The sequence below is a fragment of the Amphibalanus amphitrite genome, unplaced genomic scaffold (genome assembly GCF_019059575.1).
Source record: "Amphibalanus amphitrite isolate SeventyFive unplaced genomic scaffold, NRLGWU_Aamphi_draft 001538F_arrow, whole genome shotgun sequence".
NCBI classification, from domain to species: Eukaryota; Metazoa; Arthropoda; class Thecostraca; order Balanomorpha; family Balanidae; genus Amphibalanus; species Amphibalanus amphitrite.
Window position 1 is genome coordinate 25073 of NW_024883031.1, and position 122512 is coordinate 147584.

The following is a 122512-nucleotide window of genomic DNA, read 5'->3' on the forward strand; positions in this document are numbered from 1 at the left end:
CAACCAGGAACGCATTTGAGCCACAAGATGGTTAGAAAATTGGAAACTTCTTCCAATGCCGCTGGCACAGAGCCATCGTGGTTGCCTGAGGGAATGTGTCATCCTGAGACCCGAACCATCAATGAGACTAGCTGCCAGTAGAAGTCATGGCTCTAGGCCGCGGTGCCGCGGGGTGAAAGTGACCCGTTCACTCACATCTTTTAGGAAACATCGGAGCAAAAAAGTAATTTTTACATGGCATGCTTGAAACACGAACCGTTTAAAAAGTAATTTACCGAACACCATGAAAATCACACCATTTACTGAAAATGTGTGCCGCATTCACTATTCGAAGTTTCAATGTTGTATCTTTGTCACTTTCTGAGAAATATTGATTTATAGTTGGGAACGTTTTTTCTGGGCCACCCGGTATATTGTACGCGGTCTGGAAGTTCAGCGGACACGACAGCAGTGCTCTTGTGTGTCATGAACTGATGCCTATCTTATACGGTCTCTGAAAGAGTGTCTGCAACATTGCAAGGAGTCATGTGTGACTGTCTCCTTACTGTATTCCGTGCTTAGCTCCTCCGGCTGTCAGCACTTAAACAGATTCATTTACCATTGCGCTTTTTTGCTTATTTCCATCGCGTCCCGAGCAATCCGAATCCGTTTCTGATCCACTTGTCACACCGTGTGCCTGTTTCCGGTGACTGTATATGTCTGTGTGTCAGGGTCACAGTCGGGGCGGATCCTATAGTCGGTCTCCTTATCAGTGGTGCCGCTGTCACGACTGGGCACGGTCTGATGAATGACTGTAGGTGCTGCACTGCTGTGGATAACAAGGCATCACTGCACCTCCGTCCGATTCTGTCTGTGCATTTGTCTGTCTGTCTGTCTGTCTGTCTGTCTGTCTGTCTGTCTGTCTGTCTGTCTGTCTGTCTGTCTGTCTGTCTGTCTGTCTGTCTGTCTGTCTGTCTGTCTGTCTGTCTGTCTGTCTGTCTGTCTGTCTGTCTGTCTGTGTGACTGTGTCTGTCTGTCTGTCTGTCTGTCTGTCTGTCTGTCTGTCTGTCTGTCTGTCTGTCTGTCTGTCTGTCTGTCTGTCTGTCTGTCTGTCTGTCTGGTGTAGGCACGTGCTGAACTACAGGGCAGTTGAAAAAACAGCAAAGGTCTAAACAACACAAAACAAAGGCTTTTGGTTAGCGACAGGTGATGCTATCCCATTGTCCTTTCAAATCCTCAGATATAGTGTAGCTGAGCCATATTGGGCACCTGGTATGCATGTGCAACACACGTATCTTTTCCTCTTGCTTTAGTATTTTGATGGTTAATGAGAATGCTGGTAGCATTTGTCCATTACCAGAACGATGCTTAAAAAAAGCAAACGATGTGCTAAGCGACAACAGCAACCTTTAAGGCCCAACTTTTCTACCGGCGCCTAATGATTCGAAAAAAAGAGTTGATTTCAGTTCGCCTTTAAAAAGAAGAAAAAGTAATCAACAATTATTTGACTTTATGTGCTTACAAACTTGACGGATGGAGACCTGGTTACCCTAGTGTTGTACTTCACAGTTCTTCATCGCATCACTTTGAAACGTATATAGGTACGCGCAAACACGACACGTGTTGCGTCCGCAATGTGTATTTTGCTATAGCATTCAAGTATAAATAAATGACATAAGTGTAGGAGCCGAGGAGGGAGAAGTCACCGCTTCTCTTTTTTATTAGAACACTATAGTTATTTCAAAACATTCCCGTTTCCTAAAAAGAAAAAGAAAACACTACCTACTCGTATATGCAGAGTCAGCACTGAGAGCTTAGCATAAGACTGCAAGTATGCTTAGCCGAGATGAGTTTTATTTATACAAAATAATACTTTTGAACGGCCTCCTCACTTTTCCCGATGCTTCAAAGCATGACATTTATCCCGCGCCCCGTTGGGCTCTGCCAAGCAACGCGCCCTGTTGGGGGGGGGGGCAATTTGCCCCCCTAAGATCCCGAGAACCACGCAACCTAGCGACAAGCGGCAAACGGTGTTGGATAGCCCTATCAGGCAACTACCTTGTGACCCAATTTTATTGACCTAGGTCAAACCGATGACGTCACAGATCAGGTCAAAGGTCGAATTTTCACCGTTTACAGGCATTTCAAGAAATGCGTTGTAAAATCGAGTAAAATGCATTTAATTGAAAATCATCGATGGGGAAATGTTCTTCAAACACATATTTTGCTATTTGAGGTCACTGATACCAGGTCAGGTCACAGAGGTCAGGTCACTGAGGGGTACAATATGAAAATATCATGTGATGCATGTATTATGGTCCATTTTATATTATGTCAAATACGATTATGTGGGTCAGGCAGCCTTTGGGGTCAGTTTAGATTATGTTCTGGTGAAGGTCAGGTCAAGGACAGGTCAAGGTCAGGTCAAGGTCAGGTCAAGGTCAGGTCAAGGTCAGGTCAAGGTCAGGTCAAGGTCAGGTCAAGGTCAGGTCAAGGTCAGGTCAAATTAGGTCAAATTTCAAAGTTGATATTTGCATAAAATGGGTATTGATTCGATGCAGCTCGTCACGTTGAGTTCACTGGTGGTCTTTGTTTTGCCCTACGTGGTCTAAAATCGCTAAAAATTGAGTTGAAAAATTTGACGTCATCATTTTTGAACAATTTTTTTCGCTATAACTTGACCAAAAACGAGATATCGATCTGAAATTTGGTATGTAATATGTAGAAGAGCGCAGGGACTATTACATATATTTTGTTTTTTGTTTTTCGAAATCCGGTAATTTTGTTGGATGTTTTGAGTTTTTCTAAATAAAATCAATTTATTGAATTTTTTTTGGGGTCAAGAATCCAAAATTTTGAAATAAGATAGCAGCTTTGTAGCGCCGCTTTTTGTCTACTACACCATATTCAGAACTTTGAAATTGCTTGGTAACTGTAGATTTGGTGAGCGTTTCAAGATTGCATGTTTTTTGCTCATTTTTGCTCGAACATGACCTCAGTTTGACCTCAATAACTCCTGACCTAAGGTGACCTAGGACTTAGAATTTGGTATGAAGGTGTCAAATTGATGCCCAGGAAGGTACTGAAAATGTGGCGGCGCTGCGCGTTGCCGTTTTCTTGATATTCAGGAAAAACCACAATGGGGGCAAATTGCCCCCCTCCAACGGAGCGAGGGTTAAGTGTGAAGACGCATTTACGATATTTAGTGATTGGTATCTTATTTTTATACAATTTTGAGTCATGTGGAATACGGTCATGTCGTAGGCCTCTGTTCTGTCAGTTCGTCATCGTCCATATTATCTTTATTTGCTTATTTACTCATGCATCTTCTTATGCATGTATCTCCAAACATTACAACCGGCTGAATCACATTGATAAATGTTCAGTATTAGAGCACTTTGCATGGCTTTGATTTGTAAATCGTTTTGAATCGGACCTGTTAAATCATTGTTAGTTTACATTGCAAATTTACATGAATAAGTAGTTCCCTAATCAAGAACGCTGCAAAGCATGCTGAATCTGATTTCTGATCTATGCTGAATAATGTTTGACGTCGTATCTCCAAATTGCATTTAAATATTGACGAAGCGCCACAACACCAGCAGACAATTCCAAGATCTCTCAATATATAGTTTCAAGGACGCGGTGGCAGGAGTGAAAACCCGGCATCGTTTTCAGATGCGATCATCGTGCTATATATGTACATACAACGGGCCTCGGCTGGAGATCGGCGTGAAACCGCCTGGGGCAAAATCTCAGCTGGTAAGGTGGGCTGGTTGGGGTGGTCTGTTGTGTTGGCTAGTGGCTATACCGTATAGATAACTTTGAGGCTGTGTCCTACTTATTCATCACTATACTATACCTGCAGTTTAAAAGTGCAAGGCAAGTGGTGCACTTTGTAGGAACTGAAGTTTTTTTTTTGTCAGCCAACCGATAACCATTGGTCGTAAAATGAGAGCGCAATGACTGCCAGGGATCATCGCGATAATTTGGACGTTCCACGGCGACATGAGTTTGATGCAGTAGCGGGACATGGAACTGTGGTAAATAGTGATCACCGACAATTCGTGTGAAAGAACCACAACGCTTCTCCTGTAGGGCACTCGTAGTTGTCTGTTTGGAACAATGTCGCTGAATGACCAGTGAAATATCAGCAACCAAGGTGGCCGACTGATGGTAGATGACCAATCACTGCAAAGATCACCAGATGTAGTGACGGAGTGACATCCCCGACAGAACGTGTGACATATTTGAGCGACGAACTGACGTTACTTAGTGACCCTGAGTGGCGCCAATGTGTGATGAACCGGTTGAGACTGATGTCTGAAAGTGGCCCCATGTTTTGAATGAAACGATAAGCGCATTCATGGCCATTTAGGAAAAATAAAAATTCATTTACGTCGCTGAATGGTGTGCCACCGGTCTGGGGACAATCTTTTTCCATACAATACCACAGCGTGCCATGCACTGAAGCTGTCTTATTTGCAATTTCCATGAAAAACCATAAAAACACTGACCATTTGCACACTGCCTAAGTTTCCTGCTAATTAGAGGAGGAGTTACGGGGTGCCAACATAAGAGGCCAACTCCGGATACTGGCAAATGAGGCGGATGAGTGGTTTCTTTACAGCGACATTGTGCATATGGACAGGACGGGACTGGCACAGGACGGGACTGGGACAGGACAGGACTGGGACGGGACGGGACTGGGACGGGACGGGACTGGGACGGGACGGGACTGGGACGGGACGGGACGGGACTGGGACGGGAGGGGACTGGGACGGGACGGGACTGGGACGGGACGGGACGGGACTGGGACGGGAGGGGACTGGGACGGGACGGGACTGGGACGGGACGGGACTGGGACAGGACGGGACTGGGACAGGACGGGACTGGGACAGGACGGGACTGGAACAGGACGGGACTGGGACAGGACGGGGCAGAGACAGGACGGAGACGGGACAGGACGGGACTGGGACAGTACGGCGCTTATAGCGTGACATCCAACCGAAGGGGGAGGGGTAGTGAACGGCAGTGCAGTTCTGCGGGACACTAGCTGGCGTGAGCGAGGCCGCCGCAGTGTCTATTGATACCGCCTCCTCGTGACAGTGACACCGTTCTCCGTACAGACCGCTGTCCGAATCGAAACAAATATTTCCTGGACGGCTCGCCATCGTACCAGGTAAATAGAGATGTTCTGTCATTTTTATTGCTGAGTTGCTAGCCGCCGTGTATCGTTCTTCCCTGTATAGTTGTACGTCTTTCCTTCCTGAAGAAGTGACGAAGAGTGTCACCAATTGCAGTACTGAACTAGAGTGTCAAATAATGATGCATTATTGATTAAGTCATAATTCCGTTAATTAGTGATTGTTCCCAGCTGTCGGAGCAATCTTATCAGTCACCGAAGTTGAAAAAACAGTCACTATTGGCTGATTTTAGAGGGCATGGATTGACCGCCATGCTGTCTGACGTTGGTGGATGATGCTCTTTCGCCGACATGTCTATAACAAAGAATCGTTTGTGGTTAGAGGGACATCCAGTGCTGGTCGGGACTCCGGTGACGTGTTTTATCACTTATTCCCGATGATGACGGTCTAGTCACATCCGTGAGTGCTGTCAGAGCACTACCGCTGGACTGACGCAACTGACGCACGGGGACTGACGCAACTGACGCCCTTGTCCGTTCCGGTAGCTGTGCACCTTCTCTCCGTACTGACCTGTGGTGACCACTCAGCGCTCAGCACAGCATGCAGGGATATCCGTGACGTCATCAGTGGGACCGACCGCGAGTACCTACTGAAAGAAGATGAATTGTTCGATGCTATCTACCCATACAATACAATAATGCACTATATGACATCGCTCTAGCATGTTTTATATCATTATTGTTAAAAATTGCCGCTCATGACCTAACACGACCGAAGCCGGTAGGAAGTTGAATATTGAACGCAATTCAAAATAGGAAAAATAGAATTGAAAATTAGAAATTGTTGAGTATAAGGAGGTGACGAATGAAGGTACCGAAGTAAGCATGAACAAGATGTGTTGATGCCTCAAATTCATATTTTTTGCGATCATTTAAGGACGACGTCATGATAGAACACTGGCCGACCTAGTTTTCTGGGTAAACATTAAACGTCGGCTGCACTTTTCTTCACATCACGCCACATAGTTCATCATCACGCAATTGTGCAGTAGAGCCTGGTGATATTTCGATTTTGTAGGCCTTTCGTGTCATGGTGCTTAACATGCGCCTGCAACGAGGCACATTCCTGCAGCTATCTTTTAGGCAATAAAAAGTAATCACAAAAGGGCATTATTGTTAAAAATGAACGCCTAAATGATGACAAAAGCAAAAGTGTAATTCAGAGTGTGTGATATTAAGAACATAAAGTAAATATTTATCAATACTAATTGTTCATCAAGCGCCCCTACCTACTTTTGACCCACGCCTCTAACAATTGGCACGAAAGAGCATATGATAAATAAAACAGCTCGATCACCAATGATGGGGATGTTTCCGCTACGTGGGTATGTATAAACATATATAATTTTTTTTAAATACAAAAACGAAAAGTAATACCTTTTGAATTAATGCTACCGCATAAGCTCGTTTTTTATTTGTGTCCATTATCAGTTTGCATTTTGTTTTTATTCATCTCATTCATTTTTCAGTTTCCTCAAGGTTCGGCTAGCAAGACTGAACCTTGAAAGGAAAAAAAACTGATGTACAGTCCACAGCAGAAGTAATGTGTGGTTTCAGTCATCGGTATGTTCTGCTTCTGAAGCCTAGGAACGATAAGCCAGACTGCAACGAGACTTTAAATGTAGCTTACATGTATCTTCACCCATGCAGCTACAACTTTATCTATTGAAGTCTTCTTTTCAATCAGTCCGCATTTAAAAATCGTTGGTCAGAGCTATCCGTTGAGATTGGTAAAAACACACATTACTTTTGCGGTGGGCTGTACGAAGCAAATGCATGAACTTAGCAAATGGAGGAATGCGAGTGTGAGCACAGATTATTCGAAACTGATGGGAGGGACATTATCACATCCAATTCGTGTGTCTCAGCGCGTGATCAAATCGGCCAGAAGCACTCACGTTCCATGCTCTGGTAGACGACGGTGTTTCCGGCCTGTCTGATATCCATGAATCTCTGCGTCATAGCTAATGCTGCAGTTTTGGTTATTGCTCTTTTAGTGAGCGCTCAAGTCAGTGGACGGACCCCGTGTTAGAGTAAATACTCGTCAGTCTCCGTGCTGAAGTAACTACCGTGGTCCGTAAGACAACCCTGGGAGAGGGCGGGACCGTCGCTCGGCGGCGGCGGACTGCTGCGGCCGGTCGGCGGCTCGCGTGCCAGGTCCAGTGCCGATCCGGCTGTCCGTGGGGGAGGGCTGTGTGTGTGACGGTCCGGTGAGGTTCGCGACTCTAGGGACTGGTGATTGCGCAGTGAAGGATCAGAGGCCTAGGAGAGAGCTCTGGTCGTACGGACTCTGGTGTTGTTATTTGTAACGTAGTAGAGAGACGTTTTTAGTTAAGAATCGTCTTGAGAACACAAGTTTGTCATCTACAAGGAGCCTTATCAGGTGGGGTTTGGCGCCTATGCCTATTGCAGAAATGTTGTTGCATGTATTTCTATATCGTTGCTTATAATGCGGTGCATGAGTCAAAGTATTGTCCCCCCCCCCAAAAAAAAAGAGTAAAAGACTCATCTTGCATATATTTGCATGCCATTTGCTCATAAAATTTTATGCCGCAAACCATGGCGTAAGGAGGCCTATGGAATGATGGACGAAGAAGATAGCGTTATTTGAGTTTGTGGTCAGCGTTGTTATCAACGGTGCATTATGAAATATATTTTTGCTGTTATGGTTAAGTGGTAGTCATTCATATGCACTATGCATGTGCTGCTACTTTTGATAAAGCCAGTGAATTATAACTAATATCTACGTAATGTCTTCCACGATTAATGTACTGCAACTCGTTGGTCGTAACAAAAAATAAATAAACTTGCACCTAATTATGTAAAGCGCACGAGCCCATACCTAAATGTCAGCGTTTCATAAAATGGTATTCCATTGCATCTTTGCAGTCTGTGCTATGCAATGTCGCCAGCCTATTCAGCTCTGATCCGTGCCCAGAGCAAGTGGGCGGGTCTGCCGCTGTCTTGCACAAGCTGGGCTTGCCCTGGCGCCGATTGGGGCGACCCACGGGAGGTCGAGAGGGATGAGGGGAGGACTCAGCGCCACCTTGTCTGTATCTGCTCTGCCCTGATCCCCTGCTGAGCCGAGGGGAGGGGCCGAGTTTCGAGTATCATGACGGGACAGCAATCTTCTGCAGGCACGTGAGCCGTGATAGACAATCTCCTATATAAGGATGAATGTTCCACGATTATCTCGAGCAGCGATCAAGGTATGAAGGTGATCCGACAAAACAACCTATCGACACAAGTCACGTGTTTTATGCACTTTGGGTGCATGATGTGTCTAAAATCATAGAGATCTTATATACATATACATCTTATATACATCTTATGTATATAAGATCTCTATGTCTAAAATGACGAAAATATGATTCATGGATAACTGCAAAATGGTATCGCTAGGTTCTTTGATACTGTCAATGACGTTTTGCATTATTCACAGACTCGATGATCACATGGCCCTTATGATACAGGATCATATGATAAGTGTGCCTTTTAATGTCCCTTGTAGAGACTGCTTTGTGGTTCTGCTCCGAACGTTAGAAGATTTATATGTGCAATTGTCTACCTCATTAATTATGGACACATTTGTCACTTATGTAATGGACTGGTGGTTATCGTAATTGAAGCGCAGAGATCCATCAAGCAGCGCTATCAATCTTGATGAACCTGGAGAAATTGAATGTTACGCAAGATAGGTACTCTTGCATGTGCAACAGCTCGTATTGAAATTCACAAAAATACAATTGCTAAGAAGTGTAGTACCTCTAATGGGTTCCGTTTCTCAACAATCGCGTGTCTTCTCCAAAGTGGCAGTATGTTCTATGATTGTGGGGGATTTTATCTGTGCTCGGCACACCACAATGGTCCGTCAGCCAGCACAATGGCCGCTGGAATTCCAAAAGTGCATCCGCGATAGAAGTGTTCACACTTGGCCCGCCCGGATCGTGCAGTGATGAGAAACAGGTATCAGCATATGATATCCTCTACGAAAATCCTCTCCATTCAATTTGTTTCGTTTTAAAATATAATTTGAGTCTCGTTCCTATTCAGCACGGATTACAAAATGCATGCCCACGGAAATATGAAACATCGCTATTCGCTACCCATTGCCTTACCGCGGCAAATTTTGTCCGTTTCACTGACCCTCCTACGCAGATGGGTCTCCTTTCTATATACATTATGTGCAGTTCATCCCACCTCGCCCATGGGTTTCCGGGCGGCAGTGCGTCGAGACAGGCGAATAGAGATACGGAGGGAAATTGGGGAGCGGGGCCCCAACAAAGTTTGGCAATGCATCAGGTCAGTGGTAGCCGCGAAGAAGGACGGCCCAGACGTCCAGCCCGATCTATCTGCCGATGATTTAAATTCATTTTTTGTATCTGTCGGTCCTCGTGTCGCTGACGAGATCCGAGCCCAAAACACTCCCACCGATTTGGATGTGCGTCTCACCCGTGTCGGCGCATGCAGTTTTCAACTTCGTGAGATAACACTGGGGGAGCTCGAGCGGATTATTTTCAGCATGCGTAACTCGAGTGCCTGTGGCTCCGACAACGTCTGTGTCCGCATGCTGAAATTCGGATTCCCCGCTATTGGTGGTGTCATCTTGCATATTATCAATACCTGCTTAATCCAATCTGACATCCCCGATTCATGGAAACATTCCATAGTTCACCCTCTGTTCAAGTCCGGTAACCCTTCAGACCCCGCAAACTTCCGACCCATTTCCCTAGTTCCTGTAATCATGAAAGTAGTTGAACGCATTGTCCATCAGCAGCTCTACGCCTACCTCTCCCATAATCACCTTCTGGCATCCTCCCAGCACGGCTTCCGCCCCCGGCACTCCACGGAAACCGCGTTGCTGTCCGTCACTGAACACATCCTGGCCGCCACTGATAGGGGGGATTTGTCAATGCTATGCCTTCTAGATCTCAGTAAATGTTTTGACGTGATTGACCACGATCTTCTGATGCAAAAACTGATGTTACACGGCACTGAAATTTCCTGGTTCGCCTCCTATCTACATGGACACACTCAGAGCGTGTCTTTGAAAGATGTATCCAGACGTAGAGTGCTGTCTAGGCCTCTTTCTAATGCCATGGGTGTCTTCCAGGGCTCTGCGTTAGGGCCGCTTCTTTTCACCATTTTCTCTAACAACTTGTCGCTATACGCGGGCGACGCAAAAGTGTTTCAGTATGCCGATGACACTCAAGTATTGGTTAGCGGTCCAGCTCGGGACCTCGAAGTTCTCATCTCGCGCATGGAGGACTCGCTCGCGTCTCTCAGTGACTGGTTTTGCGCTAACGCCCTCAAAGTGAACGCAAGTAAAACACAGCTTATTGTATTTGGCAGTCGTCAAAATCTACGTCAATTACCAGACTTTAGAGTACCATTCTGCGACGCAGCGTTGCAACCGTGCGCACAGGTCGGGAACCTTGGCGTCACTTTCGACAGCACTATGTCATGGGACGCACACGTCTCTGAACTCTGCCGCCGGTGTACGGGACTGTTGATTGGTCTTTCACATGCGCGCCACTGTCTCCCAGATGGCATCATTCGAACGCTCGTGACGGCACTCGTTGTATCGCGTATCCAGTACTGCCTTTCAGTTTATGGTAATGGGTCCCAAAAAAAATTCGATCGACTCCAAAAAATTCTTACCTTCGCTGCTAGAGTTATTTTCGGCCGCCGTAAATTTGACCATGTCTCCGACCTGCGAACAAAACTCGGTTGGTTGTCCCCGCGCGGTATGTCCGATTTCCACACCCTTGTCATCGCACACAAGGTCATACAGCGCCGAGAACCCGAGCAACTAGCAGCCCTGTTCGTCGCTAATAGCGCTATCCGCGAGAGACCATCCAGGCAAGATCACCTCTTCCATCTTCCCCGTCCGCGGCTGGAAACGGGCAAGCGGCGGTTTGGCTATCGAGCTGCAGCTCTGCTGAACAGCCTGCCACCTCACCTGTCGCAGCTGCCTCCCGCCCGCTTCGCCCGCGCTGTTAAAGCCGCAATCGTGGACGATGAATCAGCACATCGTCGCTGACCAATAGGATGGGGGTGGGTAAGAGCAATGAGGCTGTCCTGAGAGTGTTTTGTCCTTGTTTTGATGTGAGTGAATGTGCAAATGTGTTGAATGATTAGATTAGCAACCGCGGATACGGATTCTGAGCAGTAATCGCCACGCACATCGTATGTGGATCGCTCTTAAATGTAAATACAATTTCCCGTCAGTCCCACCTCCTCCATTGCCTAGTAGACGGGTCCTCTGCCCACCAGTTTAAGCTGGTCACGTCGCCTCGGATAGGGTCAAACTAATCGGCGCTGGCGTCTGTCTGGGAGCCGCTACACAATGCATACGCCGCGCCGCGCCGGTCCGATGAGGCTGCTGAATACGGTGCGTCCTCACTAACCGACTGAATGCGGAGACCCCTGCCACCCGCGCCGTGCCAGCCCACACGAGCCAACCTTTCTGGGAGCCAGTGGCCGCGCGCTGACACAATCCATTATTGATGACAATAAATCACTCCGATCGGACCATCTTGCGCCGACTGCAATCGGTGACAATATGCACGGGGAACGCTCCCGATTTGGCCACATGCTGCAGCAGCTCCTCGCGATGTGTGTTTCTACATGGGACCGGCTCCGGTGGTTTTGTCGAACACTGGATGGGTTTTATGCTTCGTCGAAGGTTATCGAATTTCTTAGTATTCAGAGTATGATGTATTAGTCAGTGGCTAAAGTTTTATATTGATGCTGTTCAAAAGCCTCCTACTATTATGAGACTTTGTGCACATCAATCAAGTTTGAGATAGCCTATTTCGACGAATAACCTTTTGCTGACCTTTTAGCCAAAGTTCAGAGACGGCAAAGACTCCTTTAGTGATGCTCCTCAGGCAATGTGATATTTTACCTCCCTGTTCCCTGGGGCTACTCCTGCTACGGTCAGTCACAACCACCGTGATTGGCGTCATGGGCAGCGAATATAACCTATCTACATATATCTGGGTTTCTATAACATGACCTCATCCCGTACATTTAAAGACATTTCTATTGACTCACCTTTTGCTTCGTATAGATCATTGCTGGCTCAGTGGCCGTCGACCGGATATCATACGACCTTTGCAGCTTTTGGTATTAGTGTTTTTATTCAAACTCGCTCCATCCAGAGATAGGAATCCTGCGTTCCCGGGTCTGGATTGATTTCACTGTGCAGTGTGCACGCTGCCGATTGCACCCAATTAGATCGTACAGCGCTCTGGCAGTCCTGATTACACCCACAGAGCATTGAATAGAGCTGCTGAAGACACTGCAAGCTCAGCATTGCAGGCAAATGTGAACGGCTATCTCCCAATTAAAAGAGTCCGCGTGCGTCACTGTGGCTGGCCGGCCTGACCGCTGACGTCACATGTATGTAACGGTGGTTGAGTTCGAGGTAGGTATAATATGTAACTGCGCGTATATCTGTATAGACGAGGAACAGCGGTGGACGGTCTCTCGAAGGCAGCTCGCCTGGGAGGACTAGCGGTCTGGGTAACATGGAATGCGGGGGGGGGGCTGTAAGAGAGCCGTGATTGTTGCCGACACCGCCAGTAGCTAGATTAGGCAGCTGACTGCTCGGCCGCCATTGTCGACGATGAGTCGGTAGTTTTGTGTGACACGTGCCTGAGTTAACGTCCAGAGGCCGTGCTACCTTTTGGCCTCCGAGGCCGCTGGTTACCGTGCGAAGTAACCGTGTGTTCGGGCCAGCTCAGCGAGGGTTGACCAAGAGATGAGGCAACTACTGCCGATACTGGGTCTGTTCATCGTCGTCGTGTTCATAGTCGATGGGTACGAGCAGGGCAAACAAGTGACTGGTTAACAGAGAGCAGGGCCTGTGAGCGGTATCTGAGCAGAATATTCATGCTCTGGGCGGGGGAGGGGAGAGGCGCTGGCGTGTGCTGCTGTGTGTATGCAGCTCCCGTCGCCGGCGAGCTCTGCCGCGGATGGCTCGGGTCGTGTCCGGTAGCCGGCCGGGTCCTCACTGCAGACAAACACGCAAACAATTACACCGCGGGCAGCGCGCGCCAACAAGGCTCAGTGGCGCCCGGCTAAGCACGGGATCGATGCCCATATCGACCCAGCGGGCAGCCGGCACTCATGGCAGACAAATTTAAACAGCCCTCCGGCCGGCTTCAACCTGGCCTGTCTTTAATTAACCGCCAGGGGTAGATTTACGATAATGTATTGGGGAATGGTCGACACGAAATGCAGACTGTACAGCGGCGGCGAGTCATCCGATCAACAATGCGCCGCTCCCTCCCCCGCCGGCCGCCGGGCGGACGCCGTCGTTTGACTGGCCGTGAGCCAGTAACCGCCGGTCCACGGCCCACCAACGGGCACGTTGGACAACCACGGCACACCTGTGCAACCGTTTCCTGTTTTTGGTTTCTACAGACCGTAACGAGGCATTGTCATTTGTTGAACAGTGCCGGGCGAGCAGCGGGCACGGCAGTTGTGACTCACTATTTGCAGCTGTCTTTTGGCGCCGGCACATGCTCTGCTATTCGCCCTCCCCTCGATAGGCATCGGACGCAAACAACAATGAAACCGCCAGCAGAACAAACCTATCGGTCTGCCAGATCGGACTAACAGCGGAAGGAACAATAACCAACTGGCCACGGGTCTGCAGATAGGTATACCATCCGTCCATTCATGTTTCAGCTCCGTCAGCAAGCACCCTTCCGCTCGACAAAAAGCAGATGCTTGTGCTGAAATTTCGGAATTGATATCTTCATCTGAAGAGTGCTATCCCCGTTGGTTGTCAAGAGCGGTACCCGCATACCGTGGTTTTGTGATAATACCGTGGCAGGAACTGGCTGGAATGTTGAACGGGCGCGCCCCTTTCGTGCACAGCAGAGGCAGAGCGCTATTTATATCCCCTGCCGAAAGTAGCGTCAATTTTCACCGTAAGTATGTGTTCGTGCTTGGCTTACTGGCCTCCTGGCAGATGCATCTTTCCACTGTAAGGTGCCTAAAGGTTTTATGTGTAAATACCATTGTTTCCTGGGGCCGTATTCACGTCGATCATTTTCGTGAGAATTTTCCTAAGTTTGACCTACTTCTTAAGTAAATTTTTTTAATCACGTGAATTCCGTCGATAAAAACTTAAGAAGTGTCGACGTGAATACCAAATTATACTTACGAAAGAAAATCGACTTACGAAGTCGACGTGAATACGGCCCCTGTTCTCTGCAAAAAGTATCATTTTCGTTTCTCCGAACGCCGAAGATCCACCTTCGCTTCCGTTCGTGATCGACGCCCCGTTCTCGTGAGCTGCGGCTTAGTCGCCGTCGTCACCGGGGCTGTTTCCCCCCCCCCATCCCTCCCCCGTGGCGCTGTCCAGGCTCCTGACACTATGCGGATCTGCGCAGAGCGCCAAAATTATCCGGGACATCAGCGTTTGGTGTCGCATCAGAGCCCCGTTTACCTGGGTGTCTCAGCAGTGGCGTCGCAGCGTTGTCGCTCGTCCAAAAACCGATTACCGTGTCGCAGCTGAGCGGGTAGAACAAATGGCGTGCAGCCTTGGCCATGTATCTGATGTATAGTGCAGCTCCAGGTATAGCAGCCAACGTTAGCACATTCCATGGGTCTTTTTCACAGAAGTTGGTTGGTAATCCTTTTGTTGTTATCGCCCGGCTGAGCGCAGGAATGTTTCCATTGTAAGCGTCGTGCGCTGTTAAGCTATCCACTTGGATCACGGGGCAGAAGTATGTACACGGGTCGGGACCGGAAGCGGTGTTCGCGAGGTGTCTCTAACCGGAAAACGCGTCCAGCACGCCATGGACGGTGTTGGTGACAACGGAGGACGATCATTTCTCGAAGACGGCAGCACATCAAGGACGGCAATCAGGCTCGAGGACCAACACAGACACCGCGGTTAATGACGCATCCCTGTGCGCTGTTCACCTCACTCATCGGCGGCCGCGGCGTCTTCAAGGCGAACGGTGTAATTACATGCTATTGGTTTTCGTTCGCTCTTCGAATTTCAAAAGCTGATCAGTGGATGCGCCATTTTATATTCCTGGATCAGGTTTGTAAGAAGTGTCTGTTTGCAAACATGTTCCGCAACAGCAAACAAATCATGACAGCAGTTTGTTTAGAACGTTCAAATAGTTTGTTTCCTGCATCGAGAGCAGGGGCTTTCCTCCAATATGAAACCAGCGAAGTTGCGCTTACCAGACCTGTTGTGTGACAGACGGCAGCAATGCGGCGCCCGAGGCCCGCGGCGATCTGTCGCGATGCTGGCACACGGTACTCTGATTCCGCGATGCAGTCCCTCCCTGTCGGGTCTCCGTATAGCGTGGGTGAACGCAATCGACATCCCGACAAACTTGGAATGAGGACATCCACCAGCATAGTTGCTCTCTTCTGAACCGCCAGGGACCGGCAGAACTTTGAGATGTATGTGTGTGCGTTAGCCAAGATCGCCAACTATTTTCCGTTGCTGTCTCCGTCAATATATGAGATTGGCTTGTGAGCTGCGAGCTACCAGCCGCCAGCGTCGTCCTTGTGGAGTGGAGGCATGCTCAAACGGTATGCGTCTGCTCACGGTAATTACGCGCACGTCCAAACTGTCCGATCGACAGTGACTGAGAGGATATAAAGGAATTCGCCCAGGAGCGTCCATTGTCCAACGGCCATATCGCCGGCGCAGTCACCAGACCAGTGATTAGAGTTGTATGTGGTCTCTCCGTAGCCTTTGTCAGATGATATCCATCCAGTTCGCTGAAGGCCATCCAGTTAGGCCGGCCCGGCCACTCGGCTCGGACCAGCACCGTATATTATTGATATTTACCAACAGACTGCTCGGAGCGGTCACAGGTGGTATCATTAGACGACGGTCGGCCGTCCAGAACCAATCACCCACTCGATCGGTGTCGGCCGGCTTCCGCTATTGTAGCGCCGGACGCGTCTGCCGGCCGGTCAGCTGCAGAGGTCCAGGGCCGTGGCGGGCCGGTGGGTCCGGCCACGAGGCCACCCCGTGCGGCACGGCAGCAGAGGCGCGGACTCCACTTTCACCGTTCGGACCGGCGCGGGCACCACAGGAGTTGGTGTGGACCGGGGAACAGGGACATGAGAGGCCAAACGCGGGAGATGACAGGCGGTAGCGGCACGTAGGCCTCCACTGCAACGGCGACTGAAGGTAATAGGCTGAGGTTGTTTTCGTCGGACACCGCTTCCATTGACGAATCAACAAGATGGTTCTTGAGATGATGAAATAGCGACGAATCAACATGATGGTTCTTGCGATGATGAAATAGCAAGAATATTTCAGAGGGTTATTGCAATAATGTAAATAATAAACCAATTAGTACAAATCAAATATATTCAAAAACATACAAAGCTTTCGGCTTCAGCAGCCTTGATCACTGTGGCATAATGTACAGTATTATCGGTGCAAATATTCGTCGTAACCCTCTAAAGCTCTTGAAAATAACAAATTCATTTTACAGTTGATTATCTAATCTGTCATGAATAATCAACAATTATTGCAATACATAACTTCGGACGCACTTTGCCTTGTTGCAATATGCTGCTTCTTGTCTTTTCGTTAAAACCTTTTTCAGACGGATGCTTCTGGCTCATTGACTTTAATCAGAAGATCGAGCTTACTTCTGGGAGCAAACCGTTCTAAATGTGTTGTAGCATCTTTTCAATTATATTGCAGTTCAAACTTAATGGGATTAAGTTAGCTGAATGGGATGGGCACATGCGTGAAGGGGTCGTCTCGGTGATGGCCATCAGCTCAGAACAATGCATTGAGATGACTTGGAGAACAGCTCGACGCTATTCCTCAGCCGTGAAGCTGGTAGATGTTTAAAAATTTCTATAGAGAGAAACGAACTATATTCAGTAGCGGAGAGCAATCTACTATCTTATGCTACCGACACAATATGCGAACTGCAAGAACTTTATTTTGCCGAGGCCGATTAAAGTGGATTCAATTACTTGCTTGATATAAATAACCTGTAAACAGTTTGCTGTCGAGATAAAAGATGTAGGCCAGGTGTCCGATGGATATCTGGGACACTGATATCAACGTCTCGGGATTTTAAATGCTCTGAAGTAGAACGACTAAACGATAGCTATCATTGAAATGTTTGGCTTTCAATAAAGTGGGACACACAATCTCACCATTGATCGTATTTCCAAAGTGCTTTTAAACGTTTCTCCTTCTGACCGTTCGCGAGAAATGGTTATGGTCTCTGACCAGCATACTAAAGTGTCAGCAGCATTATTTTGTTGGCGCCGATGTCGTGTAGGTAATTAGACGACAGTGACCGAATGTTTATGTTTGTCTGTGTTCCAGGGCATGTCTCGCTGGTCGGCGGAGTCTCGCCAGTCCAGCGTCTGCTCTCTTCTGAACCATGGCCGACCTTCTGCGCGCCCGTCTACCTCCACTGCTGCTGGTGATCTGCCTGCTGGCCTCCGCTGCTGCCTGGCAGGAGGACCTGGTGGCGCGCAACCCCAACACCACCCTCGGTGAGTACAGGACAATCCCAACTCTGCCGTCGAAGCCACCACGCCCCCAGCTTCGGAGCCCGGACCTTTGCCATGGCACGCCCGGACTGCGGCATGGGCAGCTAGAGAGTGGACAAGGCGGACACGGGCGGACACGGGCGGTCATTGGCGAACACGGGCGGACACGGGCGGACACGGGCGGACACGGGTGGAGTCCCGACCCAGGTCACGTGCGGCCAGTCCTCTGAGCGGGACAGACCTGAGACCACCCGGCCAGTGACGGGCCCGGTCATCGCCAGCGTTCCGCCGCCGACTGACCGAGCTTCGCGGCCCAGCTCTACCTCTGTGGAATAAAAGAGACCCATAATAGAAGGCCCGCTCGCCGGCGCCGTCCGTTAGGCCATAAATGTGCCGCGGAAAGTGGATTATTTAGTGTCAACCGAGCCGATGAGGAAGAACGGCTGCATCTTTTCCGGTGATGTAGACAAAGTGTCTTTCCTTGTTGATCAGACAGCAGTTGTAATGTGCAAATAAGGATGAAGCTCGTATTCCAGTAGAGTGTAGTATGGCGGTCTTGTCGGACATTGTATGGGTACACTGTCCTGTACGACAGACAGAACAGGGCTGAGTGAGCATTCGGTATCGCGCCGGCACAGGTGGTGTCGACTTTCCGGGGCTGGTAAACAACGCGGCAACAAACACAAAAACAACACGTGCCGCACCGCCAGTTCGCAAAACTACCCAATACCAGGACATTGTCCACGATGGTCATGCACATCCATCAGGATCGTGCCATGATTGTCGCTGTGTTCGTGCAGCGTCACATTAAGCCTAATCTCCACGGGCCCGATCATCAGGTGCCGACCGGTTTGCCAAGGCTCAGCTGGACTCTGGCTCCTGGCTCCGCCTGGCCAGGTGGCCCCTCGGAGTGGTTCGATGGGTGGCCACGCTCCGTCACCCCGCCGTCGGGCGTGCCCTCATGTTTAGTGCATACGACCTGTCACGGGCGGTAATTCCCGGACCATGTTCTGATCGAGTCTGTGGACAGTTCCCGCAGCCAGCCGGCGGTAAAAGCCTTGCTGATGTTGATCGGCCTGTCCGGTGGGTGGCTGTGACTTACCCTTCGGCTGGGCACTCCCGGTTCGCTGAAAGACTCCGCCACGGTGAGGTGACTATCGACTATCGAGGCGTCCCCGTGTGATGTGCAGTCTGAACTACCTGGGACGTCCACTGCGTCGCTCATCGTGCGACACGTCTGCCCATCGGCGGCCGGGCAGAACACTGACGATCGTGAGTACGCCACGGGAACCCAACCACCGCCAACCACTGCCGCCGCCTGGGACCGTAGCGCCGCCTCGGGCCTCACAGGCGATCAACGTCTCTGAACAGTCGCATTACTGCCAATCAGTCATTGAGACGGACGGACAGGCGGCGGACAGCGTGGCTACTGCGAGTGGCCAATCAAAACGGGATGTGACAGCTGAACATGTGACCGGACACGGTGCGCACAGACAGCAGAGTGATCACACTCGGCCACGGCTGCTGAAAGAGGAGGTATGTGGGTCAATCCTCAGGGGCTGAATCACCTGCCGGGCGCAGTCTGACAGGTCACAGCGCCGGTCAGCTTCGAGCGATCGACAGACTGACGCGGCAGTAGATCGGAGTAATCCGGACTTACCCAGACCTGCTGAAGGCATGCTGAGTATTCCCCCTATCAGCAAATATTTATTCCGACCCTCTAGAGCTAGGGGCGCCGGGTATTCCACCCGCCACCTGTATGTGATAAACACTGAGATAATTATGATGATAGCATCAGTGACTCAAGCAATGCACCATGAGCATCTTGTATGTAGATGTTGAACGTAATGCCGATCGCCTTGCAATGACAGTTTTGCTGATCATTTCGCCACTCTCCCTTCGCCTCATGCCCTGCATCATCCAGCGCTGTGTGTCGCATGCAACCATTAAGAGCATTATGGGTTGAAGGTCATGTTTTCCCGTTCTCTGGTGTGGGAAAGTGCTGACCTTCGATTCGCCATTAAACACACCTCCTTGCAGCCCACGGCGTATGACATAATCTCTGCCGAACATATATCTTCTTGTAAGGAGAATCAAAGCGGTCGTGTCGCCGCCAATGACTCACAGTCGATTGCCCACTCCCCTCTCGTTCTGTTACGTCATAGGTCGATTGGTGAGAGCCATCAGCGGGGGAGCACTCTGGCGCCGTGCATGCTAATGGCCGCGGAGCGTGGCACGTAAAAAGTGCTCTAAAGAGTCGTGTCCATACTCCGGCGAACGAAGACGTCAGCCTTCCTGGAATAGCGGCTCGGTCATCTGCAGTGAATGGTCTGAACGGGCCTCTCGGTACGGATCGCGTTCACCTGTGTCTGGAGCGGTAACTCCTGGCCATCTCCCTCTCATGCTGAGCTACGTACTCATTACATCCCTCACAGTTCCTCGCTATGCCTTACGTTCCCGCTGACCCTTTATGCTCCCTTCCAGATCCCCCAAGGTATCTCAGGAGGGAAGCGTTCAGGGTGCTCTTCTGGTGCTCCCAGACCCGCTTCGGGACACGAATTCTCGGACCTAGGTGCGGCGCTCCCCCCGCCCTTAACCCTTCGATTGGAACGTGTCCTCACTCCCCTCCCATCCTGAGCTGTTCTCCACTCTCCAGTGTAAGACAGCTCGTATAAGCTGACCTCCACAGCTTCCCGCCGCGATGGGTCATCAGATCTTTATCTACGTTGCCTCAGGAGAGCTATCAAGGTCGATAATATTCGGTAAGAAACGGTTCCCAATCCTTTTGCATTGCCGCCAGGTGATGGTGGGGTGCCCCTAAAATTCGATGCAAAACCGTTTGCCATCGAACCCCGTGACACAATTTCCATGATGCAGCACCTCCTGCACTCCCCCTCCAACACCTCCTCGCCATTCATCTGCGCAACAATTGTCGGCGCGGCCTAAATTTGGCGCGGCCGGCGCCGCGCTGGCAGTGGTGTCGCGGCGGTGATGGGGCCACTCCGCCCCCTGCAGCGGCTTCAGTGATGCTGCAGGATAGCCTTACACTTCACACCGACAGAGGCAGAGGTCCCTTGTTTGGAGATGTTCCGGGGCGCCGCTTCAAGCGGCGGGTAGTGGTCTACAGTGTCGCGCCGCCCCTTACTAACAACGCCGAAGCATCAGATACAGGGGCGAGGTGGTTAGCAGGAGGGCCGCCCTGATGGCCGCCGATTGCAGGAAGGTTTGTGTGCTCGCCCTGCAAGGTGCTGTGCATAATGAGCTGCTCATACCACCCACCCAGGCGTGTTATCAGTTCGACCGGCCATTCCGGCGCATACATAACACCGGCGCGAGCAACAGCAGCCAGTCGTTCCGGGACGACTTCATTTGCAGTAGAGCACGGGCCTTTGGGCACGGTTTGATCTACCTACGGCGCGGACTAGCCACTCTACCGGCCCATCAACCCAGTGCCGCTGGTTTCCGGGCACCGGGGCCGGGGCCGACCGGAGTGCTCGTGCCGCAGAGCTCCGGCCTCGACCGAGATCGCGGCGCCGCTCGGCGAGCTCCCGAGTGTCGGCGGACCCCGTGGTCCCCGGCGGAGGCGACCCCGCCCGACCGAGCTCGCTTGGGTGCCTCTGAGCACATCTGAGCACCCCTGAGCGCCCCTGAGCGCCCCTGAGCGCCCCTGGTCGTCTTTGGAACGCCGGTGGATCCCGTCGGAGGCTGCAGACGGCGGACCGTCCTCCAGGCGCTGATCGTGGCCAGATAGATCGGCCAGGGGACACCATCTCGTCGCGGCGGCTGACAGCGTAGAGCCGATAGCCCGAGCCAGAAGGATGAAGTCAGCGGTGATGCCGCTCTCCGCGCCAAACTGATGCGATTGAGTGATGGTGACGATAAGTTACCGCCTTCATCACAGTTCAGTGGTCGGAGTTAGGTGCCTTCCGTAAAGGGCGTTGGTTGTTGGCCCGAGGGAGCCGATGTCTTGTCACGTAATACCTTTCTGAAGACGGTATGGTCTAACGTTTGTTCCGCGATGTTTCCTCTGTCAAATGTAATCCCCTATCTCCAAGCAACGTTAAATAATGGTTCACTGCATTAACAATGAACCTGTTCCATGAAACGTATGCCAAGCGTAAACCATTTTCCTTAGCTCGTTATACCAAGTTAACCCCATTTTTGTTAAGTCCGTGTTGTCGTCGATGCATGTTGATTGTACCCGTCAGACGATATTTGGCCAGCGCCATTTTGTTGAACAGACACGGTGCTGCTGATACTGTTCGTGTTCATGTATTGTGTTCTTGCTCGTGTTCATGTCCAGTTTTATGCAGCCTGTACTCGATATCGTGGTCGGCTTTTTATGGTCACCATATCGGGACAACAAAAAGTTTTCGTTATGAAGTTCTCGTGTCCGTCGCATGACCACACATCGCTGCCCCCCCCCCCCTTGTTTAACAGTGTCCTCACGTTACTTTGCATGAGACCCTATCAAGATCAGCGCCCAAATACCCCATGCGCTTTGTCCTGATTCATCGAAGAAGGTATGGGCATGATCTGTTAAATGCTAATAAAAAAATAGCGCCAAACCATTTTTGGACGGTAATGAATTCATAAACGTCGCGTTACAAGTCAACAGTGCGGCTGGCGGCAACTCAATCACGAAACCAATCGGAATCAATCACTTCAGCCGTTTTCCTGAAGCAAATTTAATGACGTCTGATTTAAAGACATCAATTAATTCAAGTCGTAATCAATTGCAAAACGAATGACACTGTCTCCATAAGATCATTTTAACAAAGCCTGTCAGCAGGTAATCGTTGCTGTAGCGATTTTACATTCGGGCAACTGGACCCGTTTAAATAGTATCGGAGCGATCAAAAAGAGAGCACAAACAGGAAAACACCTCGACGCACATAACCTTTCGGCCTTGCGACGTCAGTGGCCGTCTGAGCCTAGTGACGACAGTGGGTCGCAGTTGACGGCCGGCGCGTCCGACCCGTCCATTCATCCAGAGGGTGCGGCGACACGCAGCGTCGCGGCACTGACCTTGCAGCCGCCAGAGACGGCAGAGATAAGGACGCCGCAGGAGCGTCAGGAATGGCACTGGTTCCGGCGCGGTCGGCGCACGCAGCTCGCCGGCCCCAAATGAGACAGCCGTCGAGGCTAACCGCAAATCTTAGAATGCTTTTAAATGAAAAGTCGCACTTTTTGCGTTTTTCTTGAGAGGCCTTTGTAGCGAGTTATTTCATGGCAGTAATTTTCCTTATGGTTATACTGCGTATAACTGTGAGTCAATAGCACATAAGTAGTTCACGACACCCGGAGCGCTCAACGATAGGTGAATCAACTGCGTGCCGTCCTGCATAACTGGGAAATTTTCGATTTTTTGCGCTCTCTGTAGCTTGTAGATGCCGCTCGGACTTGTTTTATCGAGGAGCGAGCAGCTTGCCTGCATTCAGTCATCAGACAGAACTCGAATCAATGAGCACTGAGCAGTGAGCAGAGAAAAGCCTTGACTTGCAGCGTCTCCTCATGTTGAAAACGCATTGTGCTCACGAATCCCCAAAAGTCTGCTTTGCACTCTTTATGACAGAGTCCTGTCCGATCCAACGTGATCTATATTAAATTGGTGCGGATTTCATGACGTTGATGACCTCGGTGACCTCTGCTCACTGGGTCGGGTCGTCTCTAGTTCCTGTTCCGTGCCGGGTTCAGGGGTCACGTTTACAGTGCACCCGCTGCCGGGGCCACAAGGGCAGCTGTCGTTCTCAGCAGTCGGGCGTTCGCACGGCGCTATATTTAGACGGTAAGCACTTGAAATTACGTGTGATATTCATAATAGGTATAATGTCGCAATCGTTTGGTCCCTTTTTGTAACTTGGTTAAAAAAGCACTGTCATTATATTTTTTTATTTTGCCATTTCAAGCAAAATTAAGTTTTTAATGGTTTCAGCTACGTTATATGTATATGATGCACACCTTCTATATACGTGTGGCTGACAAAGCCCATTGATTCTACTTCCGACTCCTGTAAAGCGAAGTCCGACAAATGTGCATACACTTACATGTGCAAATTCGTTCCGAGCAGTGGTTTCCAATTCAAATCCAATCCAATCCGAGGGTGTCACAAGGTTACTCTCATGAATGCACAGCGCAGTGCATGATCATGATTGTGCTCAAGGTTTCTGGCGCTCATTCTGACGCAACTGGACAGTCAGTAGACGTCTCTCAACGCAATTGATAACCTGACGGGGTGACCGCTCGTTGCGCCGGGCCGACCCTCTTCAGTGGGATTTCTACACGACTGCGGAAATGTGACGCAATGTCTCTGACAGCCCAGACCTTGGCACACCGGAGTCGGCGAGCAGTGTTGCAAGGCCCAGCACAATCTAGCGACATACAGAGAGTGACACATTGACAATTATTTGTGCCGCTTTTGCATAATCTGCAGTGATTCGGTAGATCTCTAAAACCCAGGTGGGTATAAGCATTTCTAAGAAGCCTGTTCCAATGCACAGATGGACCTTTGTGGGGATCCGTCATAGGAGATACACATCATCTGGTGGAAGCGCCGCTGCAGCGGAATACTGAATGGATGACACTCCCGTCTATCCAACACCTTACATAACCTCTGTCTGCCCATCTGCAGTCTCCACGCCTGTCGTTTCTGTTGCCTGTCACTTGTAGTGCCCTCATCGTCACTTATCTGTCGTCTACGTTGTATTACAGATGACTTCCTCTGTCATTAACCATACCGCTCTGTCGGGACAGATGGAGCCTTCTAGTCAAGAGATCTGTTGCCCCGTACACCTCCCTTGTGTGGCGGCAGCACGACCACTGGTCACTGGTCCTGCCACTGGTCCTGATCATCAGTGACCAGCGGATCATCCTGGCTAGATGGGTATAGGGGTGCAGAGTTGTGAGTGAGCCGATATCTCACAGAACCGATCACTGCGACCCTGGAGCTCTGACGGATGGACTGCAGAGGCGGCTCTGGCCGGACCAGGAAGCGCTAAGGGTCGGGATGGCGACGGAGAACAGGAGTGAGCTGCGGACCATCCGTAATGAACCGCTATATCGCTGATAGAGATATGCGTATCGTCCTGGTGCGCAGTTACTCTGATAACCGCACCGCGGAGCAGTGTATAATGTTCGCCGTTCGGTGTTCACGCATAAACACCGCGAGTGCTCAGAGCAGTCACACGGCTCACAAACTCTGTACACTCGCCACCTCCTGCAAACAAAACGACAGGCGGCAGGATTGCAGCGGCAGCCGTCACAGGTTGCGAGACCGGCTGTAAATCGTGCGCGGCCGATTGGTGTGTCAGATGAGATGGCCCGCGAGCCGGCGCGCAGCGAGTCCTGTGTGTTGGCCGTCATTGCTGCGCGGCCAGTCGGCGACCGACCTGTTCTTGCAGAGACGGTCGGGCGACCGGCCGACACTCTGCTCCGATTCAGCCCGATAGCCAGTGCACTGCAGTGTGCACTGCAGTGTGCACTGAGACGGTATCCGTCCGGAAATGACCCGCGACGCGGCCGCCGTCACCGTGAGATGGTCTGTTGGTTTTTGGCAGTAGGTGTCTGTCCTGGCTGTAGTAACTGCTGACGTGATCGGAGCATCGCTGACAGTCACGTCCTGCCTGTTGGGATGACGAGAGTGAGGCTGGTGCCACGATGACGCCCTCGAGAACCGGTTGGAGTGCGGCCGCGCTGCAAATGAAAGGGAGAATGGCCGCGCCAGGAGAATGCACGATGACCTAACACTAACGGATGGCAGGCTCCGTTATGCCTGCAAGGCAGTCATGCATTGCGGCACAGTATCGAAACAGGCGCCGTGCGCTCCGGCACAGTATCGGTACAAGCGTCTTTTCCGTATCGCCTCGATGAAATCTACCATCAGACTGTTTGCTCGTGATTGGCTATAAAATGTCTTAGTACGCTGAATCTGGCAGGTCAGCTGATGCTTGTTTTGCAGATAAGGGATGGTTTTTCGAGATGTGCAATTGACTTTATCGTGCAATTGACTCATAAAGTTCACCCACTTGCTCGTGTTTTTAGGAGGCCTCACTGCGATATGATAGATTGCAAAGAGTACTCGATGCATTTCGTCACCTTTGTGGACATGCTAACACGAAGAGGAAAATTATGACGGAAAACTATTTTTATTTGTTGGAACATTTATCTATAAGCATATGCACAACCACAGCACAATGTTTTTGGTCCACACCACGAAGACATGCACCCAGTCACTGAATTCGTAAACAGGAAAAGAGGATATTACGATCAGGATGCTATCTAGAAATAGCAGAATATTTTTTAAATCCGAGTTTATGAATGATGCTGTCACGCGATGTTACGATAACAAAGCGTGCATTGTCTAAGAAAACATCGGATCCTGACTTCCTGAACTGTAGTCCTGTAAGTGACACAATAACGGGGTGTTGGCCTGGCGGGGTACCGGTCACCTTGGTGTTGTGAGTCGTCACGAGCTGTCGTGAGCCGTGACCAATGGGCTTAGGCCACTGCCGGCAGTCGTCCGCTCGGCAAGGTCCGCTTGGTGAGGTCCGCTTGGCAGGATCGCTCGGCAGTCTGTAGACGTGCGTCCCTGGCAAGCGCTGTCGGGAACAGCCAAGCGCCGCAGCTCAGGTGCTGAATACTGCAGCTCGCGCCGAAAACAAAGCCGTCGGACAGAGCGCCGCCCACGTCGCTGCCGTGGAGAGGTCAGCAGTAGAGTTGCAAAGTTTCCCCCAAAGGCTGCTACCGGCACCGCCCCGCCCCACAATTTTTTTTTGGGGATACCGGCATGCTACCACGCCCAAAGCAAAAACACCACACCAAATTACCGGCATACTAAAAAACCTGCATTGTTGATTCCAGTTTACCCCTACAAGAGATGCCACATTTTCCTCTTAGTGTCCAAAGTTTGAATCATATGCTAATAATTTTTTTTTGTGCAAAACCAAAAATACCGGCATGCTACCGGCAAGACATGCCAGATACCACAAAAAAACCTGCGGTAGTGAAAAATTACCGGCATGCCGGTAATGCGGTAGGGAAACTTTGCAACTCTAGTCAGCAGCCGTGACCTCGGGCTGGTGACACGGCGGTGCAGCTACCGCCGCCGGGCAGACGGACAGACGGACAGACGGACCGCGCGTCGGGTGGGACTTGGCGGCGTTGCCCGCGGCCATCAAGGCCATCGGACTAAGCGCCTGATGGATCTGCCACCGGATCACCACACTTGTGACGGCCCTTCATGCATGTATAGTGAGGATGATTAATGACATCGGATGACATCGTATCCCCAGCAGCCGCCACCATACCATAGCTCGGAGACGCGCGGATAAACAGAGCCCACTAATGGACGTCTGCAGAGGCTCCGCAGCGTCCCCCGAGAGGAACAGGGCCTTATTGTTCATGGAAGGGCATTAGCCAGCCCAACAGACCCTCATTAAATGTAAGCTGAAACCTGTTGGTGCAAAGAAACGACGTTGTCTTATGGAGAATGCATGCCAGTAAACACGCGAAAGTGTATGAGAGCTTGTTGCACAGCCCTCTGACAGCCGTAATTTCCATCAGCCCCTTGACAAGAGCTAACTAACTCGGAAATATCGTTCAGCTGACACATCTCGTATCAAATGTTTGGTTAGCAGGAGCGTTCCGTCAATGGATACATTGTTTGCAGATGTTGCAGCCAGGGTTCAGTGCTCTGCTGGGTTTGTCAAGTGTCCCATTCATCGCTGAGTGACAGGTCACAGTACGCTGAATCCATTCTCTGGGGGCGACGGACGGGGTCGTCAGTTCAACAGTCTGCCCGTCGCGGTCAACAGGGTTCTGGGAAAGACACCGACTTGAGTTCAGAAGGTATATTTACTCGTCACCGGTCACAGTTGTCCAGCTTGTCTCTGCCAACCTGAGCTGACCAACGCGACCTGCATCGACCGACAGACCGACAGACCGACCCAGGTAGTCACAGAACAGCCCCGGTCACCGCATCGGACCGGCAAAGGGAAGGTGCGTCACGTGCGACGCACCACAACAATCCGGCTCCAAGTTACTTAATTATTCATTACTATAGCGACCCCACTGATCGCAGTAATCGCCGACAATGAGAAAATGACTCATAATGCAGTAGGGGAGCAGGACCTAATCGGGCGTGTTACCCCAGGCCGTTCAGCCCGCAGCTAAGCGTGGAGCCATCGTCGGCAGTAGGTCATGTCCTTGCATAGAAGATGGCCTGCTCAGCTCATTCAGAAGCCTTGCGAATTTATCGTCCCTAATGGGCTGTGTTGATGGGTTGATGAAGCGACTGCCAGTCCTTCTGTTGCGTTGGGCAATATTGTAGCCCAAATATGGTGCTTTTGTCATGACTGGCATTATGTATGATCACTATGCAGTCAGCCTGTTACAATGAAATACGAGCATGTACTCTGCTGGTAATTGCTGTTCGATTCATTCGGGGCTCGGGAGTGAATCAGCCAAAAAGCATTTGGTAATCATGGCTAGAGCACGGTGGCGCCGGCAGACCGCGTCGGACGGCTCAGGACTGGACAGTGGACTGGACAGATTGGACAGTGGACAGTGAACTGGACAGTGGACTGGACAGTGACCCCTCCCCGGCCCCGGCTCCGCCCCTCGTCGCTCGACTACTTACCGGGCCTTGTCGGCGGCGTCTCGTTCCTGATTACAACGGCCCGCTGAAAAATGACCCCTTTTAGGTCGTCTAGCCCGGCAGGGTTTTTACCTGGCCTTTTTCAGCGGCTTCATCAGCTCATAGGTGTGTAATTGGGCAGGGCGAGGTTTGAGTGGCGCCAGGCCGCTGTCCTATACCGGCGTCTCGCTCAGAACACTGAGGTCGGAATGATGCCGTAGCCGCGCTATCTCAGCGAATAGCCACAGGACGGTCGTTGTGACGGCTCTCGGTGAGACGCAGCGGAGCATCAAACAAACGAGACCGGGAAGAATCACTTAAACGCCGTTATTGGCATTTGTCACCATCATTTCCTCATCTGGTCTAGTCTTTTCCTCGCGACTAAATGTTTTCCTTTATCAGCGAGCATGAGTGTGTGAGTCGCAGTACAAATACAGGTGCTACTTCTGCGTCTATCATTCCTGCACTACGAAACCCATACTTATGTCAAGCCTCGAGGAGCTCAGAGCTGCTATCGATATCATACTTAACTCCGTTGATATGTGATACATGAGGACTTAGGAGCGTCCTTGATGTCGTGTGCCCATTGCACAGCATGGTTCCGCCGTATCTGCATCCTAAAGATAGCATATCGTGTTCTTATAGGTGCCTTAGTCACTTTGTCCTGCCCGTTTACACAGCCCTCCTGTGGCACAATCGAGGTCTTTACGTCTATCAAGTGTTTGTTGAATAGGCCTGACTGTTTTATAGATGACCCTCGATGGTGCATCATCCATGTCGACTGTCGAGTGCGTCGCTCCTGTCATCATTGCTCTTTTTTATCAATTAATATGTTCTCGACATCTCTGATACGTTTACAGCTCGTGACTGTCATGGTCGGCTTTTCGAACCCTCTCAGTGACTTACAGTCATGCCTATAGGTACTAAAAAATGAACTGTCATATCTAGCAATCTAAAGTTGAGAGGAAGTGTGGATTATGGAGCCCTTTTATTCCTTTAACACCTCCTCCGGTACTGCATTTTTGCATTTGTCCTCTCTCCGGAAAGAAGCTGCCCAGAATCACAAGGCAGTTCTTCGGGCCTGGCCGCGGCTGTCGAATGCGTGCAGCGGCCCGAAATCAGTAACCCCTTCTTGCCCCCGCTCCGTGTTCGAACACCGGTATTCGTTCTGCTCGTTACGGGTGCCGACTGCACTAAATCAGCCGGCCGGCGCCGCGGCCGGGTACAAAAAGCGGCCCCGGTGGCGGCGGCGGCGACAGCCTCTGTCCTCAGGCTATCCGTCACATGGCACTGGAATGTCCGGGGAGCGATTCCCTTTGGACCTCCGGTGGACAGGCAAACAACAGATACATGACAGGTTTCAGCTCATGTTGCTGGTTTGACATCATGCTGCGCGCAGGTAAAACAACTTACAGGTTACTGTGACAAAGCACTGATCGTTTCATACACATGACTATTCAGCGAAAGCATAAACAAATTGCTTGTTCTAATTGCTTTTATTTCTTAAAAATCACAGCAGCTCGCAGGAAATGAAGAATTTCCTCGCAACAGTCTTGTGCTGTAGCTATGGTAACCCCGTCCATTTGGCATTTATTTGAATATATCTCTTGTTTCTTTCCGCGTGCCGTCTGGACGCTGACATTTGGGTCCGCGATTGAGTAGGGACGCATTTATCCGAGCCATATATACTGACAGAGACAGCCAATTTCGTCTCGCAGTCCCGGCCTAAGGCTCCCTAAGCCCCGCTCATATACGCTATTATATCACGATCTCCGTATAATTTTGTCGGCTGGAACCTTTCCAGGGTGACATCCTGGTCCGTTCAGCGATGGGTTGCTGGTCGCTGGCGGCTGGGTCTGGGGGCTGCAGCGAGTTTGATGGTCGTATTTGTTGATCAGTCGATGGAGGTAGAGGGGGTGTGACGGGCAGGGAGAGGGGAGAGACCACCAGCAGCTGCCGCTGCTCGTCAGGGATCCGTCCATATGGGGGAACTGACGGGTGTGTCGCTCCCCCTTTCCATCGGGAATAATTGTGCCTCTCAGGCGAGGGGGCGGTTCGAGCACCACGCATCACGGCACAGCTGCACTGGTGTGCGAAAGCCGTTGGTGCTTTTAATTGTCTCGTTCGTTAATTTATTTGCATGATAGCTGGCTTTTCCATTGCACTCCAAGTTATGCCAAGTTCAACCAATGCAAGTTCTTTTTAATTTAAAGGAATCATTTAAGACTGACAAATTTTACGAAAAGCAATTAAATAACCTAGTCACGAGAAAAAGACCGCGGCACTGGTGTTGAACGCTAGCGTTTCCCCAGAAGCTACCCGACGTTACGGCCTTGCTGAGTGCCCGATCTGCCACGGACGGTGGTCAGTTGACCGATGAACACCACTCTCAGAGCTGACTTTAACTCGGCGTGTCGCCGGTCAGGGTCACACGGAGCTCCGTACCGGCGGTGGCGGCGCCTCCAGCTGCGGCCGCTCGGCGCGCACCTTTTCTCGTTCGTCCCGAGCCGAAAGTGGCGCGCCTGTTGCGCCATAAGTGGCGCAGCATCCATCAGCAGCTCGCGCGGCCTGTCGGCGGCGCGGCTGTCGGGAGCGGCGGCCGACACCTCCCGACATGTGCCGACACCAAGGCCGCGACAGCCGAGACGGACGGTAGCCGCCGACCGTGGTAATTAACCTGATGAAAGGGTCGTCATCGATCCCCAGACAGAAAGACCACTGATTATGGTGTAGATTAGTGTGGTGTGCGGGAAGTTAGGTGCCGACGTGGCCCAAGCTTGTAAGCTGACCCTGTGTCTGCGGGTGTAACACATCCTATACGAAGGCGGTTGGATGTGCGGCCTAACCGCGCTGTTGAGATGGAAACTGCACGGTTTTCTCGGTTCTTGGAGACTTGCCTGACATCTTGTTCAGTGAGAGAAACCGCTACCGATCGGCTATGTTACCAAACTACTGTGTGGCAGACGTGAAAAAGGCATACCGAACAACGCCGGTATCTGGGTTCTCGGCAGATACACGAAAAGAAGTCACGTTGTGCCACATTTCTAGACTCGGCTGCGAGTTTTCTGAGAGCGGCGAACGATCAATCACGGTGTATTAGTGGCCGCAGACCAGCAACCGGCTGCAAATGACATAATCCGGTTCCTATCCCGCGCTTCTGAACGGGTTAGTGCAGCATTGCAGACGCGTGGAGCGTGAGGGGACCGCGTTTTGACGGCAGCGCTGCTGAAGAGCCCAATAACAGGTCGTTAGGTATAGCCTCAGCTCGTCACGAGTCCGCTTTTTTCACGGCCGCCCGGCCGGCCGTGCTCGTCCGCCTGAGCACGTAACGCCGTAAACAGCGCTCCGCTGAACGGTTCACGACGCGAGCCACGCGCAGTCACGGTCAACGACGCGTACTCCCTCCCTCCCCACTCGCCAAATACAAATACACAGCGTGTCCATGGCGTGCCCGGCTGATGGACGCGCCGGCCGCTGCAGCAATGGAGCTGCGCGCGTCGGCCGGTCATCGTCAGGGCGTCACTGTCGGTACTGCCCCTCAGAGTGACCTGTGGTGCCGTCAGAAGGCACGCTGCACTGGGTCAGAGACCGGGATCAAACGTCGTGCGGCGCCGCTCTTCGGCCGGGACGCCGCCGAGGGTTTATCGAGTGGCCCTGACGAGCGAGGTCGACCGCCGCTCGCCCATTCAAGCCGGCCAAACACAGACCTGAGCGATGTTCATGTCACGACTGTTGGTTTTAACATTAGTGGTGTGAATGTGATTGTCACTCAGCATAACGAAGCTCGAGTGACACTGACAGGATTGTGACGTGTTCCGACACACGACACACGACACACCTCGGCCTTTAGTGATCTCACCGGCACGCGCCGCTTCAGCCCGCTCCATTCCATGGAGACGGCCGCGTGGCACCACGCTCTGACCCAGTAGCCTCTTCAAGTGGGTGTCGCCGGCGGCGCCGCTGTCTGAGCAGGCGGGTGATTATTGGAACACGGGCCATTAGCGATCCGTGTGCGTTTTATTAGCGGCGCTAATCCGGGCCGGAGGTGGCCGTCGGAAGAGCGATGGGCGCCGGACGCGCCGCGGCCTCTCGTCCGTCACCGACTGAGCGATGGCCGACGGTGGCATACAATCGCAGCCGCCGCAGCAGGAATGCAGCCTCACGCACCGCGGGCCGCGAATGGCACAAACACGCACAGTTTGTATGCAGCCAGCGACACTCAGTAAAGCACGCTTTATACAGCCACACAGCCGTGTTGTCGGGACTGCTCAGCTTCACAACAGGGACGACTACGCTCACAGCACATTCACTAGAGGTCGTTAGTGATTACGAAAGGTGGGCGGTGTCGGGTGGCAGCTTTACGCTCCTGTCGACCGGCCTCACGCGGCGCCGCGGTGGTGCCCGCCGCCTTGCGGCCCGGTGTGGCGGTTGGCCGGTCCCTCGCCGGTCCAGGGGTGCGGTCTGACAGCCGTGGGGGCGGAACTGACGTTCGATGCCGCTCAGCTATTGTCCGCGCTGGCGGCCGGCAGCCGACGCGGTCGGTTCCCCCACCGCCGGCGGAGCACCCTCCGACTGACCCGAATCTGTCACTCCGGCTCGGCTCCAATCGGCTGTCCTGGGAACCGGATCGGCCGGGCAGCAATCGGCGGTGATCGGAGGCTCTTGTCGATCCCGGCCGCATCCGCGTGCGCCGGCCTGCGCGGTGAGGTGTTGCTGAAAATTTCCCTTTGAATCTCTGCCCTGAAATGCTTTCTGTTTCCCCTGCCCCTCCGTCGCTCTGCGCGATGTCAGTCAGTTCCCCCCACCCCACCCGCATCCTCTCTCGGACCACCCTCAGGCCCCGTCCCCCAGGACCCTCGGCGCTCGTTATTCCTCTTCTGATGGCCCCCTGTTGAGCCGCCTCCGTTGTTCTAAATCCTTTCTCCGGACTCTCCCCTCCCCCTCCACTTTGGTGATCCGTGCGGCTTCTCTCCAGCTTCCAAGAGTGGCTGGAGAGGTCGGGTGCTGAGGGGACCGCCCCTACATAGTAGCTCGAGGGCCACAGAAGAGGCTCTTCTGAGCCGCAGCGCCCCACCGCCCGCACAGATGACGGGGCCACGGTCCAAGGTAGCCACAGTCATAAGCTATACGGCTGTGGGACACACTCACAGTCCGGGAGGACGGAGAGATGAACGGACTGCTGCATACTCATCTCATCCCTTGCGTGTGGAGAGAGGTCCGAGCGACCACCTCGATATGTCAGTTGAGTGGAGCTCCTTCCCCTCACCTCTCCTTTTGCCCCGAAGGTCTGTCGGTGAGAGGGGTCCGAGCTGCCTCCCGCTGCGCCCGCTGTCAGCCGCTGACGGGCCCGACAGGTGGGCTGCGCCCGTGAGCAGCGGCCCAGTTTGTTTTCAGTCTGCGGGGCCTTGATGTCACCCGCACCGCAGACACTAATTGGCCGGCAGCACGGCGGGATAGCTCGAGACCGGCTGTAACAGCGGTGAGGCAGCGCGCACACGGCTCAAACGAGCTGAGACTGGACTGGACTGGACTGAACTGGACTGGACTGGAGTGGACTGGACTGGGATAGGCTGAGCTAAGCTGCTGTGAGTCACCTGGACTGCGCTGCACACCGATGTGCCCAGACCTCAGTGCGACAAGGGGAGAATTGCGTCTTACGTCGCCGGTCACCGTTTCCTCTGTGCCTACGCGGTAATCAGCCCCTCGCCGGGGCTTTGCACGCAGATCGGTGCTCGGTATAGCTCGCTATCCGATTACTCTCGTGTCACTGCCCTGCACATCGCGCGTATGCCTCAGAGTATGTGCCCGCTGACACGAAGCGGCCAGGCTAAGCCGGTCTTTGATGTGTGCTTTGACCGTCACGCCGTCCGACCTCTCGGGCGCATTACCTACACTGACTGACCGACATGCAGGCTCGAGGTGGTCGTGAGGTTCGAGTTTCGTGAGGGAATCTTCACTGACCTGGTGCCATGGAGATGGGAGGACATAATTGGACACGGTTGTTTGGATTGGTTGCTGCCCAAGTTAGCCGCTTTGAGTTAACCCACGGTGTCAGTTAACCAGTGCCGGTCCACCATGCTCTTTTCGTCCATCAGCAATCTAATAGTCTGGCAGCGCGGTGATTCGCCGTGGTCAGCCGCCGCCGCCGGTGCTCGTTTACTTGTATACCGGGTGCTGAAGGCAGGCTCTGTTTTTACCTATGCCGCCGACGGGGCCGGCTTTTTTAGCACGGTGCCTTTGGATGAGCGGTGATGACGGAACGGAACCTCCCAGTCTGTCGGCAATCATCCGCCAACCAGCCACGGACACCATGGGGCTGCGCGGGGTCACCACGGACAGAGTTCATTAGGGGGTAGAGGTCATTACGGTTCAGAGGGTGCCGGGAAAGAAAATCATTGAGAAGGAATGAGGATGCAGATTGCAGAGTTCATCAGTGGACGAAAATCGCCGGGGGAAAACAGGGAAGGATATGTATAGTTAATGGGACCGAAGTCAGAGGTCACCAGTGCCCAGGGGGCCTGAAAATCGACGCGTCTTTTGTGAATGCCACGAAGGATAAACATTAATTATAATGCTGGCTGTCACGGCCAAACAAGAACAATTGACCCCGTTGATGATCCAGCATTTTAAACGTAACCACATAATCGGACAGCTTGGGCAATATCGGTAACGAACATCCCGATTCCCTAATGTTTTAATGTGCTCTGAAAGGCCGGCGCTGACGTAGACAATGAACTAATGACCCCTCAGTAACCTTAAAGGACTCACCTAATGTAATCAGAGTTCAAGTTCACTCACCGCAGAGTAATTGACCTTTGACACTGGATGGAACATGTCGCGTGGTCGGATCTGGGCCGACGACACCCACGCGCCAAAATGGTTAGCTAGGACTGACCTGCCTTGGCAGAGCGGTCCGCCCGTGGGCCAAATGTCGGGCCGGAAATCTACGGTCCCCGTGAAAACGCGCCGTCCAGAACTATTACCAGTCCGTCCAACTCTCATCCTGCTAGTGATGGATTCAGCAGCCGCTTTGTCTCGTTGGACACAGCCGACCTTTAGCAGCCGGCTGACCGCAGTCTGCACGGCGGCAGGGCCGAAGTAGTACACTGCTCGCCTTAACTAGGTTAGGAAAAGAGACACCATGGTGACCGGAAGGTCAAACCGATTGGCCCACACCCATACACCCGCTCGAAGTTTGGAGGAGGCTGGACTGCGACTGCACCCGATGTGACGCTCTTTCTGCATTTTTAATTTCCCGGGATTAAGTTTTGTCGATCATCAGTGACCAGTCACCGTCGACCTGAGGATGAGCCACAGCTGACAGCGCCGATCTAACCTCACCAGTCACCACCCCGCACCGTCTCCGTCTCCGTCTCTGTCCCTGCCTATCTGTGTCTCTGTCTATCTGTGTCTCCGTCCCCGTCTCCGTCTCTTCTCTGCATATCCCTCTCTGTCTCTGTTCTCCGTCTCCGTCTCCGTCTCAGTCTCCGTCTCCGTGTCCGTCTCCATCTCTCCGTGTGGCCGGCCGAGTGGAGGCTGGGCCGGTGCTCTCGGCTCGCACCTCTGACCCTCGCTAACCTCAGCTCTCCTGATGAGCCCATCATTCCCTGCGTGCGGATGGTCGCGGTGCGGCGCACGGCCTGACTGACCGCCGGGGCGCCGCCTCGGGCGCCCGGGGCGCTGTCTGGGGGCGCCCCGGGCGCCGCGGAGGCCGCGCGCCGTGCCGAGGACACCTGCGGTCGCCGGTCGACCGGTTCACGTGCCGTTCTCACGGCCGGATTACGGGCGCCGCCGGCCAGCGGTTAGACTCCCACGCGCTGCTGGAAATTCTCACGGTGGACGCTCGTGGCCGCCGCTGAGGGAGGGGTGCCTGGGAGGGGACAAGGGTGGGGCTGAACTTTGGAGGTTAGGGCGAGTTGGGCAGGTAAAGACGATGGAGTACTTAAAAACTTGTTAAGGATGTTGGTAGATTTATGTACAATGCAAGCGTTGCATAGTATGCATAGCGTATGCATAATTAAATACATACACGTAAATGTGAGTGAACGCTATAAAGTAGCACGACCTACATAGCAACACGTGCGCTTCTGACCATCTACCGGTGTTAGAGCCGATGGTCGTGACCTTGTCGTTCCAGCGAACCACCTATAAGGTGTTTTGTATGCCCGCTCTGACCCTGATAACTGTTCGTTCAACGGTGCTGTAAACGGGCAGAGGTAAAAGCGAGACGGGTGCAGAGGAGGCGAGACTGAATCAGACATAGAGATTTATCCATCCCGTCGGATTCCGTGCCTGTCGCCAGTGTCCATTCCGTCTCTGTCCGTCTCTGTCCGTCTCTGTCCGTCTCCGTCCCGCCTCTTTCGTCTGCTTGGCTCTCAGTCGCCCTCAGTCTGTGTCGGCCTCTCTACACAGACGCGCTGTGGTTACCACTGCCATGTTATCCGTTCACAATCCCGTCCTGGGCGGGCACTGAGCCCCAGCTATCAGTCACCGGCGGCTTTTCCACGGAGGATCAGGTGTGCAGAGCTGACAGGGCGCGGCTGGGGTCTCTGGGGAGTCGGGACACCAGTCCGCCTCCCGCCCTCCCTCTCTCCCTCTTCTCACGCCGGACGGTGGGATGGGTGACCGACGGCAGTATCGACACATGTGCCAGGGTGCGCTCATCAGCGGGCCTCCGCACACTGTGGTGGGCTTATTCAGAGTCTGGGCACCGCTCAGCTCCCGAGCGGGTTCTGGCCCGGCGACATTTAGCTCGGGCCGACTGTATCCATGTCACAATGGCCGCGCCGACCGGCCGTCCCAGCCGGCTCAGAACGGCCCGCGCCATAAGCCGGCGGAGAGCACCTGCACGCTTTGAAGCCAGCTGCATGGGGAATAAGCGCTAAGGCGCATGATGGATGCCTCATTTTGGATTCAAAGACATGAATATTGGATGCGACCTCTTGCAATACAATTCCGAATGCTTTATGACGCAGTTTGGTGTGGAAAGGTGGCGACTCAGCATAACAACTTTAGAATCAGCTTTTCGGCAGACGTAGCAATTATGACATGAATCAGGTTTGACACGGACAAACACCTTCAGGTGCCCATGGCTGTCGCGTGTTCCACAATGTGTTTCAAGTTGTGACTCTTTCACCTCTATTGGTTTGGTGCTGCAGCTTGAAACAGCACCGCATATCTGCTCATCGTCCACTCTGTGCTTGAAATTATGCCTCCTCTAATTATTATGCACCCCTGCTGAGGGTCACAGTAGCTCATACTCTCCCGTTCTTGGCCGTACATACTGCACTTTGCACACATCGGTACCAACCATACTGTGCGATTGTACTCGTCCTTTCCCAGTCTTACTGCATGACTGTGCCTGCCCCTTCTAGACCATACTGCACGGTCACAGCGTGCAGCCGGTGCGGCACCTTCACAAACGGACCGCCGGCCCCAGCGCGGTCCGCCGCGGCCCAATTATCCTCCGCCACCTTTACGTGCAGGTCACGTTTTCACACGTGCTCGCATTACTTCGTATGCACGTGCCGGGGCGCAGACCAAACATGATTAGCATACTGATCTACTGAGCTGCCTCCAGTGCGCCACCGGTCCTGAGACCGGGCTGGGCAGGGCTGGGCACTGGGCAGGGCCTGGGTCAGGAGCCATCCAGACCGGCTAGCTGCGGCACCCAGCAGCAGATAAAATACAGACCGTTGCCCGCTGCGCCGGCGCACAGTGGGCCGATATGCCATTCTAGCGCGACAGGACCCGAATCTTCGAACGGAACCCTCGGTTTTTTCGCGAGAAATTCGCGTAAAAAGCGGCCGATCGCAACGAAACTTTCAGTACCCTCGCGATAATTAATTTCACAGCTAACCTGAAAATTTCATGACACTGACCTTAATGGTCTTTGACCTTGTGACCTTCTTTTGAGACCATGTTTGGCCGGAATCGCGATTCAGCGTATGTCGGCTCGCATTAGCCGCGAGCTTGCAGTCTTTTCGTGGTTTAAAGAGTTCAAGCATGAGATAGGGGAAGCCGGGGGAAGCCCGGCATAGTAAGCTCTTTTTCATTTTTATTACATACCATACGTGCTGTATAAAATGTTGATATCCTGTTAGCTAGCTAAGTTCATTGGCCGTGTCTTCCCAAAAATTCGGTTTCGTGGAACAAGTATAAGGTTGAGAAAATCGAGTTTTAAAAAAGTGTTGATTTTTCTGGGGTAAGCCCGGCATAGGGGTAACGCCGGCCACCTCCCCAGCGCTTTACAACGAGTTGATGAAACCATTATCTGTTTTCCAAATATTAACGGAAAGTGAAATATTAAGGTACTGATTAGCTCTGGACATCTTAGAGTTTATGTCACTACCGGTATTTTAGCTAGCGTCTACCACATATACAGTACAGGTCGATGAAAATCGTGATGCAAAATTGACAAAAAAATGTGTATTTCAAAAATCCTTAAAATTTATTTTTCTTTTTACCTTAATGCATCATATTGCATATCATTCGACTCGGCTGATGAAGAAGAACACAACGACACCATTTTTGAAGCTCTAGCTTCATTGTCTGTCGCGTTATCTGCAAAAACGTAGTTTGACCCTAGTTGACCTTAAGTGACATGACTGGCTTTGTCTATGATAACATGTTTATTTTTGAAATTTATCTTTGATCTAGGTGTAAACCAAGCCTGCTCAGTACCTATTATCTCATGGAAAACAGTGGTTTAGTGGCATTGCTCTCGGTTGGGGGTAAGCTTGGCCACTCGCCCGGGGTTACCCCAATGTGCTAATTTTTATTTTAGAACAGCGATGTTCGAAAAAATGTCATACTTAAGCCAGCCTGCCTCGTCACCCCTCACTACAAACACTTAAACGGTCCTTACAAAACATTCGTATAAATATTAGTACTGTATGGTATAACATTAACAGTGCAACATATCTCACTTTTTAGCTAAAAACCCTTTAAATATCATTTTTGCGCTATAACTTTAACAATATGCAATTTTTGTCAGCCTTAACTTTTTTGCTGGCGTTACCTTAGCTGCCACGCTGAAAGGACAAACAGTTGAGCATTTTATTGTGAATAATTTAGCCGGAAACGGGGTGGCCGGGCTTCCCCCGCGCCCGGGCTTCCCCCGGCTTCCCCTATTATGTTGCTCCCATGCATAAGGGTGGGTGTCAAGGTCACCGGAAGGTCAGGCAAGGTCATTGACCTTTGATGACCTTGGTTCACTTTTTCGAGTTTTACATGTTTCTAGGCTAGTTTTTGGAGCTGAATTCGAATCTAGAAACCATTTGAACATTTACTATGTAGCTTTGGTGCCTTGGTAACATGTAACGAAGCTGTCAGAGGCGGTTGCCACCTACTACAAATACCCGGCAAAACCCTTACTAGTTGACCTGACCTGACCTGACCCGACCTGGCCTAAATGTATGAAGACCATCTATGATCATAAATAACATTATATTCGTGATCAGCACCCAAAAAACCCATAGCAGCCACCCTTCACGACGTTCTGACAGGTCCCGATTTTCCCGACTTTTGGGTCATTGACCTGACCTGGAAGGTCAACCGATGACCTAGGACCTTAAAATTGGGTATCATCAGCTTCCTCTTGTCACGGGCAACACGCTCGTCTTTTCCGCGAAGCTCTAGCTCGATCAGGGGCGAAACTGCGGGGCGGGGGGTCCAACGGACCCCTTCTATACGTTCGCGGCTGGAAAAACACCACTAGGGGCGAGGGTTAACCCTAGAACGCCTAGGGGGGGGGTTGTATCAACCCCCCCCCTGAGGTTTTTTCGAAGTGCACGCTAAACGGCTTGTCGTAGCGGGCTGAAATTTTCAATACCCTCTGGGGCAACCTTTGCGCATCTTTTGCCGAAAAAAAATTGATCGGGTCATGTCAGGTCACGGAGTTATGACGTCATAAAAGGTACAGCCTCCGGCCGACAGTTACCAAACGTGTGCGCCGAATCCCTAGGTTTTCTGCCGGTGATACCCACATTGTTTGATGGATCATGATGAAACTTCCCATGCATGTTGGGGCAAGCATTGGCTATCGTGTGGTGCAAGAAAATTGACCGGGTCAGGTCAGGTCACGGAGTTATGACGTCATAAGAGGAACAGCGTCCGGTACTATTTTTGAAAAGCGCCCGAACCACTATTTTGCTAATTCTTGTCACCTCAATGGGAATATGCAGCAATATTAGCTTCTATAGGGAGCAAATTGACCTCCCAAATCCGAAAATACAATCATATTTCAAAAATTTAAATTTTGATTTTTCGAATTTCTGCCGCCGACTGTGACCTTGCCGACTTCCGGCGCTCCCAACGCGCCATTTTTAGAGCTAGGGAAACGAAATACATACCAAACGATAGAGAATTGATCAAGGAACACGATAGTGAAGGTTTCAAGTCGATATCTCTCACCGTTTTGCCGCAATCGCCGCGGAAAGTTGAAAAAAGTCTATTTTTCCGAAAATTTGACCTTTGACCGGTCAAAAGTAGGTCAAATGTTGACCTAGGACCAAACAATATACCACCAATCGCGAGATCTCGTTGAGAGCAATCCGTTGGTTTTTTCCGCTAAGCTCTACGACCTTCCGTTTCGAAACGCCAGGGGGGGGGTCGTAACAACCCCCCCCCTGGTCGTTCGTGTTATGAGAAATGGCCTGGTCGTGCGAGGGTTAAGCCAAATCTGAGGGCTTATTTAAGAAAGACCGCTAAAAGAGCCATTGAATGCACTTTTCTGCGACGATGTAGCTCTATTGGTCACCGAGATAAGGGCCGGTGTTTCGAGAAATGTTGATATATGCAACATTTTACCTTTGATAACCTCTGGTGACGTGACCTTTGACCTGACCTAGAAATGACTAATAACTCTATCTGGAATTTTGGGCGCTTTTTCCAAAGTCACTTTCTACGTGTCGCTATGTGGCCCAGGAGCCGAGTTAGAAGGGGAGTGTTCAATCAACACCTCCCGGCCCGGCGCGTTTGACGCCAAGCCGACCGGTTCGGCGCGGGTTGAAGTTTGGCTGCTGACATCCAAAGTCGCAAAAAGTCGCAAGAAATGATTGTTGGATCTTGTAGTGCAATGACTCATTGACATGTAGCGAGATTTTCGAAGCGGTACTTTGCGGTACTTTTTTTAAAAGTCTATTTGTGTGTGACATCAATGATGTGAAATTATATTTTCGTCTTTAAATCTTTGCGGTGCAAATACATCATAACCAAGTAAGAGTTCGCCTTTTTCATGTAGTTATGTGTGTTCTGCAGACCCGGAGCTATCGTTTGATATATATTAATGTGGAATTCCTGCTCAAATTGTGGTTGTTTTCGTGGATCAAAGATACGTTGTCGAATTGTGCGGGGGACGAGTTCGGTCCAAACGATTCCGAAGTTCCTGTTTAAGCTGAGTTTTCGCCATGAAATAGCAATTGTGTTGGAAAACAAAGACCACAGCAATGTAGTATGATCATTTTTGAACAAATTGGTATAGGTTTCATTGCACATCCACAACGTTCGATTTTTTTGCCCGTGTCGTGCTAGACCTGGCGATCGGCCCAGTGTGCGGCGGCTGACGGGCGCAGTGCTCCCAGCTCGTTTGTTGGGTAACTTGCAGCGCTCCCGCCGTGTCGGCTGGTGGGTGGCGGATGGAGAGAGAAGACCACCTCCTATTAACGCCCGGATTGCTCGAGGCTGACGCCCACCAACTAACGCGCTAGTTAGGAGACTCGGGTCGGGCTGTATCAGCACCTGCTGACCCAGTGGCCCGTCCAGACCGCCGAAACTCGGGACAGCCAAGTCAGCATCTCGGGGAGGCTGGCTTCTGGCTAACAAAAAAAAACTTCCGTTTGTTTCCATAGCGATATTTGACTTTGCATCACACACATTTTATGGCAGCCATGCATGAATTTTAATAGTTGCGCCATTAGGACAACAGCGAAGACCAATGTTCCGGTCACCTCTTGTATAAATCACATCTGATGAACAACTTCTATTGACAATTGACCAATAACCGACAACCGATGGCCAATGATCAGCGACCGATGACTGGTCCCAGTCCTCCAATTATCTGCCCATCAAAGTGGACCGCGGAACGTGCCGTTGGTGGCCGGAAAACCGGCCGGTAATTGTTGGGGAGTGGCGCGTTGCGTGGCGGTCCCGGCCGCTTAACGCCACGAGGAGGTCTTTGTTGGGCAGCTGACCGGACAGTGGAGCCCAGGCCACGAAGCTGTGCTGTCTGTCCTTGTAGGCGTCCACCTCGAGTAGAAAAGTGTATAGAAGTGAACACGGTGACAGTTTAGAGGCGATCGTCTTGTAACAAACTTCGCTAAAAAGCCCGTTCACGAGATGTAATTTTGCTAAAGCAACTTTTGATTATCACCCTTTAGGCAGCTCTGATTTACTGCATAACGTGAATGTAACTCATTTTAACTCCCGACAGAGGTTCACTGTTCCCGGAAGTTTGTCCATTTGGCTATGTTTAGGGGCGTGTCCGCTATGGAGCCGGTCGATTGGTCCATTTGTCTGCACCCCTCCGTTACGGAGGGGGCAGCCAAGGGGGGTCGTCAGGGGCCCCGCGGGGGTTCCGGCACGACCAGTCAACTGCCGCCGCCGGTGCCCGTTCCTATCGATTCGCCGCATGTCGGTATAGGGGCGGGCCGTGATCCAGTGGGGGTTCGTGCCCTCGTGAGTCTGACTAACCCCTCTGACGGGTACACCGCTCGATATGGCTCGTGAGTCAGCCGGGGCGGGCGGCGGGCACACAACGATCAGCACCTGTCCACCGCCTGTCGGTTCTGCACCGATGTGATCGCCACAATCTGAGGATCGGTCGCCAGACACGGTCACAGGGAGCTCTAAGCGCGGCACGAGTGGACCCGCTAACGTCTCGACAGGCCATGAGCGAGGCGGAAAACGGACTACTTGTGAGACTTGCAAATAGCAACTGCTTGTGCTAAATAAAGGGATGAACAGTGCGCAGTAGTGGGAATCAATCCTATGGACATTTTCGCCGGACTCCCGCGACCACAGCCTCTCAAACCGCTGCTGATTCGGCAGATCGCCACTACCATAGCAGATCTATCCAAACATCCCTTCCGACAAACATAGCCCCGGCGAGAAGCTGCCCACCTGCACTGCCAAGTGCCAGATTTCTCAGATTTGCCGATATCTGACGTAACCCTCGGAGCGGTAGTGATAGTTTTCACTGACGCAACGCGAGTGTTCCTCGCCGAGGGAGCATTGAGAGGCTGTGTGAGGAGCTCCTGCCGACACCAGGCCACCATTAGACAGATAGCGATCGCGGCCCGGGAGCCCCAGAGGTGTGCCGTGTTCCGGGCCAGGCTGCCGGTACCTCCTGCTGAGACCACCGTTCTGTCTGTCCGTCGCCGCACGTCATCATCAGGCCGACCCGGTGGGCGCGTTTCGTCATAATTCCTGTCTGCGAGTCTGGTGTGTTGGTTGAACACACTGATCTACATTGATTCACCGTCAGACACGTATATTTAGTTATTTCACGTCCATCTTACTGACAGCTCGACCTCGGCTGTGCTGGTGTAGACAGCTGCGGCTGATCGGTGCCCGACTGAAGGAGGAAGGTGATTATTTGTGTTGGGTTATGTATTGTTATGCATTGGCTGTGTTATGCGTTGCGTGGCTGGGGTGAGGCGTCCCTCTCGGCGCGCTGCTGGGTGCGCCTCTGCGGGCCGCCTCCCGCTGGGAGCGCCGCTGCCACCGGCGGCGCGGGGTCACGGCCGCAGCCGGGGGCGGCGGTCATTCTGGACCTGGGGCTCGCCACGCGTGCTGCTGCTGCTGCTGCCGTTGTGATACCCGACCTAATACATCACAAATGGAGACGCTGCCTTTCGACCTAACATTGGCGCGGTCAAGGTAAGCTCATTTACGCTCCCTACTTTTGAGTTATGCTTGTTTAAACAATAACCGTTTTAGCAGCTCTTATGCTATCGATTTACGATAGATGAGCTCTTAGCCTACGACCTGAAATTTGGAAAAGGTGCAGTCGTTCTCGACCCAGATTTTGCTGATTTCAGGTCGATTATGTTAGGCAAATATTAAATCACGCTGAGGCACTGGCAGCGCCTACAGCTCATAAAGCACAGATAGCGTGGTCGTTTAAGACACGATTTTCAAATTATCTGGTTTTGTCATTGCAAAACGTATCGTTGGGCGATACGATCATAGGGCTATATAGCGTTGTCGTTGCACGACACGATTTTCAAATTACCCGTTGGTCATTGCATACCGTATCGTTGGACGATACGATCATATTTATTAGTCGTCGATCATACACCGCCCAAAATGGCGAGTGAACTGTACTTAAAAATTCACAGCACAACAAAATTTAGCGGTCGCAAGGAGGAAAATTGGGAAACGTGGATTTCCCGTTTTGAGACGCGTTTTGGCGACTTGGAGGGGGCAAAACTAGCAGCTGCCCTGCTCGACTTGCTGGATGGTGCTGCTTTGGACATTTGCGGGAACTTGGACAAAAGAGCCAGGAGCGACTACAGGGAACTTAAGGGGGTCCTACAAGAGAAATTCGGATCTAGTTGCGACACGCGACGGGCTCGGGCTCAGTTGCGTCTTATCCGTCAACTGCCTGAAGAGAATATAGAGTTATTCGCGGATCGCGTCCGAGAACTTACAAATCTGGCACACCCGGGGTTATCCAGAGAACAGGTGGATCATATAGCGCTAGATCACTTCCTGTGTGGTCTGAGCGATCTTAAGCTTCAAGAGAAGCTGCACAATGACCACACTGTGCTGTCGCTTCAAAAAGCGGAGGAAGTTGTCCAGAGACTTTGGGAAAAGGACCTCACTCTCGCCGTTATGCGGGCGTCCGCCGGTCATGACACGGCTGTGGCAATTTCGTCTGAAGAAGCGCAATCTATCGAGGGTGGACAGGCACCAGATATTCTGACCATTCTTGGAGAACTCCGGAGTGAGTTGAATGAAATGAAAGTCCAGCTGACCGAGCACCGCAAACCGACCGGCAGTAGACGAGGCGTTTGTTACCTGTGTGGCGATACCGCCCACTTCAAACGTGATTGTCCGCAGTTTTCAAACCGACATAAACGGACAGCACGAGCCGCTACCCCGAGGGCAAAACTGAGCGCGATTCCGCCCGGTATTCCCTGCCAGGGTTGTGGACGGTACGGGCACGCGCTACCCGAATGCTGGAGAACGCCAGTCGCAGCAGGGGGCATCGCTCCCTCGAGCCCCGCACGCGACATATCTGGCGCTGTGGAGAATACTCCGGCAATGCCGGGGCAAGAACCAAACACCAAGCGCGCTTCTGTCATCAAAATCGAAGTCGAAGGGCGCAGCGTATGGGCCCTGGTTGATTCTGGAGCCGACGCATCAATGATCGGACAAGAATTCGCCCAGACGGTCGTACCGAAACACTCGTCCCGCAGAGGGCATTTTGGAGCAATAACTCAGGCGGGTGGGCAGAGAATACAGGTCACTACACAGGCAGAAGTGTCATTCTCCATACAGGCTTTGCAATTCATCCAGCCTATGCTGGTAATTCCAGGTCTGATTTACCAAGTCGTTCTCGGCCGAGACTTCTGCTGCCAGCACAAAACAGTGCTAGACGACAAGGCAGGGGTCTTCAGGGTCGGCAGCCTGGAGATTCCACTCCCGACATACGCAGAGCTACGACCCCAGCGCGCCAGGGTGCTAACATGCTCGCCTGTTACAATACCGGCAAAGTCTCAGACGCTCGTTCAGGTCGACGTCGAGATTCCAGACGGTGGTGTCAAAGTCACCAAGGAAGTCAATTGGCAAGGGGTGCTCGAGCCACAGCCCGTGGGGAACGAGCAAGAATGGAGAATCCCTCGCGTGGTCACCGCGGTGACGAGCGAGGCCAAGGTCCCGGTTCAAATCGCAAACATCGGGAGTGAGGCAATTACGATCCCTCCAGGTACAGAGATAGGACTTTTGTACTCAATCCAGGAGAATGGGAGAGGTATTTACGACATTCCAGACACATCGGTTGCTTCAGCCGCAGTCGACGAGGGGACGATCGATGAACTCATGAAGGAGCTCAAACTGGAGTCAGCGGTGCTCTCAAAAACGGGAAAGGCTTCATTAAGGCAGCTAGTGATGGAGTTCAGTGATGTTTTTAGCAAAGGCGAAGCAGACATCGGAAAAACGACTCTCCTTGAACATCAGATCAGAACTGGCGATGCACCGCCAGTACGTCAACGGCCACGACGAATCCCAGTAAAGCTGAGAGAGGAGGTGGAACGACAAAAAGAAAAGATGCTTGAAGAAGGGATCATCGAAGAAAGTTCCAGCCCTTGGTGCTCACCAATTGTCCTGGCGAAAAAGAAAGACGGCAGTTTCAGGTTCTGCATCGATCTCCGAGCAGTGAACTCCGTCACACAAAGCTTGCCAGTTCCCTTGCCGAGGGTGGACGAGAGCCTCGACAGCCTCGCCGAAGCAAAATTTTTCTCAACTCTCGACATGGCGTCAGGTTACTGGCAGGTTGACGTCGCCGAGAAGGACAGGGAGAAGACTGCTTTCAGCACAGGAAAAGGTCTCCACCACTTCCGAGCGATGCCGTTCGGCCTGAAGAACGCAGGAGCGACGTTCCAGCGGCTGATGGAGCTGGTGCTGGCTGGAATGGACTCCAAGAGCTGCCTCGTCTATATCGACGACATAATCGTGTTTGGAGAGAGCGAACGAGAACATCTAAAGAACCTGGAGGAAGTATTTCAAAGGATAAGAGCAGCAGGAATGAAGCTAAAGCCAAGGAAGTGCTGCTTGGCTCGAGACGAGGTGGTGTTCCTCGGACACAAGGTGGGAAGGAGAGGCGTCGAACCAGACCCAGCCAACATAGAGAAGGTGCGCAATTGGACTAGACCGCGAAAAGCAGAAGATCTAAAGAGCTTCCTGGGACTGGCAGGATACTACTCCAGGTTCGTTCCAAACTATTCCGACCTGGTGCGTCCAATCCGAGAAGCCGCAGAAAAGAAAGGTGACCTCGAGTGGACTGACGAGCTCAGAGAAAGCTTCGATAACATCAAGGCACAGCTGACGTCTCCTCCAATCCTAACCCTGCCGACATTTAAAGGGGAGTTCAGGCTCGCAACTGACGCCTCAAACACTGCGGTGGGAGCTGTTCTCACAGAGATGGTCGATGACGAAGAGAGAGTCGTCGCGTATGCCAGCAAAGTGCTAAACAAAAGCGAACGACGATGGCCAGCGTACGACAAAGAGCTGTGGGCGATCGTGTGGGCCATCAGACATTTTCGTCACTACCTCGCGGCCACTAAATTCACTATCACGTCCGACCACAAACCCCTAAAAAACATCCCGAAATCCATCAACGTTGACGGCGATGCCACTGGGAGGAGAGGTCGATGGGCCGTTGAGCTCAGCACGTACGACTTCGTCGTTGAGTACCGAAAGGGTAGTGACAACGGCAATGCCGATGCTCTGTCGAGGCCTGTCACCGACTTCACCGATCCAGCAGTTGATGCAGGAGTCAGCGAGCTCTTAACGGCCAACCACAAAGCCCCTCGGGAAGAAATTACCCTCGGGAAGCTAGAGCTGGAACAGGATCTGGACCCCGTCCTGAATGAAGTCAAGAACTGGTTGGCAGCGGGGAAGCTACCCCCAAGGAAGGAGCTCAAGAAAAAGAGTAGCTCTCTACGAACGATGGCTCGTTTTTTCGACCAGCTGTTCATAGATAAGGGCATCATGAAACTAAAGAGATCGGGCAGCGACAGCGATTCGGTGACGCTCCTCCCCAAAACGTATCGCAAGGTGGTTTTGGAGATGTTGCACGACGACGAGACTTCAGGCCATTTGGGAAAGACGCGCACTTTGGAAAAAGTGGCGGCTAGATTCTTTTGGACAGGGATGAGCAAGGATGTTAACCAGCACTGCGAAACATGCGAATTGTGTCAGAGGAGGAACGAACCAACGCCAAAAATGCAAGCACCAGTCCAAACAGAGACATACTCGAGACCATTCGAAAGAGTGGCCGTCGATATAACCGAGATGCCAGTATCCGCACGTGGAAACAAATACGCCCTAGTCATTATGGATTATTTTACCAAGTATGTGACCACATATGTCATGCCAAATCAAACGGCTGAATCAGTTTCCGAGTGCATGTTCGATTTGGTACTGCACCACGGGGTACCGGAGCGCCTCCACAGCGACCAAGGCCGACAGTTCGAATCGGCCGTCTTCCAATCACTCTGTAAGCGAATGGGCATAGAAAAGACTCGCACATCACCTTATCGGCCAGAAAGCGACGGAATGGTAGAGCGATTCAATCGGACGCTCAAAGACATGTCATCAAAATACATCAAGCCATGTGGGTCCGACTGGGACGATCGTTTGGCGTCCCTTACATTCGCCTACAACACGTCCAGGCACTCGGTGACCGGTTTCACGCCTTTCTTTCTGGTGCACGGACGTGAAGCTCGCCTTCCCGTCGATGAGCTATTCAGAACACGTCAGGAGGTTTCGATGGTCGACACCTACCTAGAACACAGGCTTCGTCTGCTACGCCATGCACATGAAGAAGTCCGTGAAAAAATCGAGCAGGCAGCGGCCAACATGAAGGATTCCCGCGACCAGTCAGCACGAGAGACACCGTACACGCCGGGTCAGAAGGTCTGGGTGAGGGACCACACCACTTGTCCTGGAGGCAAACGCAAGCTGGCATTGCACTACAAGGGACCAGGGACTGTGATAGAGAAACAAGGTCCAACTGAGGAAGGAGTCACGTATAAGGTCAGTATGCCTGGTGGGAAGGTTATCAGGATACACCATGACCACCTGAAACCTGTGAAGCTGCGAGGCCGGGATGACGATGAGGACCGCGCGGCTACGCCCCAACGGCGAGAGCGGCGGACAGACGACGGGCACACCACTCAGAGTCAGGACCCAAACATTATATCTGAGAGCAGTTCCCCGCTCCCTGATTTCGTTTGGAGTTCTGGTGAAACTGTCACGGAACAACCGTACATGCCCGCTAACCGTCCATACGTGACACGATATGGACGGATTTCCAGGCCACCGGCTAGATACCCTGACCCGTAAAAAAAAAACATGAAAGTCCTCATGTCGTTCGAATAGTCTTCAGATTGTGAGATCTCCCTTAACAGGCATAAAGTTGATAAATGTATGTGAGTTAGTTATTATCGTCACCCGTATGGTTTGCCCTGAACTGATCGTTACCGACAGGCATACGTCGCTTGGAGGCCACCGAGAAGTTCGAGGCGATGCTCGCACGTTGAAGGCGCTCGTTTTCCGACACCGCAGACGGCGCTCGATTCTCGACGCCGCCGCCTGCGCACACGGCGTCGCATACGCCGACGGCGCGGGGTTCGCCAGCGTGGTGGACATCATCACCAACATGCTGTCGCTGAAGTGACACCTCCATGTGTACAATTACAGCCTAAGGCGCTATTTATTTAGGGGGGAGATGTGTTGGGTTATGTATTGTTATGCATTGGCTGTGTTATGCGTTGCGTGGCTGGGGTGAGGCGTCCCTCTCGGCGCGCTGCTGGGTGCGCCTCTGCGGGCCGCCTCCCGCTGGGAGCGCCGCTGCCACCGGCGGCGCGGGGTCACGGCCGCAGCCGGGGGCGGCGGTCATTCTGGACCTGGGGCTCGCCACGCGTGCTGCTGCTGCTGCTGCCGTTGTGATACCCGACCTAATACATCACAAATGGAGACGCTGCCTTTCGACCTAACATTTGGGCGAACCTGCCGGGACTGGGGCGACCCAGATTGCCGCTCAGGCCTGTAAACCCGAACTGCGCTCTATTGCTGCCCGAGTTATACGCTATTTTGCTACCCGAGTCCCTGACATGGTGATTGAAGTGCAAGATCCGTACCTGCTTCAATACAAAGATCAATCATTTGCCGTTTACTTCCACCGGAGGGAGCCCTGAACTACCGTTCGGCTCAAACACTCTGCATTGATTGAGCCGGTACTGAATAGGCTGCCCGGCGGCGTACAAACTTTAGTGCGTTCAACTTCAAGGCTTGCGTCGAGGTCACCCGAGGTCAACCGATTGGCTCTTTGAGCTCAGCATGACTGCAGCACCGGCTTCTGATGAATGAAGGACAGCCCGACCTCGCACTAAGGCTCCCCGCAGCCGACACTGCGCCACGGCGCTTATTGAGTCATTTCGACGGACCGCAGTCACGCCGCTTTGCTGTCAGAGGGTTACTGAGACTCCTCTGGTAGGGTTCTGCGACTCGTCTCGTCGGTCACCGTGCCATGAGATGCACGACTCCCCGCTGAGTAGTCCAATGTACCGCCCTCTTCCGGAAAACCTCCGCGTGCGGGGCGGCCGGGGCCCGCGGGAGGCCATCACTCCGCGCTGATCTGACGTCTGGGGCAAGGCCTGACCCCAGTCCCTGCCCCCGCCCGTGACCTCGCGACCTCGGCTGCCGGCGGAGGCTAATGGAGGTTCACCCGGCCCGCGCCAACGCACCCCTCCGCCGTCAGCATCGACTACCCAAATAAACAGACGGGCCGCTTTGACTGTGCCGGTGGGCCGCCCGGCCGGCCCCCTGCTCATGGAAGGCACGTTCAGCAACCGGGTCCGACTGGGGCTGACTTGACCGAAACGGCCTGATCAGAGTGCGCCACCTGATCGAAATGAATTTACCGGCTACGCGATTAGGACCCTCTAAAGTCCACTACAGAAAAAGGAAATTGCATGCAAAATAACGGAAAATAAACTAATAAGAGGGAATGGAAAGTGAAACTATTTGCGGCAGCTCGACTACCGCAGAAGCTATACAGCTCGAACGATTAAGGCTGTGTGGATGTGTGCCAAGGCCATAACTCGTCCCTTGGCCCTGGTTCATTTATGGTGTATGCCTTTAATTACACCTTTTTACGCTACATGACCACCATATGCTGCCAATACATCGATATGGCCACCGGCGGTACAGCAGCTGCGATAGGCGCTGATGGAGTGAAGTGTCCAGCGGACCATTATTCGATAAAATACTAACCTCGGGAATGGATTTTAACGTGCGTAACTTCAGGCCGCCATCACGTGCAGGTCGTTTTTCTCCCGACCAATGTTCCATAACTGTACCATTCTCGCGTTTAAAGATAACCTTATTGGTTTAAGATAGTGGCGCCAGAAACCTTGTTGATACTTGTCCAGATGCTGTCGAGATAACGGGGCCATTAACTTGCTTGTACGGCTTCATTTGAGCGAGTCTTGGTCGTACCATAACTTGTGTGATATTAATGACCTTCCACCGCCTGGCTTGCTTAATGGGTCCAGCCTCAGCCGTGTGTACTTATCAATTTGAGCCTTATCAATTTCATCGCTCTTATGGGTATCACGAAATTTCATTTAACGAAATGGACGGTCTGAATATTAGCGGAACTGCAAGACCTTAGATAAAACGCCCAAACCCTGCGCTGGCAGTTGTACTCAAGATTAGTTACTGGTTTTACCCACATTTGAGCTGTCAGGAAATACCTGATATTTTTATGCATACCACTCTGATAATATCTCCACCAGTCCTTCATCAAAGATGACAACGTGTCTAATGAATCATCTTTGGCTTTGCCACCACGACCTATCCAACCAGCGCGGAGCGGAGTGGAGCGGTACTGCTAGAATGGAGGCTGATTTAAAATGATCGAGCTTCTGTGCATCTAATAGAGAGCGCATAGAATTCCAGACAATTCGTCAGTCTGGTCATGCTGGTCAGTGGTCAGTCATCTTCAGACACCACGCCCTCGTCCTGTCCGCAGTTCGGCCATGCACTCAGACGGCCGGCCGCCGCCCGGTGGACCGAGGAAAACTGCCGTCGCCCACGCCAACCGGTGCCCACATCGCGCTCTGATTCTCATGCACAGCGGTACTTACTGCATTCCTGTGGTGGCATGTGCACTGCATGCTTTCTAATACATACACAAAATCGTTCAAACAATCCATTATTCTCGCAATAAAGAAACCGCGGCCATGTCATGGTGCACAAATCAAGGCGTTTGTGTAGCCTGCAAGTGAAAAGTCTCGTGAGAATTCCCCGGATTCGTGGGTAATAATGTCCACGTCTGTCGTGGTGTCTATTTTGACACCAGACGCTGTTGGCTGCATGGCGAAGGCGTGCGCTACCAATAAACCGGTTATCAGGGGACACCTGACCGCCCATCAAACCATCCTTTCCTCCTCTATCCTCGGCCCATGAACGGGCCATCAGAGGGCACCTGGGCCGGTCCGTCATTGGCGGCCGAGCGCCAACATAAAAGGTGCCGCGTGGCCACCCCAAACCGGGTCAGGCAGGCCCGTTCCCATGGCTGCAACCCGGTCAGGGTCGGCGAGCGGCCGGCGGGACGGGCTGGCCGGTGAGATGGCTGCCCGGCGGGGCTGGTCCTCGGCGGCCCCTCGCCCAGCCACTCCCTGTAGGTGCTCGGTCCGTCCCCGCCTGTTAAGCTGGACAAGAGCCCCCTGTCAGCTTCCTGAGCCGTGCACGGTGAGCGGTGACGTCAGGGCTATCACAGTGACACACACCTGATGACAGCTGACACCCCTCCCCCTCCGGGAGGGGCCGGCCGACGTCAGGGCTCATCTCTCATTCATTGACAGGCTGGTAGACAGCGGGGCGCCTTCTCGGCTAACCAGCCATCTGTCCGTCTAGCCTGCAGCTGTATCCAACTGGTAACATACCCAGTACCCACCCATGCATTGAAACCACATTTGTAATGCAAAACAGAACCGGCCCCATTAGTTCTATTCAAAGGCATGCAGACACCCGTTGATGTGTTCGAGGAAGGCCTCTCTGTGTTAACCCGCGCCCCGCTGGGGGGGGGCAGAATCTGCCCCCCCCTCCCGTTTTTCGCCAATAACTTCTAAACGCGTTACGCCAGCGACGTCAAACTTTCGGTACCTTATCATACATCAATTTGACACGTTTCCTGAAAATTTGAGCGAAATCCGTCGGATTTTTTTTTTGAGAAATTGACGTTTTAGTGACGTCATGTTCGCCATTTTCGCCTCAAAAACGGCAAAATTTCAAACGCCGCTAACATCTTCATTTTTAAAGGAATCAAGACGTAACAAAAAGGTTATACGTGATTCTACTTTGTCTATCAAATGGCTATCTCGGTTTTTTGAGAATTTTGGATTTTGGCCCAAAATTTTTCAAAAGACTGACTTTTTCGGGAAAATAATTATAAAATCCAAAATATTGAGTGTATCGAAAAAACCGGAATATATGTCAGAGAAGTTGTCTATGTGCACCTACATACCAATTTTTAGAAGAATCGGTTAAAAAGTGTGGGAGTTATTCAAAATTTTATGACGTCACGACACACAAAAATTTTGAAAAATGATTTTTTTGGAAGTTCTAGACCTTGTACGGAAACAAAAATAGCACCATTCGATTCGCCGTGAAAAACTGCATCAGATAGACACCTTTTTAGGCCTTAACAACCAGCTTCAAAATTTGACCTCACTTGACCTGACCTTGACCTGACCTCGACCTGAAATTCATCCAGAGATGGTACATATCACTTATTGAGTGTGCCTATTGAATTCTATGAGTAAAATGACCCATAAAACATGTGTCACACATGCCCTTTTCTATAATTTGTTTTTGGTGACCTGACCTGACCTGACCTGACCTTGACCTTGACCTTTGAATGACATTGTATGCAACGAATATTGTCTTGGTAGTCTAAGAACACGTTATGGGCAATCAGTCTCAGTCCATTCTTCGGCAACTACGGTGCAAGGCCGATACTGTAGAAATTTGCATTTTGTACCCTTGACCTGACCTTGACCTGACCTCTGACCTACTTAAGCAAAAAAATTTGGGCTCTTAAGATCCGCCTTGTTGAGAGCTTTCGATTGCCGTTTTCCCCGTCTTTCTGCGACCATTGGTTCGTAAGTTAGACAGGGGGGGGGGCAGAATCTGCCCCCCCCCCCAGCAGGGCGCATATGGCTGAATAGCCCAGCGGGGCGCGGGTTAATTTGCCGGCGTGTATGAGTTTCAGGGACCGAATTCCACTGTGTAAATATGACCGTGCCGTCTGACCGTCCTGCCGCCGGGCTGCGATAGGAGGGGCTGGGTCGAGGTCTCCGCCTACCCCCAGGACAGGACCACTCCTTACATCTCGTCGGCCTTTCCGACCTGATTAGCCGGTGTCCGTGGCAGGTGCCCACCGCCGGACACCGCCCGTCCCCGCCGGTAATCACAGACCTGGCGTCAAATACCGGCGTAAATACACCGCTGAACGCAGCCGGCGGCCGCCGAACGCGCGCCAGTGTTTTGAAACGCGCGCTATTAACGCGATTTATGCCCGGTTTAATGCGTTTTAAATCTGTTAAAACGTCGATACATTTCGGTAAATGTGCTTATTATGCAAGTTTGACTAATGTGATGATGGTCTGATTTCAGATGAGGAGAGCGTTCTGAAGTTTTCCGGCAATCTCTCGCACAACGATCACTTCAAATTACTGGAGCGGGACGGCAATTCACTTCTAATCGGCGCCAGGTAAGAGGTTTTAGAACGGCGAACCCACCGTCTATGGCTGGCTCAGACACTGGATTGTGTAAATATCCCGAGGTGTAACGTTTAAATGCTTAACAACACTCTAATAAAAAGATTAACCAATATCACATGGATGTTACCAAATATTGTAAAATGCATAGGTACTAAAGTTTTCGATAGTATGATTCGTGTGAGTTTCATCATAATCGTTTCACCCACTTCGCCTCATTCGCCGTACTGCCATGTTTTCACCACATGTATCTATTTGTTTCGCTTCGGTTTCTCATGTAGCGGCTTAGCAGTCACGAGGTGCCAGGCTGAACGTTTCCTGGACCTGTCGGGCTTCCATCGAACACCTGTTTGGTGTAATCACGCGGCGCTCGTGGAATGTGCGGTCTGAGGCTTTGTATGAAGGAACGGCGCCGCGGGAGGCTCCTGATGGCACGGGTCACCAAAAGGTCACCGGTAGCCACGCTTCACCGCGTCTGCTGTACCCCGTGTGAACGACACGTCTCTGAGACAGCTGTCGCCAACCTGCAGGCGCCTTTCGGTCGTCTCTCGGTGGATCTGTCGCTTCTTGGGTTATCCTTCAGTTTCTCCTCAGTCATCCGAGACTTGCTCTCGGTCGAGTCTATATGAATCTGTCGCTTCTTGGTTCTTCCACAGCCGTCACGGGCCGCGGTTGTCCCTCGGTTTCATTTTTCGGTCATCGCGCGGGCGGTCTCTCGACTGTCTCTCGGTCTCGGTCTTACTGGGGTCAAGTGATGTGTCGCACAACGACAGCCACCGGCTGGTCGGGCCGGACTGGTCGGTGCACTCAGCCATCTCGTGCTGACTCCTCTCCGGCCGGGATTATCATACACAGCGCGGCACGCCACGAGCCAGCTTTTAGCGGCGCACCCAGCCCGGGCGCTTAGACTGAGCTTAGCGGGCCAGTACGAGAAAACACGAGATGAGCCCGCTGTCGGCCGGAGGACCACCTCGGTGAGGCGGTGGCTCGGCCGTTGGACCGTCCATGGCAGCGCCCTGTGCCAGAGCCCCAAAGCCCCACGCCGGCGCCGCCGCGCCGCAGCAACCAGATGGATGGACGGCGCGTCACCATGTGCGTGTGCGTGTGGCGTGTGCGCGCACCGTTTGGCGGTGATGATGCAGGCTCGAATGGGGAGAGGAAGGAACAATGGACTGAGAGGTCGTCCAATTGCCCTCCTCCGGCCCGCTCAGTATTGGGCGCGCTGATTGGTGCCACTGATGGACCAGAGCCGCTCCCGGCAGACACGGCGCGGCGGTGGGAATGGGAAAGGGCGGGATGATAGAGGAAGGGTTATAGGGTGGGGATCAAAATCCAAAGAGATATGAAGCCGAAACGGCCGCTTGAAAACCCCCGGAGGAGCTGTCGCGTAATCCGCCCAAGTCCATAATAACGCGCTTTTCACTATGTTCAACGTCTTTGTTCAGCGTCTCATTCATTTGTCAAGAACGTTGTTACCGTAAAGTGGGGCTATTTGAAACGGATTTTACTGTTTTTGGACTCTCCCTTCAAAACGGTTGATATTTCCTATAGCATGTAAATTGGAAAAACGTAGTTCTCTGTAACCGCTTTCAGATAGGTCAATTTTGGTTCAGCTAGTAACCATACATAAATTTATTTTTTTAATTGAAGCCTGTTTCAAATAGCCCCATAGTGTGGGGCTATTTGAGACAGTTTTAGTTGCAAGGAAATTGAAGAAAATTGGTCAAGCTAGGGATAATTCTTTTAAAACCATGCGATTGGAAATTAAATTTTGATACTTCTGGCAAAAAGTATTTCTTTCAACTACAGTTATATAACCCTTATAATCAAATTTTTCGTTTTTCGTTGGACATAGCATTTCCGTCTGCTAAAAAATTGCATTACTTTATGCTAGGGCTGTCATAATATGATGTGATCCTAAGCTCTAAAAATCACAGGATGATTATCTATGACTATTTCTAAGTAAACGATAGTGAAATTTTCAAATAAAGTTGTTGTGTTTATGTCTGGCGGCGTAAAACATATAGGCCGAAAGTTGGTGGGGCTATTTGAGACAGGCTCGCTACTGCATTAAACGCACCGTAATGCCTTAAAAAAGGGAAAGCAGTTTCCAAAATGGTTGAATGAATGATATGCATGATCGATTGCTCCATTGCACATCTACCTGTGAAGAAATAACAGAAAAAGGTCAAATGGTTTTGATTTTATACCGATTTTGCTAGATCACTGCTTGTTGTATCGAATGGCCGGTTACCGCACTGCATCAAGTACGCGTACTGAAGGCTCACCTAACAGTAAGTATGTTAAATAACCTTCAATGGTGCTTAATGCTTATGGTCAACCAGAGTAGACATGGGTCGATTACCGACCACGTCAGTGACTGATGAAACACATTTTATGCACATTGCACATATTCATGATAAAGGTGACTAATATCGTCACATGGTCGTATTAAGTTACCGTAAATATTGCTTGCTGCTAAAAGTACCATGAGCCCATGGCCGATTCATCGGTGTTCCTTAGGTCGAACGTTTGATACACCTTAGGCAGATGACGTTAAGTCTTTAGGATGCATCATATCACCTGTTTTATGGCCTTGGGATCACAATCATCAGCTGTATTTGGTATACGTTGAGGTTTGACGAGGTGGGTATCATCGGGATTCTGAGACATCGGGTTACACAATCACTACTACCGCTAACAATATATAATGTATTCATGTAAAATGTGCTTAGCCCATAAGTAAAACGATAGTAACGATAGATTCGGTTGCAAGGTTTTAAAATTTTAACCATGTTAAGCTGCAGGTAGGGGCGCTTTTCGTATAACTGAAATTGTGGTTTTTCTGTATTTCTCATTTAATGCCAAATTTCTTTCAAAATTTTTCAAAATTTTCAAAAAACCCTATCCATGGAATTCATTGTAAAATTCCACATCAGCTTAAGCAAAAATTGATCAAAAATATCAAACGGTTTTAATTTTACAGCAATTTTACTAAGCCACTGCCGTACTGTCTCAAATAGCCCCACTGTCTCAAATAGCCCTAAAAATCTCAAAAAAATAACTTTACGGTACTTAATTTGTTCATTCTGACTTAATTTGAACATAACTTCACATAACACGACTCTTGCCAGCTTTCATCATTCATGTTTTGGTTGCAATTTGCATGCACTCCCTGTGCAAGTATACGGGGAGCATGGAGGCAGAGGACCACGCTTATGTTGTCGACCACCGGGTCAGCGGGTTTACCAACGTTGACGTGTAATCACTTCTGTATTGAGTGCTTCATCTACTGCAGAACACCGCCGCAGTAATTGCCGGCCTGATGTATTTGTTAATTTTCCTACTGAGTCATTATTGAGATGGGAGCTATAACTCTGCAGCACTGCCGGCCGCCGGACCTGACATATCTCCATCGTTACACGGTAATCGCCCGGGGGCGAATTCGGGCCAGCTCCAGGGGCGTGTCCCGGCCTCGTGGGCGGCGGCCTCTCTCTTCTGGGCCGCCCTTCTACCGACTGGCGCCCGCTACTCATTGCCATTTGGGCGTCCGGTGTAATCAATCAGCCGTCAGACAGGGATTCAGACTCGAATCTCGCCCGGCCGCTGTCAGTCAGCGCCGTCCGAGTGCCTCCGCCGGGTCTCTGCTCAGCTCACCGGTCCCCCGCCAGGGACCGGTGTGGTCCGGACCAGCGCTGGACCGGTCCAACCGGTCCGCGGTGCCGCCGCTCAGCGCCCGCTCAATGCTAGCCGGTCGGCTTTTTTCGCGTGGCGACTGGCCGCGCGCGGCGCCGGCCTGAGCAGGACCCTGGCGCGTGGCGCCGGACTCACGTGAAGTAATCTTGACTGGACTTACCCAGGGGTTCCGTGGATAGCCCAGGGGGCTGAGGTATTGGGATAACTCGGGGTCCAGGATGACTGGATGATTAGAGCGATCTTCTGAGGCGAGAACACGAGGCGTCTCAAGTCGGGGACCCTGGGGCTGAAGTGAACGGCGTCCGTGCGCGGTTCAGTCTGACCTACGGGGCTGAATTGTATCCGTCAGTGACCTGACTGCTGTCCCCCAAGACCACATCTTCGGGGACACTGATACGATGGCGATGCAGAAGCCCATTGCGCATATGCAAGCATTTATTGTTGATGATGTATGAATGATCGATGATCCAGTAAATCTGTCCTAACAAATAGGGCGCTCGATAGCCTATTTGAGCTAAAGCGCTCAACTAGAAACCTTGGCTCAGCCAAATAGACATGCTCGGAGCAAGATTATGCCAAATCGTGTTTCTTTGTTTCCTTCCTGCAGAGCCGTGAGTGTTGGACTATCTGTTGCGTTGCATGTATTTAATTCCATCAAACACAAAACAAGCAGTTCTTAAAATGTCTGACACAGCGCCGTCTTCCCTCACAGGAACATCGTGTTCAACATCAGTCTGACGGACCTGACGGAGCGGCGCGATGAGCGACTCGAGTGGCACTCGGATCCACAGGACGTCCAGCTCTGCATCATGAAGGGACTCGACGAGGTAATGCATCACGTGGCCCCTAACCTCTGCATCTAACTGCGACTCTAAAGTTCACTCGTACGCACTGAATCCCTGCAGTTTGTCATTTTTCCATAAACAATCGATAATGCGTATATGTTCCGCCGGCTAAACGAGCGGTGACCACTGGAGTTTGAACTGTTTCCTTCTGAGCTCGGAGGTCGGGGTCAGTGTTTCCACTGATGTGCCAACGACCTTTCTCCACGCTCACTGTGACCGGCGGTCCGTGAGTCCTCACCCTCTGATCGGTCGGTGTTCCCGGACCATCGCGTCGGTCCCATGGTCCCAGAGCCGGCGGTAGTCCTCTCAGCGCGTCCAGGGGAACCGTCCGCTCGGGCTGTGTCCGCTCACCTGTGCACAGCGGACGTCCGTCGGTCGCCCCGGCATGGCTCGGCACCGCGCTCCGCCGATCCGTGGTGCCCTTCTTCGCCTGCCCGCTCCTAGAGGTCACCACCTCTCTCCTCGCCATCTCTGGCTTTGTTTGATCCCTCTCAGTATCGGCGTTTTTGCTCGTAACTGGTCCGTAGTGCGTTATTTCATTTCCTCGCCGGCCAGCAGTGTTTTACAGGGTCGTAAATAACGTTTACGGAGGGGACGGCCGTGGGTAATGGCCGGGGGAGAGCCGCTTCGCCAGCTCGGTGCGTACCTGCGCCGCTTTACCTGCCGCTTTACTGCCGGTTCTTGTTAGTCCGCAGCCGCCATGGGAGGTCGGCACTGCGCCAGGTCGGGCTCTGGGGCAGGTCGGTCGGCCAATTCACACTTTATGGATCAGGTATGCTGCAGTGTATACTACTGCGTCTGCAGTGAAATCTCACGAAGTCGTACTCGTCCGTCTGAACTTGAAGGGCCAGGGATTCAGAGCTGCGGGCTAGCGGGCCAAGTCTGCGTGTTGAGCGTGCAGTCTTCGAGTGTTTGGCGTACTGGCAGGCTCTACTGAAGCAGACATACAGACGCTCTCGGTCCTAAACCGCTGCCTGGACCCTCAGTGACCTTTTGAGCTCCCCAGCTCCCTTTCCTTCCGAATTGGCTCCCTGACCGCATTCTTAATTCTCTGGGCCTCCAGTCTCTTGATCCCTTGCTGGGTCTCCACATTGGGCTGCCCAATTCCTCTGCAGCTCTTATACCTTCTCGTTCAGCCCCGCTCTTCATGACCACGTGTCAATACTCCTGGCCTGCTGCAGCCACTGACGATATTTATAGGCGCAACACTGCGGCACAGCGGGCGGCCTGTGCCGCAGTAGGCCAGCGTGCGTGTCAGTGTCACTAGCGGCGTGTCAGTGTCACTAGCGGCGTGTCAGTGTCGCTGGACAAACGATACCATTCACGGCGACGGCAGGCTTTGTTTCGACACATTGTTGGCTCGCTGCACCACATGGCAGCGGGACATTGAGCCCTGCATTGTACGTCAGCACCTTCTATAGTGTTCGGTTGTGTGCTCGTTAGCTGTATTGTATCGACCACGTCATGTGTGTGGCCTCATGCCGACGTGCCTGGTGTATCGCTGACATAAAGACACACGAGCTGCTTCTATATGTCTCGTGAATTTTTGAAAGCCCACTTTGTTGTGTATTGTGTCTCACGCCTCTCCGCTCTTGTTTTCACCCTGCAGGAGGCGTGCCACAACTACATCCGTGTGCTGGCGAAGAGGGGAGACGAAGAGCTATTCGTGTGCGGCACCAACTCCTACAAGCCCAAGTGCCGCAATTATAAAAAGAACCCGGTATGTGTTTGGGCTGCTACAGAATATACCTAATGACGTGGCATCATCTCGATATCGTTTACTACATCCGTCGATCCGCGTTTTGAATATTCAGTATCAATAAATCAGTCTTCAGTACTTTTCATATTTACTTTAATGCCATAGTGCAACGTCTGCCTTCGGTATCCACTATCCAGAATATCTACCATTTCATGGGTCTGAATATCTGGTGTGTGTGGGGGCACGGTTGTCGGTCCACTGGTGACCGCAGTGGGTCGGCTCCATGCGGCCTCCCGCTCGTGGCGCGGCAGCGCAGGCCAATGTCTGACCTCGCAGATAACACCAGCCGTGTTTACTCTCCCAGCTGCAAACCGCGTCTCTGTGGGCCTCAGTTTGGGTCACTTCTGCGTACGGAGGCATGCCAGTCCCCAGGGGCCGGCCTGGTTCGGCGGATTCGAGTATAGCGGCGTTATAAGGGCGATCCATGCCGTTTCAGCGTACTGTTTTCACTTCTGCTGCTGAGAATGTGTCAGTGCGAGTGTAGCAGTGTGACATGCAGGGTTTATATTTGTCTCTGTTAGTCTACCTGTGTGCCTTTAACTACCCCGGTCCGGTACTTACGATGCTGTATCTTCCCAGGAGCTGGGTTACGTTCCCGACGGCAGAGAGCGGGACGCTCGAGGCATCTGTCCGTACAGTCCAAAACACAACAGCACCGTCACATTTGTCGGTAAGTTCCTCTCTCTCTCTCTCTCTCTCTCTCTCTCTCTCTCTCTCTCTCTCTCTCTCTCTCTCTCTCTCTCTCTCTCTCTCTCTCTCTCTCTCTCTCTCTCTCTCTCTCTCTCTCTCTCTCTCTCTCTCTCTCTCTCTCTCTCTCTCTCTCTCTCTCTCTCTCTCTCTCTCTCTCTCTCTCTCTCTCTCTCTCTCTCTCTCTCTCTCTCTCTCTCTCGGCGTCTCTCTCTCTCTCTCTCTCTCTCTCTCTCGCTCGCTCTCGCTCTCGCTCTCGCTCTCGCTCTCGCTCTCGCTCTCGCTCTCGCTCTCGCTCTCGCTCTCTCTCTCTCTCCCGTGGCTCTACCTCTGACCCTGAAGATTCGGCCAGTGTAACCAGCCAGCTCTCCAAAGACGCCGACTCAACTCACGGCTCACCTCTCTCAGAGACACTTTCTCTCCGCGGCGCAATAAGCGCTAATCTGAGTCGCCGGGCCCCTTGGTATCCCGCCGCGGATCTGCAAGCCATGCTCATGTCATTGCAGCACGGCACTCAAGAGCGATGGACACAGAGGCATGCGGCCACTTGCGCTGTTGATCGGCTCTGTTGCGCAAAGCGTCGGCCTTTCTCGCTATTATCATCATTTGTTTCGTGATTGAGCTGTTGGTCTTTACTATTTATAGTCACCGTGGTTTTAACTTTCGTTTGTTCTTTTCGACTGGTAGGTAGCTAATGGTTACGACTTACGATGGCTTTCAGCTAAGGGGCTACGATTGCAACCTCAGAGCTTACGATTGCAATCGTTGCTGTGAGGCTATGCTCAAGTGGTCGCTGCTTTACGTTCTGACGGACCATCCGTGCACGTTTCAGACGGGGAGCTGTTTACTGGCACGGTGGCCGATTTCGCTGGCTCTGATCCGCTCATCTATCGCCATCCGCTGCGCACAGAGCAGTCGGAGCTCAAACAACTCAATGGTAAGCTCAGTCTATGGTGTATATCAACACAAAGCGCCTGTTTCTTGATGTTCACATACAATACGTAGCTATATGTCTCCTCTGCATGTCTATCATCACGTCACCGGTAATTGTTCTGTCCCGGAGTATCCACCGAGCAATTTATGAAGGTCATAATTTATGGAGCACCTCGCACCTGGACCTACGGTCAGAGTCAACATGTCACCAGCAGACTGCACTGTCGCTTCATCGACCAGCGCCGTCGACATCGATTTGTTGCACCGCCATCAATGTTCACGCCTCCGTTTGACACGACTCGCCGAGTTTTTCCCTCGCTGGCGTGAATCGACGTGCGACTGATTTGTTGTGCCGTGTGTATTAGCACCTGAGCGCGCCAGATTTACCTGGCGATTCGTCGGAACTGGCGGCGCGCCGGTATGTCGGCCTGATCCCCATCACGGATTCGAGCGCCGATGCGGCCCGAGCGGCGCTCGTCGTCGGCGGCGCTCGCGATGACGTCTGGTCGAGTCCACCACGGGCGGGGGCTGCGCAAAAACCCTGCGTCGTGCCGACCATCAGAATGGCAGGCATGCTGCGCATTTTACCGCTCAGACGACCCGCACACGCGAATGTCCGGAACTGCCTCGGCGGCGTCCCGTGGCACTGCTCGGCTCTGGGAATGCTGATGAATAGCTAAATTCCCCCCCCCCCAAGCTGCACACGTCCACTGAAGCAGCTGGACGGTAAATGTTCGGTGCAAGGTTTTTACAGAGGCGTATCGATACCCATTTTGCACGGCACGCACAGTGGAGATTCCTAAAAAGGAGCTGAGGTTTCCGGCGGTATGGATCAGGTCGCGCACTGCCCACTGCCCACCTACACACGCCCTTGCATGAATGCATATAGCACATGCAAAAATGTCGCGTAGGAGCGAGTGCGACACACCATCCATGCCGGCCTCTTGGGGCCTACGTGCCGGTAATACCCGTGTACCACTATACCCCAGTACCATCTGTACTCGTGTACCACTGTACCCGTGTACCGTCCAGTCCCGTCATGTGCCAGCAGCTGCAGTAAATAACGGGCCCAACAGACCGAGTCTGGCAACAGAATACCTGCGCGGCCACCGACCATCCACACAAACAGATTTATCACCAGAAATGAACTGGGGAAATGAGCCCATAAATTAGAGGATGTAATGGCTCATACGCTCCTAAAGTGGAACATTCCCACGGGCTTATTCGAGCCAGATGCAATCATGGCCCACATTCTTCTTAGCCTTCCCCCATGAAAGGTCGCAGTAGAGATACCTATAGTGAAGTTAAGGGCGGTTGGCGCTGATACGGCGTTTGGTTTACTGTTATAGTGTTACGGTCTTTTGGGTCGAGCGAAACTGCGCGATAACGAATGCTTAGCGATAAATATGTCGGATGCTCCAGATAAAGCTCCCTTTACCGTCTACCACTACCATCTTCCATCTTGCTGTCTACCTTCTACCATCTACCGTCTACTACGTACTGTCTTGCCGTCTACCGTCTATGTACCTACGGTCCATCGTTTATTTACCATCTACCTTCTACCGTCTATGTATACCCTATACCGTTTTCCGTCTATACCGTCTATCGTTCACCATCTACCATCGAACAACTACCGTCTATTCTATCCACCGTTCACGGTCTACCCCACCATTTTATATTCATCATCCACCGTTCACCGCTCACATCCACCGTCGCACCGCTCATGGTCAGTCCAGTCGCGGGTTTACCCAGAACGTGTGTCTGCTAGCTAAATCGGCTGACGTAGAACAGTAGAAGGTCATCGGTCGGAGCCGCCCCATGCACGTGCCCCACTTCAAAGGAGGGCCGCGGAGGCACGTGCCACGGCGCCGGCCGCCCGTGACCCGTGGGACGGCACGTGGACGTGGGTAGCACGGCACAGAACGGGGAGTGGTATATGGGGACCGTCTAAGAGGGCTTTACTAGGGGCATCTTCATAGTACTGGGGCCGTATTCACGTCGACTTCGTAAGTCGATTTTCTTTCGTAAGTATAATTTGGTATTCACGTCGACACTTCTTAAGTTTTTATCGACGGAGTTCACGTGATTAAAAAATTACTTAAGAAGTGGGTCAAACTTGGAAAATTCTTACGAAAATGATCGACGTGAATACGGCCCCTGATCGCCATCACCGTTTACATTTTACAGTTCTGGACAGGGAGTCGTCGACGATGATTCTCTACAGACGCTCTGCCTTTGTGCCGAATCGAAACCGTTCTGCTGGAGTTATTGCACCTGAAAATATGATTTGTATGATTGCGCGCAACATATCTACTGAGTGCATTGGGCTGCATGTACCTATCTATGTACTGCTATACCCGAATTCATTTGTCCCGCTTTGACATCAGCTTTTGCCTTTTCAAAGGCAAAGGATATGAAAGCTCACCGCAGAGGAAAGACCGTTATAAGCCGATTTAGCCGGCTGGGATCAGGGTCACGATCCGTTACACTGGGACAGTGTCTTGTCTATGGTCTGCCGTTCAGTCGCTACTACACCACCAGTACCACAAACACTCATCGCTCGGCAAGATTGAAACCCTCCCCTGCTCGGTCCGCGCCGCCTCGGCATGCCATATGGAGCTCGTCCGAGCGAGTGATTAACTAAGTGCCGCCGATGAGGGACGATGTTTGCCGTCTGTGGTCCGATGACGCCATTACACCATCAGCCGGCCCCACATTCCGACGCTGACCGCCCTGTGAAAAACGCCACTGCGACGCGCCACTTCTATTCATCGCTGCGCCGCCGCTCGTTGGAGGCCGCTGCAATATAAACGGCCGTCTATTGAAGGGAATAAAGCAGGCCTTTCACCACGGTCACCATGTTGCTTTAGTGGACTGCGGTGATCGCTGAACGTTTGTCTGCCGCGATCACTCAGTCCAAAATGATTCCGAACTTCACTAAAACGATCCACCTCTCTGTTTTGCAGTCCAACCTTGCAATTTGTCTTAAATTCCATTTTCGATGGAAATGTTTTGCTACTTTTTCATTTAAGCATCAGTTGAGCCATTTTTCATGCATTTTTCATTAACAGTTAACACATCTTTAGCGTATCCATTTTCTTCCGTTTAGCGCTGCTGGCGTTCCCGAGGGCGGAGGCGGGGCGAGGGTGGGGGGTGATTCTGGCGGAAGGTGCGGGTGTCTGCCGCCTGTTTACACTCCCGTCCGTGTAAACGGCTGACGGTAGCCGGCGTGGCTATATCGGGCTCAGTAGGGGTAAACAGTGTCTGCCAGCCCCCAGGCGGAGCTACCCCGACGGGCGAGCTCGGCGACTATTCACCGATGACGGATAGTCGTCCGCCGCCGCATCCAACGCCCACCGTATTCACACGTAATACGCGTGTATTGACACCACCGTCACGCACGATTTATTTCTGTCCAATGCCATTTCATCGGACCGTGCCACTGGACAAAGAACGATCGACATTGATCGTGGTAGATGGTCGTGCATGGTTTTGTGTCACTGGGGCACGGGTCGAGTGGACCTACCACGCGCGGGGAGAAGCACCGACCGCCGGCACCGCGCCCTGATTTCTTAGGAAAGCGGCTCCTCATATAATCGACCACAGAATTTCGCTGTAATATCGTGGAGGAGCGGGAAGTGCGGTGGGAGCCGCCACCTGCCGGTGTGAGCGGTGGAGGCCGGTCGCCAGAAGCGCTCCGTCTCAGGTGTGCAGCCGCCGTCCGTCCTCTCGACCCTGCCGACAAGTGGCAGCGGATGTCGTCATCCACTAATTCCGGCCGCGCAGGCTGTCAATCGGACAACTTCATCATCTCGGCTTGTGTCGCTCGCCAGCGCGGCGTGGTAGTTTGATCGGCATTGTCTTCGAATCCGCAGCGCGCTGTATCGGACATTCCGTTTGACTAAGCCTCGGAACCGGACTGGGAATCACGTGTATTGCTGTGACACGCTCAGTCGCAACAATTACGAGGATTTCAATTGATTCAACATACCTGTATTATCTCTCATATTTATCATTGCATTATGCAAAATCAGTGCCTAACTGTTTTTGAAACTTGTTTTAATTAACTCACGAACCACAAAGCTTGTGCAATTACTTACATTCGATGGAGATCGTCAAAATGCGGCGCTTGTAACTACATATTGCATAGCACGTACACGTACTATACGCTCTGGACAGACACAATGCGACTCACGATCCTTCCAGCCGTCCGTGTGTTAGAGATTACGTACTAGCGAGGCCGTCTCCTACCCCCGTCAGCCCGTTTTCCCGCCGTGTGATGACGTGGATGACGTGTTGACGCGGATGACGTGATGCGGCGCCGACAATGGCGGCCGTCCTGCCGCCGTGCCGTCCTGTTTTCCTCCCAGCCGTCGACAGGCGGATTCGACTCCGACCAGCCCGCCAAGGACGCACACTCGGCCAGTCGCAAAATGCTGTTGTATTTGGCTCCGTACATAGGCCAACTATGTGTTATGAAAGTGAACGACGGGGCTTTTTTTGCGCCCGGCTGGTTGGCGTGAGGAGCAGCTGGATACTGCGACCACAAAACTCGGAAACAATGCTCGCGGTGGTCGCCTTTTGCGTTCGTATCGAGCGCCATGTCCGCTGGCGTGATGGTTGAGCCCATGTCCTGTTCGTTTTCAGCTCCGAGTTTCGTGGGCTCGATGGACTACGGCGACCACGTGTACTTCTTCTTCCGAGAGACGGCCGTCGAGTACATCAACTGCGGAAAGGTATGTCCGAATTTGTGGTGATGTCAGGAGGCACGGCATCCGCTGCCTGCCTGCAGTGCATACGGTCCGCCCTGCCCGTGCCAGCAGCAGCCTGGCTCCATAAAAATGCACCCCACTTCGTCAAAGTCCCTGCCTGCACATGTGGGGATGGGTCACGTGATGGTACCGGACCCGACATTGCTGAAATTCCGGAATCGCGGCCAGGCAGGTATGTACCGCCACCGGCCAGGCTTGTAACGCCCGCCCTTGGTCTGCCCATAAAGGAGCTCAAGCGCTGCGCTCAGCGCAACTTCTGTCGAAAACCGAACGCTGCCATCGGCTGTCAGTCTCAACACGGCACGCTCAAATAGAAGTCGAATCAATCGCAGGGCGCTCATGCAGTCGTTTTTTGTGATGCCGAGCTGACAGGCGGGTGCGTTCGTGTCAACGGTTCCGATGTGACCGGGGTACAAAGTGAAGGGACCTATGGGCGAGACAGATATAGGACGGAATGGACGAAACGGGTCAGAAATATGACTGGACTGACACGGACGGAACGGGACGGTCACATGAGAGGACGGACATAAGGGGGCACAGGACGGGACTGGGACAGGACGGGACTGGGACAGGATGGGACTGGGACAGGACGGGACTGGGACAGGACGGGACTGGAACAGGACGGGACTGGAACAGGACGGGACTGGGACAGGACGGGACTGGGACAGGATGGGACTGGGACAGGACGGGACTGGGACAGGACGGGACTGGGACAGGACGGGACTGGGACAGGACGGGACTGGGACAGGACGGGACTGGGACAGGACGGGACTGGGACAGGACGGGACTGGGACAGGACGGGACTGGGACAGGACGGGACTGGGACAGGACGGGACTGGGACAGGACGGGACTGGGACAGGACGGGACTGGGACAGGACGGGACTGGGACAGGACGGGACTGGGACAGGACGGGACTGGGACAGGACGGGACTGGGACAGGACGGGACTGGGACAGGACGGGCCACGGACGGGCCCGTCCACCACTGCACGGTTGTCACGCTCGCTCCGACCGTCTGCCCGCCTGTCACCGGTCACCTGTCACGAGCTGAGGCACGGATTAACCAACACGAAGTGGTCAGCCCTGCCGCCATCTGCCCAAAAATAGCCGTCCGTCAGAGACTGTCTCACCGTCTCACGTTACTGACTCACATTCAGCCTCGCCTGTCACGATTGATGTGCATTAGAGACCAGGTCACGTGTGGCGGCCGACCGGCGCAAAGATCTTGCTGCTAGTCCCGCGCCTAATGCTGACCATCCGATCACGTGATCACCCTGTCTGGTGCCTTCTCCGCAGAGGGTGTACTCCCGCGTGGCTCGCGTCTGCAAGAAGGACCAGGGCGGCTCGTACAAGCACAGGTACAGCTGGACGTCGTTCCTCAAGTCGCGACTCAACTGCTCGATCCCCGGGGACTATCCCTTCTACTTCGACGAAATCCGTGAGTGGAGCCATTCTACAGTTTGTCGTGACCGGTCTTGATTAGCATCAGAGGAAAATGGGGACCGGCCCGCAGTGCTAGACTTGCAAGGTATCATTAGGGGCTCAATGCTGGTGGTCATGATGCTTATGTAAGGTAATTGAATGGATGTAATGGAATATTGATATCAAAACTGCCATACAAATTTTAGAAAAGGGGTTGTTCCCACATCTAGTCAGTATGTTATTGCTGATTTAATTCACATCAATGCTAAGAAACGATCATTTCTTCTCATTATTGCAAGAACTGTCCTAAATGATGTTCCGTGATGACCATTTCTATCAATAGGTAACGTAAGTTATGAAGCTATAAGCGTTGCGAACCGCAGTTATTGCTAATGTTTTTGTGACCATGACTGTCTCATCAACATCCGTTTATGTAACACACTCGTAGGCTCTCCAAGCAGATCAATAGCGGCTGAAGTTGCGATGTCACCATCGTGGTGTGGCAACTGAGCATTGAGCGTCCCGCAGCGAACTTCCATCACCGTTCTAGCCCATCTGCCGTCTCGCTGAGTCGGCCTCCATGCACTTTGTCTTATCACCGGCCTTTTAAAACCGCATTGGAGTCGGCGTTAAATTTGCATTCAGCCGTCCAAACTTTTGGCGTTAAGTTTCGTCCCGAGCGTGCGGACGGTGAGTAATGCATCAATAAAGGACAATGAATAATTTAACAGCTGCGACTCATGGAGCCCCGTCAGGCAGCGACGCAGCAAAGCGGGTTCGCTCTGCCGCGGTGATCACATCAGCGACCCGGTCCGAGTGGGACAATTGCGGCCCCATAAAACCATCTTCCTGTTCCTCGTCTTCCTGAGAGGAAATAGAGCTCCGCGCGACCGCCAGAAAAGTCTTACACTCCGTGGGAAACGAGCACACGGGGCCGTTATGTCGGGTCTCGCTCAGAACTAAAGCTCCCATGGGCTGCAGCCTCTTCTGCTAAGTCGTCTGGACGGGAGAACGAGCCTGCTAAATTAAATACCCATCCGTTCTCCGGTATGCGTTCTCTGTGAGACGCCCGACAGAGGGGCTGACGGCTGGCGCCAGTGGAGCTCTCGTGGCACTCACTCGTTAGCGTCGTGTTTATTTTCACCTCTGCAGTCGGCGTCACCTCGGTGCCGAGCAGAGATGGTCGGCAGTGCGCTAAATACCGCCGGGGAGGGGGCGAGTCTGCGGCAATGTGTTGGGCATCACACGGAGCCCCCGGGTAAACATTGACGCCATCCGAGATACCGGTAGGTGACATGTGACCCTTCGGTGCCCCCTGTGCGGCGCGGTCCGTCCGACTCCGTAACTGACCGGTCCGCGTCCCCTGTTCGTCGTCAGAGTCGATTTCGACGGTGCAAAGCGGTGTGTACGGCGGCCGGCCCGAGGAGGTGCTCTACGCCGTCTTCACCACGCCCGTCAACAGCATCCCCGGCTCGGCCATCTGCGCCTTCCGCATGGCCGACCTGGTCGACACGTTCGCCGGCGCCTTCAAGCACCAGGAGGACATGAACTCCAACTGGCTGCCGCTCAAGAACTCGCAGGTGCCCAGTCCGCGTCCGGGCCTGTGCGTCAACGACTCTCGCCAGCTGTCGGACGCGCACCTCAACTTCATCCAGTCGCACCCGCTGATGGACGGCGCCGTGCCGTCGCTGCACGGCCGGCCGCTGCTGGCGCGCACCAGCCTGCGGCACCGCTTCACCAAGATTGCCGTGGACCCGCAGGTGCCGGCTGCCGACGGAACACTCTACGATGTGCTCTTCATCGGAACAGGTGAGCGTTCGGACACTGTCCTGGGGTCTGTGGGCTGCTCTGTAACCGGAGATACCCGGCAGACATCAGTGGGATAGATCTCCGACTGTCTTCAGCTCATAACCACCGTGGGAACTGCGGTCGGCGGTCGTGACTTCCCACCAACACATGCGCTCCGCTTCGGCGCTAACCCGAGGGACACGTGCAGGGGGCGGCCACCGCGCCGCTGCGGGGCGGACGGTTGTTCCAAGTGTGCTGCAGCCGCGCTGCTACATGTCCCCTTCCCGCCGCGCTAGCCGACCTCGGTCACTGCCAGGTGCGGCGACAGAAATAATGCACCGTCCAGATTTAGACGCTATCTTGAGCGGCGCGATAGTGTTGTGGTGTCACGTACGCGGCAGGGTGCTGCAGAGGCCAGCCGGCAGTAGTGGCTGCCGCTGTTTGCAGTTACTGCAAATGGTATTCAATGTGTTCAGTCTACTGTGCACGACTGTTCATGGGTAGTGAGATCCTGTAAGCTGTTGCTGATGGTGTACCGTGGCAGCTATGTTACGCTTACCAACCAGCTGTCATCACTGCCTGCCGTTTCGATGGATGTCCGTAACCAGTCCCAAATGTCCCTTTGCAGTCTGTCTCGCCTGGGGTTTCTGATGTCTCTCTTCTTCCGTCAGACAACGGCCGGGTGCTGAAGGCTGTGAACGCCGCCTCTGGCTCCGGCACCGTGCGCGCCGAGCCCGTGCTCATCGAGGAGCTCGAGGTGCTGGCCAGCGGCGCGGCCATCACCAACCTGCTGGTCTCGCGCCAGTCGGACGCGCCGCCGCGCCTGATCGTCGTCACCGATGACGAGGTGCGCGCGCTGCCGCTGCACCGGTGCGGCGACAAGGCGTTGCGCTGCGCCGACTGCGTGCGCCTGCAGGACCCGTACTGCGGCTGGGAGGCGGCCGGTCAGCGGTGCGCGCCCGTCGACTCGCCCGCCTGGCCCGAGGGCGTGGCCGTGGTGCAGAACGTCAGTCACGGCGTCCACCCGCACTGCGCTGAAGGTGAGTGTCGCCTGAGGACGCCGCGGCGCCTGCCCCCCGTCCCCCTCCGCTGATGAATGAGCCCCCTGCTCAGTCGAGTGGGCGATGTATACATACGACAGACACACATACTAACGGCTGATCGTGACGGACGGCTCACACATGGCTGGCGAGATGTCCACACAAACTGACCGCCGACTGGACCGGCTGCTCACTGCACTCTGCACGCGGAGCACACACATAACCACGATCAGAATCAGGCCACCGCTACCGCATACCTCGAGTACCGGCACAAAGGGACTTGATCACATTCTCATGGCGATACGATGCGAGATGTTGGGCTGAACAGTGAACAGCATGTAGTTAGTATGTCTCCCGAAACTTTCACGCACGTACTTACTCACGGTATGTGGGACACATTATGTTATCGCTCACAGCGAGAGTGGTGTAAACATTGTTGCCTAGTTAGGCCTGTGACAAAACGTGCAACTATCCGCTTCATATAAGTATGCTGAGAAATGCTGCTGTTTTAACCAGGAAAACAAGTCATGCGTGTGAATTCTGAAAACGTCACAAAGGGCATCGTCTCACATTGGGTCGCCGTTGTTCTCTGGTGAAGTACCTGAAGCACTTCTTAAATATTTGGCTGTTTTAGAGACTCGTTTATCGTTAATTGTCCGGTAGTTATATAATTTGAATCGTCTGAAGTCATAATTATTAATCTAACCAGACATGTTCGTCGTATCATTATTATTGATATATTCCGAGCCGCTGTAACGTTTATATAAAACAGGCTGGCTCATCCGTATTGGGTAATATTTACATAATACCAGCGGTCACTGCCCGCTTCCGCATTTAGATAAACATGCTGTTATCCGTGAATGCAATTAGTCAACTGTAATGTAATAAGTGTAATGTTATCAATTTGACTTTATCTTACAATGCTCTCTTTTTCAGACGACGCCCGATACGAGGAGGAGCTGTACTTTGCGACTATTCCCAGTAAGTCTTCTTTACACATTTCTGGTGGATGTGTGTTTCCTTTATGCATTGTTTCGGGTAGTAGCCAGTTTGCACATCACGTCTTTAGTCTGTTTCGACATTGATGTCCTTCTCTTATCTTGGACCGGCCACCCTTTACACGCAGTTTTGTTACACGCGGGGCACCAGCACCGTTTTATTCGCACTGCCGAGCACTCTGCTGCTCCACGTGACTGCTTGTCTGTCTGTCTGCGCGCTGTCTGTGCGAGTCGGCTGTGTCTGTAGCGGCGTTGTGTCTGCCTGCTTGTTGTAGCTCCTCCCAGCACGGCGTCCAGTCCTCCGGAACCGTGTGTCTGCGGCTCCGGGTCGGCTCCGGCCGGATCCGGACCCGGCTCCGACTCCGGAACCAGTACCGATGCAGATACCGATACAGACACAGATACAGATACCGATACCGACGAGGATATCGATACTGACAACGACACGAGCATCGTTGAGCTGCTAGGTCAGTAAGAACATCTGACATTTTTTGCAATCCACAAAGCCTATGGCCATGGTAGATTCTCAGTACGATTTGTTGTGCTTGCATGCTTAATACTTTATTTGATTAGACGTTTAGCATCGTTAGGCTTATTATATTTGAAACAAAGGCCATGACCATTAACAATTGCGAATGCTAATTCCCTCACGTGCACCATTGTTTCAACGGAATTAATTTTGTTTAAAGGACGGAATATTTTAATCGTATCGATATCGTAATGAAAATGTCGAATTAAAAAGGAAATGCGTTAATGAATAACGCATCGATGGTGTTTTCGCAGAAACGAAAAATGACAGAGAACTGTACAGTGCGGTTGACGAGACTGGGAAGGTGTATGACATCCTTGAACGCTCGAAGTCGTACACCCTCGGGCAGGCGACAGGTAAGGGTGACGTCCCGAGAGCCTAGCCGCCTCTATCGCTTCAGTGCTAGTGGTGGTGGGTCTTGTCCCGTCTAAACAAACACATCGTATGCTGCTTCTTAGCCAGGCGAAGCCCGCAAGGTGAATGGGATCACACACGGGCTTTGGAAAAGACTTGGGTGCTTCTATTTGCCCGATCTATGAGATTGCTCTTGGGAACTTAGCAGCTTTCGAAACAATCTTCTTTGCCACTATCATCAGTTCTAGTTCGCGCTTTTGAATGACTAGCTTGGATTTCTACCCATACTGGCCGCATATTTTGTTTAATTTTTGGTCTTCTTTGTTTATCAATCATGAACAAATTCTGCTTCACAAAGGCAAAGGCTTACCGTAAGGTGGGGCTATTTGAGACAGTGGGGCTATTTGAGACAGTTTTTAAAATTGTTATAAAATAAAAACCGTTTGAAATTTGCTTAATTTTTGCTGAGGTGATTTACTGCTCGATTCCACACCTCCCTGAGCAAAAATATCACACAAAAATCAAGCGATCTTCTTTTCATTGTATAGCGATTTTAAATACTGTCTCAAATAGCCCCACTTTACGGTACGTGGTTTACGTGGTGCCGTCAAGGACCCCTTTAGCTCCTGACCTTGTATGAATACCCTGTCAACGACTCGGCGCATCTCAAGCTGTCCTCTGACAAGTGCTCTCGCTCTCTCCCGTTCCAGAGTCTCGCGAGCAGGACTCGTCGGACGCCGTCTACTCGGCCAAGACGCTGGCCGTGGCCGTGACCACCACCTGCCTACTGGCCATGGTGATCGGGTTCCTGGCCGGTTGGCTGTTCTCTCGACGCTGGACGCGCAACCAGCAGCGAACGAAGTACTACGAGACGGACTCGACGTGCCTCAAACAGGCCGATACCGTGGCCCTCCCCGTCAAAACGGACAACAGGTCAGAGACGCACCGCAATGCATTTTTTTTTTTTTAATTTTGCATCCCCGCTAGCACAAGGCTATAGCTGGGGGGACCGGTTTGCGCTTGTTAGATATATGCTCTGTTTAATCCAATGGCTGTTCATGGCTCATGCAAACAATCAGGATCTAATGAATGCCTTCTTCCGCAGGAGCGACATCGCGCAAACGCAGCCGAACCCCGAGCCCACCAGCTTCGTGGGCAACAACGGCAAACAGATCAACATAGTAGTGAACCAAACTAAGCCCACTATGGACAGAAAAACAGAAATAGAGCCTGGCTACGATACGTTGCAAAAGAAGCGGAGTGCATATTTGTAGTGTATGTGTTTCGTGATGAACTGAGTCGCCGCGTGGAGAAGGTCAACGCACGCAGTGAAGGGTCGTGGAACTAAGACGATGTCGGACCCACCGCGGCGCCAGTGAATCGGTGCGGACCCGCGGCGCCAGTGAATGACCTCGACCTCGAGGCGTGTGACCTGGCGACGTCGCTCCGGGGCCCGGTGACGGGTCGCGAGCCGTGACCAGGGCCCGTGCGAGGGATGGCAAAGTCGCAACCCGTGCGCATTTGGATGAGGCGGCTCTCCCAGCGACACATCCCTGTAAAGGTACAGTTAACTCTTCAGACAGTTGTTTGCACCTCACATATGTACTTTTGTGAATTAAAGTTTTCAGCCGAAGTATCACGTCTTGGCTTAGGATATAGCATATATAAATGTGCAATATTTTTAAACTGACCTTCAGTGTGCCTTGCAGTGTCATGATTTTTTGGCATTTGCGATTTGTCCCGTCAATGGACTTGGCTGACGACGCGTTTGCTGTACGTTACAGGCCAGTATAAGCTCCTGCGGTCGGCTTTCTCGGCCGGCACCGCTGTGAGCCTCCGGGATCATCGCATCAGAAGGACAGCAGCAGTCGCCCGTCGGTGACCTCATCGGGGACAGAGTCTGGTCACCAGAGGTCACTTCATGTTCGGGTATCAGTCATCCCAACGAAGGTCGGGTCAAAGGGGTCGACCTGACCTGAATCGGGTCGCGTCACTGACGAGTTGCGTCTTTCGGCTCGATAGGATAGGCGGCATCGCGACTCAGTCGAACGTGATACTTTCGATGTAGAGATTAGACGCTATGTGATGTGCTACGGTCATTGATTATATGTACCATGTGAAAGCTTATATGATTTGATTTTTGATCGTGTTTTGATCCGCCGCTCGCCCCTTTCCTTTGAAGTGCGCTTTTCGTATCATGCTCGTCCTTGTCCGTCCTCTGGCAGATGTCTTCTGTTTCATTTATAGACTTAGATGTTTGTACAATCGTGAGATTAGTTTCACCATGCGCTGAGATTTTCACCGTTCCTTTGCCGGGTCCCCATAAGTGTACCTATGTGTAAGCGCAGTGCTGACTCCGAAAGCATTGCGAAGTCTCTCCAGTCGGGTGCATAGGGAAGGTGTTTTGTCCGAAAAATGTTGCGTGCCCAGACGGTCGTCGATCGGCTTATTTGATCGCCTTCTATGCCCATCGAGTTCTCAGTAATTGTGCAATCCGTGAAGCCGCATTGAAGAACAACAAAATATTTCCACTGCTTGCATTAAACTCACCCGAGTGTACATACGGTCGAAAGAACGTAATCCCCGCCTGTTCCGTTTACATCTTTCCGTGTAAAGAACACACGTCATTGTTTGTTGCGGCTATGGCGTCGACGTTGGAAAGTCCATATCCTTTCATTCTGGACACGTGATGGATGTCGGCCGTCGTCAGCCGTCACTGACCACTTTATACTTCACCACGCTCCACGGCCGGCGAGACAAGGCCCGAGCCGGGGCGTGGTTTCTCAGGGAGGATGCGTGGACGTGCGTGCGTGCGTGCGTGCGTGCGTGCGTGCGCGCTGTGGGACGGTGCGTGCGATAAGGAAGGTTGCTAGTGTCCGTCTTCACGCGTGTGTATTGTGTTCGTAGTTTAGCACGACCCTGCTTGCTCACGCTGCAGCGTTTAAGCTTTCATTCGCGCTCCACGCAGCTCGGGATGTGACTGCAACATTTTGGAGGAGGGACATTGTACTGGATGGCGACTATCCGCGACTCGTGCGGAATCGTGCATTTGTTTTGGCTGTGATACGCTTATTTTGTATTCATGATACTGTGTCATGACACTGCAATATATTGTGATGTGCTGCTGATTACAACTTTCCTAGGTGTCTGAAAGGAAACTCCGATCGACAGGAAAACACTCCGACTTGTAAATGCATTGCATACGTTCCGTGTCAAATCCACTAGCTAGTAAGCCGGTATACCATCGCAATCATCAGTGGATATTTCGACAAACTAATTGCCTCCGAATGCATCGAAAACCATAAATCACCTTGCGAAAATTAGCGTCCCTGCCAAATGTTTGTCGAATCCACCCTTTCCATAGAGACGTTGGTGTACCTAAGCCTCTTACAAACGTAAGCCTTTACTGGTAGTAAATGCTAAATCGATGGGCGATGGAGTTATTGCAAAACTTGGTCTGAGGCAATACGAGAAGTTCAAACATGGTCATCATGAACTCCGCATAGACGGGTGAACTTTCATAATAGGCTCTTGTCGGTATTACACATTTATATTGATGTTTCACGTTATTTACACAATACACAATACATAAAGCACTATGTCTGAAAATAATAGACTGTAAAATGCGCTCGGTCTGACACTCGTACTAGTCACTCATCACTCTCTGCAGTCTATCGTTCGGCATTAACACTCGCTCTACATACATGTCAAGGCACAGGTCTGATCACCTGTATCGGTCGGACCGCGGGGCGGAGGTCGGAGGTATGCTCCGGACGCAGTCACACGCAGCACGCCGATTGTAAATGACGTCATCGGATCGAAACGAAGCAGAGCAGTCACAAAAAAATGGTCAATTTGCACACAATAGTGCGCTAAAACAAATAAATAGCCCTCAGACCCGGAGCCGATATTTTCCACATTATTGTCTCATCTTCAGGAATCTGTCAAAAACGAGCCAAAAGGCCCAAAAATAATGATAGTCAACGTGAGTCGGCGGGGGAAAAGGGCAAGGCATTCAGCCCAATAGAAGGGCGCCTCGAATCACCACGCCACAACAGACACCCTATCGTCACACTTCAACGTCACGCAGCATACTGTCACCACAACAGAGCATCACGGACATGCCTGGCCCCACGCCGGCGTCGGAGCCACGAGCTGAATGAGGTGAGATGACAGCGGCGGGATGATGGGCATGATTAACGCGAGATGGACATGGATTACACGCGGCATAATCTCCAATGGCACACGACCGCACGCAGCGCGCGGCTGGCGCTCGGCTCCTCGACGAGCTAGACGATAAAGATCTCTTCGGCGGACACCAACACGATCAACAATAACAACATGGCCTCGGTCGCGCTATCTACATTTGTACAGAACTCGTAATGCAGCTGCAGTGTGCGCCGTTCACCACTCCTGGCCATGCCGGTCGGCGCGGCGCCCGGCCGCTCCACCCCTGGTGGCCGGCAGCTGAAGCTCGAGTGTCGCCAGTCCCCGCCGGCGGCGCCACCGCCCGCCCACCAATAGCGTCCACTGCACTGCGCTGGCGGACCGGCCGCTCTAGTTCCACAGTTCACCGCTAGGGGCGCTGCGCTGCCGGCGGTGCGCACTACAAGTACATTTTGCGCACTTTCTGCAGCGGCTTGTTATCGGCGGCCGAGTTGGCGTTCTTGCCGTTGCTGTTCTTGGTCTGGTTGACCACCAAGTTGATCTGTTTGCTGAGCAGCACTGACGGAGGTTCGGTGTTCAAGAAATTCTGGTCACACCTGAGGCAGGAAACGGCACCAGTCAGTAGAGCGTTCAATATCGAATTCACCAATCATTTACCGGGATATGACTACATTGCTATGTCCGCTCCCACAAGCAAACAATAGACATGTGTCACCTCAAAGAACACATCCGGAGTTACAATGAACCACGGCACACGTGATGCTTGTTGTTACAATCGCTACAATCACGAGGAAATGGGCCTAATTGCATGGTCAGCGCACCTGTTATCAGGCTTGCCCTGGGCGGCCGCCGTCTCTAGCTGTTTCATCTTGGACTGGTGATCCAGGTGCGGAGTTTCGTAGTAGGGTTCATTGCGCATTCGCCAGCAGCGTCGAGAGAAGAGCCAGCCGGCCAGAAACCCGATCACCATGGCCAGTAGGCAGGTGGTGACCACGGCGACGGCCAGCGTCTCGGCCGAGTAGACGGCCGGCTCCACACCGGTCACAAACTGGGACTCTGTAGAGCGGACACGGGAACGGGGTGTTAAACAGAGACAAGGAAACGGGGGCGTCACACAGTGACAGGTCACTCGGCGTTACTGCAGTCAGTGACGGACAGAGTAACGTCACCAGCCATCGTGACGGGACGGCAGTGACGACCGGACAGCCGGCAACAAACAACAAAGATTAAGATCATGGGTTACGGGCACCACAACCCAAAACGATGCAGATTATGACGATCTCATCATGAAACGAAATAAAAAAGACGCTAAATTGAAAATAAGCACAACTAAGGCAAATGTGCAGGATCAAATGGTTACATGTGAGCGTGCACTAGCCAGTGCAGCCAATTACCATGCGCATGCTTTCTAAACATCGCGACCGAGCCGGTCTTGAGATGCCATCGCTCAGCCGTTGCGCTGCGGCGGAGCACACGGTATCGAACATAGCCCCGGCCGGAGCGGGCGGTCCCACAGCAGAAGGGAGGGAACACTTACCAGCGCCCGGGTACGACGCCTTCGGCTGCTCCAGAATGTCCAGTACCTTATGGCCTCGCTCCAGCGCGTTATACCGACCTCGTTCTGTAACGGACCGACCGTGGAGCTCTTCAGAAAACCACTCACAACGCAAACGGAGAGACAGGAAAACTAGAAATTAATCATCTTGAAGACTGTTACAATCATCTTCACTTTTTTAACGGTATAGACGGTTTCCATCGCCAGTGTTGTTTATGCATATAGCTAACGTAATCCAAATAAACTAAAGGAGGTGAAATCTAGTATTATTTATCATGTTCAGTAATCATTTTGATGCAGAAAATAAATCGTAAAGCGAAGAATTTAAAAGGAGACGATTAAGCGCAGCGCAGCGACTATCAAGTTCGATGACCAAGTGTAACGATGTGATCGCTGATCCGGTGTGCGGGGCCGCGGCTCGCCGTCGCTCTCGAGTCTTACTGACCTAGCCGGACGTCGGAATCCGAGTCCGAGTCGGAGTCCTGCCCGGAGCCAGCCGGAGCCGACCCGGAGCCGCAGACACACGGTTCCGGAGGACTGGACGCCGTGCTGGGAGGAGCTACAACAAGCAGACAGACACACCGCCGCTACAGACACAGCCGACTCGCACATACACAGCCGACTCGCACAGACACACAGGCAGGCAGGCGGACGAACACCAAACAGTAGCGTGCCGGCAGTGCAGATAAATAATATAGCAGCTGTGCAACGTAAACAAAACAAAAAGTGCCGAATAAAAGCAACAAAACAAAATGCACAAATGCATAAAGCAGCTTTACTGAATGAATACTTACTCGTTGCCTCCTGGTAGAGAATTTTCGGTTCCCGATCTGGACCTGTAAAACGAAGAAAGCCATGTTAGGAACGTTGCAACCAGTCACCGCTCGCATCATTATGGTCGCCTTGTTCACATCAACACGAGTCGGACGCTTTCCGCGATCTCCATAAAAACGCCGTGGCTTAGTTAAACAGCGGTAGCTTCCTGAATTTCGCCGCAGTTTTGATGCAGCGCCTTGCGTCCGACATCTGACACAAGAGCCAGTTAAGCGTGTTGCAGAGAAGGAATTATGCCGGAACTTTATCATCTTAACTGAAACAAACGACCACGCACGCCACTCGGCAGAGCGGTCGGCAAACAAACTCAGCGAGGCCACCGCTCGCTGCCAGTCGACACTCGTCGGGCGGTGGCGGGGGCGGGGGCGGGGAGGGTACTCACTGGGCGGACAGTGCGGGTGGACGCCGTGACTGACGTTCTGCACCACGGCCACGCCCTCGGGCCAGGCGGGCGAGTCGACGGGCGCGCACCGCTGCCCGGCCGCCTCCCAGCCGCAGTACGGGTCCTGCAGGCGCACGCAGTCGGCGCAGCGCAACGCCTTGTCGCCGCACCGGTGCAGCGGCAGCGCGCGCACTTCGTCATCGGTGACGACGATCAGGCGCGGCGGCGCGTCCGGCTGGCGCGAGACCAGCAGGTTGGTGATGGCCGCGCCGTTGGCCAGCACCTCGAGCTCCTCGATGAGCACGGGCTCGGCGCGCACCGTGCCGGAGCCAGAGGCGGCGTTCACCGCCTTCAGCACCCGGCCGTTGTCTGACGGAGAAGACGCGAGTTAGTCCTGATGTCATTAACCGTCCCAAGACGGCCATGCGGGAAGTAAGGCTAACTATGTGCTCACCGTTGCACGATTTAATGTTCATGTCAATAAAACAAAATCCTTATGCCCCGTTTCCATTGCTTTCGTGACAGTATGCGCCGGTAAACCCTTCATCTCACCTGTTCCGATGAAGAGCACATCGTAGAGTGTTCCGTCGGCAGCCTGCACCTGCGGGTCCACGGCAATCTTGGTGAAGCGGTGCCGCAGGCTGGTGCGCGCCAGCAGCGGCCGGCCGTGCAGCGACGGCACGGCGCCGTCCATCAGCGGGTGCGACTGGATGAAGTTGAGGTGCGCGTCCGACAGCTGGCGAGAGTCGTTGACGCACAGGCCAGGTCGCGGACTGGGCACCTGCGAGTTCTTGAGCGGCAGCCAGTTGGAGTTCATGTCCTCCTGGTGCTTGAAGGCGCCGGCGAACGTGTCGACCAGGTCGGCCATGCGGAAGGCGCAGATGGCCGAGCCGGGGATGCTGTTGACGGGCGTGGTGAAGACGGCGTAGAGCACCTCCTCGGGCCGGCCGCCGTACACGCCGCTCTGCACCGTCGAAATCGACTCTGACGACGAACAGGGGATGCGGACCGGTCAGTCACGAGGAGTCACACGGCCAGCGCTGCTCCGATCACGGCGGAGGTCACCTCTGAGGGATATCTCACGGCGCGTGGGCAGCCAGCCGGCTGGCCGGGCCCAGCAGGTGGGATGTGACGCCCCGAATGAGCCCCAATAACGGTACAGAGCATTAAAACTGGACACCGTGTATAACTTCACAGAAATCATGACTAACAGGCTGAGCCGGCAGCCTTATCCGTCTTTATCAATCAGCTCTGCTGACTTAACGAACAATAACAAACCAAATAGCACCCAGCAACTGACGTGCCGCTTGTGTTAGCGAGTCAAAACAGTAACATGGTCGTTGGAGTAGGTACTTACGAATTTCATCAAAGTAGAACGGATATTCTCCGGGGATGGAGCAGTTGAGGCGTGACTTGAGGAACGACGTCCACTTGTTCTTGTACTTGTAAGGACCGCCTCTGTCCTTCTTACACACTCGTGCCACCCGAGAGTAGGACCGCTGTGAGAACAAAACACACAGCAGATTAGACCGCGGGCGGCGCAGTAAGCGACGGAGCTCCGAAGGCCAACCACAAACGCAGGCATTTGTGAGAACAAGATCTCTAATCCCAAGGCCATAAAAGCCGACAGTCCCGTTTAAGATAGGCTGCCAGATTGTATCTTGCATTCGTCAGGAAACATGACAATGATATTTCTGTCGGCCGTCGCCATATAGCCGGCTGTGATCGTTCTGATCTTACCGACCGCAGTGTTTAACCAGCATGCCTTATCTCAGTACGAGCACCGAGCAGCACCGCAGCACCAAACTCGGAGGCAGGGGCCCGCCGCATAGCTCACGTATGTCGCCCGTCTCAAGATCAATGTCGAGCCAATACCAAACCAAAACGGTCCCGCCAATCGTGTTTGATCTCGCAGGCTGCAGTCCAGCCCCGCCAGAGCCGTCACGACATTGAGCGCCGGGTACCGCAGACGCACAGACGTACCTTTCCGCAATTGATGTACTCGACGGCCGTCTCTCGGAAGAAGAAGTACACGTGATCGCCGTAGTCCATCGAGCCCACGAAACTCGGAGCTGAAAATGAACAAATATACTGTCAGACAGGCACAGACCAGTGCTGGAAGGATACCAGCATTAGGGGTACATAATCGCCCAGGGCCGGCTCTGCAGAGTGACTCATGCTCAGCATTCGTTATCACAGCTTTCCGGTGTTCCACTTATTGTGGGTGGGGTGGACAGCGTCACCTGTAACCACGGGACGGGGTAGGGTCGGGGTCGCTAATACAAGAGACACATGCCCGTTCACCCCGGGCTACGAGGTCGGTACAGCCCGCCGCAGCCGACACCGTCCGCCAATAGCCGTTCCTCCTGGACTCGGAACCCATTAGTAGCACCCGGTGTGAGTGATGATCCGCACCGACCGACGGTCAGCGGCCGGTCGAACTGCGACTTGTAGTACCACCACCGGCGGTACAGTAGCACAGGTGTAACTGTATCGGTCTGGCCCGGACCCGGGCCGGGCGGACGGGGCTGGGGTCGGACTCGGCCGACGCGGGCCCATGTGCCGGCCATATGTCTCCCCGGCGGCGACACGCGGTGCGGCACGCGGTGGACGGGAGCCGCGGGCCGCGGCAGTGTGAGGTCGGCGATAGCCCGTGGTGGGTGAGCGACCGTGTGGAAATACATACAGAAACTACAAGCTATTTCGGCATTGCGAAAAATGGCCAACAAGACCGGCAGTGGGACTGTAGACGTGAAAGGAGTGGACTCGAGTGGACAGACCGTGGTGGTGGCGCCCAGTGTCGCATTCGACGCGCGTGTGATCGCCGAATTCGATGGGACCGGCGATGTGGTCGAATGGCTGGGCAGAGCGGAGCTGCTCTGCCAGCACCGCGGAGTGGATGCAGCAGCGATCATCCCACTCCGGTTGACCGGCGGAGCCTTCGCCGTGTGGGCGCAGCTGCCGGACGAAAGCCGTGGCAGTTTGGCGGCCATACGCGCAGGCCTGTACCAGGCTTTTGCGCTTGATCAGCATGCAGCATACGAGGCCTTCACCACCCGAAGACTCCGCAGTGGAGAGTCAGCCGATGTGTTTCTGGCGGACCTTCAGCGGCTGGCACAGCTGTTTGGTGGCGTACCGGAGCGTGCGCTGACCTGCGCTTTTGTGGCAGGTCTGCCCGAGTCGGTTCGGCAGATGGTGCGGGCTGGGTCTAGAGCGGAAGGGCTCGACCTTGCCAGTGTGCTGGCGCGCGCCAGAGCTGTGCTCAGTGACGAGCGCGTGGCGGCGGCGGCGGCGGCGGCGGCGGCGACGACGGCGGCCGGGCCGGCACCCCTCGCCCCCGCCCCCTCCCGTCAGCGGCTGTCAGCGCAGGAGGGACCGTCTCGCCGGGCCAGCCGGCCGCGGCGCTGCTGGGCATGCGGTGATATAGGCCATATGTCCTTCTCATGCCCCCGCCGAGCTGCGGGAAACGACGGAGGAGAGGACGAATCAGCGCCGGCGTCCTCTCGCGTGCAGCACTGAGCGGCGCTCTGCCAGTCGTGCAACTGCGAGTCAACGGGCGAGACTGTCGAGCGCTGATCGACACCGGCTGCACCGATAACATCATTTATGCACCGTTCTGCGAACAATGGCAGTGTGGACCTGTCTCGGTGACGACGATGAGCGGTGACGAGTTTCAATGCACTGGCTCGGGCAGTGCTGACGTGGTGACTGTGACCGGGCAGCGGGCCCGAGTGAGTGTGCTGGTGGTGAGCGAGCGGCCCCTGGGAGTGGAACTAATTATCGGCATGTCTGGCATCTCTAGCCTGGGGGGTGTCAGTGTGCAGTCACCGTCTCAAGTCCGCTTCTGCGGAGCCGCTGCCCGTGCACCACTCGAAGTTGACGCGCCGGACTTTAGTGTGCGGTTCGACTCGGCAGAGCGAAAGTGGACTGTGGCTTGGAAGTGGGCGGACAACTCTGGCCCTGAGTGCCTGGAAAACTCTGTGCCCCAGTACTCCGTGCCACGGTCCGCCCGCTACGAATTTGACACGGAGCTGGACACATGGATCAGCAACGGCTGGCTGCTGCCATACGACGAGCAGCGGCTCGGCCCACCGCGAGGGCTCGTGCCGCTGATGGCTGTGCAACAGAAGAATAAGGAGAAAGTGAGGCCAGTGCTGGACTATCGGGAGTTAAACAGCCACCCAGCGGTGTGGGCGTTTAGCCCACACCGCTGATGCAGATGTCTGCGCCGATCAGCTGAGGAAGTGGCGGCGTCACGGCAGAAACGTGGCGGTCGTTGACCTCAAAAAGGCGTACCTTCAGATCCATCTCGACGAAAGTCTATGGCCGTATCAAACGGTTGAGATTCGTGGTCAGCGTTTCTATCTGGGGAGGCTAGGTTTTGGACTCAGCCTAGGGCCGCTAGTCATGAAGGCGGTCGTCAGTGCTGTGCTGGCACAGGACCCTGAAATCCAGCGTGCAGTGCTCTCATATGTGGATGACTTGCTGGTAGATGAGGACATTGCGAGCGCGGAGCGGGTTGTCAGTCATTTCGCCAGGTATGGACTCGAGTGCAAGGCCCCTGAGCGTGTGTCTGATGGTGCGCGGCTGCTCGGACTGCGAGTTCGCCCACTGCGTGACGAGCTGCACTGGGAGCGAGACAACCCTGTCGGCCCCCCGCCCAGCCCGCTGACCCGCCGCAGTGTGTTTGCGTGGTGCGGTCGCCTGGTGGCCCACCTCCCGGTCTGTGGGTGGCTGCGTCCCGCTACAGCCTGGCTCAAACGCCGTGCTAATGCTGTGACACGCGGCTGGGACGACATGACAGGGGACCGTACGCTGCAGGCGCAGGTCGATCATGTGGCTGAACGGGTGAACGGTGACGATCCGGCGCACGGCGTGTGGTGTGTCTCAGGTGACGCGGCCGTGGTGTGGACGGATGCCAGCTCGCTGGCCGCAGGCGTTGTTTTGGAGACCGCAGACGGTGGCCCTGTGGAGGATGCCTGCTGGCTGAGGCGTGAAGCTGCTGCTTCTACGCACATAAACATGGCTGAACTGGATGCCGCTGTGAAGGGCATAAATCTTGCCATCGCTTGGGGAATGCAAACCATCGAGCTGAGGACTGACTCCGCCACCGTCCACCGCTGGATTGACGACGCTCTGAGTGGGCGAGCCCGGCTCCGCACTAAGGCACACGGCGAGATGTTAATCCGGCGGCGTGTCGACCTTATTCGCCAGCTGGTAGACGAAATGGGTCTCGTGCTGACAGTGACCCTGGTCAGGTCAGACGAAAATCGCGCAGACGCCCTGACACGGGTTCCGAAAGAGTGGCTGAGGCATGACACATCAGGGCCCGCGGCAGTCGGCACGGCGGTGGCCGCCGACACGGGAGCGGCAGTCGGCACGGCGGTGGCCGCCGACACGGAAGCGGCAGTCGGCACGGCTGTGGCCGCCGACACGGGTGCGACCGCGGTGGTCGGCGCGGCGGTGGCCGCCAGCACAGATGCGGCGGTGGCGACCGGGGCAACAGTGGACGCCTCTATTGCTGAGCTGCACGAGCGCGCCGGTCACCCAGGGATTCGCCGCACCTGGTATTTCGCCCGTCGTGACATCGCTCCTACCATTACTCGGTCTCAGGTGCGTGCTGTTGTGCATCACTGTGACGTCTGCCGCTCAATCGATCCGGCACCGGTCACCTGGCGTCACGGATCGCTGGAGGTAACGGAGACGTGGCAGCGGCTGGCCATCGACGTCACCCACTACCAGCACCAGTCGTACCTGACAGTGATCGATTGCGGTCCGTCTCGGTTCGGTTTGTGGCGGCAGTTGCGTCGGCCGGACGCGGAAAATGTTGTGTCGCATCTGGAAGCGATATTATGCGAACGTGGAGCGCCATGCGAGATTCTTTGTGATAATGACACTGTGTTTCGTGGACGACATTTTGCGGCGTTCGCGGCGAAATGGGGCGTGGTTTTGCGGTTCCGGGCAGCGTACGAGCCGGGCGGTAACGGTATTGTTGAACGGCATCACCGGACAGTTAAGGTTATTGCCGCTCGAAAGCAATGCTCAATCACAGAGGCCGTGCACCTATACAATGTGTCGCCCCGAGACAGCGACAGCGCCAGTGATGCCCCCGTCGGTCGGATTTATCGCTACACAGTGCGCGACTGTGTCGGGTCAGCTGGTCGCCAGCTGCCGGTCGGTGACAGTGACGGTCAAGGGCGCAGCCAGGGAACGGACGGCCGTGGGAATGGCCGCGAGGGATCGGACGGCTCGGAGCCGGCGGCGCCGCGCGGGACGGGCGAGTTCGCCCCTGGTGACGCTGTGTGGGTCAGGCGCCGTGGCACGCGATGCACGGACGTGTCTGAACCTGGTGTTGTGTCCTCAGTAGTTTCTCCACAGGTAGTAGTAGTTGATGGCACCCCTCATCATGTTAGAAACGTGCGACACCGCACCGTCAACGTGAGCGATAACTGTTCGGTTGACGACACAGAGGGTGCCGAAAATGAGCTGCCACTTTTAGTATCCGCGCAGCCACATAATGCTGATTCTGGTCCTGGCCCCGTAGTGAGTGTCATGTCTGATGTCACGCCTCGCACTGAATGCACTCGTGCTAATGATGCTTCCAATGACGATGTAACAGGAGTCGTTGCACCACGAACCCTGCGGCGCACCGAGCGGGAGAGTCGCCCGGCACAGCGCTATGGAACACCGGTGTATTATTAGGTATTCGCCTTGTTATGTTGTGTCATGTTATGTGCATTTTTGTGCTGATTATGGATTTGTGATCTTGTAGATCAGGGGGGTGTGTAACTGTATCGGTCTGGCCCGGACCCGGGCCGGGCGGACGGGGCTGGGGTCGGACTCGGCCGACGCGGGCCCATGTGCCGGCCATATGTCTCCCCGGCGGCGACACGCGGTGCGGCACGCGGTGGACGGGAGCCGCGGGCCGCGGCAGTGTGAGGTCGGCGATAGCCCGTGGTGGGTGAGCGACCGTGTGGAAATACATACAGAAACTACAACAGGTTACACAGCTCATCCAAAGACAAAGAAAGACGAGCAGTCGGCACCACTGGTAAAGGGAGCGACGGGGGAGACGAACCGGCGAGTACAGCGGCGAATGGGGAGGAGGAGGAGGGGGCAGGAGCTACAACCCCAGGCGGCTACCACCGACCATTATACTGTCCGATCAGCAGACCATCGGTCATCCGTCGGTCCGACGCCGTCCGCCAGCACCGCCGCCAATCGCGCTCATTACGGGCCAATGGCGCTGCTCAATGCCCGGCCTGCCGTCGATCATGGGCGGTAAATGGCTGCCATCAGCGGCAGCGACGGCGGCGCGTCACCCGTCGGAGGGCGTGTTTACCCAGGCGTCCCTGTCCGTCTCAATATAGCAGCAGCTCTACACTGCCATTTGCCGGTCCGGGAGCCGGTAAACAGGCGTCGCACGCCCCCGCCCGCTGGGAGCGCGCCGGTTCACCCCGGCAGCCGCGCGGCTCTGATTGTTTTTCTTTTCCCCAGCGCCAAAAACAGCTTTTCTGTGCTCAGTGACTGAACCGCACGGGGTCGGCTGAGCACTTGGCTCCCACTGGGCCAGCCGTAGCTCCGGGATGCCGGAGCGACAGGCGGGGAAGCGGGCACAACACGTGACCCTTCGGTGGGTTCACGCGGCGGGTCGCCAGTCAACAGCCCCAGAGAACATTCAAACGGTTCCTCTGGCCAGACGGCTGTCAGTCAGCCCCGGGAGTGCGCCGTCTCCCCGCCCCTGTCCTCGGCCGGGACAGCTGTTCCTCCCCAAACAGTACCGGGTCGCGGCGAGTTCGAGTGCTTCCACTCCAAACAGAGGAGACGTCGGCGGCCGGCCAGTGACGAGAAGAGAGACAGGCCGTTAGTGGCGGGCAGACCGTCGGGACCAAGCCACGTGTGCCACGTGCCCCACGAGCTGCACGTGCCAGCGACAGGCGGCGGCGCGTTTGACGCGTCCAGAAGCACAGCGACAGCCGATACCGCGGGAAAGGACAGATCAGCCGTGGGCTGACCCAGTAACTGAACTACGAGCCGGACCCGCACTACCCATCAAGACCGCTCTCGGAAATTGCCTTCATGGCAATGGCATAGTCCATCCACTTGACCACTCAGCTCCTGCCAGGACTGGCCCGTGTCCAGTCGCGGCGGGAACGACGCGACCCTGTCCCCGTCCCTGTCCCTATCCCTGTCCCACCGTCCCGCCGAACCATGTCGCCGGTCGCGCAGCTCGGGCGTCTAACCGGCCCGAGTCGGAGGCTATTGCCGCCCAGACGGACGATTTATGGACCCACTTGTCTAGTGCGCCGCAGTTGGCCCAGTGAGCGATGGTCCCACTACCCAGCCGGCAAAATAAGGAACGGCCGAACAGACACCAGAAAATACGGCGCTCACTCAATAAAACGTCTAATTTACGAGAAACTGCATTCGCTAATTTTGAGCCATCGCTGATATGACAGCTTTGAGTACATAACTGATTGCTCGCTAATGCTCTCGTTAATAGGTTTTCCGAAAACCAGGAAAATATCGCGCCTTCATTTCTCGGAAGTTGTCTCTCGTCGACAAAAACCGGTATTCTCAGAGCCCTTATCAGCGGTGTTCATTCTCTTTATCACGAGTGCTCAGTCGCCTCCACTCAGCAGGGATTCGGGCGCCGACCAGTCCTCCTGCCTGCCGCACCTGAAACCAGTTCCTGACGAGGCAAACGCCAACCAAAACAAGCCACATGTAGCTAAGCAGGCGTGACGACGCTGGTATAAGCCTGGGGTTGCTGGTGCACAAGTCCGGTCATTTAAAGCCGCGCCGCGATACAGCCGGTAATGTACCGGAACAGGCCAATCCAGTGCCGTTGCATGTCGATCGGCGTGTAAAAACGCGGCCGGCGCGCCTGCCGAACGGCCGTATCGGGTCCAGGTCGGTGAGCGCCGCTCCCGGATCCCGGCTGCGGCTCCGGCCTCATCACGGCACCGGGCACGCCATGGGCTGCGCCACACAACTGAACACACAGACACAGTACGCCGCCCAGGGAGACGGCAGCTCTGCCCCGCCACCGAGCACGGATCTGGGGCGGGACATCCTGAAACCGGAACAAACGGCTGCCGTTTCAACTGGTTATTGGGCCACAAATCTGTACTGCGCCGTAAAGCCGATCTAAAAACCCGAACCGGAGCCGCTGCCACTGAAATGTGACTCATGCGTGCTCACAACACACCAGGGCCATCCGGTATTGAAGTTACGATCCTAGTTCCATCGTATGCAACAACATGCAGTCAACGAGGAAATTCAAAACCGTTCAGCTTTTTGACCGTATCGCTTTTCGTAACAGCGCAGAGCACGAGCCACGTTTGACCGGGGGCATCACGAGTCACGGGTCAGAGTCGACCGTCACATGACAGCCGGTCACATGGAGCGTCACGGACCACTTCGTGACGTTCCGTAAGTATTGGAAGCACGCACAATGGTCTGCCGAGTCTCACAATGGACCGTCAGTCGGCCGCCGGGGTGGGAGGGAGGAGAGGGATGGCGGCACGAGCCTGTCGTCGCCACCGGAGCAGCGCTCTGGAGCCGCCTGATGGACCATCAAGGCCGGCGGACCCTCCCCATCCGTCTATGGACTGGAGACGGCGCTGGCCGGCACGGCGCGGCCGCAGCGACCGTAGCGCACCGTCAGTCACAGCGCCCCGTCCCCTCGCCGGTCAGCCCGACCGGCCACAGACGCAGACGCATTAGCACTTTGTTACCGCTACCTCGCCAGCCCGGCGGGCGGCCGGTTGGCTGGGTGCGATGGCGCCCGATAGTGGAAGACGCTAACCCCGACCAAGGTAGGCCCCGTATCTCTCACCGGTCACCGGTCTGAGTGCCCTAAACACGGTACCAAGATAGGGTCAGATGGGCGTCCGGTCGGCCGACAGCGCCAGAAATTGTCTGAAGACGGGTACTCACCGTTGAGCTGTTTGAGCTCGAGTTTGTCGGTTCTCAGCGGCCGCTTGTCCCGGTAGATGAGAGGGTCGGAGCTGGCCAGGTCAGCCACGGTTCCGGCGTACGTTTCTCCGTCTGAAAGAACACAATATCGAGTCAGAAAGATCACAATTATCTAACTGCCGATGATTATCACTCTACCATAAGCACTGATACGACCGTATGTCTGCTCGATCATAATACGATTACGAAGTCAGTGAGCTAAAAATAAACAGGATACCTGCTATAAACAGGCAGTACAGAAGGCACTGAACTTCCTGGAACTGCACGTCTGGCTTTCTGGCACTTCTGGCTAAGTCTCGATGTTTATTTGTGGCCCAGTGCGCCATTCCGCCGGTCGCTCTGAGCGACTCGCCATGTTTCACGTGTGCGTCTGTGTATCCGAGTTCAGTCGACGGCATCTCCGCCAGCCATGCACACAAACACACGGACTGTTGTGGCCGTGTGCTGGCGACTATACGCCAACTTTAACAGGGCGGCACGCACGGCACGGCGCGCACGTGCCACGACCACCGCGCCGCCCGCCGTTACACGCACCGCAGTACAACCGCTGCCGCAAAAACGGCGGCCGCTCGCTCCCTAAGCTGACGGCTGTTGGCGGTGGCCCGTGGTCGGACGGTGGTCGGACGGCGCGGTGGTCGGCAGGCCCGGCCCCGCCTGACGCGAGGGCAGTGACCGGTGCCGCCGCCGGCCCGACCGCCACACGGGTTTGTAGTTAGCGCCGCGCCATTAGGTCAGCGCGCGCGGACGCCGGTTACTGATGGTGCTGCCGTGCCACCGGTGTGACCGATGACCCCGCGGACACAGGAAAAACGGCGGACGTAACGCGCTGACAATGGGCGTCCCTTCCGTGGCGGTCCGCCGGCCGGCCGGTCACAATCGACTCCGAATGGCGCTGACAGCGGCGGCCACCAATCACCTACAGGGCGCGATATTTCCAGTCGGCAGTGGACGCCGGCAATCGGACCGATAGCGTCCGCAGCTCCGCCCGCCGTCCCGCGCCGCCCCGCGAGACCGGTTCAAACTGTCCGCGCGCGTGGGCCCGCACAATGCCCAGACGGCGCTGAAAAAGGCGGCCTCGGCCACCGAACAAACAACAGCTCCATTTGTTCCCAGTCAACACCCAGACGCGCCCACTCGGCCACACAATTTACACCGACCGGGGCCGGCCGGGGCCGCGGGGATGGATGGAAGGCTGTTAGGCACGGAGGCCGGTTCACGGTTCCAGGCGAGGTCAGTCCAGACCGGCCTCTCATGTCTGTCGCACGGCGCAATGTCTGCTTAATCCCGCATGTCGACGTTCACCGAATGCTGTCATGTGCCATGGCTATCAACAATGAACATCGGGCAATCGTTCCAGCATCCCTCTCATGTTTGACCGGCCACCAGGGCGGGTCACCGCGCCTGCCAGCCGGCCGTCAATCCCCGTCATCCATCTGGCTTTTCCTCTGCGCAGGTATTTCCTGCTCTCTGGGGATGACGCATGGCTCGCCTGGCGCGGCCGGCCGGCTCCGCTCTGGAGGTGACTCGAGCGCGGCCAGGTCGCGGCGGTCACCGGTCGGTGGACGGTGGGCCTCATCAGGAGGTCCGGTCACGTGCGGGGCGGTCGGACCGCCGGTCACGGCCGATGACGCCGAGAGACGCGACGGTCAGAGAGTGGGACCGGTCGGCTGGTCCGACGGCGGCCGATCGGCAGGGACAGAGCCGCGGTCAGCGAGGTGACAGAGCGCCGCCAGGGGCAGTGCCGCGGTCAGCGAGGTGACAGAGCCGCGGTCAGCGAGGGGACAGAGCCGCGGTCAGCGAGGGGACAGAGCGCCGCCAGGGGACAGAGTGGTCAGCGAGGGGGACAGAGCGCCGCCAGGGGACAAACGTACTCACCGACGAACGTGACAGTACTGTTGTGGTTGGGGTCGTACGGGCAGAGGCCGCGACCGTCCCGCTGGCCTCCCTTGGGCAGGTAGCCGACGTCCTGAAACATGTCATCACCGCGTCACGACACGGCTCCAAACTACCCTCGCCGGTACGTTCCGGAGGGAGGTCACACGAGACCCACGTCCTTCTAACACGCACACACGGGGTCGGGCCGCGGTGAAAGAACAAATCTTTCAGTGTCAGACTGAGAGCGCCCAGCCGACGCCGCGGTCCAAATTTCTGTCCCGCCGCTCCACAGGCCACAGACACTCGCTCCATTTATCACAGTGTCGTTTGTGGGCCCGATCCCGGCCGCTCGTTCCCTAATGGCGTTTTAACTGTGGATTTCCGGAGACGTCTGAAATTAAATGTTAGCGACAGAAGCCGGAAAAACGTCCCAAATGACATCTGGTCTCCCACAGAAATCGAGGAAACAAGCGGTGGCGCTACATAAAAGCACAGTTACGTTAACTAGAAGCCAGCGTGAGGCGCATTCGTACCGGGTGCTTCTGGTAGTGGCGGCACTTGGGCTTGTAGGAGTTGGTGCCACATACGAACAGCTGGTCGTCCCCCCGCTTGGCCAGCACACGGATGTAGTTGTGGCACGCCTCCTGTGGGGACAGATACATGATGAGATAGGGCCCTCGAAGAACAACACAAGGCGTAAAGTGCTGTTCGGTGTCGTCTCAGTGCTGCAGGGTTGTGCTCGACTCATGAGTCGAGTCAGAAATTTGACTCAACTCTCGACGCAAATGAGTCAGATTTGAGTCGAGTCGGATAAAAGGTTGAGCTGTTGAATTGAGTCAGAGTTGAGTCGGACAAAAATATTAAGGCGTTGAGTTGAGTCAGAGTTGAGTCAGTAAAATAGCTTTTGACATTGAGTTGAATCAAACATTTAGGAACATGAGTCAGCTGACTCAACTTTCTAGAAACTATATATATAACTAGAGGGACAGCATTACGCGCAGCGTAATAAATCAAGTTTCATTGCAATCGGCCCAGTAGCGGCCGAGTTATGGCCAGAATAAATTTGGCGTCTCCTCCTGGCCGGCGGTGCCCTGTTCCGGTATTCATTGCCAAAGGTCAGTGACCTTCCGGCTTTAAAGGGATTATCAGGGTTTAAAAATTGAAAGGAATCGGCATAAATTTCCAATCAATGAACTCCCCAGACTCTGCCGATTCTAAATATATGCATAAAATGTAAATCGGTACCAAAATTTGCGAGATATAGCCGTTTCAAAATTGACAAAATTGTACTTACTCACGCAAAACAAGTACTTGGGCGGCCAAGTTGGCCCATCACTAAAATGTAAACAAAGAGCAGCCTTGGGAAATTTCGCCAAGGCCGCCGCACCGCACTGTCGATTTCCACAAGACGGGCCTTGTCTGTTTTGTTTTTGTCTGTTGTTTTTAGGGCCTTGCAACAAGATTTCAGTGCTTGGCATTGAATTTGGATATGAACAAATTGAAGATTTGCTTTTCAATAAGACAGCAAGAGTTATCAACATTGCCAAAGTTATTATTTTGATTTGAGTGTGATTTGAATAGCTTGAGCTTGTTTGCTGATCATCAAATCTTGATTAATATCATTTAAATGTCAACAATTTTCAAGGGTAAATTTGAGTGTTTTATTTCAATAAATTGAAATGTAAGTGCATCAGGCACAAGAGCTAAGTTTCAATCTGATTATTTTGTCAAGAGTGGTCAATCTAATGTAACGTCTTGCGAGAAAGCTTACCTAAGTGACTGAAGAAAGCGCTACCTACAGTTTTTCAAGATCTATGTTGATCTGTTTTTTCGAACAACAGGTTGTACAACATGATGTTGTGACATGACCTCTGTGTCCTGTACGTCTCCCCTGCTGCTGCAGCAGAGCCCCGGCTTCAACTATAGTTTGTTATGGGTGGGCTCTCCGTGAACATCTTGGTGCGTTTCTACATATTGCTGCTGTGAAAGGACGGTACATGAAAAAATATGTAACTTGTATGTTTTTTATTGCCCTGGTACCTACTTCATGTATATTTTTGTTGTTTATGAGTGATAAATGAATATATTTTGAGGAAAATTGAGGCATTTCAGTTTTAGTTTGTGGAACAGAACAGAAGAAGCTGCTGAGTGCGGATCATGCTTCAATTGAGAGAATCATCCTCAGTTATCTACATATAGGATAGGCATGCTTTGTAAGCTCCTTGCATTTTGCCAGCTTCTACTTGCTAGTCAAAGTTGTAAGAAGGGTTAGGGAGAACAATTGGTACACATGCCACCATGTGCAATCACCAAACGAATGAACGTGAGGGCCAAGTCCTTCACACAGCATGGATGCTTATAGGTACTGCACTAATGTATAATGTTCATTATGTTCATATTAGCAACTCACCCAGGCAGCCTGCCTTGTGGTATTTCTGAGTTTAAGATTTTGTAAGACTCACACTAATCATAAGGTAAATTATATTGATATGTATGGATGAACAATGTGCAAAGGGGTCGCACGTGCCTGCTCAGTGCTCAGCCATGGACGCACGTGCCTTCTCAACAATGGGCGTGCTTGCAGACATCTCCATGGACGAACAATGTGCAAAGGGGGGGGGGGCGTGCCTCCGCGGCCGCCTGTTGGCTCAGCCGCTGCTGCTGCTTGGCGCCGCTGCTGAGCGCTGCCGGAGACGCCGCTCGCTGCCGGAGCTGCCGGAACAGTCACCGGAGCTGCCGCCCGCTGCCGGAGCTGCGGGAGCCGGGCCCGCCGCTCATCTGTCAGGACCGCCGACGGCAGCACGCCCGTCTGTCAGGGTCTGTCAGTGCCGGCAGTGGACGCGCGCGGGTGCGGGCCGGGTACGGACGCGCGCGGGTGCGCGCCAGGTACGGGTGCGCGCCGGCTATGGACGCGCGCGCGCTTGCGTGCCGACGATGGGCGCGCGCGCGTGTATGCCGACCATGGCTGCCGCCCGCTGCCGGAGCTGCGGGAGCCGGGCCCGCCGCTCATCTGTCAGGACCGCCGACGGCAGCACGCCCGTCTGTCAGGGTCTGTCAGTGCCGGCAGTGGACGCGCGCGGGTGCGGGCCGGGTACGGACGCGCGCGGGTGCGCGCCGGTACGTGCCGGGTACGAACTCGCTTGGGTGCGCCCCGGCTGTGGACGCGCGCGGGTGCGCGCCGGGTACGGACGGGGCGTGCTCGCCGGGTAAGGACGCGGCGCGCGCTTGCGTGCCGACGATGGGCGCGCGCGCGTGCATGCCGGCCATGGCCGCGCGCGTGCGCCCCAGCCATGGACGCGCGCTAATGCGCGCCGGCGATGGGCACGCACGTGCCTGCTCGGCAATGGATGAGCGACGAGCGTGCCTTCTCGGAAATGAGTATACATGCAGACATTTCATGGATGAACGCTTTCAATATGTTCAATGTGTTGAGACGGATCTGAGTAAACTGGAGAGAAACTAGGATAGTTTTAGTCCTGCTCAACTAGTTCTGCCAATAAGTACAAACACCACCTTGCTGCCAACTGCTTACCAAATACCGCATCTGTTGTACCCTTGCATGATGCATATGTACATACAGAAAAAATACAGTCTGTTGAAATCTGAAAACATACACTGCTGAGCACTGTGGATGAATCTGTATGAACCCGGTGGGCGTGGCTCAGCGAAACCTTCTGGCCCAGGTTATAATTGACAGTGAATTAGGAATCAATCCTTGCGAAGAGAAAATAGATCATTGTGCTTTAGATGAGCATAATGAAGAAGCGTTCCTGAAGTTGAGTTAGTGACTTTCCATCATCCATGCCAGATGGCCAAAACACACCATTTCAATACTGTCCCAAAAATATATTTCAAAACACTTATTGCATGGCTATACACACCAGCCTACTCAGTCACCACACTCAAACCAAGGCCATATAAGGGTAGTAGTATAGCAGGCGTCACACTTGTTTTTTTGCAACCATGAACGAACGAAGAGAGGCGCTGTAGGTTAGGTTTGGTTTGGTAAGGTTTGGTGAGAAAGCATCTCTGGGTATAGCGCATCTCCTTGGTTGCAAAAAGAAGTGTGACGCCTGCTTTATGACTACCCATATAAGTAGACTCAAACACAGTCTACTGATACAAACGTCACTGGTCTCAAGTCTGCGCTCAATGCACCAGATGTACACTACTCACAATACGTCAGGACTCAACGTCAGCCACCAATTTTCTACATCAAAATTCACATCAGGTTTTCAAAGTAACAATGTATGTGCCACTTCTGTACTTTGTGCTACAAACACAGAATAAATGATATCAGTCAGCAATGCATTGCTCATTGTCAGCCAAAGTCTGCAAAGTCAGTCCGCAGGCTTTACAAGTAAGTGCAAAGTCTGCGGAGATCAGTTGCTTTACACACCACCAATATCATGCTGCAATGTGCTCAAAACATGCCTATACACCAACAACAAAGCACAACCATGAAGCACCACTGATAACACTTAACCTCAAAGCACACAACATGATAATTTATTTATTTTGAGTACCTACAGAAACAGAATGTCTCAAGGCCACTTGTGCTCACTCCGAAATCTGCCAGTCGCTCAGCCTTGAACATTGACATTATTTCATCTGAAATCTATAATCTTCACTTGATCAAAGTTGATCTGCGTCATACATCTTACAACGGATGTCTCGAATTATTGGTAACGTTCAGCACTTAGCATTAAAAATGATAGGTAACTTTGATTCAACACTAGTTCCATCCAAGCTTCTTCATTGCTTGAGCTATATCACTTTCAAGTTTAATTACTTGAACTAAGACATTCTTGAATTACACTCGGGATGAGCTTAGTTTGAACGCACACAACACAATTTTTTAATTTGAATTATTTTGATAACCCACAGGATATCTAGAATGAGAAGCTGAGAAGAATGAGAAGAAGGTTGTGTTCGTTGTGTTACGGACCTATGCTATATTTCCCTATTTTGTCTTGGGAAAATATAATGGAGCATGTAATCCATTATATTTTCCCTAGATCCATTATATTTTCCCTAGAAATATTTAGAAAAGTCTCCGCTAGTGTAAACCCTATGGGCGTTTAGAGATGGACCACCAAGTACTCGCAAGTTTACGCGGCTGGCAGCCGCGAAAACTTTGGAGGCCCACCATTGGAAAATTAGGCAATTTTGAGACGAATGATTTTGGATTGGGGCTTCAGTCACCTTCTTCTACACGTTTCACTGAGTAAGTCCGAAATTTTGGAAAAAACCCTGATAATACCTTTAATTTCACTCATTTTGCAACGAAGAAACTGAGCCTACGGCGCGTGCTCTCTGCTCGGCGCCGGCCGCGGCCCAAAATCCCGCAAAGATGCGCCCGCCACGTGCAAACCACCGAACCCACCCCCACCAAAATTTAATACAACAAACAGATGCACGCGTCCGACTTGCGCCCAAAATTCCACCCCCGCAGCCCGCACCGTTCCGGAGCAATAGCCCGCCAAGCGTGACTGACGCGTTACATACATACATACATACATACGTACAGACGTTTTGATTTTTATATATGTAACTAGAGGGACAGCATTACGCGCAGCGTAAAGAGGGACAGCATTACGTGCAGCGTAATAAATCAAGTTTCAATAAAATCGGCCCAGTAGCGGCCGAGTTATGGCCAGAATAAATTTGGCGTCTCCTCCTGGCCGGCGGTGCTCTGTTCCGGTATCCATTGCCAAAGGTCAGTGACCTGCCGGCTCTGATTTCCCTCAGTTTTGCAGCGAAGAAACTGAGCCTAAGGCGCGTGCCGTCTGATCGGCGCCGGCCGCGGCCCAAAATCCCGCAAAGATGCGCCCGCCACGTGCAAACCACCGAACCCACCCCCACCAAAATTTAATACGACAAACAGATGCACGCGTCCGACTTATGTCCAAAATTTCACCCCCGTAGCCCGCACCGTTCCGGAGCAATAGCCCGCCAAGCGTGACTGACGCGTTACATACATACATACATACGTACAGACATTTTGATTTTTATATATGTGAATATATATATATATATATATATATATATATATATATATATATATATATATATATATATATATATATATATATATATATATATATATATATATATATATATATATATATATATATATATATATATATATATATATATATATATATATATATATATATATATATACATATATATATAAGCTTTTCATACCCCCCGCTTAACAACTTATCCCTGGCTCTGCTGCCGGATTTTTTTCACCCCCCCCCCCGCTCAACAACTTCTTTATCTGAGTCAATTTTGAGTCAACTCACTTGACTCAACAAAAAATTTGAGTCAGGTTTGAGTCGACTCATATTTTCATTGAGCCGCTTGAGTCATGAGTCGAGTCAAGGGAAAAAATTCAGCTCCTTGTTTGAGTCAGAGTTGAGTCAGGGCTTTCTGAAGTTGAATGATGAGTCGAGTCGGCAAATTTTTTTGAGTCGAGCACAACCCTGCAGTGCTGACCTGTGACGAGAGTGATGTCCATCCCGGACCCTAAGGGACTGATAGCTTATCGTACGCCGAACACGTTACATAATACAGTACCGAGCTGTCATCGCGCGACCTCGGACGGCACTCTCCCTAGTGAAACTCTATCGACAGCCGACATTCCCTTAAAGGGACCCTCCCACCTTCAAAAAAGTTAATGAATTGGCATGAAAGTGATGTCGCTCGGTTCAGAAAGAGCAAAAACGAATATCTACCAAATTTCATCGAAAAATATTCACCGGTTTTCAAGATATTAGACTTTTACTTTTGTTTACTTTTTGGGATCTCCGCTGTTCCTAGCGACTTTATGTGACAGTGCGGCATTTGTTGCGCGCAAAGCAGCATATACCACCGCGTGCTACAAAACGTTTTAGTCAAACATTTAACGGACGTTCGAAAGCCTGATGACGTCATCAGATTCCCGTAATGGTTAAGAGATAGGGACCACGCTGGTCCCACCCTGCAAGTTAAGGGAAGAAATTTCTTGAACACCATAAAGCTGCGGGGGTTGCGACCAGGATAAATGGTGGTTTCTGAGCCTGGCCGCAAACTTGGCTATCTCAACTCAAAACTAATGTTAAGGTGGGAGGGTCCCTTTAAGCGATCGATGACTCCCAGGTTCCGGCGCGGCGATTACGTTAATGTTCCGATGAACGGTGAATGGTGGACACGTCCTGCATTTTGAATGTAGCTCGGAGCGTGGCTATTCCCCAGGGTGACCAGCTCAGCCGGCTTACGCGGTAGGAGAGGGGGACGGGACGGTTCGCTCCCCAAGGTAGTAGGTACCCCGCCTCCGGCTTAGGCGCTCGATCAAAGTTACAGAGACCTCTGGTCAAGTTAGAAAGGCATTCACTGCATACTTCAGAAACATTGCCGGCTATTCTACAAAGAATGTTTAACGTCCATTAGTGCTGAAAGCCTGAGCCTCTCGAGGGATACGAAAGTGCATACCGCTGCCAAGTGTACGAATAATGTGTCTGTATGTGTCTGTCCGACGTGCATTACCTCGTCGAGTCCCTTCATGATGCAGAGCTGGACGTCCTGCGGCTCCGAGTGCCACTCGAGTCGCTCATCGCGCCGCTCCGTCAGGTCCGTCAGACTGATGTTGAACACGATGTTCCTGTGGGGGAACGACGGCGCGTAAGACGTGTGAATGATACTACACGGGTTGCTTGACAGAGTTACATCCTACTTCCTGTCTCTCAAACTGAGCTACGTATCCCCCCTCCCCAAATACACACAAACAGCCGGTATCTAAGGAGTGCAGAGTGCGTGGCGCCGCGACCATCCTCTCCTATCTCATCAGCCCTCTGCGCCCGGTGGTCACGTGCACCGGTCCGTGCACAGTCTGACACGCGGCACGCTCGGGCCGCCTCCTCCTGGTTAGCCGCTCCAGTGCAGGCGACCGACAGCCAGCGCACGGCGATTGTTCCGGTCCGTCCGCGTCGCTCGGTCAGCGAGCACGGACGGACCACGGAGCAGCACTGGGACACACAGACAACTGGGTGGGACAGTGCAGACAGGAAGTCACCGCCGTGGCCGCTGCTGTCGAGTTACTGCCGTGCAGCGCTCCATTGTCCCGTAGTGTAGCTGATTGCAACACAATCAACACAACACAATGCAGTCGCATTGTGGCCGAAGCGTCTCGTTCCAAACCATGCTCACGACCTTCTGGGTCCAGACAGGGCGGGGTCGCGACCTTCTGAGGTTCGGCCGGGGCGGGTCGAACCGGAGCCGAGCTCCGTGTCCGTGACCGCTGTTGTTGGTGACTGTTTGGGCGGCTCTACCGTGGCCTGACGCTCCATTCATTGTCTAGCGTCCAGTATGAGGCCGCAGATACCCACGTCTATATCGGCGGTGGGCGATAACCGTCGGCCGTTCCGCGGGCATCAGCATACGCCGGCCGCCGGACGTTCCTCCATTATCGCCCGACGCGCCGACAAATCGCGTCGTTATCGACGCCCATCGGTGCCGACACGGCCGATCGCGGCCAGGGGCGGGCTGCGGTCGCTGGGGCCGCCCCCAGCTCCGGCCGAGCGGTGTGGGAGTCGGGAGCAGCTCTAAACGGTCAGCCGTTACCTCGCCGGCTGCCGAGAACCGTTTGGGAATGAGGCCCAACGTGAAATATCGCCGGCCGGCCCGCCCGATCGGCGGGTCAACCGCTATCTGTCTGAAAATAGATCGCTTCTCTGAATAGTTAGTCGGGCGAGCGACAATGACACACCCCGCCCAGGAGAAATCAGACAGATATTTAAGTCGGGAACGGCCGAGTGTCCGCGCCGGCTGCAGAAATTATCGGAGCAATCTCAGGTAATCTGCACCCATTTCACAGGCGAAAGTTCGGTTGTGCATTGGGATCAGCGTTATGAAATACCATACACGATGACGGCACCGTTCCAATCTGACAGGATCGGCACGCCTCACGATCAGAGTCGAGTGAGATCACGGCATTCAGTACGATCCGCGCTGAATAATAGGCATCCGATATGGGAAAGGTTCAGACACCATCGGCCAGCACCGTCGAAATAGTCCCGTGTAAAGTTCGGCAGGACAGTTAGTATAGTTGACTGCGCTATTACCCACGATGTCCTGTTTCAGCAGCTTACTGCGCTATATTCCAGTGCCATTCCAGTACGGATGATAGGAAATATGATCAGAGCTGCGCTTATGCAGACAGGACAGGTGCTCCGAGAAGAGGTGCGCCGTCTCACAAGAGCTGATCCCCGCGCAGTGTTCCAGCGGACGATCCATCAGACACCATGTCCAGGTAGACAGAGCCACCGGTGGTAATGTCCTGACCATGCACCCGTCCCGCCGCCGGCCGTGGGCCTTCCCGGCTCCCGGACTGACCACCACACGGCCACTGGCAGCCGATGGATCGACGAGCCGCCATGGCCAGTCTCTGGGCCCGTGAACGGAGCACCAGAACCATTCGGCGCGCGGCTGCCGCCGGCGTGTGTGAGCTCTTTCTTATAAACCACGGTACCGAGCACCGAGTGCCGAGCATTGAACACCAAACACTGAACAGAGCACCGCACACTCAGCATGGAACATCGAACGCTGAGCGCTGAGCACAGAACAAAGAGCGCTCAGCACCGATTACTGAGCAATGAGCACTGAATGTTGAACGCCGAGCGCTGAGCAGTGAGCAAAGAGCAAAGAGCACAGAGCACCGAGCACTGATCACCAAGCACTGAACACAGAGCACAGAACACAGAGCACAGAACACAGAGCACAGAACACAGAGCGCAGAACACAGAGCACAGAGCGCCGACTCACCTGGCGCCGATGAGCAGCGAGCTGCCGTCGTTCTCCAGCAGTCGGAAGTGGTCCTTATGCGAGACGTTACCGGCGAACCTCAGCATGCTCCGCTCATCTGCAAAGGAGGATCAACCCGTCAGATCAGACAAATCACCGCAACAGCCGGCCGGTCGCCTGACAACACACCGAGGGTGACCGAAAACGGAGCGCCGTTCCGCCACAGCCGCCGCCACACAGGGCTGCTGAGCAATCATATCAGACAGATCTTGTTTGCCAACTCGAGCTTATAAGCCGCCGATCCGTCATGCATGCAGCCGCACGGCTTTGCCGACATGCGGACGGGACCCGTTCCACGTTATATGAGTCTGGCGTTGACTTTTTTTGCGCCTGAGCAGGGGCTTTTGGGCTATTCGCGTACACGAGGGGCGATGACCGAGTACACTTGTGTCATTCACGGCGAATCAGCGACGAGCGCGCGGGAAAACCGGGCGCACGCCACGCGGCCAGGACACTAATCGCTACAGAGCTGAGCGGAGACGGGAAGTCACCCGTCAAGCAATCGCACGCGTCCGAGGCAGGAAATCGGCGCAGGAGGGCTACACGAGTGGCAGGTGGGAGCTGCCACCGTCCGGTGACAACCGCACGGTTTCAGTCATCACCACACAACCGCTGTCCCGACAGACACGGCAGCTCGCGCCCGCTGCAGCGGACGGGGCCGGCTCCCCTGGGAACGCTCACACTGCGGGATATTTCAGTCCTCTCTCGCCGCGCGCTGCACGCCTCGACGGCTCGTGCAGCGGCCAGCTGCCGGCCCGAGGTGCCCCGTTCAATTAGCATTCACCGGAGAACTGCGGCGCGCACAGAAGGCGGACGGGCCAGCACGTCCAGCCGAGTGGGAAGATGGGCGCTGCAAATGCGCCTTTGAGCCGAACCGACCAGCCAGTTGAAAGTGGCGTTTAACCTTGGAAACGGCAGCAGCAAAACAGCGCCTGGCGGCGACGGTGACGCAAACACGCCAGCAAAAAGGCCCAATCGGGAAGCGGACACACTGTTACAGCCGACAACACGGCGGATTGAATCGACGACACCCGGCCCTCATAAGCGAACACCGTGTTTCCGGAAACCGTACACGATGCGCACTTCCTTCGCCGGTGTGTTCAGGTGCCGTGACGGCGTCTGCGCCGTATAATACCGAGGGTCTCAGCCCCGCCGGCGGCGGCTGCAAGGCCAGGTGTGTGAATCCGTGGCAGATCACCTCCATCATTCACACCCTCTCCACGCGGCAGGGCAGCTGTTCGGAGCAGCGCAGTCCAAACCTGCACCAGCTCCTATACCAGCCGCCCGGGTGCTTGATCGTACAGAGCCGCTCCCAGTCCAGCGGGCTCCTACGGTCGGCGAGCTGCCCCAGTCGTATAACCATCGGAACGACCGGCCGCCACCGGTCCTCCCCGGGGCGAACGGAGGCGCCGGTCCGGCCCGTTACACCATCCCGCCGCGTTCGCCTCCCCCGTCGAGCGACTGACCGATAGCAACCGACAGCGTAAATTGGCGCTGCGGCGATTCCGGCGCGCACGCGGCGACGGTGATTAGTTTCCCGGCGAGGTCCCCGCGCGGCTGATGGCATACTTACCAGCGAGCGGTGCGCGTGTAATCGCATACGATGGCGTTAATAGTAACAGCACGACATGGAGTGATTCTCGGCCGATAGCCGGAACACCTGCCGTCGCTGGTAGGCGTCGTTCAGATTGGTGCTATTGTTATCGGTCAGCTCTGAAGCTGTGAGATGCCGGCACGCATACCGCGACCCACGCTCCATCTCAGCGCAAACCGTCTCAATTAGGCTCGTCCGCTCGGGCCGCACCTCTCATTGACGCAGGCACTGCTCGAACAAATCCGTCCGTCAGCCGCGCCCGCAGCCCCCAGTCCCGCTCCGCCGCGCCTTTGTGTTCTCTCGGCGCGCGTGCAGCCCTCGTCTGACGTCACCGCGGCCGGCGGCATGCAAATCCGCGCTGGGAGGCCGCAGTTCTGGGTACGACCACCTTTCGCCAGGTGCATTCGGTCTGTCTGGTCGCGCTGAGCCCTCAGCCGAGGCCGGGTTCGCTGAACAGACTGTAACCGGTTTGCGAGCGGCCGCTGAGCACTGCTCGGCGCGGGACTCTCCGCTCTCCGTACGGCGGACAGCCCCGCCGGTCAGTGATGGTCAGCGTTGGTCACCGCTCTGGTCGACCCGGCCCGTCGGTCACCGTCGCAGATATGCATCAGGTGACCTCAGAGGGGGAGAGTGTGAGACAGTGAGAGCTGACTGACCGGGGAGCCCCTGCGCGCGCCATGACCTACAACAGGAACTGCTGGATCCGGTGATCACGAACGGAGAGTTGCACCACCGTCCCAGTTCGGTCCCCCAGTTCCGACCCATTTATTCCCGGACACGCGTTTCCGTTTGGCACAGTCCCCGATCAATTCGACTTTGTCGATCCGTCATCCCTGACACCGGCCCCTCGTTCCACCCAGCTGGGCAGCTGCAGCCCCGCGGGACGGGGGGGGGGGATGTTCAATTGGTCGGCTGCAGACCGCGGGCCACCTGACCCGGCGAATCACCCGGCACGCGCCACCAGCGCCGCCACAATGCCGTGTTGCAGCGGCGTCAACAGGGCGTCATTCGGCCTGCCGCCGCAGAGAACAATAGCGCGGTGCTGCGGACGGGCGACCAGCAGCCCGTCAGCCGTGTGGCAGAGCCCGGAAAGTGGTGTGTCGGGCCGGTGACACAGCTGGGCCGCGGATGATAATGGCCCGATAAACCGACGAATAATTACTCCCGTGGCAGTTGCGGCAGACAGGAACAACGGAAATATGACGGGACTAAAATGAAATGTTATAAATGTCAAACTCCACACCTGGTTCTATCTAACTGACAAGAATAAAAATGACTTGTCATGCCATGTTCAAATGAAACTTTTTCCTCTTTTCAGTTTTTACTATGTCCGACTCGGTAGCTGAATCTTTCAACCCATCACAGCAGAACCGGCAGCCGCCGCCCCTCGGTCCAATGGCTGTCCGGTGACATCCGGCCAGCCGGCCCTCACCTCAGCGCGCCGAACGAACTGAAGTGGCTTTTTGTCGTCTGTTTGCACTCTCGTCCCCGGTCGCGTCGTGGGAGGGGGCGGTTGAGTGGCCCCGTTTGGTGGCCGGATATCGGTCACGCCCCGTGCCCCCGCGCGCGGACAACAGCCATCCTCCCCTCTCTCTTTTTCAAAACCCCACAGACCCACCTCTCCCCCTCTCCCTCCCTCTCTCTCTCTCTCTCTCTCTCTCTCTCTCTCTCTCTCTCTCTCTCTCTCTCTCTTTTTTCTCTCTTTCTTTCAGCTGCAGCGAAGGTCAAAACGGGCGTTAGCTCACGAGTCACGGGTACACAGCAGAGGTAAACTCGACCCAGGGCGTTCCGTGAACGACCAGTCAACCAAACCACCACCAAGACACACCTCTGCCGGTCACGATAAGGTCGGCGCACACGGGCGTTCCACAGAGGAAGTGGCGCCGCACTGCCAACACCTCCGGAGAGACCACACCGAGCGCCCAATATCCGCCGGAATACGCCGGAATAGGTGACGGGGAGCCGGGATAGGCACCCGGCGGGGCTGTGTGTGCATGAGAGATGACCTTATACAAAACATACAGCCATGACGCGTGGGCGGACGCCGGACAGCGATGTCACCTCCGATACCGGTGCGGCATATGTGCGGACAGGCGACCGATCCGGACCGATCCAGGTCATCCCGGTCAGCCCACCGCCGCGGACCGGTCCGCCCGGCCAGGTAAGGCACGACGATACCGCGAGACCGGTCAGTCCCGGGTGGTCACCGGTCATCACTGACGGACGACAGACAGACAGAGGTTATTGGTGGTCGGCAGGGGTCACTGCCACTGGACGTCCACGGAGGTCTCATGAGGTCACTGCCGGTCACCGCAGTAGTCAGAGATGATGTCAGTCACCTGACAAGATCTCCATGGAGGCAGCACCACATGAGAGACGGTGCAAGACGTGAGCAGGGGAAAACGGTCATCGTCTCGCCGGTTCACACTAGGTCGTGAGATGAGGAAATTAGCGTGCGTCATCTCGCGTCATCTCACGTCATCAGCCGCCATCCGGGCGCCGCGGGACATGGCACTTAGAATCGGGACACGGTACTTAGAGCCGGGACACGGCCTGCGAGTTATCTCGAACACGGCGTGCTATCAGGGTGGGTCGGCCGTGTTATCTCGGAGGGACGGTTCGGGGCCCGGCGCTGACGCCGGTAGAGAGTAGGACTGTCTGATTTGGACGCCGGCGGCGGGCGCTGGGGTCCGGGGATGCTGACCTGGCGAGTGTCCCATCAGTCTCCATGGCGCTGGTCGGAGCTCCGCAGGCTGCCGCTGCCGGTCACTGCACAGGAATGCAGCACAGAATCAATTACGGCCGGCACGGCGAGGAGCGCGGTGATGTCGGCAGGCTGAGGTCCGCGCGGCGCCCTCTCCCCATCTGTGTGCCCAGACGGCCGCCGCCGGCGCGGTGGTACGTCTGACGCCGCGCTGCGCGCCCGCTCGGCTCATGTTTCCCACTGACACGCCGGTGGCCGCAAGACGTGCGCGGAATGAGGCACCGCGAGCCGGTAAACAGGAACCGGCGTCGGAGCGGCGCGCTCCCCGCGACATCGGCAGGCGGGAGCCGCGGCTGGAGGGACGACAGGAGACACCACGGAGCAGCCGCACACACGTGCAGCTTCACCTGTGCTTCACATCAGCCGAGCGTCCCTCGGGCGGAGACCGGCGCCTCGTGATGAATCGACGGGCTCAAATGGCACGCACTGTCAAAACAAACAAGGTACGCATGGCCAATGCGTGTAACTATGTAGCTTTGAATCCATCTCGCAGATAGCGCGTCCCCAACGAATTTGAATTTCAAAACTCGGACCGGGTCGCCGTCGACGCGTCCCGCCCTCGGGTAGGAGTGATGACCGAGTGAGTCGAACGGCCGGGGTAATTTGTGTCACGGCGATGTCGGGCCGTGTCCCGTAGGCTCGCTGGCGGCTGTGTCACTGCGGTGGTCGCGCCCAGCTGAGAAACACGGCGAATCTGATGGGCCGCCATTACAGACCGAGCCGGCAGCGCCGCCCGAGGGGGCTGCCGCACCGGTTCGACACGCGATCAGCGGCGGCGCGGAGATCGCTGCGGTCGGGTCAGACGTGCAGGGCCGCAGCTGCACCGGCCGGCTGTCTGACGGTGCGGCGGAGCTGACACGTCTTGTTCGGGCCGAGTGACGCCGTCGGCTCGGGTGGCCGCCCTGAGACAGAGGCCCGTCCGGGCACCGAGCACCGACAATGGATGTCGTCCGATCGTATCGGACGGCGCGGTGCACCGCCGACGCCTCGCGACGCGCGACCGAGGGCGTCTATCGTCCGGACGGCCCGTCAGGTCACAGTGGTTGACAATCTCATCGCAGCAGTGCCGAAAGGTTAGGTCACAGACCGGTGCGGGGTCGTCACGAGGTAGCACTCCCGTCTCCCGCCCCGCTTCCCGCCCAGTCCGGTCCGGTCCGTGTCCAGTGCAGATTGCGGCGACCCTCGGACATTTCCGCCGGCTCGTTCCCACCGGAGACAGATGGCGGTGTCTCACGAGACGCGGCGCCGAGTTCCCACACGGACAGCGCATACGGCTGTAAGTCATTACATTACCGACCAACTGTACCCGGAGCGGCCGGCTCTCGGAACACAAACAACAAACACCGGAGAGAGCCACAGTCTGTTCTGTTCGCCGATAATGGCACAGCCGCTCCATCAACTCGGGCCGAATACCGGACAAATGCTGGGAACAGGCTCTGAAAGAGGCCGTCAAACTTATTGACCTTTCCGGCGTGTTTATTGGAGTCGTTGACAGAGATGGATGACGCCGCGGCCGGCGGTCGGCCGGGCGAGATGACGCCGATAGATCCGATCGATGCATGTTTGGGACTCACGCCACAATTGGCCGCTGGCGGCGCCCCGGCCGACGTCAAAACAGGCCTCCGGAACAAGCCCGCTGACGCCCCGACCCCCGATTTATGACGCTAATTTTGTCCACCCGAAAAATAGCTCCTCTCGGGGGTCGGCTTGGAAAAACAGACTGTCCCGCATCCGGCGACGGTTGGTCGTCGGCAGCGGCGGTGGCGGGAGCGACGGAAGCCCCGCGGCGATTCGACGCGCATGGCGGCTCTCCGGGTGCACGTGGCTCGGTCGTTACTCATCTGCGGCGGAGGAGGCCGGTGACAGCGGGCACGTGGCCGCCCCTGCGCCCTCCGTCCGCGCTCCGGCAGCTGCAGCCGCCCGACAGCTGCCCGGTCGACCGAGACGCCCCTCCATCACCACCCCATGTTCCGCGGCAGGAGACACGCCAATCCCAGCGGCGGATCGTACCGATAAGCAGACGTCGGACCGATTCAGCCACCCCCTCCAGTGTTCCTAAAGGAGCGTCTTCCTCCTCAGGATGCTTTTGAGTACCCTCCTCCACGTGGGCCGATTTCCATAGGTCGGTTGACCTCGACGGGCGGTCCCAGGGGTGACCGAGCCCAAGAAACAATCGGTTGCCGTGGTATTTGTCCCGGCTCAGGAGGGTGGTTACGGGGAGACGGAGAGCGGAGTTTTTGTCGGCCAGCCTGTTACGGCCAGTGATTTATGTAGTGCGGCTCGGGTACGCGGGGCAGACCGAGAGAGGGGCGAGCTGCAGGAGGTATGTGCTACACCGCGGCCGGGGGACGGAGGGACAGCCGCGCCAGCCGGCTCCACATGCTCCGCACATGTTTGCTCGTCCCATTCCTCAGCAGTGTTGGCTGCTCCGAGGACAAGCCGAAAGCAAACAGAGCCCGGGCTGGAGCGTCGCCACATTCATGGCCACTAGTCGGCAGAGCGGGACAGAATGTCCCGACACCAGGACAGCGTAGTTCCCGGGCCGTCCCCGTCCGCGTGCGTCTGAACGCTGTTATCGTGCCCAACAGCCGGCGGCGTTTGTGCAGTGGGAGCCGCCCGAGGCCGCCCCGACCCAACTCAGACACGACATTGGCCTGTCAACACGCCAGCCGAGCCGAAACCCGTCATCGGTCGGCAAAAACAGGCGACGCGACACGCCGCGCCCGCTACTGTTGGCGGTGGTCGGGCCGACATGGGCTGACGCCGACTGTCCGCCCCGCGCCGGGCTCAGAGCGCCGCGTCCCACGGCGGAGAGTGACGGGGCGACTGTGGCTGCTGGGCGGCGGTCAGAGATCGGAGGGCGGCGGCGATGGCGGTGGTCACGCGACTGACTGAGTCATCCACCGCTCCCCACTCGGCTGCCCACTGTTCTAGCCCACGGCCCATCAGCGCCTGTCAGCGGCTGTCGGCAGGGCGCTCACCACCGAACTGGGGAGGGCGCCGCGGCTCCAGCTGGCCCGTCTCCGTCGGCACAAAGTGCCAGTCACAGCTGGCGGAGCGGCGCCTTGCACATGTTCTGCACGTGCAGTCTGGTGCAGCGGCTACGTGCAGTCTCTGACGCAGCCACCTCCCATGCCACTCGCGAGAGGTGCCGTTATATCTTGTCCCGCGCCATTAGCGTCAGAGGACAATAGTGCTGACCTCCAGAGAGGAGTGGTTCGAAGTGCGCTCACTAGAGATGTCAATCAGATACCAACTTTTTGGTATACCGATACCAAACCGATACCAACTTGGTATTTGGTATTTTAATCGTAATGTGTTTGGTATTTTGTTGGTATCATAAGCCCTCACTAATGTATAAGAGGCTAATAAATCGGTAAAAAGTTGGTATTTCCCTCAGTTTCCCAAGTTGGTTTGGTTTCGGTATTTTCCCGTGGTTTTGGTTGGTATTTGGTTTGGTATCGGTATTCCGATTTTCCGTAATTGACATCACTAGCGCTCACGTCTCCCGGCCATTGTCGTAATCGCGCCGCGAGGACCTGACAATAGGACAACGCTGCTGCCATCCGTCCATCCGTCCGTCTGTCTATCGTGCTGGGCGTCCGCAGTCCACATGCGGAAGACAGCGGCGCGAGCCATCACTAACCAGGTGCGCGCGGTGCGTGAGCAGCGCCGCTGACGTCATGTGTGCAGCGCCGCGCACGATGCGGCCCACCGTTTTCCTGTCGGCTGTCGGTTCCACTTTCCGCGAACGGCCGGCCGTGATTCCGGCCGACTCCACCCTCAGTCGAGGTCAGCTCCGCCGGCGCGGCGTGCAGACTCACACGGACCGGGCTATACGGCGGCGAGGGCGTGCAAAAGCTCACACGGAAAGGACTATAGCAGCGAGTACGGCTAACCGGACCTGGCAGCGGCGAGACTGTCCTTGATTGGCGGTCGGCGGGGTCACGGCGGGTCACGGCGGGTCACAGGTCTTCCCAGCGGTCCAGCCGCGGGCGCGTGCCGGCTCCACACCTCTGCCGGCGGGGCTCGGGTGCGACACGGAGCGTGTGACTCTCACACGCCGCTTTGTTACGGCTGAGCGGAGCTCACCGCAGACGGACGCCGCTCGGTTTCGGCGGCGGTCAGCCGTCACGTCTTGAGTCACAGAGGGTCACGGTCAGTCGGGGAGGGAGCGGGACGGACGGAGACCACGCTCACGGGACACGCTTCGGTGGGTGGCGCCGGACCTCCGTGCGAACAGAGAGCGGACACAAAGAACCGGACCACCGTCCGAACATTGAGCAGCTGCAGCGCTCCACAACTGACAGCAAGGCGTCACTCTGCTAAACACTGGTGGTCTCCAAGGAGTCGATTTCAAGGAAGGGAGGGGAGAGGTCTGATGAATCAACCATGCAAAGTGGTCCATCCTCTGCCGTGTCCCGGGGGAGAGGGGTCAGAGACCGCCTGACGCCCATGTCCGGACCCTCCCGGAGGAGGTCCGACCCCGATCAGCAGCGATGAGACACCACCAGACCGCTCGGATACGGGCTCGTGCAGCCGGTCACAACCGGCCACAGTACGAGTCCCGTGCAATAGCCGCAGCCTGATAGTATCGCCGTCCGCGGTTTGCAGGCAGGTTTTGGTCCTGGCTTGGTCACGAGCCGCGTGCGTGAGGGCGCTCCATTCGTCAGCCGAGTTTGACAGAAAGACGGCCAGCCGGCTTCATCGGCGACACCAGCATCGACAAAGCCGATTTCCGGCGGTACGGCCGGTTTCAGATCGATCGGACCAACATTTGAGGTCTGATCCGTGCAGCAAACGCCGCCATTTGACCGTAATACCGCCGGTGCCTCCCCACACAACGATACAATGGAGTTTTAGCTGAGCGTCTGGCCGCCAACGAGCGTTCAAGTTCAAAGACACTGCGCGGGGAGGGCAGCCCTGATACCATCTCAGGAAGCTGGCCAACGACGAAGGACAGCACCCAGCCGTGGCGACCCGTCACCCGTCACAGTGTCACTGACCGTCACAGCGTCACGAAACGTCACACACCTCCCAATCGGGGTTGCTGCCCCGGTCAACACTGCAGCCCAAAAAACGGCCCAGCGAGCAGTGCAGTGACCTATCGTCATACGACTGAATGCCCCTGTCGGACGCATACGCAGACTAAAACACCGGTGAATAGTAACCCGGCTCATCGTAAACCACCTCCCTCAATGTCACGCCGGGATAACTCACCGGCTGCCCGGAAAAACGCCCGCTGAACGGCTGAGCCATGAGACGGCCGCGGTATTGATATGGAAATGTGTCGGTACCGGAGCGGACCCGGGCGGGGCCAGTGCAGGGGGTGGTCTAAGCCGACAGCAGTCGCGTGCTCAGCGGCGCTTGTGGCGGTCAGTCACCTGCAGGAGGCCGTCTAGCCACGTCCCACGAACATCCGACCGCGCACTGCACGCACGACAGCTTTATGCGTGCCAGGATAAAACTAACCAAAATCGTGGATTTAATTCAGTGTATGCTCTAAGTACGAGACCACAAGTTACATCAGGAGAAAGCGGGGAGCAGAAGCACAGGTGATCTCACTGGGAGTCTGTCACGCCATAAGACGGTGCGTCACGGGGCGTGTAACGTGACACCCGTGACAGCCACCCACAGCGGCGGTAGCGTCACACCGCATCTCCGGCCATCTCCGCGACCGCAGAGAGGGAGGAGAGGAAGGGAGAGGGGAAGGAGGCTAAATGGGCGGAGATATGGAGAGGGGAAGATCAGTCACTCGGGCGGTCTGGCGAGCGGCCAGCGGTGGACGGGGGAGAGGCGGCGATACAGCTGGCCCGTTGCACCCTCTCCCCTCACCCTTCTCACATCCTGCGGCAGCCGCACGCAATGTGTCACCGTGACGGGAACAGCCGACGGGCCCGACGAGCCTCACTTGTCACCGGTGCGGCACATAGGCTTGTCTCCGGAGCCGTCAGCACCGACCACAGTTCTGGGGAGACGCGAACAGCACCCTTTACGAGGCCATCAAATTAGTGGCGACGCGGCGCAGCGCGCTAAGCAACGCCGGCCGACAGTGCTGCCTGCAGCGGGACTGGAACGGCGGCGGTCCACTGACGCCCCAATCCGCGGCAAATGGCGCAATCCAGCGTTGCAGCTCACACCAACCGAGCCAGTCACAGCTGCAGGGTTCGAGAGAGACGGCCGGTCGCCGGAAAATGTAGGTTTGTTGAGGAGCGGCCAAATAGAGCGGAGAATGTTTGATCAACGCCGCAGACCGACAGTCGGAATCCCAATGGCTTCGGCAGCGGACCCGCAATACAGGGAATCGGTACACAACCTCCCCAGAGACGACGCGCGGCCGGCCACGTCGCTCGGCTGACCAATTGAAACGGCCCTGAGGCGGATCATTCCCGGTGAAATGGTCACTCGGGCCGGCCGCGTGGGCAGCGGACAGCTGCGTCGTACGTGCCCGGGTCGTTCAGTGTCTGCAGTAGCCACCTCCGACCTGCCCCGCACGTCAGCTGAAGTCGTCCCACCGCTGACCTACCGCTGACGGCCATCAGCAGCAGAAGTCAGCAGCAGTCAGCGCCCACAGACCGCCTACCGAGCGAGAGACCCGGTCAGTCCGTCCGGCCGTGACCCGCCTGCACCGCTCGTGCCGACCCCATGTGTGACCCCACCGCCGGACGCCGCGCCGGTGGCTGCGGGAGGCGGACCGCGCCGCCCACCGCCTCCGAGCGCCGATAGGATGGACCCGTGTCGTGACGACCGCTCACGCACGGCCAGCCTCCACCGGAGAGAGGCGCCCTGTGGCCGCAGCGAGCGCAGGCCACGCACAAAAACACAGCACCGCAAAAAGGAGGCGCGCGGGCTGCTGGCCAGTCGGGTCACCGGACAAAGGACCGGAGAGTGCACATACAGAGGGTATCGGCGGGCCGCCAGCAGCGCGGGGAGGGGATGCAGTCGGTGAGCGGGTCCCGCAGCAGTCAGCGTGCGCCCGGCCCGCGGCGGAGGGGTGAGCCAGCACTCCTGCAGCCACGGCCGCACGCAGCGCGCTTCATATTCAACCGGAGCCATCAGCGCGAAACAACGGCCGGGTCCGTGCAGCGTCATCACGCCAAATCGCCACACTCAGTCACCGACTGGGGGAGTGGGGGCCGTGCGGCGCAGTCGAATCACTCATCGGTCCTCGCTCCTGCCCCCTCCCGGCCGCATAAAAACCGGATCACCGGCACAGCAGTGGTCCGGCCTGCGCTCACCGATGGAGCCACGGGACTAGCAGAGAGCGAGCAGCAAACGAACAGGCCCCGACGGTCGTGTTTGGTCTGACCTTCTGGCCAGTTTATGGCTGGCACTTACCGCGCCTCCGCTCCGCCCGACGGCCGCGCCGGTGGCGCCAAATTTAGCTCTCTCGGGCGGCGGCAGCACGCCAGCATTGTTCATGTGAGCCCATCCGATGAGTAGATCTGGCCCGGTCGCGGTGAGCCGCGCCGCACGCCGGACCAGTCCCAGAGCCTCAGAACAGGGTGGGTCGGCCCGGTGATCTCCGGCGAGTCACCGACACGGGTCTCCCAAATCGGCTCAGCTCCCCACCTCCGCGCGGTTCACCGTTAGCGCCCGTGGCTGACACTCCCAGCAGGGTGATAAGGCCCGGGCCGGACCGCTAATCTGAGATCTCCATCGTCCGCCGGCCACGTCACCTCATCTCGTGCCGGCCGGACCGTTCACCCTCGTCTCGGTGCACCGGACATTAAGCTGGCCCGGCAGCGCAGCGGATTTTCCTCACAGACGGAAACTTGCCGCGGGTTGCATAAAGGGAGTGGGTTACTACCGCTCAGGTAGATACACGGCACGAGAGCCGAATTCGGCCGGTCGAGACCGATGGCTCTGCTGAGATGGGTGGAACTGACCCTGTATGGAGCGAAGAGCCGGTCATAGAGCCGGCTGTGGAAGCCAGACGCAGCCGTCTCCATGTCATCCACCACATGGCACATCGGCCCGCGGCCCCATGACCCTTCCAACGGACTCCACCGTCACGACAAAGGACGGGCACGCAGCGGACAGCGATGGCGGCGTGACGCGTTCTCAGCACTGTACGGAGCACACACCGGCGCCCAGCGCCAGAGGACAAATATGTTGTTTTGGCGCGCGGCGACACGGCGCGTCGGCGCCTGAATGACGGCGGAATGACACGCGGAATGCCGTCTGGTCCGGCCGGGTGCGCGATGAGCCGCCTATCAAACGGTGTATACAGCCGGGCGCGGCCGGGGTGCCTCCGACAACACGCTCGCACGCCGGCAGCACAATACATCGCGACGCCATCGGTGCGCGGCTGGCATTCTAATCCGCCAGCCGGTGCCAGCGCGAGCCCGCAGTCCTCTGGCACGGCACGGAGCGCGTGACACCCGACGGCGGGGTGCAGTGGAGGACAATGCGCGCCCGCCGGCACCCGGCTCTGGCTCGGCTCCAAAGCCCTAGATCAGCTCCAGTTCCCACGGGGAGGGTCGGGTCGGGCCGACCCCTCCGATCACTGCCCCCGGTCAGCTCAGCCTACGGGGCCGTGACCGGGTCGCGGAGAGAGCTCAGACGTCGATGTCGGCTATTCCAGAGACGCGATGAATTTTCGTCGACGAGGCCCGCCGGCCGCAGCGCCGATCTCATCTGCGATTGCAGTCCCTCCGTTTGGCAATCCATTGCCGCCGCTAGCGCCGGCCGTCCCATTCTCCATAAGTTAGTTGGGTCGAGTTTGCCCGCTCATAATAGCGGAATATAAATGAGATTTTTTCTTCGACGAGCTTGCAGAATACATATCGTCGGCGCCGACGTCTGGAAATCTGGAACATGTCGTTTGCCTCAATGGACGCCCTGATTTGGGATTCATGCTCTGTTCGCTCCGCGTCGAGGCGTCCAAGAATGAAAGTGCAGCCGAAAGAAATTCAGGCCGGTGGAGCTACAATGCAGAGGCGGCAGAACGTCGATATTTCTGCGCTCTCCTATGCTTAACACATAATATAACAATACAATAATAACAAAATATAAAGCGCGAACAGATTATATCGGCGCACATTCCAGGCAAGAGACCTCAGTTATCGCGTGGCACGTGGTGGCCGTCCTCACCCCACCCCTAACCCCTACCCCTCCGGGTCTGATGGGTCCGATGGCCGCGCCACGATAGCGTCTCCTCGCTGACTGCTATCCCGACCACTCGGTAAACACATTCGCAAGCCAAAACAGACGGACGGTCCGACCAACCACTCCAGACCGTGCCACGTTCCTCCTGCGAACGGCGGCACGTGACTGGTCATTGGTCACTGTCCGGTCACCCACCGGTCAACACCCGGTCATTGCTCGGTCATTGTTGGGTCACCGCTCTGCTCGCTGTGTACTGTGTAGGTACTGTGTGTAGCATCAGTGCCGGCCTCTGATGATAGACAGACAGGCCGTCGACTGCTCCAGTCTCCGGCGCCTGCTGGTGGGTGCCGCGGAGAGCGCTGACCCCAAATTAGGGAGCGGACGACTAGGGCGCCGACAAATCACCGGTGACGTCAGTGACGAGCCGACCAATGAGCGGCGCCGGCCGGTGCACGGAGACAGGCGGCAAGTTCCCACGGCACAGCGCGTTCTCCCGGCCGCCGCCCGACAATTACACGGCTATTTCTACGAAGCAGTCTGTGCCATTGTCCCGGTCAGCCGGTGGGTACCGAGGCGGGGGAGAGGGAGTGCAGTTCCAGCAGAAAAACCGGCCGATAAAATTGCAGCACCCGATCAGTGCAGCCGCAATACCTGGGCGTGACCAATGGCCCACTGATTGGTGTCGAGACAATGGAAATACTCATACGGGATAATTTACGAGTAACCGTGAATTAATTACGGTTAGCACAACTTCAGCTCACTTCTGCGGGGAGAAAGTACTGCCGGTAAGCGCAATGGTCACTGACAGCCATCATCCCTGGGCCCAGCTCCGTTGGCGACGTTGCACGCAACGATATTGTGCAAGCCTGAAGTTCATCGCGCAGGCCAAAAAGATGGCACGGTAAAAATGGGATGACCTCAATGTGTCTGCTTGTTCCGGATATCACATCATTCCTAATCGGGCGAAATCTCCTCTGCGTGGAGGCATTTCACGACGTGCAAGGAACTGCCGGTTCACAGGTGGTGCAGTGTGCAGTGTGCACAGACGAGTCCCGCCATTCGGACCGACTACCGGTCGTTCTGTGGCCTGCACAGCTGGTGATCGGGTCAGACTGGTAGTTACACACACGGCGGCTCGCACAGACACCTGTGTGTCGTGCCAGAACGGATGTCACCTGTACCACCAGTCGCGCGAGGCTGCAGGTACTCACCGAGTGGGACGTATCGCCGGGGCGTCAGGTCCTCCTGCCAGAGGGCGGAGGCCGCGGACAGACCGGCCAGCACCAGCAGACAGCTCAGTGACGGGACCGCCATGGCGCGGCGGGCGGGCAGACACGGGAGATCGAGCTGTGGTGCGGAGACGGTCTAGCAGCGCATCACTGAAACATACAGAAGCACGGTCATGCACGGTCCGCGGTAAAGACGGCCGGTCACACGAGCCGAGAGATTGATAAGTTAGTGATGAAGCATTCATCGATAATCATGTCTGACTCATAGCTAGCCTGTCCTGTTCTGTTCCTCATGGAAACAATGATTCGTCAGCCACCCCGCTCCTAATCCCCAAGATGCTGTCAGTGTCAGACCCGTTTAGAAGGCAGGCGCCACCTTCAGACACTTTCCGCAGTCGCAGTCTGTCCGGGGAGTCCCAGTCTGTCGCCTGGCGCCGCGCTCTGCATGCTGTTTCCGGATAAAACCCCGATCAGCCATCGCCTATCGGTTTTCCGCCGGCAGCTCGGCGGCAGCTCGAGCGACGGCCAGTCGGCTTCCGCAGCTCTGGCGCCGGTGGGGGCAGCAAGTCTAGACTCCAGCCTCTGGTACACGAAATCTGTCGGCGGGCCGCGTCCCGATCACCTCTGAATGTCGGCCAGTGGTGTCGGCCACTGGTGTCGGGCGAGGTGCCAGAGGTGTCCGTCTGCACGCGCCCGGCCCGGCGCCGCTCGTGCTCGCCCGGACACCGTCCATCACGCCTGCACGGGCGCCCCTCCGCGTGCACCGTGCACCCACTGTGCGTGTATACACAGACAGTAAGTGTGCGTGCAGCCAGCAGTAGGCCATACCGTTCGTTAGCCCGTCACGCGCCCGGCGGGTCAGACGGGTACAAAAACGACGGCCTGATGACGCACGGCTCCGCCCACCGAAGTGGTGTGATAATTCAACCGCGCCAGGCCATAACTAGCAGATATATAACAGTAGGCTGCAATCGACAGCGACTCGGACAGTACACGCAGCGAGGTTTGACCTCCGCTGTTTAGGCTCAGACATAAGCCCCGCTCGCGGGGTCACCGCTCTATCCGGGAAGAGAGGAGCGGGTAGAGACTAGAGACCCCGACCGACCGCCGGCCACCTGCGACCGCCGCAGGATGTCCGATCAGACCACAACAGCTCCCGTAATAACACATGCGGGGCCGTGAGAATACACCGGCCACAGTCTGGCCCGCGACAGGTGCAGTGCGCACCGTGTAGCGCCGCAATCGGCACCAACAGGGGTTCCTGTTGTGGCGAAACCCCATCCCGAATACACCTGCCGGTGGAGCCAGCCGAGCCCCGGCCCGCCGTACTCAAACACAGCCCTCGTGCTCCCGGGCGCCGAGGTCTCCGAGGTCGGGGTGCACTACTCCAAGCCTCGCCTCAGCTCATCCTGTCGACATTGTTTCAGGCTAATTAAATTCCCTCGAGATCCTCATAACGCTGCGTCAAAGTTACTCACTTGGAAAACTTGGGCCACGCCATTGTCTTCGTAGTAATTAGCAAGACGGCGTGACCGTGAGCGATAGCTTTGTTAAAACAAAGCACACGAGAAACCCAGCGACCAAGGCAACAAACATCCCCGCGACCGGCCGGGTCCGCGGCGCCGGGCCGAGCGGGCAGCGCATCTCATAATCAGAGCCGTCCGTGGCAGTGGCAAACAGCCTCACGGTCGACAACAGACCGTCCGCTCCGTCCCTTCTCCGTGCCTGCACCTGGCGAGCCAGGTTTTTAGCCGCGGCGAAAGGGGGAGGGTCGCTGCCGATAGGAGATGGTCGGTGATTTTCTGCCCTCCCTTCCCGCTAATCGCGCGGACGGGCAGGTAGAAAAACAAGTGCCCGCGCCCGGGGCGCCCTGGCGATGGGCGCCCGACCAGCCACGCTCCGGCCGCAGGGCACCGGCCGGAGATGAGGGACCGGCGCTCGCGACCGGCCTGAGTCACAGCCCCAGAGGTCAGCGTGGTAGAACGGAGTTTGGATCCACGACCCGGCACCAGACGCCATTGGTGTCGCAGATATCGCTGAATAAAACGGGACGTATGAATCTCTGAATAAAATGAGACTTATGAATCGCTGAACGACGGGCTTTACCTGCCGACAAGCTGCTACCCAGCGAACGACGACAGCCGCCCCCCGCAGCATCCTCTGGGAACACTGACCCCATCTCTCTCCCACACTGATTATTTACACTCCTGTCTGCGGGCACAGGAGGAGCCGTGTGCACCGGAGGGTATATCTCCGCGTCCGTCAGCGCCAGGTGGAGCCTGTCCCGTCGATCCGCCCCACCGTCCCGTCCCGGGAGACCGGGAACCGTGAAGGTGCCCCGTCACCGCCTCAATGGGACGGTCACGTCCAGAGAGCATTTTCTTGGTCCCCAGGCAGCCGGCTGTGAGGGCCACGGAGCACAGCGGGGGAGAGTGTGACAGGAGAGGAGAGAAGAGGAGAGGGTCCCGCGGAGCAGGAGATGAGGAGAGCCTCAGAGAGGCATAGTACGAGGTTCTGAGGGGCGGCGCTTTGTGAGACGGAGCTCAAAGACCAAGGGTGCAAGAAAGCGACGACCGGGCGCGAGGTCTTTTGTGCATGTTTGATGGTAGGGGTTGGCCGGTCACAGACGGCGCATGGTTTGCCACGTGGCCCGACGAGGGGCCGGACGACCATGGAAATCGGATCTATCTGAAGGCCAGAGGGACCAGCCCAATCAGAGATGCCGAGGTCCCGCAGTCTGAGAGACAGACAGTCTTCCAAACAGAATGCAAAGTATTGCAACAAATTATGCATAAATAGGTACCTAATTGGTTGTTCATGTCACGTAGATGTTGCAGCTATAATTCAACCCGAGGTGAATGTAATATTGATCATTTCGTGTAAAACGGCATTAACAAGGCTAAGTGACGTTACTTGTTACGTTGCTCATTAACATAACTAGTAGTACGTAACAATACTAATTAAAACTTAACCGATACACGGAAGGTATTCACAAGTCTGCTGTGGTACTCGCTAGAATGTTCCTAGAATTAATTAAGCTTGGTACATTTCAGTAAATATGATAACAACCGATCCATAAATAAGCGATGCTCGTTTGCCAGACAGCGTGACAGCACAAACCACAAAACAAAGAAGCTTTATTAGGAAAGATAATTGCTACGGGCCGATCGGTTATCTGTGGATATTTCTGAACGGTAAACCGCAGTCAATCTTCGGCCATCGGTCGATCGGTTGCGGAGGGAAGCTGGACTGAGCTCGGGACCACAGCAGTTATCAGTTAGTCGCCCTGCGGTATAGGCACTTCCCTGGAACCGCACATAGCGTACGACAAAATCCCCGATTAGCCTGCAGCGCCGGCAGCGTTGTCCACCGCGTGGTTACTGCCGCCATGACCGCTCGGCCACCCATGGGAACCCCAAAGCAATCGGTGATACAAAAAGCGGCTGCATGCGGGCGCTGCGGTGCGAGTTTCCTCGATAGTGTGCGGGCCGGCCGCGGGTGCGTGCCGCCCCGGTCCCTCGCGGTGGGTGTGGCCGGGCGGCGGCTCACGCCCCAGACAAACCGCACACAGTCGTGCCGGCCTGCACCGCTAATCAGTGCGCACGGCAGCACCGCAGCAGCGCTCGAGTCCAGTGTTTGACGCTCGGAGCGGCCAGCCCCCAGCTGACAGATGACTCGGGGGTGAGAGCGCCGGCCCAGCCTGTCGACAGCCTCTCCCACGGAACGGCAGACACGCAGCAGTGCCCAGATCGTAGTCCGACCAGTCGACAGGCCCAATCAATCTCAGCGACGCTGCGACGTTACGGCGAATCGGCGCGTGTGACTACGTGTGTGACTCACAGCGGAGTCGGTCCGTCGGCACGTCCGGAGTCGGAGTCACGCCGTGACCCCTGACCTGAGGTTACGCTGAGTCACGGTCACACCGCGGGTGAGTGACCGCCGACCGCCGCCGGGTCGGGCCGTGAGAAGTGGCGCCCCGGGAGCTGTTATTAGGCCCGCATCGGGCGGCCGGCGCCCGCCGAGCGCACCGAATCCGGTGTGAATCTGCATTCAGAGGTGATCGTGCCGGTTATAGGCAGGAAGCGGGCGGTGGTTGAGCCCAGGTGGAGGCCGGGCGCCGGTCGTGAGGCGCCCTGGACCGCTGCGGCTGCCGCCCGGCCGGGGGCCATAAGCGGCCATCAGACGTCGGCGGGGCGGCCGGCGCTAACTTAGGACGGCCGCTGTTTCGATCTGACGGCCGTCCATGGGCGCTCAAGTGCCGGCCGCGGGCGCCGTTCAATGGCCACATCGATTGCACGTCGGGAAGCGCTATAGCGCCGCCTGTCAACAGAGTAGCCCTGCCCGCGGTCAGCGGCGCGCTGCCAGCACAATTGGACGCTAATGGGGCCGTTCAACCGCCCGACTCACCCCCAGGCGTGCACGCCGCTCCTCCCGCCAGTTCCGTTAGGTTTCCACGGCTACCGGAGCAGTTAAGTGCAGAATTTTGACGGTATTCCGTGCACATCGCACAGTATTGTGGCGCGTCATTTCCCGGTTATCTGTTATGGATCTCATGAACTGGTCCGCACAACCGGCCACATGGGAAGCGGGTCATTCTCAGAGAGACGGTAGGCGATCCAGATGGCCCAATGCGCTACCTGTTCACCTAGCTCGGCTTGGGGCGTACCTACCGAAGGAATACCGTGGCGGACCGATGGCGTACCGGTGGCGTGCGGTACCGGTGGCGTACTGAGTTACCACGACAGTCATGAGCGGAGTGCACGGCGCTGCCCGCCAGCGTCTGACCAGTGACCGGGGCTGCTCCGTCGGCTAACTGTACCGGTCGCCGGCGGCCGGGCCGGCTACCGGTCAGCTCCGGAGACCGGCCGCACCTTCAGCCGCGGTCCGAGGACTCTGAGGCTGCCGAGGCCGGTACCGGGGTGTGGCCGCCGCTGTCGTGACGGGATCGTGCAGCGCGCGAGCCGGCTGGGTGCTAGCAGAACGCCTCCGGGGCGGTGCCGAGATGGCCGATACGGTCCGCGGCCGCCCGCTACGGGCACAAATTGGAGCTGCCCAAAGGAGAGAGACAAAGCCGGCTGCGGCTGCACTGGCGCCCATCCATCAGTGACGCCGCCTCGAGAGCGGCGGAATGTCCGGATCGGGGAGGCGATCATGCACTCCACTGGTCCGAGTACAGCGACCAGTGACGGTAGCGGAGTGATAATTTGTCGCGCCATTGAACTGTGCCCATTAGAGAATAAATTGGCGAGTGGAAACGCCCTGTTTCGTCCATCGGGCCCGCATAGTTTCAGCAGCAGAGTTCTGTACATGTAATGATACAGAAAGGTATATTATCTAACCACGGCGATTCATAAATTCGATACTTGAGAAAGACCCGAAAAACGGAGCCTATCTTCTGTTATTCTGTAACTCCAATCTCGGCCCAGGAGGCTCAGCAAACACAGGCGACCCAATTTCACAAACACGGACCTCTCCCGCGCGTCTGGTCCCCCACCCCTC

The 122512-nt window shown here is 54.8% G+C and overlaps 2 protein-coding genes across 4 annotated transcripts; one reads left to right on the top strand and one right to left on the bottom strand.

Moving 5' to 3' along the window:
* The first annotated feature begins 17567 nt into the window (after nt 1-17567).
* Nucleotides 17568-76803, top strand: LOC122373703 (semaphorin-1A-like). The gene is made up of 16 exons (XM_043352017.1): nt 17568-17707; nt 54750-54846; nt 59262-59376; nt 61004-61114; nt 61733-61823; nt 62673-62777; nt 67421-67509; nt 68841-68982; nt 70344-70775; nt 71426-71794; nt 72731-72775; nt 73068-73259; nt 73576-73677; nt 74386-74608; nt 74781-75236; nt 75460-76803. Exons 1-15 carry the CDS (start codon nt 17593-17595, stop codon nt 74947-74949), a joined length of 2397 nt encoding a protein of 798 aa, XP_043207952.1. The 5' UTR covers nt 17568-17592; the 3' UTR covers nt 74950-75236; nt 75460-76803.
* Nucleotides 76804-77209: 406 nt separating this feature from the next.
* LOC122373701 (semaphorin-1A-like) lies at nt 77210-117170 on the bottom strand. Of its 3 annotated transcripts, XM_043352013.1 has the most exons (15): nt 116996-117170; nt 102277-102373; nt 100003-100117; nt 93003-93113; nt 92470-92560; nt 90556-90666; nt 82597-82685; nt 81971-82112; nt 81166-81597; nt 80614-80982; nt 80192-80233; nt 79843-79956; nt 79380-79463; nt 78664-78898; nt 77210-78438 (listed from the first exon to the last, which is right to left on the bottom strand). In XM_043352013.1, exons 1-15 carry the CDS (start codon nt 117096-117098, stop codon nt 78282-78284), a joined length of 2292 nt encoding a protein of 763 aa, XP_043207948.1. In that variant the 5' UTR covers nt 117099-117170; the 3' UTR covers nt 77210-78281. The 3 variants fall into 3 exon arrangements, with proteins under 3 accessions (XP_043207948.1, XP_043207949.1, XP_043207950.1); XM_043352014.1 differs by lacking the exon at nt 79843-79956 and having other exon boundaries at nt 116996-117164; XM_043352015.1 differs by lacking the exons at nt 79380-79463; nt 79843-79956 and having other exon boundaries at nt 116996-117164.
* Nucleotides 117171-122512: the final 5342 nt, after the last annotated feature.

Coding starts and splice junctions, on each gene's coding strand:
- LOC122373703 (XM_043352017.1), top strand. CDS start 17,593: ATGGCCGACCTTCTGCGCGCCCGTCTACCTCCACTGCTGCTGGTGATC. Junction 59,377..61,003: donor TCATGAAGGGACTCGACGAG/GTAATGCATCAC, acceptor TTCACCCTGCAG/GAGGCGTGCCACAACTACAT. Junction 71,795..72,730: donor CCACCCGCACTGCGCTGAAG/GTGAGTGTCGCC, acceptor TCTCTTTTTCAG/ACGACGCCCGATACGAGGAG.
- LOC122373701 (XM_043352013.1), bottom strand. CDS start 117,098: ATGGCGGTCCCGTCACTGAGCTGTCTGCTGGTGCTGGCCGGTCTGTCC. Junction 100,118..102,276: donor TCGCTGCTCATCGGCGCCAG/GTGAGTCGGCGC, acceptor GTTCCCCCACAG/GAACATCGTGTTCAACATCA. Junction 92,561..93,002: donor GCCACTACCAGAAGCACCCG/GTACGAATGCGC, acceptor GACATGTTTCAG/GACGTCGGCTACCTGCCCAA.